The sequence below is a fragment of the Pistacia vera genome, unplaced genomic scaffold, assembly GCF_008641045.1.
Source record: "Pistacia vera cultivar Batoury unplaced genomic scaffold, PisVer_v2 Contig277, whole genome shotgun sequence".
In the NCBI taxonomy this organism is placed as follows: domain Eukaryota; kingdom Viridiplantae; phylum Streptophyta; class Magnoliopsida; order Sapindales; family Anacardiaceae; genus Pistacia; species Pistacia vera.
Genome location: NW_022196087.1, coordinates 1,283,527 through 1,406,977, shown reverse-complemented (window position 1 = coordinate 1,406,977; position 123,451 = coordinate 1,283,527). Strand labels below are relative to the sequence as shown.

The 123,451-nt window shown below is 34.2% G+C and overlaps 3 protein-coding genes, 5 long non-coding RNA genes and 3 pseudogenes across 11 annotated transcripts; 5 read left to right on the top strand and 6 right to left on the bottom strand.

Annotated features, from left to right (window-relative positions):
- Window positions 1-6,435: 6,435 nt before the first annotated feature.
- Window positions 6,436-6,986, bottom strand: LOC116133951. Its single transcript, XR_004128619.1, has 3 exons — window positions 6,795-6,986; window positions 6,647-6,690; window positions 6,436-6,545 (listed from the first exon to the last, which is right to left on the bottom strand). It is a non-coding gene; the product is annotated as an uncharacterized LOC116133951 (long non-coding RNA).
- Window positions 6,987-13,256: 6,270 nt separating this feature from the next.
- On the bottom strand, window positions 13,257-15,104 carry LOC116133931 (annotated as a pseudogene).
- A 9,197-nt stretch (window positions 15,105-24,301) lies between these two features.
- On the top strand, window positions 24,302-27,079 carry LOC116133930 (putative disease resistance RPP13-like protein 1). Its single transcript, XM_031419597.1, has one exon. It carries the CDS (start codon window positions 24,302-24,304, stop codon window positions 27,077-27,079), a length of 2,778 nt encoding a protein of 925 aa, XP_031275457.1.
- A 5,356-nt stretch (window positions 27,080-32,435) lies between these two features.
- Window positions 32,436-34,473, bottom strand: LOC116133950 (cytochrome P450 81Q32-like). 2 transcript variants are annotated; one of them, XM_031419616.1, is made up of 3 exons: window positions 34,337-34,473; window positions 34,064-34,171; window positions 32,436-33,155 (listed from the first exon to the last, which is right to left on the bottom strand). In XM_031419616.1, exon 3 carries the CDS (start codon window positions 33,093-33,095, stop codon window positions 32,526-32,528), a length of 570 nt encoding a protein of 189 aa, XP_031275476.1. In that variant the 5' UTR covers window positions 33,096-33,155; window positions 34,064-34,171; window positions 34,337-34,473; the 3' UTR covers window positions 32,436-32,525. The 2 variants fall into 2 exon arrangements, with proteins under 2 accessions (XP_031275476.1, XP_031275475.1); XM_031419615.1 differs by lacking the exon at window positions 34,064-34,171.
- A 4,001-nt stretch (window positions 34,474-38,474) lies between these two features.
- LOC116133929 (putative disease resistance RPP13-like protein 1) lies at window positions 38,475-42,782 on the top strand. Its single transcript, XM_031419596.1, has one exon. It carries the CDS (start codon window positions 38,475-38,477, stop codon window positions 42,780-42,782), a length of 4,308 nt encoding a protein of 1,435 aa, XP_031275456.1.
- Window positions 42,783-43,072: 290 nt separating this feature from the next.
- Window positions 43,073-44,116, top strand: LOC116133954. The gene is made up of 3 exons (XR_004128624.1): window positions 43,073-43,742; window positions 43,848-43,926; window positions 44,039-44,116. It is a non-coding gene; the product is annotated as an uncharacterized LOC116133954 (long non-coding RNA).
- Window positions 44,117-44,119: 3 nt separating this feature from the next.
- Window positions 44,120-45,911, top strand: LOC116133952. Of its 3 annotated transcripts, none has more exons than XR_004128622.1 (5): window positions 44,120-44,442; window positions 44,549-44,632; window positions 44,974-45,052; window positions 45,127-45,275; window positions 45,374-45,911. It is a non-coding gene; the product is annotated as an uncharacterized LOC116133952 (long non-coding RNA). The 3 variants fall into 3 exon arrangements; XR_004128621.1 differs by having other exon boundaries at window positions 44,974-45,056; XR_004128620.1 differs by having other exon boundaries at window positions 44,974-45,275.
- A 1,528-nt stretch (window positions 45,912-47,439) lies between these two features.
- Window positions 47,440-105,109, bottom strand: LOC116133949 (annotated as a pseudogene).
- Window positions 52,902-64,520, bottom strand: LOC116133953. The gene is made up of 4 exons (XR_004128623.1): window positions 64,442-64,520; window positions 54,292-54,385; window positions 53,094-53,144; window positions 52,902-53,020 (listed from the first exon to the last, which is right to left on the bottom strand). It is a non-coding gene; the product is annotated as an uncharacterized LOC116133953 (long non-coding RNA).
- LOC116133955 lies at window positions 91,224-91,633 on the top strand. Its single transcript, XR_004128625.1, has 3 exons — window positions 91,224-91,283; window positions 91,368-91,458; window positions 91,555-91,633. It is a non-coding gene; the product is annotated as an uncharacterized LOC116133955 (long non-coding RNA).
- Window positions 105,110-111,143: 6,034 nt separating the features above from the next.
- On the bottom strand, window positions 111,144-114,141 carry LOC116133928 (annotated as a pseudogene).
- Between the last annotated feature and the right edge of the window lie 9,310 nt (window positions 114,142-123,451).

Below are 123,451 nucleotides of genomic sequence, written 5' to 3'. Positions count from 1 at the left end.
GTTCTCGAGTCAATAAGTCACTCATCCAGCAATCTAAATAGTTTAAATGATGTACAAGATAGTTGAAAAGAAATACGTGGAAGAAAATTCTTGCTAGCCTTAGATGATGTTTGGAACGAGAATTATAGCTTGTGGAACCATTCAAGTCTCCATTCAAGGATAGTGCACGGGAAGTAAAATATTTGTGACTACACTATTGTAAATGTTGCATTAACGATGAGATCCTTTGAAACTCATAAATTAAAGGTGTCGATGAAGATGTTGGAATTTGTTTTTGGAGCATGCACCTTCGACTGGTATGGATATTGATGCTCTTGGAAAATTTCGAGAAAGCGTTGTTAAAAGTGTGGAGGTTGCCCTTGGCAGCAAAGACTCTAGTTGGTCTTTTACACTATGAGCCGAAAGTTGATGCATGGGAGAATATATTAAACAGCAGAGTATGGGATTCAACTAACGGAAATGACATCCTTCCCGTGTTAAGGTTAAGTTACCACCATCTTCCTCCACATCTTAAAAATGTTTCGCTTACTGTGCAATTTTTCCTAAAGATTATGAGTTCGATGGGAGGAACTTGAGCTTTTGTGGATGGGCGAAGGCATTATTCACAATCAGATAAGCCCTGAATTTGGCTACTGAATATTTTCGTCTTTATGTTCCAGGTCATTTTTTCAAAAATCAAGTAGCAATAATTTTAATATGTAATGCATGACCTTGTTCATGATCTAGCACAATCATATTGGAGAAACCGCTTTAATTTGAGGAAGTCAATTCTATGCTACCAAAAAAAATTTGAAAGGACTCGTCATTTTTCTTATTTCTAAACTTATGATGGAAAAGATATGTTCAAGGACTTGGAAAAATTGAAAAGTCTAAGAACATTCTTTCCAGTATTTATGATCCTTATTGGCGTATGACCGCAGCTACATAGATGCTACAGTTATTTTAATTTATTGCCGCATTTGAAGAAGTTAAGAGTGCTCTCTTAGAAAGATACCACATTACCGTTTACCAAATTCAATTGGAGGCTTGATACATCTAAGTATCTCAATTTGTCTAACACTATGTTCAAAAGTTTGCCTGAGTCAACAAGCTCATTACTTAACTTGCAAACTTTGCTACTAAAAGTTGTTCTCGTCTTTTGAAGTTACCTTCCAAGATGAGACATTTGACCAATTTATGTCATCTTGATATTAAGGTGCAGAGTCATTAAAGGGATGCCGTCTGGGATGAAAGAGTTGATAAACCTCCGAATGTTGTCTAATTTTATTGTGTCAAAGGGAAGATTTCAATTTGAATTATTGAAGAATTTGAAATTTCTTCAAAGAGAGCTTCACATTTCCAAATTAGAGAACGTTAGTCACCAAAACAAATAAGAGAGCACATACTAAAAAATATGAAAGATTTAGAGTTTGTTGTTGGAATGGGGATCTCAATCTGATGGCTTACCGAATGAGGAAGTAGAAAGACATGTTCTTGAGATGCTAAAACCTCATAGCAATTTGAAGAACTTGTAATCAAGTGCTTGGTGTGCATGTTTTCCATCTTGTTAGGAGATTCGTCATCGCTCTCCAATATGACCGTCCTTAAATTAGAAAATTGTAACAACTGTAGAAGTTTGCCTTCACTCTGGACGTTGAGCTCACTTAAAGACCTCACCATGAAGGGATGAAGAGACTGAAAAAATAGATTTCAAGATGCCTTTCAAGTCATTAGAGGTTCTTCGTTTTGAAATTTGCAAGAATGGTGGTGTTGGAACACTAAGAGAGAAAATGATGATGTTGAAATATTCCCTCTCTCCGAGAGTTGTCCATTGTTAATGTCCGAAACTTGCTGGAGAATTTCCTAACAGTCTTCCTTCATTGGAAAGGCTTTTTATTGAAAAGTGTTCAGAGTGAAGGCTTCAATTTCAAGTGTTCCATCGCTATGTGAAATAGAAATTGATGACTGCAGGAGTGGTGTGTCGTAGTACTATATCTCTGAATTCCAGTCTTTAAATCCTAGGCTCTTTCAAGTACTCCAAGTTTGGAAATTGGATAAAGCAAGGATTTCAAAAAATTTCAAAGATTGTTGGCTGTGAAGAGCTCACAAATTCGTGGCAAAATTTGGATGTGTTGGTAAGCCACTTCATGGTATTCATAGCCTTACATCCTAAAGATTTGTCTTTTGTAAACTGTACAAGTCTTGTTTTGTTTCCAGAGATCGATTTTCTTCCCAATCTGAGTTTTTTGACGATTAGTAATTGGGAGGCTAAAATCTTGGCATAAGGATTGAAGCAAAAAAATCTAGAAAGGCTTGTAATTAAAGATTGTGATTCTCTAACAGTCTTTGAAGGACAACTACCTTTATTTTGAGAAGACTTGAGATTCGAAATTGTAAGCAATTGAAACATTTGGAGGATTTGAGTACTACCGTTTGGAGTACTGCCATTGAGGACTGTTCATCTCTCACGTGCATATCATCAAGGTTGTTTGCCTGACACACTCAAACACTTTGGATTCGTGGATGTCCAAGCTCACAACGCTATCATCAGACAGCAGTGTTTTCCTAAGGCACTTGAAGTCCTCTATATTTTCTCTTGTTCAAGCTAGAGTCAATAATAGAGACATTTGAAAATAGCACTGTGTCTCAAAGAGATTACGTTTTTGCTGTGTGATCAACTTAAATCGGTACTCAGACCTACACATCTTACATCTCTTGAGATGATTAGGATATGAATTGTCCGGATATGAAATATCCTTCAAATTTCCAAACTCTCTCCAAAACTTAGGTGTAAGGAATTGTCAATATTGTTTGCAGAAGAAGGTGTTCCAACCAACCTAATAGAGCTCTATTTTCAGAAAGGTTCCAAAATCGTAAGTCACTAATAGAGGGGATTGCACAACCTCCCCTCTCTTAGACAACTTCATATTACTGGATGTGATGATTCAGGGCCAATTTCTCAAGAGAGCATGGTAACGACCTCCTCTCTAACTTCTCTATCTACTTTGGGTCTTCAAAGCCTCACCTCTCTAAATCGCTGGCAATTAACAATTTTCGAGAGCTAAAACCATTCAAGACTTGAGTTGCCTCATCTCTCTTGAAAGTTTGGAGATCAATGGTCCCAAACCTTGAAACCATTCCAGACCTGGGAAGCCTCACCTCTCTTAACAGTTTGGAGATTGAAATTGCGAAAACCTTGAATCCATTCCAGAGTTGGGAAGCCTCACCTCTCTTGAATCTTTGTCCATTGATGAATGCCCAAAGCTCAAATCCATTCCAGATCTGGGAAGCTCACCTCTCTTGAGTCTTTGTGCATTAAGAAATGCCCAAAGCTCAAATCATTGCAAAGCATGCCACCCTCACTTCTGGATTTAAGTATTGACCATTGTCCATTGTTAAAAGACGGTGGAAAAGGGGTAGAGAAATACTGCTCAAAGATTGCTCATATCCCTAAAGTTTACATAGATGGAAACTTAATCTTCAATTCAAAGAAGGAAGAGTATCAAGAAGAGCATATTTATTTGATTTCACAACATCCAATCGGAGAATCATCTTACTTCAACCCGTTGGTCTTTCTTACACTATTTTCTTTTATCTTCCGCCTTAATTTCAAAGTTTCCTAAAATTGTTTTTCGTTTAACTTTAATGGACTTTTTTTAACACCTTGTTCTGCAATTTGTCTATCCCTTGCTTTATTTAATAACTTTTCACTAATTTAATCAATGTATTCTTCACTTTGATACTCTCGTGGGTGATCTAAATTATGATTTCTCGTGTGTGATCTCTGATTTAGAGATATAATTTTGATATTTTCCTCGTCTTTCTGTGTTTCAGATGAGTTAAGCTTCTCCCACTCAGAGGAGTCAAATTTATACCACTCAGAGATATAATTTGAATCTAGCCTTTTTAAACCCAAAATGAAGAACCAATTGCAGAATCATCTCATTCCAATTTTAGGTTTGCCGTTTCAAACATGTGAATGGTTTCCTATTTATAATCATAAAATGGTGTTGAATAATCCCTTCGTTGTTCTATAGATTCAATCCAGAGTGGAGTAAGACATTTTGATACAAGAATACTTGAAATTTGAAGTTTTTATACACTATCTTTCTAAAGTCATCAGTTTCTTCAACTCTTGTGGGTGAAAGGTAACAAAAGAAATTCTTCAACACAAATTCCAATATTTTCAATTATTGATATATATCATACTGCCTATGATTGAAAGAGATGACACTTTGGTCACCAGCAAAGGCTTTCAAAGGTGACCCTCTCCAGTTTCCAGCTATTTCCCAAGATTTCAGCACCTCAATCAACTCACCCAGAGAACTTACAGTCACCCACCATTTATTTCCTTATTTTAAGTTACTTTACTAACTGGTCGTTACTCAAACATTCAAGAAAACTTGAGAATAGTCAAATTGTCTAAAACACAGATCTCATCTTAAACAAATCAACGAGCAAAATTCTACACAAATTATACAAAAAGCTTCCACAGTTCTTAACTTACCCACTTGCATCTTCCTCAAAAGTCAAGTCCCCCACAAATGCGCCTAGATCGAACACATTTTTCTGGGCATCATTTGCATCACCAAAAGAACCACCCTGCATACAATAAAATTTTCATATTAAAATCCCAGCAAAAATAAACTATCCAAATTCTCAATAAGGCCAAAGCAATTAACATTTCACAAATAAAAATTACCACTTGGTTTGCCGCAACATCCGCCATCTTCAAACACGCACAACAGCTTCACTCGCACAAATTAAAAAAAAAAAAAAATCCTAAGAAATTTTTTTATTTAATAACCATCAACTCCTGATAGTTTAGAAAACAATCAACAAGCACCTTTCTTGAAAATTTGTAAGGGACTAAGGGGGTGTTTGTCTGAGCTTATGAAAATTAGCTTATAAGCAATAAGTGCTTATAAGTTAATTTTGGCTTAAAAGCATTTGAGATTTTAAGCAATTACGTGTTTGGTTAAAATACTTATAAGTGACTGATAAGTAATTGACGTGTTTAGTAAAATGTGGCTTATAAGTACATTTTATTATAAAATTACTAAAAAAGGTACTACATTAAATAATGGTATACTATGAAATTTTAAAACAACAAAGCTACGGACACCGATAAATCTGCATCGAAAATGTGTATCGGCCTACGTATAACGCGCTTCTGAATTTTTTTACAATTTTTTTCTAGTGAACGGTCGTCCATCAAATTTGAACGGCCGTTCACTCATATGGACGCCCGTCCATATTATATGAACGGGCGTCCATATACAAGGGACGGGCGTCCCCATTTAAAGGACGCCTGTCCCTCATTAAAATATAATAAAAAAAAAATTATAAACATTAGGGACGGTCGTTCATCCGTTATGGACGGTCGTCCTTTTGTTTTGGACGGGCGTCCGCAAATAAGGGACGCCCGTCCTTGACCAAAATATAAAAAAATAAAAAATAAAAACTTTGGGACGGCCGTCCATAAATTTTGGACGGCCGTCCCTTGCGTAATGGACGCCAGTCCCTTAAGTTTGGACGGGCGTCCATTAGAAATGGACGCCCGTCCATACTTTAAAAAAAAAAAAAAAAATTTAAATGAAACAAGGAGTGGCTGCTGCTCTTTCTTTCTTGAAGATGAAGACGCAGCAGTGGCTGCTGTAACGGCTGCTATGGACAATCCTCAGTCTTCTTAAATGATAATTTGAAATTAATGGAATGAGGGTGCAATCTAACTCTAGCACCACTTGCAGTCTCAACAAATCGTTTTCCATTTTTATGAGGTGGACGCAACCTTGCCACCATTGGATACAAACCAGCCACAAGGACTGCATGTAGTATGCCAAGCACATGTGCATTCTGGCTACAGCTTGAGAAATCTTCTGGAATAAACCCATTCCTAACTAATTATGCCTGAAGCTGCTTACGCATACCAAGCAGCATATTCATGATGCTTAAAGAGACGAAATACTGAGAACAAAACCGTGCTTCTTGACCCATCTGTTTTGCATTCCTCCAGCACTCAAAAGCTGTTATGACTGCTAGCTGATCACTCTGCCCACCATACAATGAAGCAAGCTCAAATTTAGCAGCAGTTACTCTCTTATTTTCATTTGGTAACATAGGAAGGGTAAACAGATCCCTATAGTCAAAAGCACATGCAAGTGTCAAAGTTGCGTCAAGACAGTTCATCATTATGGCAAAGAAAAACATCTTGCTCATTAATGGATGAACGGAAAGAGAGCAAAGTTGGGTCCTGTTCGGGGCTGAGAGCAAAATGAAAATGGCAGAGAAGCTATGCAAAGTTGGTATCGTATCTGTGGGAGACGACAAGGTTAGCTGCCGGAGATGGTGGCCAGAGTGCAATACGCTTCCGTTGGGCTGGGATGAGGGTTGTCTTCCAGCTCGAGTTCACCACGGGGGGGAGGANTTCCACATAAATTATACAGAAAGCTTCTACAATTCTTAACTTACCCACTTGCATCTTCCTCAAAAGTCAAGTCCCCCACAAATGCGCCTAGATCAAACACATTTTTCTGGGCATCATTTGCATCACCAAAAGAACCACCCTACAAACAATAAAATTTTCATATTTAAAATCACAACAAAAGTAAAATATCCAAATTCTCAATAAGGCCAAAGCAATTAACATTTCACAAATAAAAATTACCACTTGGTTCGCCACAACGTCCGCCATTCAAACACGCACAACAGCTTCACTTGCACAAATTTTAAAAAAAAAAAAAAATCAAAAGAACTTCAAAATTAAGTGAAAAAATGTATAATAAGATTGGGTATTCGTTTAATTGGTTGTTTACCTAGAATCAGAACGGATTCTCGTACAACATTTGAACGAAATTGAATTTGAATTTTCAATCTCCAGAAGAGAGTTTCAGATATTTAGTTGCTGAGATGAAGCGAAAAATTGTAAAATGAGCGGACTAGTTCGATTTTAAACAACGGTAATATGGCTAAATATTAACTGCATTTATTTTAGAAAAACTTCAATAAACCCCTTACTTGAAAATAAATTTTATCTTAGCCTCCTAGTCCTGGGGACCATTTGGGATTTGAAGAGAAAACTTGGAAAGTAAGTGGACCGGTTGGGTTTTGAACAACGGTTATATGACTTTTTGGACAACGGTAATATGATTAATCACATTAACTCCTGGTAGTTTAGAAAACAATCAATAAACACCTTTCTTGAAAACTTTTAAGGGACCAATGCAGACCTGGCAAAATAAGCCTGTACCCATTAAAAAATGTACGGTACCAGTCCAACTTTTTTGAACTTTTTTTTTTTTTTTTTTTTTTTTACTTATACTTGGCCCAGCCCGATTTTTTTACGGGTGGGCAAGGTATACCTAACGAGTACCCATGAAAAAAAAAATTAACCTAAATTCCCAAAATTGTTTTTTGTTTCCTTTTGAAGTCTTTTCTAATTCCTAAAATCAATTAGAGTTCAACTTTCGGGTGTTACACATAAAAAAATACACTAATAAGATGACATCTTTCAACTCTTCATCTTTCGTCTTTCTTCTTCAAAGTTGTCGCTGTCGGCATCTCTTACCGACTTCCAACCGAGTTTCTTCACCATTTCAATTGACTTCACCTTCCTCCACCATCATTTTCAACCCAGATGGAAAGATCTCTCTTTTTGGCCGATTTTCTCACTTAAAGGGCTCTTAGAAAGTAAGTGGACAAACTAGTTTTAAACAACGTTAATAAATTAATTAACTCCAAGTAGTTTAGAAAACAATCAATAAACCCCTTTGTTGACTCAAGGAGTCATCATGCTCTTATTTTGATGATAACAAACTAATATGTCCCTAAACATATTAGTTAATGACTCTTGCTCAAATGTAGGTTTAGATAGCAAGGAAAAGACAAAGTCTGAACAAAGAATTTGGAAGATTTCAAGAAAGCTTAGTCAAAGCACCAATCTTGGTTAGAAAATGTCATTTGCATATGAAAGCTCTCCAAATGTTATTTTTGGGGGTCTAAATATCATTATCAGTTAAATAAATTTACCAAGTTTTGAGTATTCATAGTTTAACCCATTAGGTCAACCGAATAAGTTTTCCATTATTTATTCTTAATCATGATCTACTATTCAAATGCTTCAGGTATGATATTGTTGTTTTTGGCTATTGGCCTAGTTATTTTCATATAAAATATAGTTTTCAAATTCTTCAAGTATATACTAGGAAATCAATAAGAGAAATAAATTTTAGATGCTATAACAATGTCCTTATATTGCTTCTAAATTAAGTTGTATTTATGTTGTCTAGATAATAAAGTTAGTTAAGATGTTGAATTAAATTATATAGTAGAATTTTATTGGATTGATGGTCCATTCAAAACTGCAATGAATGAATTCCTGAACTTGTCCCTCAGGAGTTTATGTCTTTCGAAACCGATCTTTATTGTAAGTAAAGTCAAAAGCTGAAGAAAGTTCACTGATGTCAATATAAGTATATTCAGCTGCCAGTATAAGCAATTGTTAGAGTCCATAATGTTTATGGTTTTATATAGACTAAGAGTAATATTGGTTCATAATGTTTTTTGTACATACATGGGATTAGATGAAGTACGTGCACCCTTTAAACTTGATCAAAGCTATCTTGCTAAAAGAAGTTTCAGAACGTGGTCAATTACAAGGGTTGGATGTAGGTACTCAATTTGTTGAGTTATCTGAAAACTTGAACCTCTAACGAGGATTGAAAGTTAAGGACAGAACCTTGAGAGCAAGAATTAAAAACTTGAACCTCCAACGTGAGGTTTAGAGCAAGAATTGAAAACTTGAACCTCTGAATGAGAGAATCTAAAAAACGAGAGAGTCTGAAACAAGAGAATATAAAAGATGAGAAACAAATGAGACGGAGTTGCCATTTATGTTATTTATTAGTGTATTTTAAATTATTAAAATTATAAATGTATACTGTGAAACGCCCTTGAAAAGATCCCTTAGCTTAAGCAATAAGCTCATAACAAGGGATCCCATGAGAGGTAGGTATAGGCTTATAGCTTGGAAATGATGATTGGTCATAGGTTAGTGAGGAGATTAGGACAAACATTAGCTGCACTAAGGTGGTTGATAGAACTTGAAGCAGTTGGTTATATTCAACTAATAGAAACACTATTTGAAGTGACAACATTAGTTTTCACAAATCAAGGGGGAAAATGTTTTCGTGCCAAACCTCAGGGGTGGCACAAACAAAACCATTCATGAACCCCGTACAAGCAATAGTCATCTTCAAGCAGGGCTTTGTTAACGGGATTAAAATCAAATTCAATCCCAGGTAATATGTGTTTTTTAAGAGGCCCGCATGAAGTATTATATTTAGGCTGAGGGGTTTGGGCTTGGTTTTGTGGGGCCTACTGGTGTACCGTGTTTATAGCTCACGTTGTGTGGGCCTTGTTAGGTTGGCTTTTTTTTTTTTTTTTTTTTTTGACACTCATTGATGAATTAAAGAGTTGTATTCATTAAAGTCTACTCCAAAGTTTTACATCTTTTTTTTTTTTTTTTTTTTTTATGTTACCGCAAAACTTGCATAAATGTCCTTAAAATTCTATTTTTTTTATATTTTGAAAAAGTTAATATTTCATTCCCTTCACTTATTCTATATACTCCACCGTCATCATTCCTAAAATAAAATGTTTAAATAATTAAATTTTAAATTTTAAAAAAATTCAAGGTAAAAAAAAATCCCAGAAGCATAATACATTTAAACAACATAAAATATGCATAGATTAAAAATATCTACCAATACTTTGAAGAAAAATTAACCAAAAATTTTATATGTGAAGCAATTAAAAACTTTAGTTTTGTATTTCTTGTAATTACGATTCTTCTTCCTCTGTTAAACTAATACTTTGTTCGAAGAATAATTTGAATAGCATTAAAAAAAAAAAATAATAAGGTTTATGAGATAATAGTGAACAATAAGATGCAAGTCTTGATCAAGTTAATTAATTTGATAATCTTTATAATGGATTAAAATCACCTTCTAAATATGAGCTTATAATCAACTTTTGCAAACCAGGTTTAACTTCCTTTAAGAAGTGGCTTTGGACTTGTTCTCTTCCTTGGAACTTATCTTTTTGCTTTAGGCTTTTTATATTTTTGTTTAGACCTAAGCCTATTATTTTTGGCCTAAAACGAATAACAAAAATTAATATTCCATAAACATCACTAATAAAAGAGTAAGAAAATAAAAAAAAAAATTACAAATTAAAATATTTGTGGAAACACATGATTCATGAATGCTCTGTTATGTTCATAGCATTAATCATCATACATAACTAACAAAGATTGATAGGCAATAGCGGATCCAAATTTTTTTGTTAGAATGGGCCAAAATAAAAACTAATTACACATTAGTATTTTTGTTCATTAATATTTTTGTTATGGTAGCCAAGATCTAAAAATGATATATATTAGTATTTTTTAAAGTAAAATTGAGCGTGGGTCAAAAGTGGGCTGGATTCGCCCCTGTTGATAGGGATCATAGTATCACCTTCACAATTCGTTGGAGCCAAATTTTTTTTGCCCAACCCAAGGGATAAATTTGTTATCACCAAGAGATCCCATGATCTTTATATGATTTGAAATGGATGGTGGAGATTGCACAAAAAAATGAAGGTTATAAACGAACAAATTTGTGGGGCCACTTCTTTTTATCATAGTATTAAATACACCCCCTTATTTGTGAATTAGTTTTTATAAACATACATTTAAAATGGGATAATAATTAAATCAACCAATTTTTTAACCTTAAAAGTAAAATAAATATTAATATTCTGTATTACAATTTCCAAACAATAATATTTTGTAGTAGTTTTCTACATGAATTTTTATTTAATTTATAGTATATATGATCTTCAAGTTCCATTTAATCTTTTAAAGTAAAAGTAAATTTATGTTCCAAGTTCTTTGACATTTTTATAGCTAATGTTAAGTCAAGGATATATTCGTCTTTTCACTTTTCCTCCTGTTTGAACAAGTCCAATAATGCAAGTGCCTGCGCTATATCCAATTGAAACATTAATCAATCATGTATGCCAAAAAAAAAAAAAAAAAAAAAAATATATCTTAAAAGTAAATTTATATTATGTCAAAAACATCTTCTTCTTTACATTTCTTCTTGATTCTAATTCTAACCTCACATTAATTAATCAAGTTTTCTACATCAATCAGCATTAATTGGCCAGCTTTTTTTTTTTTCAATTTTTTATAATTTTTTTATTTTAATAAATGACCTTATTTTTAATTTTTTTTATAAATTTGTTAACCCTAAAATTAATATAAACCAAACTGGGGGTGAAAAATACATTTAATAAAATCTGGTGAGAAAATGCTATTCAACCTTGTCAAAAATTATAAAGTCAATAGGACGAGTGGGAAATAGTTTTTCTCGCGTTTATGGGTGGAAAAATATAATTACGGCAAATCTTGGTTGGGAAATTGTCATTCACTGATATTTTGATTTCGAAAATTTCTTTTTGTTTTATTTGAGATGATATTAAAATATTTATTTGGGAAATGTAAAGAAACACATAGGGGGCGTTTGGTTTAGGAATGTTAGATTACTGAAAATGTTGGATTACTGGAAAGATAGATTACCTTGGAAGATTACTGAGAATCTTTAGGAAAATGTATTTGGTTAGTTGGTGGGTATGTTATATTAATATGTTTGGTTATGGGGAATAAATTGGTGGTTATGTTATTTAAATTACTAATTTGTCCCCGTTTTAAATATTAATATAATATTATTTTTATTATTAATTTTTGAATAGTTTCTTTTAACCCCCATGTTTCAGATTTAGCTAAAACACCCCCGCTTATATCAAACTTTCATTTATGACGAAATCACCTCCACCTCTTGCCGCCACCGCGAACCACCGCCAGATGTCTTCGAAAGTCCGCGTGAGTACCTCACCCTGACCAAGAGGCTCCACTATGGCCGTTTCTGGCCATATTAATGGCCGAAAACAGCCATATCAGGCCAGATCTGGCCGAAAATGGCCAGATCGATGGAACTGACATTTAACGGCCATGTCCGTGGCTGTTAACGGCCAAACCTGGCCTAGACCTGGCCATTAATGGCCAGGGATCTGGCCGTTAATGGCCAATTCCATTGATCTGGCCGGAAATGGCCATAATATATCTGGCCATTTCTGGCCAAATCTGGCCTGATATGGCTGTTTTCGGCCATCAATATGGCCGAAAAAGGCCATATCAAAGCCCCCCGGAGCCTCCCACTGAATTTCGTTCCCTTTCAGGGACTCCGACGATTTTTCGGTGGCGGTCTGTGGTGGTTGGCCGCTGCCGACGGTGGTGGCTAGGTGAGTGGTGGTCTGTAAATTATTTTAAATATAAGGGTATTAGTGTCCAAAATTTTAATTAACAAGGGTAAAATTGAAATAGAATATTAATGTAAATTTGTTTTAAAGTAGGGGCATTATTGTCCAAAATTTTTATTAATAAGGGATAAAGTTGTAACAAAAAAAGATAACTCTGGTAATCTCAGAATACCTAAGAAAATGGAGGTAATTAGATTACCTCTGATATTACCAATAATAACCACTATTGGTATTTAAAGATTATCGGTATCTTATATTACTTGACAACTAAACATGGTAATCAAATAATATAAGATGACATAACCCTAGTAATCTCACTTAAGCCCCAACCAAACGCCCCCATAGAGGTATATTTGGGTGCGGGTGAAATGAGGTGGAGGGTTAGCTTATAAGTTAGGTCTAATTTTGATGTGTGACATGTGACCCTTCATCTTTTTCATTTTAATTACGCGCACTTCAACTAATGCTTGGAAGAGACTAGCGAACAACCCACTACCATGACCTTCTACTTAAATATAGATGCTTAATGTGGAATCTAACTTGAGACCGTGTGTCTATCCACATAATCTCAATTCGTTCTAACCATTTGAGCTACCAACGGATGGGTTAAATTAACATACATGCTATGTTATTTAGAAAAAAAATCATGTATTGCATATTTTATATTTCGTTTTATTTATTTATTTTTAATTGATTGTTTCTAAATTCGGACTTTATAATCTAAACACTCTAAAACTACCTACAAATTTGGATTAAGTTATCATAATTTCAAATCCACCGCAAATTTCAAATAATTTATTCCTTAAGTGTGGCAGAAATTTAAATTATTAATTAAGCCCATAAGTTCCATTATAGGAAACGAAGAATGCATCATTGTGAAGCCACAAATATACAAGAAGATACAAGAGCAATAATCAAAGCTTTGAAAGGACATTTAACATGCACTCTCGAGCTTTGCACATAGCCTCTAATGGCTTGACTTTAGGCATTGTAAGACCAGTTCCTTCTGTCAAGTCCACTTCCTCTTCACTAATTCTCTCCCACTCAAAGCACTGAATTAAAGTGGCTAATGCTAATCCCATTACTCTATTGGCAAGGCCAGCTCCAGGGCAGGATCTTCTTCCTCGACCAAATGGTATGAAGTTATATGTCTTAACTTCACCTTCCAATCCTTCAAACCTCTTTGATCTAGAACTTTCAGGGTCCTCCCACACCTTGGGATCTCTATGAATGCTCCATGCATTAACAATCAACATTGTCGATGGTACATCGTACCCTCCAATTGTACAGTAATCGGATGATTCATGTGGCGCTAGAAGTGGTGCTGCTAGAAACAGCTGAAGAGTTTCATTGATTATGCACTGGAGGTAAGGCAAGTTGACCAAATTAGGTTCTTCTGCTAAACGGCCATGACCAACATGATGGCCAAGCTCAGCTCTAGCTCTCTTTAGCACAAGAGGATGGTTGAGGAGAACTGACATAGCCCATTCTGCAGTCACCGAGGTTGTGTCTGTTCCCGCAACTAGTAGTGTCTGTTAGAAGTCAAAGTGATTATTAGGATTACAAATATGTTTTGAGGATTGTAATCTAACAAGATCAGAACAACAGAAACTCTTTATAGGTGCAGTGCCATGTAAATGTTCCATTTTCTTTGTGTCATGCTTGAGGAAGACACCAGATTACTTATCTATGTCTATCAAATTGTTTAAGTAGAAACAAAGAAGTTAAGACATACCAATATCATGCCTTTGATAATTTTATCAGTGTAGTATTCAGGTCAAAGTCTTGTAAAGACAGCATAGAATCGATTATCGTCTTAATTCTTGCTCCTTCACTTGAAGAATTCCTTGTGTTTCGATGCTCATCAATCAAACTCTGCATGAACCTATCAGAATTTTTATGCGGTCTTATTGTTCTCTTTTTGTAGCTCTTGTAATCCACCCATCGTAAAAAAGGTAAGAAATCTCCTGGATTTGATGCTCCATTGGCATAAAAAATGTCCCTTACGATTTTTAGAACGCGTTTAGACTCCTCTGGATCATCAACTTCTTCCCCAAAATATCTTTTCCCAGAAACCATCCTCATAATGATGTTAAAAGATAGTTCTGATAACTTTGACTTCATCTTCACTTTGATGAAACTTTGGCATGAACTGTGATAAAGATTTTTAAGTAAGAATCTAACCTCATCCTTTCTAATTCCCAAAAATATGTTAAGCTGATTTATTGAGAAGATATCAAGTGCAGCAAGTCGGCATAGATTGCACCAAAGAGGACCATAAGAGGCAGCGCCCATTGCCGTGTAGTCATAGTTCAAGTATTTGCCAGAAATAAGATGAGGCCTATTGGCAAAGAGAAAAACATTTTTAGAAAAGCATTCTTCGGCGGCAGATGGAGAGGATATGAGTAGCACACTGCGGTTTCCAAAGGAAAGATTTAAAAATTGGACCATATTTGTTTGATAGCAACTGTAATGATCTATGGATGATGGGTTCTTTCACTAGATGGAGATGGCCAATTATGGGAACTGGGAAGTGATGTTAGGGTTGAAGGTCGATTCTTATATTGTGTTTGCTTCAATAAAAAATTCTTCAGAATAAGAAATAAAAGCAAGCATGACGCCAGAACGATGAATAACCGTATTTTTTTCCATGAGCTAGAATTGGCCACTCCAATTATCTGTAAAGGAATAATGGCGGAGAATGGGAATGCCCTACACATCAATACGGTATTATTTGACTTTTGGGCTTCTGTGTCTGCCATCTTTTAACAAAAAGGACTCTAGCTGCAAAAATTTATCGTTTTCCAGAGAGATGGATGAATTTGCCTTGTTTCCCAAGACGTCCATTAATGTCCATTGTCTGCTTGCCATTGTCTTGTGTGCTCAGTCATCAAAACAGCAGTATGGAAGATTTAGTCACCACTCGCCAATCACCAAGTTGAAGAATAGTTTATGTATGGAGGCCTGTTTTTTATTTATAAATTATTGTAATACGATCCAATAATATCTTGATTCTTGTTTGAGACCCTCTCTTTTTTTGTGTTGTGGAGGATAATTTCCTTTTAGCATATATTTTTACAATTAATTTTATTAGTAGTTATTAAATTAAATATTTTATAGTTTTTTTAACTATTATCTTTAATTTCGCTATGGGCCTCATTAAAAAAAATATTAAATGAAATAGTAAAATGCATTTTCGCTTGTAGAGTGACTATACTATGTGTGGGAACCCCTCTCCGGCCTCTGGTCCTGCCAACCGGGCCTCACTCATCTGGATATTCTCACCCCTGCAAGTGGGTTTCTTTCGCCTTTCCCACCTCTCGAACATAAGACTTGCAGGCTAAGTCATTGTGACCAGAGAGATGAGTACCATGAGGCCAGCTAAAGAAACCCACTTGCAGGGGTGAGGATGTCCAGAAGAGTGGAGCTCAGTTGGCGGGACCAGAGGCCCGAGAGGGGACCCCATAATAAAAAGGCGCTGGCCTGATGGTACTCATCTCTCTTGTCACAAGTACTTAGCCTGCAGGTTTTGTGTTCGAGAGGTGGGAAGGCGAAAGAAACCCACTTGCAAGGGTGGGGATATCCAGATGAGTGGGGGTCGGTTGGCAGGACCAGAGGCCCGAGAGGGGTTCCCACAATAAAAAAGTGGGGAATGGTTTAGTATGTAATAAAACATTTCAATATACAATAAAAACACTCATGCTTATAAAATTTCATTTCCGTATACATATTTTATAATATGAGGCATCTTTCATAACACATGTTGAAATCTCTCATGGCAAGACTTCTTTTTGAACACTAGTATGGTAAACGAATAAATACTCATGTTTTTCTAAAAAAATTATTTCTAAGAAACAGTTTATATACGGATAACATTTACATTTATAAGTTCCCATTTTCAAATAGATGATATACATATATGTACATATCCAAATCATCTCTTAATTACATGTGAAAACTCTCACCCAACTAGTACCCTGGGGAAAATCTGTCATACCTGGTGGGCGTCCCACAAGTAGGCAGAGCGAGGGATGTACCTGACATACCCGGCAAGATCTATCATCGCGTGGACAGAGCCACTGAAACTGTCATACTTGACGGACCACCTCAGAGGGGACCCCACACTATGTCAATCAACAGATAACAGATATCACTAATGGATTTTAATAATGGGTGGAAAATTATTTTTCTCAAAGTTTTTTGGGTGGAAAAAGTAATTACGCCTTACCTTGGATTTTTAATCACATAATATTTTGTTGATGGTTTGTGATTCACAGCCACATGCTGGAATTGTAGGGCTGGCCGTTTTGTTTAACTTAACTGTGCTGCGTTATATGTAATTTTTTATTTTATTTTTTATTTTATTTTTGAAGNTAATCCTAACTATGCCACGTCATCTTCTCTAAATTATAAAATATTTGATGAACAGTGTCAAGGCCATTTTCTTAAATGCATACTTGGGGGGACCGGGCAGCTAAATTTTCTCAAGATAATAGGAGAAACCTTATATTGAGTTGCCCTCTTTTTTAATATTATTATTATTTGGGTTATTTTTTTATCTCATACATTTGAGAATTAATCTAAATCATTTTAGTCAAAATAAAAGTTTAAAAATTTAGTGGAAATCTGAGAGTAATAATGTCTTAAAAATCTTGTTTGTAAAGATAAAATAGTCCATAAATATTCTTATAAATTGTTTTCAGAACAAGGACATTATTGTCCAAGATTTTTATTAATTAGAAGTAAAATTGTAATAAACTTAAGATTACCAATTTATTTTAGAATACCTACAAAAATTGTGATATTCAAATTACCATCTATATAACGTATTATAATTACTATTAATATTAAAAAATTACCGAAATATTTTATTATTTGATAATCAAATATGATAATGTCAATAATATAAGAGAGAATAAAGACACAATGTAATGTTATGAATGTTTCCTTTTCAAAATATCTTGGAACAATATTTCAGTCACAATTCTTTTTTTTTTTCTTCTTTTTTTTTTTATACTAACTAATAAGATGTTGTTTACATGATTTAAAGATATTATCTACTTTATTTGAATTAGACATTACATAATAAACACAAATTTTATTTTAATTGTTTAGAAATATCAAAAACACTTTCAGATCTTAATATATATTGTTATGGGTATGCCTACCGGTATTAAATTGCACATCAATCTTAATACATGTCTTACTTTCAAGATTTTTCGCATACATCTGCCATCTTCAACCTAATATCACTCATACTTATATAAATTAACATAAATAATGTGTAAGGATTCATCCTAATTGAAAATTTTGGAAAGTGTCTAAAATTTAAAGAAAATATAAATTATTGTTTACCCCCCAAATTTCCATATTTTAAACCTTCTTTTTTTTTTTTTTTTTTTTAAACAGCAGTTATGAATTTGAAATTGAAAAAAAAAAAAAAAAAAAAATAACAGAAAAACTTAACAGCGTTATCAAGTCTTAAGCATTCAAATGACACACTACTTCTGTTAGTATTTTCCGTTTAAAGGCTTTGAGCAACATAAATTGGAATTGCTTCTTCTTTCCGCTCAACATCATGGGTGGAACAAAACATCAAACCTCTCGTGCACTAAAATCGATTTCCCAATTTTCCCAACATCATGGGTGCAGTTGTCTCCTGCTCATTTCCCCTCTTTATAAACCTATCCCACTCTTCCAGCTCTACCTCCACCACCGCCACCACAATATCGCCACCGCACTCCTTCTTCTTAAGCATCAGATTTATGTTTTAAAAAGTATATATGCCCATTTCTTGAATAATCATCTATTAAAATAATGAAGTATTCCATTCCTTTATACGTCTTAATTCTCATAGGTCAATATAAATCATATCATTCGTCTCTAAATTATGTAAAATTATCTTGAAAGTTTTATTAGATTTGAGACCAAGAGCTTAAGATTTTATATGTGTGCTTATGTTGGAAACTATTTGGTTTCCTTCATAGAGAATTAGATTGGAAAATAGGACTTTTTTACTTGCCACACCATTACTCACCAGATAATGCCCCATGGTTTGGGTCCGCTGGCCTTCGGAAAAAGGATTTAAGAAAAACTAACCTTTGAATTGACCCTAATTGGCTTTACTAAAGCGTCGAACAGCTTTCAAACTCCTTTTTGTTGAGTTGTTTCTTGGATTAGACATAGTCACCCTATAGTCGGTAGAATAGTGATTTGGGGTGCATGGTCACCTCAAAGTTGTAATCGGATGTATTTAACTAATAATAATTTTAAGAATTTGCCAATCAGGAATGTTGTAGACAAACTATTGAATTAATGGGGCAGAAGAAAGCTTTAGGCTACAACAAATGATAATGGAACAAAAACTTGAGATGCATAGTATTATTCATCATATAATTGATTTTTAATTTGTGCTATCATTGTTTTTCTCTCCAAAAGACCAAAATATATAGCTTGATTCGTGTTAATACCACGTTAATGGATAAAGATAGTTTACATTAATATATATATATAGAAATTTAGAAATTTAATCTTGAATGAAATCATTATAGATCCCACATTTTTATTTTTCAATTTTGACAAATTTAATCTTGGATAAAATTATTATAAAGGACACTATATGTTTTGACGAGTTTTAATTCCTATTCATTTTTTTGAATTTTGATTATACCTCAAACAATTCATCTGTAATAAGTTCCATTTTATGAGCAAATGGTATTTTTGCACAATTTCAAGGTATGTATCTGTGTGTGGATAGGGTTGCAAACAAACCGATCTGTTTGCAAGCATTTTGATGTCATATATATATTACAAACTTATAAAAGACCCCCGTTCTATTATATAATACATAATATAATAGAATATAAAATTATATTGAAAATTATAATATGTATTGATCATATATTACAATAGACCATCATTCCACTATGAATTTATGGGTATTGATACAAAATATATTTGTAGATATTTAAAATATGTATGATAATTTATGTAATAATAATATATACATGATAATCTATTATTTTAATAATTTAATAACATATAAAACACATTTAATCTATGATTAATATATGTATGATAATAATTTTGTATATACATAATTACACATTATATATAAAATAAAAACACAATAAACTAACCAGCTAACCCGACCCAACCCACATTTTTAAACAAAAATCCAAAACCCTATTCTAATTTCCCTTCAAAGATATTCGAGTTATTCGAATGCTTAATTGAACACTTAATCAAATGATTTCGAACAACTCATTTTGTTAATCGAATGACTTCAAACGGCGATTCTATGTTCATTCAAGTTTGAACAGGATTTCAAACAACCCATTATGCTTATCGAACGATTTTCGAACAGGGGTGTTTGTTTGTGTTCAGTTCGTTTGCAACCTTATGAGTGGACATCCTAGCCCTAAAGGTGTTATCGAGCCAAGCCAAGCTTTTGGACAATCGAGCTCAACTCAGCATGTACAGGAGGAGCTCGAGCTCGATAGGAAAAATAGAGCTCAAGTGACTCGATTACCTGTACACACATGTAATCGAGCTGACCTCAACCTTGAGCCCAATCCCAGCCATTGATTCCAAGAGGTTCTCTAAGAGAGAAGGGGGAGAGAGCCCTAATCCAGCCATCATCATCAATGGTACTTATTTGAATTTCAATGGCCACTTCCCTTCAACTTCTCCCTCTATCCTCTCCTTCCTTCTCCATGATCAAGCCTTAATCCAACCTCCGGGCTTGCATGATTCACCTCCTCTGTAGCTTATTTATGTCAGAAAAGAAACAAATCATTGAACATTTACTACAATGCAATTTTCTAGTCTAAGAGAGAAAAGGGAGAGAAGGAGAAAGAAGAGAAAAAGAGAGAAGGAGAAGTGACTGAGCTGACAGATGAAGAAGAAGAAGTTAGGGTTTCTATAATTAAAATAATTTATATGCAAAACAGAAAATAACATAAACCCCCTCATACTTACAAAACATTCATATATGCCCTTTCGAGCTCGTGGAGGCTTGCGAGTCGCTTGAGCCGAGTACTAGGTGTCTCTAGCTCGACTTGAAATGGCACCTGAGCTACTCGCGAATGGCTTGGCTCGACTAACACCCCCACTAGCGATAATTCCACTGGGACCTAAATTAGGGTATAAAGATAAAAGCAATTCGTAACTTTATCCATAGTAGAATTGCAATGTAAAGATTTCGAATTAGTTATATTGAAATCCGATATGGGAATTGATTGTTATTAAGCATTTTATCGTGGTAACTCTACACCAAACCCTAATTTAGAAAAAAAAAAAAAAAAATGTTCATGCTTATCCTTTTATGAAATTCCTGGTTTAGTTTAATTCTGTCCAAGTTTGGCCTTTGTTAATTATATGTTGTCTAATTTATGTGTCTTTCTATTGTTTTGTGTGCAGCTGGGAATTTCTACTTCTCAATGAACTAATAATTTTCATTTTAACTTTCTATATTTTACAGATGTAAAAAAACTTTCAATTCTTTAATATGAAATATATTATTAATTTATATGTTTCATTTTCAAAATAAAATCACAATTGAAAAAACAAAAAGATTATTTCAATTAAGATTAGAGACACAATCGGTATAATTTAAAAAATTAACATTTTAAAAAGAGTAAAAGACATTTTCCCCACCCAAATAATGGTTTAATTCCACCCACAAACTTTTGAAAAATCACTTTACTACCCAAGTTTATATTTTGTTTTTAATTCTGACGTCGTTGCGATCCCACACCACCACTATTCTATATGGTTTTTTTAGTCAAGGGGTGAGAAAGTGTGGATTTACCAAACCTTGGGTGAGAAAATTTTTTTTGGACTTAGTAATAGAGTTAACAACTTTTTCCAACCCAAATAATGGTTTAATGACCTTTCCCACCCACAAACATTTAAAATATCACTTTACTATCCAAATTTATATTATGGTGGCGAACAGAGAGTCAACTCAGTCCAGACTGTTAGGGTCTTTAAAGATGGGCGGCTGGTGATTCTTTTGCTGGTGAAAGATTGGATTTTAGTGATTGGGATTGATCGGAATTTGACCTAGGGGGCAGTTGCACAAACCCTAATTGCTTGATATATTGCCAACGATTGTCAAGGTCGGCGAGAGTAGGTGTTTGAGGAATTTTGACGAGTGATAATTGGGAAAAATAAATGATAGTAGTGTGAGATTGCAATAATATTGAAATCGAAATCGAAAAGAAATATAAATTTAGATAATAAATTGATATTTTAAAAGTTTATAGATGAAAAAGTGTCAATAAACTATTATTTAAGTAGGAAAACGTCGTTTACTCCTCAGTACTATGATATTATTTTTGTTTAATTAATTTAAGCATGTATCAAAATTGTTGAAGAGTGATGCAATGCACATCGCCTCAAAGGAAACAAAAGCATGGAAATTAAGGTGTTGAATTTAGTCAATATATTGGTATATGTGTATGCACGTTTAATTAATTTTAATTATAATATTTTTTTTTTATTAAAATTTACAACTTATAGAAAATTGTGACAGTAATATTATAATCAATATTAAATAGAAGCCTATGGGGAGGGAGACATGATCCGCCTTTGAAGGGAATTAAAATATGTGTTGACCATGAAGTTAATACTAACTATTAAATATAGAATTCATAATATAAGTTTCTAATCTAATTTTTTTTTTTTTTTTGAAATTATAGTAAAAATTCTTACTAATACCACGTTAATAGATAAAAAATAGATTAAATTAAAAAGGCATTTAATGTGTGTGTATATATATATATATATATATATATATATAGAGAGAGAGAGAGAGAGAGAGAGAGAGAGAGAGAATTTTCTCTATTTGTGTCAATGGAAGTGATTTTATAGACCACATTTTTAATTTTTTCTTCAATTTTGTCAAAACTACATGTTTTGACAAGTTTTAATTACTATTCATTTTTTTTTTTTTAATTTTGATTACACCTCAACAATTCATTTGTGATATCAGTGCGTGGTTGGGGTGTTAAAAAAAAAAAAAAAAATCCCCTAAACTTGGATCCGCTAACGTATCTGAACCAAATCGAAAAAAATTAGTTATTCTAAAATCCAAATCGGTGAAAAATTTGGATTTTTGGTTCGGATACTGGTTCATCTTAAATGATTTTAATAAAATTTACTTAAATCATATTAATCTTCCCCAATAGAAATTAGTTTATAAAAGCTTATCAACAAATCATTTGAAGATAACTTAATAAAAATTATTCTCAATAAACAAATATCTCAACACCCAGTAATGTAATATTATGTCATAATCGCAAATTATTTCGGTTCTTTAATATCAAATATATTATTAATTTATATGTTTCCTTTTCAAAAAAAAAAAATTTACAATTGAAAAAAAAAAAGAATATTTCAATTAAGATTAGAGACACAATTGGTATATTAAAAATTTAAAACTTTAAAAATGAAAAAACTGAAACAACTTTTGGTCGATTATCTAAATTTAAAAAATTATATAATATTTATTATTTTGAAAAAAAAATAAAATAAAACAAGAGCACATAATAACTCTCATAAACATATCTTCTCCCTCCACTCCACAATGCCTCCTCTTAGTCGCAATCCGTTCGATTAATTCTTGCCCTTCAGATCAAAACCTAATCAAATCAGACGTTAAGGCCCTTTAACTGTTAAATTCAAAATCGGGAAAATAAATTTCGGACTTAGTAATATGATATTATTTGTTTAATTAATATAAGCATGTATCGAAGTTGGTGAAGGGCGATGCAATGCACATGGCTTCACAAAAAACAAAGGCATAGAAATTAAGGGTGCGATTTATTTCATTATTTCTATCCATATTCCCAATTATATTCCTAAAATATTGTTTGGCACACTATTCCAAAAATACTAGTATATTTTTTTAATTACTTTTAAACCCTTTAAGTTTATTAATTTTTTACCTCCAGAAAAAAGTTTAAAAATTAGCAAAAACACCCCCATCCACCCATACTTGTCAGATTCCGACAACCACCGTCGGTGGTAGCTGGAATCTGTCACAATGCTTACATCACGACTGGAACTGGCCGGTTATTCACCGATCTGCAAAGATCAAAGACAGCCAAATCTTGACCATCGTTGACCTAAAACGACGGCCATATCTTTGGTCGTCGTTGACGGCCAAAGATGGACCTTTGCGGCCACCGATGACCACATTCGGTCGTAGATCTGGCCTTTTCCGACCAGATCCGTGGTAGATCTGGCCAGAAAAGACCATATCGACGCATTACGACACAAATCCGACCGGTCTGTGTCGTAATGCAATTTTCCGGCCAGATTCCAACGGTGGTGGCTAGAATTTGGCACTGCAGGTGGTGGGGGTATTTTTGTCATTTTATATATTAGGGTGTTTAATTAAAGAGTAATAATAGCCTTACAAAGAGGTATACAAAGAGTCACATAAAGAGTCAAATCCAGCCCTTGAAAGAAAGGAAAAAGAGAGAGAGAAAGAGGTAATCATGAATTTCAAGGGCTGAATTTGACTCTTTATTTAGTTTTTTGTATACTTCTTTGTAAGGCTAGTATTACTCTTGATTAAATTAACAAGCCTATGGGTTTTTTTTATAAATTTTTAAATTTTATCTCGTAATATTCTCTTATTCAACTACCCAATATTATTCCCAAAATCTTATCCAAAATAATGAATCAAACGCACCCTAAGGTGTTGAATTTAGTCAATATATTGGTAGATGTGTATGCACGTTTGTGTCTCTACGCATTCACAATGTCCAACATTATGTTTGCTTTAAAAAATAGTAAATTATTATAGTAAATTGTAGCCACCAAAGCCTGTGTCTTTCTTGTATCTTGAATCCAACTTTCAGCATTCTTACACAAAAATTAACCTGTTTCTATTTGCTTTGCTCTCAAACTCAAATCGTTCAGGTCTTTTCTTTCGATAACCAAAACCATGGCTGAACTTTTGCTCTCTGCAACCCTTCCTTTGTTGTTTGAAAAACTGTCTTCCCCTGAGTTGTTCAATTATTTTGCAAATGAAGAAGGGGTTCGTTCAAAGCTGAAGAAGTGGGAAAGGAAGCTACTGAAGATTGAGGCGGTGCTCAGCTCTGCAGAAGAGAAGCAACTGACGAACAAGGCTGTGAAACTGTGGCTCGATGAACTCCAAGACTTGGCTTATGATGTAGAGGATTTACTGGAAGAGTTTTCCTATGAAGTTTCACGTCAGAACTCCATTGATACCCCTTCTTGTTTCAATCATTTCACTCCTCGTGCTGTGAAGTTTGATGTCACTATGCGATCCAAGATGAAAGATATCAATGGCAGATTCGAAGAGCTCTATAAAGAAAGAGTTGAACTTGGATTGATGCACGAGACTTATGGAGGGACATCAAGTATTGCTGCATCTACTCAACAAGGAGTAGATCCAAGACCACCCACTTCCAGTCTACCAACTGAAGAAGCTGTTTATGGGAGAGGTGAAGACAAAAAAGAAATACTTAAGATGGTGTCAAGTGATAAACCAATTGATGCCAACTTTGGTGTGATAGCAATTGTGGGCATGGGAGGACTCGGCAAAACAACACTTGCACGGGAGGTGTACAATGACAAGGAATTGGAACATCTCAAGTTCGAGAAAAAAGCATGGGTTTCTATCTCAGACGATTTTGATGTAATGAGAATCTCGAAGTCAGTTCTCGAGTCAATAAATCACACAACCAACAATCTAAATAGTTTAAATGAAATACAAGATAAGTTGAAAAAGAAAATAAGTGGAAGAAAATTCCTGCTGGTCTTAGATGACGTTTGGAATGAAAGAGAGAGTTTGTGGGAAACCTTCAAGTCTCCATTCAAAGATAGTGCACGGGGAAGTAAAATAATTGTAACTACACGCAATGAAGGAGTTGCAGTAACAGTGAGATCCTCTGAAACTCATAAATTAAAGACTCTTTCAGATGATGAATGTTGGAATTTGTTTATGAAGCATGCACCTTCGACTGGTATGGATACTAACGCTCTTGGGAAATTTCGTGAACGTGTTGTTAAAAAGTGTGGAGGATTGCCCTTGGCAGCAAAGACTCTGGGTGGTCTTCTACACTATGAGCCGAAAGTTGATGCATGGGAGAATATATTAAACAGCAGAGTATGGGATTCAACTAACGGAAATGACATCCTTCCCGTGTTAAGGTTAAGTTACCGTCATCTTCCTCCACATCTTAAAAGATGTTTCTCTTATTGTGCAATTTTTCCTAAAGATTATGAGTTTGATGAGAAAGAACTTGAGCTTTTGTGGATGGGAGAAGGCATTATTCAACAGTCAGATAAGCACCTAAATTTGGCTGGTGAGTATTTTCTTCATTTATGTTCAAGGTCACTTTTTGAACAATCAAGTAACAATAGTTCTAAGTACGTAATGCATGACCTTGTTCATGATCTATCACAATCTGTTTTTGGAGAAATCGGTTTTAGATATGAGGAAACCATTTCTATGCTACCAAAAAAATTTGAAAGGACTCGTCATTTTTCTTATATTTCTAAATATTATGATGGAAAAAATATGTTCAAGGACTTGGAAAAATTGAAAAGTCTAAGAACATTTTTTCCAGTATTTATGAGTCCTTATGATCCGTATGACCAAAGGTACATAGATGCTACAATTATTTTTAATTTATTGCCGCATTTGAAGAAGTTAAGAGTGCTATCCTTAGAAAGATACATCATCACACGTTTACCAAATTCAATCGGAGGCTTGATACATCTAAAGTATCTCAATTTGTCTAACACTAAGGTCAAAAGTTTGCCTAAGTCAATCAGCTCATTACTTAACTTGCAAACTTTGCTACTAAAAGATTGTTCTCATCTTTTGGAGTTACCTTCCAAGATGAGATATTTGACTAATCTATGTCATCTTGATATTAAAGGTGCAACTTCATTAAATGGGATGCCGTCTGGTATGAAAGAGTTGAAAAACCTCCGAATGTTGTCTAATTTTATTGTGGTCAAAGGGAAGAATTTCAATTTGAATGATTTGAGGAATTTAACATTTCTTAAAGGAGAGCTTCACATTTCCAAATTAGAGAACGTTAGTCATCAAAACCAAATTAGAGAGCCCATACTAAAAAATCTGAAAGATTTAGAAATATTGTTGCTAGAATGGGGATCTCAATCTGATGGCTCGCCGAATGAGGAAGTAGAAACACATGTTCTTGAGATGCTAAAACCTCATAGCAATTTGAAAGAACTTGTAATCAAGTGCTATGGTGGTGCATGTTTTCCATCTTGGTTAGGAGATTCGTCATCGCTCTCCAATGTGACAGCCCTTAAATTAGAAAATTGTAACAACTGTGAAAGTTTGCCTTCACTCTGGATGTTGAGCTCACTTAAAGACCTAACCATTAAAGGGATGAAGAGACTAGAAAAAATAGATTTCGAGATGCTTTTCAAGTCATTAGAGCTTCTTCATTTTCAAAATTTGCAAGAATGGCGGTGTTGGAACACTAAGAGAGAGAATGAGGATGTTGAAACATTCCCTCTTCTCCGAGAGCTTTCCATTGTTGAATGTCCGAAACTTGTTGGAGAATTACCTATCAGTCTTCCTTCATTGGAAAGGCTTTCTATTCTATGGTGTCCAGAGTTGAAGGCTTCAATTTCAAGTGTTCCATCGCTATGCAAAATAGAAATTAATGATTGCAAGGAAGTGGTGCGTCATACTACCATATCTACTGAATTCTAGTCTTTAAATCCTATGGTTCTTTCAAGTACTCCAAAGTTTGGAAATTGGATAAAGCAAGGATTTCAAAAAATTTCAAAGATTGTTTGCTGTAAAGAGCTCACAAATTCGTGGCAAAATTTGAGTTGTGTTGGTAAGCCACTTCATGGTATTCATAGCCTTACATACCTTAAAGAATTATCTTTCATAAATTGTAGAAATATCCTTCAAATTTCCAAACTCTCTTCAAGAATTAAATATGCGAGATTGTCCAATATTGTGTGCAGATGAAGGTGTTCCAATCAACCTAACAGAGCTCGATGTTCGGGAAGGTTCCAAAATCTGTAAGTCACTAATAAAAGGGGGATTGCACAACCTCACCTCTCTTAGACAACTTCGTATTACTGGATGTGATGATTCAGGGCCAATTTCTCAAGAGAGCATGGGAACGACCTCCTCTCTAACTTCTCTCTACTTTGGGTCTTCAAAGCCTCACCTCTCTTAAATGGCTGGCAATTAACAATTTTCGAGAGCTAAAAACCATTCAAGACTTGAGCTGCCTCATCTCTCTTGAAAGTTTGGAGATCAATAGTTGCCCAAACCTTGAATCCATTCCAGACCTGGGAAGCCTCACCTCTCTTGAATCTTTGTCCATTGATGAATGCCCAAAGCTCAAATCCATTCCAGATCTAGGAAACCTCACCTCTCTTGAGTCTTTGTGCATTAAGAAATGCCCAAAGCTCAAATCATTGCAAAGCATGCCACCCTCACTTCTGGATTTAAGAATTGATCACTGTCCATTGTTAAAAAGACAGTGGAAAAGGGGTAGAGGAAAATACTGCTCAAAGATTGCTCACATCCCTAAAGTTCGCATAGATGGAAAATTAATCTTCAATTCAAAGGAGCAAGAGTAGCAAGAATGAGCATACTTATTTGATTTCACAACATCCAATCGGAGAATCATCTCACTTCAACCCAAGCTGGTCATTTTCTTACACTATTTTCTTTTATCCTTTGCCTTAACTTCAAAGTTTCCTAAAATTGTTTTTCGTTTAACACCTTGTACTGCAATTTGTTTGTCACTTGTCTTATTTTGTTTGGTTCACTAGATTTAATCAATATATATATTTTTTAGGATGAAGCAAGTGGATAGCTGAAATCTCAAATCTGGAGTTCATTATTCAATTTGATACTTTCGTAGGTGTAAGGTAACTAAAAGAAATTTAAAATATGATTTAGAGATATAATTTGAATCAATTTCCTCATCTTTCTGTGTTTCAGACAAGTTATGCTTCTGCCACTCAGAGGAGTAACATTTATCGGCAGAATCTAAGTCTTTTTAGATCCCAAAATACTGAGCCAATTAGAGAATCACCTCATTTCCAATTCCAGGTTAGTCGATTTCAAACATGTGAATTGTTTTCAATCCAGTTGTGGAGTAGGACATTTTGATACACGAATACTTGAAATTTGAAGTTTTTATACGGTATCTTTTTGAAGTCATCAGTTTCTTCAACTCTTGTGGGTGAAAGGTAACCAAAAGAAAGTCTTCTAACACAAATTCCAATATTTTCAATCATTGATTTATATAGATAATATTTGCAAAAGTTCCTTCATAATCTATGGTTGCCAGATTTGAGATTCTTTGTTGAGGTGAAATGAAACCAGACTGTGATTGCAATGCCATAAAATTTTCCTTATCCAGCTGCATTTAGGCATATTTTACATACTTTTTATATTTAAACTCTTAGTAAATGGTAATCCTAGATCATCTTTGATTCGCAGGATCAAGCTGCCCTCATCAGCGCAAGAATAACTTAGCCCTTAAGGTAGTTCATCTGGTATAAACGAAGAGGACGATGACAGTGGATTTTTCTATCTATATATGTGTAATGTATGAAGTAACTTTCCCGCTATGACTTTACAATTTTGATCAGACAACTTTTGATAGTAGTTTAACGTTGTATTCTTGCTTTGTTGGTGTGCTCTGGACATAAAGTAACTCTTTGCATAGATTGGAAAGCTGAAAGCTAGTAAAATTCTATTTTTCAAAAAGAGGCTAGAATTCGTGTGAAAAGGTTAATAATCTTCATTATTTTTATTTTTTAGTCTTAAATTTTGTTAGTCCAGGCTTGCAAATAAGACCTTTCTTAAATTTGGTTACTCTGTTGTCTTATCCATTTTTCAAAGGCAGAAATGATGAGTGCAAAACCAAGTAATGGACCTCAATATATCCTTGTTGAGGCACTACAATTCGCTTAATAAAGCTTGTGAGGCAGTCTTTCACCACTGATGTAGACTTATTCTTACATTCTCTAAAATCATTACCTTTTTTCTTAGACAACATTTATACATAATTTGTATTTAATAATATTCAAGGTGAATATATCCTATGAATGGAGTGAGTGAAGCTGTGTTTATCGACCAGAAAATGTTTTGCAGTAGACTTGTGATCAATTCCTATGATGGTATGACATTTCCAACTTGGATAAGAAATTCTTTCTCCTTTACTGAATTTCAATCTCAGATCATCTTTGTCTTTGATTCACAGGATCATCTTTTAGTGAAGATGAGGATGATGGTGGATTCTTCTGTCTACAAATGTGTAACGTATGAAACAAATTCTTTCCCGTTATGATTTTACAATTTTAATCTGACAACATTTTTTAATAGTATAACGTTGCATTATAGCTTTCTTGGTGATTACTCTGTACTGAAAGTAACTCTCTGAAATGGTTGGAAGGCTGGAAGCCATTATCCATGTGAAAAGGTTAATAATCTTCTTCTTCATTATTTATTTGTTTTTTCAATTTGTTATATACAGAAAGAGATGCTTGCTATTCTCACTTTTCATGGTTTATGCCACTTTGTTAGTTTGTTGTCTTATTCATTTGATAAAAGAATGAGAGCAAACTTAAGGTGATGGACCTCTATATCTTGTAAGCACTTGAGATATTCTTTCTCTACTTATTTGCCTTATTTTTATAGTTTTCCAAAATCGTTGCCTTTCTACATAATCTGTATTTATTAATGTTCAAGGTGTATCATATGAATGGAGTGACTGAAGCATTGTTGATCAGAAAATGTTTTGCAATATAGTTGAGATCATAGTTTCGATGCTGGTATGAGCTTTCCAACTTATATCAGAAATTCTTGTACATTTTGAGATCTTTCTAACAAAAGATCATTGCATTTCTGCAGGATCAAATAGTGCAAAATCTCCAATATTGCATCTCTTGAACTTTTGGAAATCATCAAGAGACATTCTCTTCTTGAATCTTTTCCTGAGAAGGCTTACTGGACAAGATAATCTCAAGTACATACAAACGAACTTCTTATTAAAAATTTACATTTTGTTGTTGCTTTGCCTAATTGGAACCAGAATATTGATGTATGTCCCATGATAATTCACAGCTTGGTGCAAGAAAGACAAGGGAAGTTGTTGTCCCTTTATAGGATACAGAATCTATTCATTTGCCATGGCACTGTGAACTTATTGTGATGGATAAGAGGAATAAGAAGCCTAAAAAACTGCAGTGGCTTGACAGCAATGTAAGCACTGGATTTGAGACAGTTTCTTCATCCAAAGAATGTTGATATCCTCTTCTTCTCTGATTATATATAGGCTTGTGGGTGGTGGTGTTAAGAAATTTTATGGGTAAAGAGTGAGTGTTGTGAGTTGTAAGGTATTGTCAAATAATATGAGCCATAGATTATTGAAGAAAATTTCAACTTTTGGGATTTGTGTGCATAAAGTAGCAGAGAGTTGAAAGATATATAAGAGAAGGGTGTACATGGGTTTCGGGTTTCCGGTTTGGGTTTGGGTATAACGTGAGTGTGTTAGACTTATACTATCATTCTCTATTTTAGTCATTTGATTGATATCCGTGGATGTAGGCAAGTTTTTGCCGAACCACGTAAATTTGGTGTTGTGTGATTATCTTTATGGCTTCCTTATTTTTCATATCTTACTACCTCTATCGGAGTTCTAGTTTCTGAACAAAGTATACCTTCATGTAAGCTATGGCTATGTCATTGCAATATTTATTGCAACCAATTATAACAGGTCATTAATGCTTTGTTATGTTCATAGCATTAATCATCATATATAACTAACAGAGAGTGATAGGGATTGTAGTGTCACTTTCACAGTTCTTATATTTTTATTTAAAAAAAAAAAAAAAAGGGTATGCCTCAAATTAATTAATCAAGTTTTATACATTAATCATTATTAACTCGCCAACTATTTTTTTCTAATTTTTTAATTTTTTTTCCAGTTTTTTATTTTAATAACTGACTTTATTTTTAATTTTTTTTTTTTTAAATTTATTAACCCTAAAATTAATATAAACCAAACTAAGGGTGAAAAATACATGTTATTAAGTTTGATGGGAAAATATTATTTAGCTAGTTAAAAATTATAAAATCAAATAGTAAAGGGTAATATAATTTTTTTTTTTTTTTCAACTTTAGCCTTGTTTTGTAACAAATTCCATTGACAGAGATTGACGATAGATGGGAAATTGTTTTTCTAAAAGTTTATGGGTGGGAAAACGTAATTATGACAAACCTTGGGTAGGAAATTGTCATTCATTCGTATTTTGATTTTGAAAATTTCTATTTATTTTATTTAGGGATGAAATAAAAATATTTATTTGGAAAATGTAAAGAAACACAGAGGTGTAATTAGGTGTGGGTAAAATTAGGTGGAGGGTTAGCTTATAAGTTAGATCTGGTTTTGATGATGTGTGATGGTGTGACCCTTCATCTTTTTAATTTTATTAGGTAAGGCTAACCTCAAATTAACATGGACACCCCCTAGGTTCAGTGAAAGTAAAAGAGACTCATAGATTTCAAAACAAAACACTTACACCCTGACATTTTGTTTAAAGTTAATTTAGAGTCAGATGTCTTTTTTTTTTTTTTTTTCTATAATAAAAAGAAGTTAATATCTGACATTTCTCACATGATCAAATATTAAATATTTATTTTTCACAGACATAATTCTATTACAAGGATATAAATGTTCTATTATGAAACCATAAGAATATAAGTATTTCATTTTAAAACCTGTGGGTCTCTTTGTTTTTTTCTCTGAGGGTATCCATGAAACACCTCTTAAAAGTTAGGTACTTAACTTACGAATTCCAAAGACTTCCTCCAAGACACAAATACGAGGGAGCAGGTCTAGATATCCCATCTAAATCCTCGCAACCGAACCAAACCCACACAGCACCGATTCTTGGGACTTAGGAACCGAAACTAGAATTGAAGTGAGATAAGATGTGCAGTGAACATTAATTAAATTTTTCTACCAATATTACTATAAGAAATGGAAGACCTCAACCATTTCCCAAAATATATCTTAGTTACTGGCAAACTTTAGATTAAGCCCATAAGTTCCATTATAGGAAACGAAGTCTGCAACATTGTGAAGCCACAAATATATAAGAAGATACAAAAGCAATAATCAAAGCTTTGAAAGCACATTTAACATGCACTCGCGAGCTTTGCACATGGCCTCTAATGGCTCGACTTTAGGCATTGTAAGACCAGTTCCTTCTATCAAGTCCACTTCCTCTTCACTAATTCTCTCCCACTCAAAACACTGAATTAAAGTGGCTAATGCTAATCCCATCACTCTTTTGGCAAGGCCAGCCCCAGGGCTGGATCTTCTTCCTTGACCAAAGGGTATGAAATTATATGCCTCAACTTCACCTTCCAATCCTTCAAATCTTTCTGGCCTGAAACTTTCAGGGTCCTCCCACACCTTGGCATCTCGATGAATGGTCGATGCATTCACAATCAACATTGTTGTTGATGGTACATCGTACCCTCCAATTGTGCAGTAATCAGATGATTCATGTGGCACTAGAAATGGTGCTGCTGGAAACAGCCGAAGAGTTTCATTGATTATGCACAGGAGGTAAGGCAACTTGACCAAATCAGGTTCTTCTGCTAAATGGTCTAGACCAACATGGTGGTTAAGCTCAGCTCTGGCTTTCTTTAGCAAAACATGATAGTTGAGGGGAAGTGACATAGCCCATTCTGCAGTCACCGAGGTTGTGTATGTTCTCGCAACTTGCAGTGTCTGCTAGAACTAGAAATCCATAGAAGTCAAAGTGATTAGTAGCATTACCAATACAGCAGAGTGATATTTCACCTAACTAGCACTTAAGCTCTATTAATGCAGTAAAATGTGGATTTCAAATTTGATTCCTAAACCATATATACAATTATGATTCAATCCTGGCAAGTGACTGAAAAATTGATAAATTGTGGCTCATCCGAGTTATGGATAACATCTCATCAAGTAGTAAATTTTACATAATTCCCCTGTTTTAAAGGATGGTAGTATTTCTCTATGTTTTGAGGATTCTAATTTAACAAGATTAGAACAACAGAAACTCTTTATAGGTGCAGTGCCACTTAGATAACTCTCTTCCCATCATTCTCAAGATTTGCAGTATAAAACAAAAGCGAAACTATGAAGCTGAAATAAACATACGATCCCCACTTAGATAAACCAAACCTAAATCACATGAAGCAAGTTTGCAACGATGCAACAGTATTGAGTCTATCAATATTACTCTACCTATGTTTTCGTTACTACATATAACATTATTTCAGTATTCAAAAACAATCTCCCTAATACCATTTATTTACACAAAATATCAGTTTAGTAACGTTACCACAGGGTCTCCTCCGATACTGGACCCTGTAATGTGACTGCACCTAAATTATGGTTAGGAGTACTCATGATTTAGTATCCCAAAACCATTTTTTTTTCAGTGCAATTATTAAAGCATTGTCACCAAAACATGAACTTAGTAATGTTACTACAAAACATCTTTCAAATGGGGGCTTGCTACATTGTCGGGTTTGGTAACGTTACCATTTCTATGTTTCATTTTGGTGTACCATTGTTCTAGAAACCAAAAAAAAAAACAATTTTTTCCATACAATTATCGAAACATTGTACACTAAGTATCAGCCCAGTGACATTACCGCAAAACATCTCTCAAACAAGGGTTTCCCACAGTACTAGACCTGGTATCGTTACCGATCTATGTTTCGGAAATTTTCAGTAGTGTAGCCACAAACCATCATTACTCACTATCCAAAGCATCAGCACGGTAACATTGCCTCAACGGTACCGACCCCATCCCACACACAATCAAACAAATATACTAAATTAAACAAAATAATAATAATAAACAAACACAAATTCAAAAATTCAACCAAAAAAAAAAAAAGTTAAATGAAATGATTTATCGAAACCTTTTGATGGATCGAACGAGATCGAGGGAAGCTAGGTTTCGCGTGCGATCGAGAAAGTCGTAGAAGGTGACGGATTGAACGGAGGATGGCGATGAAAGGCCCACTGGGAAGAGTGAGTGTTTAAGTGGGCTGGGAGAATTAGCGGAATAGAAGATAAAGAAGAAGCCATTAAAAAAGATAAAAAGGAGAATAATTTATTAGGATGATGGGTTTTGATGAGAGAAGACTGTGATGTGATGTGACCACTGATCACTTTCTATAGCAAGTCTGTCACATTTCAGGTTGACGTTGATATGAAACGGGTCGGGTTTTATTTGATAGACATAAAATGATGCCGATATGTTTGTGTTATTATCTTCAAGTAGAAAAACTTATATGTGACGATCTCGATACTTAGTCAATTTTTGGTTTTATATTCAGTATTGGGTAGACAGACAAATTAATTCATACAATAATTTTATCCAGGCTTTATTGTATCTTTTGTTTCATTTTTTTTTTTAATAATATATAAATTTTCTCATGAAATTTTTACGTAGGATAAGTTTACGAATTTGATTGAATAAACATATAAATACCATGTCTCGTTCTAATAAAGAAAAATTCATTTCGTCTATGAAGAAGGTGTTTTGGTTTTAGTTTCACCTATCATAGTAGGTGAATACATAAATGAGTAATATTAACCATATAAAGAGATAAATCCAACTCTTAAAATTTATGATTGCTTTTTTATATACCTCTTTGTATGGCTCTTTATAAGATTAGTATTATTCATACATAAATAATGCGATATTATCTCGTATAAATTTTTTATTTTTTGTCTCCAAAACCAAAGAGGGGGCATAGATACACTACTTCATATATTGATTTGGTGTTTATGGTAAACTGCGGTACAATATTGTCTTTAACCTAATTTTAAATGCTTGAAAATCACATTTTGGACTTAATCTGTTTATAATTGTCATGCAATTTTTTGGTTCAAGGTAAACCTTGCCCATTCTTCCTAGCATTAATGGGTGCACTGTGCACAAATTTATTGTATTTTGGAAATTATTTTAATGTTTAGTTTAAGTATTCATTTGGGCTTAGAATAAGTTGTTTGGACTCAATTCTACTGTTATGGGTTATATGTGACTTAATGGGCCTAACATTTTCCCTTTCATACCCAATATATAAGTATTTATATAAAATTTATATATTTTATTATTTTTATCATTTGAATTTTTAATTATTTTCACTTTTCTCTTCATATATGGAACTAAACATGGATGGTTTCTTTTATATATGTTAGATTTAATGGGGAATGACAAACTACAGATAATAGTACAAGCGGATGCATCTAAAGTATAAATGGTTATAAAATTTCATTACAAAAAAAATCATCATTATAACTATTTTTTTTTTTTTTTTACTTGATTACTCCTTGAAAAATAAATGGGTGGTATAGAAGCACTTGTGAATATCCATAACAATATATTTTTAAGTGGTTTACCTGAGCCAAAAGTCTTAGACAAAGGTGATCAATTTGAAAGAATTTCTTAGAAATTCTATAAAGTTCACTGAATGTTTAAGATAAATAGATTCTTATCTTAGAATTCTACATATTAAAAAGTTTCAAAAAACTGGAAAAGTAATTTAAGAGTTATTTATATAAATAATATATTTTGGTAATTTTGTATATACAATATACTTTTAAACTTTATAAAAATTAATAAGGGGGCTCAATTAGAGTATAGGTGAACTCAAATAACAACACTGTTTATCAATAGACCCAAAAAAACAAAAACTAGGTTGAACGACAAAAAAACCTCATGCTTATCAAAAGCTACTATTGTGCCTTCAAAAAATATTTAAAAAATAGGGAAGTATTTTTTTTTTTCTCCATTTAATTGATCATTATCCCTGGTTGCTAATTATACCTCTTCTGTAATTTTAAAAAAAAAAAAATTTATTTAAACCTCATCTAATACCGAATTATTCCTATCTACTTAATTAGGTTTATTTTCCCCAATTTCTAACTTAATTAGATTTTTAATTTTACACATGTCTTTCCCCAATCTTAAAATTAATTTGGTTTCTCGTTTACACCCCTTTTTGCTAATTTCCTAATTTCAAATTAGAAACTTTTTTTTCTTCTTCATATTTAAATTCATCTCGTTATGTGATTACCTTTTCTGTAATGTTATCATTATATATTTTCATCAAACAAAAAAAATATTTGAAATAAACAATTATTATTATTATTATTATTATTATTATTATTATTATTATTTGTCATTTTAATAAAAAAATTCTCAATTCTGATTAATTTGTTTTAACTGTTAATTCATATTACTAAATTTTAATTACAACATTACTTCATTTAATCAATTATCCTTACTAAAGTAAATGAATCTAATTTATTAAACTATATAAATATAATACAAAACACTTATAATAATATGATTAACACTAAAATACTAAATTATTACAAAAAAAAAAAAAATAGTAAATTATTATAGTAATTGTAGCTACCAAAGCCTGTGTCTTTCTTGTATCTTGGATCCAAGTTTCAGCATTCTTACACAAAAATTAACCATTTTGTGCTTGCTTTGCTCTCATACTCATCCATTGTCAATATATAAAGCCTAGAGGAGACCATAAATGAAAGTCGAAAACTGCCTTTATCTTTTCACTACACTATGTGCAATTAAAGAGATGCTAAATTAGTTGCTTTATTTGTTATTTGAGCTAGAAGTAAGGCAAAGTTTAGGAAGAAGTATAATATAAAGGAAAAGTAAAGAAATGTTGTATGTTTAGCCCAAGTCACTGAATATTAAAGCAAGAATAAATTAGTTGCTTTACAGCAAAAAGAACTTGTTAGACAGGCCATATCTCAAATCATTTTTCCTTGTTATCTAAGCAAAAGGAAATGTTCGAAAACTTGTGGGATTTAATATGTTATAATAATAATGGAGATAACTTGAATTAGCTTAGCCTCTATGAATTGCTAACTATTTATTCATTTCTTTGAGTTACGTTCATCAATTAATTAGTAGTTAGAAGGCTTATAAATTTTATCTTTGTAAGGGATAGTTATATATTTTTTCTCTGTGATCTCCATATCCAACGATCATCTTTATTCGTGTCATATTTTAAATTACAAAAGCTTTAAATGGAAAAAGATAAAGTAAAAGTTTAAATCAAAAGAAATATACCCTGCATAAGTATTGAAGCCAAGTGATCGATGATGCCATACCAACTTCTTCAACAAATTAACTTAATTTGCTGAAATTATAGGTGAATTGCAAGGAAATTTCTTAGAAATGTATTAAAGAGAACATGTTCATTGCCATACCAAGTTACCGACTTGCAATAAAAGGAAGGATAACTTTGGATTTTGTCATTCCACAAAAAGAGTCATGCTGACTCAATCAGTACACAATTGACAATACTAATGACAACATTTAAAATGAATAAAATGATATGACAAAATATAAATATTAGAGTGAATATACAAAGACAATTCATTAACATATGTGTAATTTAAAGAATAATGTCACATTACTTTATATTCAATTCTTTGTGACAAGATTTTATTAGTGTAATATTTAAAATTCACAATAGGGAAAAAGAAATTATTAACACATAAAGTTAGAAATTAAAGGTTATTATGAAAGGTCACACAAATTAGTAAAATTGTTGTAGCTACCAAAGTCCTGTGACTTGTTATATCTTGAGTTTGAGCTTCTATTTGGCAGGTGGAGTGTGTACGAATGATATAGTACCAGCTACTACAAGTCAATATGTGTAACATTAAATCTAAAAACTACTAATCAGTAATCATATTCTATGTAAAGATGGATAAAAAAGAAAAAAAATTCATAAGTAAAATAAATTCATTGATTACAGAATATATTTCAATAAATAGAAGTGACTTAGATCTTGGACAAGTGACTTTTGTAGATGCGGTTTGTAAACAGTAAAACTTATATCCAGTAAAATTGGAAAGTGAAATAGAATTTACAAAGGCCTGTACCTTTCTTGTATCTTGAGTTCAAGTTCCTTGTATCCCTACACAAAAACTAACCTGTTTCTATTTGCTTTGCTCTCAAACTCAAATCCTTCACGTCTTTTCTTTTGAATCTTGATTACCAAAACCATGGCTGAACTTATCTCTGCAATCCTTCCTTTGTTGTTTGAAAAATTGTCGTCCCCTGAGTTGTTCAATTATTTTGCAAGTGTAAAAGGGGTTCGTTCGAAGCTAAAAAAGTGGGAACGGAAGTTATTGAAGATTGAGGCGGTGCTCAGCTCTGCGGAAGAGAAGCAACTGACCAACAAGGCTGTGAAACTGTGGCTCGATGATCTCCAAGACTTGGCTTATGATGTAGAGGATTTACTGGAAGAGTTCTCCTATGAAGTTTCACGTCAGAACTCCATTGATACCCCTTCTTGTTTCAATAATTTCACTCCTCGCGCTATGAAGTTTGATGTCAGTATGCGGTCCAAGATGAAAGATATCAATGGCAGATTCGAAGAGCTCCATAAAGAAAGAGTTGAACTTGGATTGATGCATGAGACTTCTGGAGGGACATCAAGTACTGCTGCATCTACCCAACAAGCAGTAGATCCAAGACCACCCACTTCCAGTCTGCCAACTGAAGAAGCTGTTTATGGGAGAGGTGAAGACAAAAAAGAAATAATTAAGATGGTGTCAAGTGATAAACCAATTGATGCCAACTTTGGTGTGATAGCAATTGTGGGCATGGGAGGACTCGGCAAAACAACACTTGCTCGGGAGGTGTACAATGACAAGGAATTGGATCATCTCAAGTTCGAGGAAAAAGCATGGGTTTCTGTCTCAGACGATTTTGATGTCATGAGAATCTCGAAGTCAGTTCTCGAGTCAATAATTCGCCCACCCCCCAATCTAAATAGTTTGAATGAAGTGCAAGATGAGTTGAAAAAGCAAATACGTGGAAGAAAATTCCTGCTGGTCTTAGATGACGTTTGGAATGAAACAGAGAGTTTGTGGGAAACCTTCAAGTCTCCATTCAAAGATAGTGCACGGGGAAGTAAAATAATTGTGACTACACGCAATGAAAGAGTTGCAGTAACAATGAGATCCTCTGAAACTCATAAATTAAAGACTCTTTCAGATGATGAATGTTGGAATTTGTTTATGAAGCATGCACCTTCGACTGGTATGGATAGTAACGCTCTTGGAAAATTTCGTGAACGTGTTGTTAAAAAGTGTGGAGGATTGCCCTTGGCAGCAAAGACTCTGGGTGGTCTTCTACACTATGAGCCGAAAGTTGATGCATGGGAGAATATATTAAACAGCAGAGTATGGGATTCATCTAACGGAAATGACATCCTTCCCGTGTTAAGGTTAAGTTACCGTCATCTTCCTCCACATCTTAAAAGATGTTTTGCTTATTGCGCAATTTTTCCTAAAGATTACGAGTTCGATAAGAAAGAACTTGAGCTTTTGTGGATGGGAGAAGGCATTATTCAACAATCAGATGAGCACCTGAATTTGGCTGGTGAGTATTTTCTTCATTTATGTTCGAGGTCACTTTTTGAACAATCAAGTAGCAATAGTTCTAAGTACGTAATGCATGACCTTGTTCATGATCTAGCACAATCAATTTTTGGAGAAATTGGCTATCGATTTGAGGAAGTCAATTCTATGGTACCAAAAAAATTTGAAAGGACTCGTCATTTTTCTTATATTTCTAAACGTTATGATGGAAAAAGTACGTTCAAGGACTTGCAAAAATTGAAAAGTCTAAGAACATTCTTTCCAGTATTTATGAGTCCTTATTGGCGGTATGGCCACAGCTACATAGATGCTACAGTTATTTTTAATTTATTGCCGCATTTGAAGAAGTTAAGAGTGCTCTCCTTAGAAAGATACCACATTACATGTTTACCAAATTCAATTGGAGGCTTGATACATCTAAAGTATCTCAATTTGTCTAACACTATGGTCAAAAGTTTGCCTGAGTCAACAAGCTCATTACTTAACTTGCAAACTTTGCTACTAAAAGATTGTTCTCGTCTTTTGAAGTTACCTTCCAAGATGAGACATTTGACCAATTTATGTCATCTTGATATTAAAGGTGCAAAGTCATTAAAAGGGATGCCGTCTGGGATGAAAGAGTTGATAAATCTCCGAATGTTGTCTAATTTTATTGTGGTAAAAGGGAAGAATTTCAATTTGAATGATTTGAGGAATTTAAAATTTCTTCAAAGAGAGCTTCACATTTCAAAATTAGAGAACCTTAGTCATCAAAACCAAATAAGAGAGCCCGTACTAAAAAATATGAAAGATTTAGAAATATTGTTGCTGGAATGGGGATCTCAATCCGATGGCTCACCGAATGAGGAAGTAGAAAGACATGTTCTTGAGATGCTAAAACCTCATAGCAATTTGAAAGAACTTGTAATCAAGTGCTATGGTGGTGCATGTTTTCCATCTTGGTTAGGAGATTCGTCATCGCTCTCCAATATGACAATCCTTAAATTAGAAAATTGTAACAACAGTGGAAGTTTGCCTTCAATCTGGATGTTGAGCTCACTTAAAGACCTGGCCATTCAAGGGATGGGGAAACTAGAAAAAATAGATTTTGAGATGCCTTTCAAGTCATTAGAGGTTCTTCATTTACAAAATCTGCAAGAATGGAGGTATTGGAACAATAAGAAAAAAAATGAAGATGTTGAAAAATTCCCTCTTCTCCGAAAGCTTTCCATTATAAAATGTCCGAAACTTGCTGGAGAATTACCTAACAGTCTTCCTTCATTGGAAAGGCTTTTTATTCAAAAGTGTTCAGAGTTGAAGGCTTCAATTTCAAGTGTTCCATCGCTATGCAAAATAGAAATTAATGACTGCAAGGAAGTGGTGTGTCGTAGTACTATATCTACAGAATTCCAGTCTTTAAATCCTATGGCTCTTTCAAGCACTCCAAAGTTTGGAAATTGGATAAAGCAAGGATTTCAAAAAATTTCAAAGATTGTTTGCTGTGAAGAGCTCACAAATTCGTGGCAAAATTTGAGTTGTGTTGGTAAGCCACTTCATGGTATTCATAGCCTTACATCCCTTAAAGAGTTGTCTTTTGTAAACTGTACAAGTCTTGTTTTGTTTCCAGAGATCGATTTTCTTCCCAATCTGAGTTCTTTGACGATTAGTAATTGGGAGGCTCTAAAATCTTTGCATGAAGGATTGAAGCAAAAAAATCTAGAAAGGCTTGTAATTAAAGATTGTGATTCTCTAACAGTCTTTGAAAGAGGTATACTAACTTTATATTTGAAAAAAATTAAGATTCAAAATTGTAAGCAATTGGAACATTTGGAGGATTTGAGTACTACTCGTTTGGAGTACTTGGACATTCATGACTGTCCATCTCTCACGTGCATATCATCAAATGGTTGTTTGCCTGACACACTCAAACGACTTTGGATTGAAAGATGTCAAGAGCTCACAACGCTATCATCTAGACAGCAGTGTTTTCCTAAGGCACTTGAACGCCTCCTTATTGACTCTTGTTCAAAGCTAGAGTCAATAATAGAGACATTTGAAAATAGCACGTGTCTCAAAATGATTATGTTTTCGCTGTGTGATCAACTTAAATCGGTATCTTCAGACCTACAAAATCTTACATGTCTTGAGATGATTATGATATGGGATTGTCCAAATATGGAAATATCCTTCAAATTTCCAAACTCTCTTCAATTTTTAAGTGTAGGGAATTGTCCAATATTGTTTGCAGAAGAAGGTGTTCCAATCAACCTAACAGAGCTCCTTGTTCAAAGAGGTTCCAAAATCTGTAAGTCACTAATAGAGGGGGGATTGCACAACCTCACCTCTCTTAGAGAACTTCGTATTACTGGATGTGATGATTCAGGGCCAATTTCTCAAGAGAGCATGGGAACGACCTCCTCTCTAACTTCTCTATCTACTTTGGGTCTTCAAAGCCTCACCTCTCTTAAATGGCTGGCAATTAACAATTTTCGAGAGCTAAAAACCATTCAAGACTTGAGTTGCCTCATCTCTCTTGAAAGTTTGGAGATCAATGGTTGCCCAAACCTTGAATCCATTCCAGACCTGGGAAGCCTTGCCTCTCTTAATAGTTTGAAGATTAAGAATTGCGAAAACCTTGAATCCATTCTAGAGTTGGGAAGCCTCACCTCTCTTGAATCTTTGTCCATTGATGAATGCCCAAAGCTCAAATCCATTCCAGATCTGGGAAGCCTCACCTCTCTTGAGTCTTTGTGCATTCAGAAATGCCCAAAGCTCAAATCATTGCAAAGCATGCCACCCTCACTTCTGGATTTACGTATTGACCATTGTCCATTGTTAAAAAGACGATGGAAAAGGGGTAGAGGAAAATACTGCTCAAAGATTGCTCACGTCCCTAAAGTTCACATGGATGGAAACTTAATCTTCAATTCAAAGGAGGAAGAGTAGCAAGAATGAGCATGGCTATTTGATTTCACAAAATCCAATCAGAGAATCATCTTACTTTAACCGAGGTTGGTCATTTTCTTACACTATTTTCTTTTATCTTCCGCCTTTACTTCGAAGTTTCCTAAAATTGTTTTTTGTTCAACACCTTGTACTGCAATTTGTTTGTCACTTGTTTTATTTTGTTTGGTTCACTAAATTTAATCAATATATATTTTTCAGGATGAAGCAAGTAGATAGCTGAAATCTCAAATCTGGAGTACATTCTTCAATTTTGAGGTGTAAGGTAACTAAAAGAAATTTAAATTAGAGATATAATTTGAATCAATTTCCTCATTTGTCTGTGTTTCAGATGAGATATGGTTCTACCACTTAGAGAAGTAACATTTACTGGAAGAATCTGAGTCTTTTTAGATCCCAAAATACAAAACCAACTAGAGAATCATCTCATTCCAATTACAGGTTTGTCGATTTCAAACATGTAAATTGTTTTCAATCCAGTGGTGGAGTAGAACATTTTGATACACGAATACTTGAAATTAGAAGTTTTTATACAGTATCTTTTTGAGGTCATTAGTTTCTTCAACTCTTGTGGGTGAAAGGTAACCAAAAGAAAGTCTTCAACACAAATTCCGATATTTTCAATCACTGATTTATATAGATAATATATGCAAAAGTTCCTTTACAATCTATGGTTGCCAGATTTGAGATTCTTTGTTGAGGTAAAATGAAATCAGATTGCGATTGCAATATCATAAAATTTTCCTTATCCAGCTGCATGTAGGCATATTTGACATACTTTTTATATTTAAACTCTTAGTAAATGGTAATCCTAGATCATCTTTGATTCGCAGGATCAAGCTGCCCTCATCAGCACAAGACTGACTTAGCCCTTAAGGTAGTTCATCTGGTATAAATGAAGAGGATGATGGCAGTGGATTCTCCTGTCTACATATGTGTAATGTATGAAGTAACTTTCCTGCTATGACTTTAAAATTTTGATCTGACAACTTTCAATAGTAGTTTAACGTTGTATTCTTGCTTTTTTGGTGTGCTCTGTACATAAAGTAACTCTCTGCATTGATTGGAAAGCTGAAAGCCAGTAAAATTCTATTTTTCAAAAAGAGGTCAGAATTCATGTAAAAAGGTTAATAATGTTCATTATTTTTATTTTTTAGTCTTACATTTTGTTAGTCCAAGCTTGCAAATAAGACCTTTCTTAAATTTGGTTAATCTGTTGTCTTATTCATTTTTTAAAGGAAACGATGAGTGTAAAACCAAGTAATGGACCTCTACATATCATTGCTGAGGCACTACAACTCTCTTAATAAAGTATGTGAGACAGTCTTTCTCCTTATATTTTACGTTCTCTAAAATCATTGCCTTTTTTCTTGGACAACATTTATACATGATTTGTATATATTAATGTTCAAGGTAAGTATTTCCTATAAATGGAGGGATTAAAGCAATGTTTGCCAATCTAAAAATGTTGCAGTACGCTTGTGATCCATTCCTATTATGGTGTGACATTTCCAACTTGGATTAGAAATTCTTTGTCTTTTACTAAAGTGTAATCCCAGATCATCTCTGTCTTTGATTCACAAGATCATCTTTTAGTAAAGAGGAAGATGATAGTGGATTCTTCTGTCTACAAATGTGTAATGTATGAAACAATTTCTTTTCCATTATGATTTTACAATTTTAATTTGACAGAAATTTTTAATAGTTTAACGTTGTATTATAGCTTTCATGGTGACTGCTTTGTACAGAAAGTAACTCTCTGCAACAATTGGAAGGCTGGAAGCCAGTAAAATTACTGTTTTTCAAAAAGAGTTCATTATCCATGTAAAAAGGTTAATAATCTACATCTTCTACTTCATTATTTATTTGTTTTTTAAATTCCTTATATATAAAAAAGAGATTGCCTTATATTTAATATTTCCTTCATTGCATGCTATTTGTCAGTTTTCATGAGTTGTCACTGTTAGTTTGATGTCTTATTTCATTTGTTAAAAGAAGAAATAATGTCAGCAAACCAAGTAATGGACCTCTATATCTCCTTGCTGAGGCAGAACAACTCGCTTAATATAAGCATCTAAGATATACTTTCTCTGTTTATGTTTTCCCAAAATCATTGCCTTTTTTCTGGGAGAGCATTGCTACATAATTTTTTTTTTTTTATAATAATGTCCAGGTGAATCCTATGAATGGAGTGATCAAAGCAGTGTTGATCAGAAAATGTTTCGCAGTACTTCTGAGATCTTAGTTCCTATGTTGGTATGAGCTTTCCAATTGGATAAGAAATTCTTATGCGTTTTGAGACGAAAAGCTCAATGCGTTTCTGCAGGATCAAAGAGTGCAAAATTCTCCAGTATTGCGTCTCTTGAAAGATCATCAAGAAGGGTTCTCTGCTTGAATCTTTTGCCAGAGAAGGCTCACTTGATATGATAATCTCAAGTCCTTATCAAATGAACTGCACAGTTTCACATCCCTTAAGTAATTTCTTACTGAAATGTTCTTAAATTTGCATTTTTGGTTGTTGCTTTGCCTAGTTGAAATCCAAATATTGATGTCTGTCCTTTAATAATTCACAGCTTGTTGCAAGAAAGGGATGGGAAGCCTTTTTTCCCTTGAAATGATTCAAAAGTCTGAAGAGGCTTAAAGGGCGCAAACCTTCGGATCCATTCATTCACCATGGTATTGTGAACTTATTGTGATGATAAGGAATGTGAAGGCTGAAAAAGTGTAGTGGCGGGGCGGCAATTTAAGCACCGGAATTGAGACGGTTTCTGCATCCAAAGAAAATCAATATATTCATTTCCTCTTTTTCTTTGATTAGATATAGGCTAGTGAATGGTGATGTTAAGAAAATGTATAGGTGAAGAGTGAGTGTTCTTTGTGAGTTCTTGTTTATTTAATTAGAGCCAAAAGACTATTGTGAAAATTTTCACTTTCTGGGATTTGAGTGCATTAAGTGGGAGAGTGTTAGAAAGAAATATGAGAGAACGGTTTTGGGTTTAGATTTAACATGAGTCTATTAGACTTGTACTATTATCCTCTATTTTAGTCATTTGACTCACAGCCCGTGGATGTAGGCATGATTTGCCGAACCACGTAAATTTGGTGTTGTTATGTGCGTGTGATTGTCTTATTGCTTTCTTTATTTTTCATATTTAAAGGGATTGAGAGAAAAAGGAGCTTTCAAGAATAAGAACAGAATTCCAAGAATTTTGTAACTAATTAATTTTCATTAATCAGAAGAATGAAAGTTCATTTGTTTATACACAAGGTGTAGTTGACATGCTGGCAATCCGCAGGATGTGCTAGGTCAACAAACACAACTTCAACTGGAACAACAGCAGAAAACACGAAATTTGAGGATCAAAAATGCTATTTTAGCTATGCTTCAGCTTCTTCTCTTCTCTGTTGAACAGCAGCAATATAGCAAAGATTAAAACTCTGCGTTTTATTCTTTCACAAAATGCTCAACTTCAGCTTCTGTTAATATTAACAAAGTTCTGTTTGCATTAGCAGTTTACCGAACTTAACAGCTTCGCAAAAGCTTTTCTTCTTCTCTTTCACAGCTGCTGCATTCTTCATCACTTTGCTAAGCTGCTGTGACTATTCTTTTCGTCTGATTATTTTATTGATTTCCCTGGGCTTTTAATGAAGAAGAAGCAAAAAGATTTATGGGCCTTTATGGAGCAGCTCTTTGATTTGGGTCAGTCTAGGAATCTCGGCTGGACCAAGTTGTGGAGGTTGGTGTGAATGAGGCTCTCCCTTCCCTTGACCATCGCTGAAGTGGAGGATTCCTTTTGGGCTTGTACTGTCACAACTTTTTGACTTTTTTTTTTTTTGCCAAAGCCTGGTTTCTTTATCGGCTTTCGATTAGCATTTCGTCTTTCCCAATAGTTATTTAGACTGAAAGGGAGTCCTTTTCTAGGATGTATTTGTTCATTATTTTTTTCTTTTTCTTATCACTCCACACGCGCGCTTTCGTTGCGTGTTTGACTCGTAGATCGAGTGAGATTTGGTTTGGACAATTATTTGAGTCATATCGTAGAGTGGAAGGTATTAAAGATTATAAGGAAAGTCAAAGATTACAATAATTTCGTACTGTAATCGGCCAGTATATCCAAATGATGCATTAGTCAAGTTAATGCTTCCTATGATTTCAAATTTCGTTGTTCTTTTCAAGTCCCAAAATTTTATTCATCCTCAAGTATCTTTCTAGTTCTAATATCAAATGACCCTACAAATTTCAAGTAGTAAAGTTTCCAAACGAGCATACTGGCCTCAACAGATGTCTATATTACTGACCAGACAATTAATCAAGCACCTTCTATTTCTACTTGGTGAAGCCAACCTTCTTGTTAGTTATTGAATATATGATTATATACAGGGAAATCAAGAAACGCAAATTCCAATCTCCAAATAGCAATAAAACAAAACTCAGGCTGAGCACTAGGTATTAGCCACAGATCTGTCGTATCATAACTTAGTAGCTGAAAAGTACCACAATTATTTGCCAGCTTTTCGCATATACGAATGGAAACAAAGACAACAGCCTGTGTAATAAAGCGACCAATTGGAACGGAATTCAAATGAACTATTTGAAAGAACCTACATGAACACAAGTATAGGCAAGACACATGTAACAGGGATCTAACCGGTGACAAAATAAAACAGGAAAGACTACTTAATGTAACCTGTATTAGGTACAATCTGAACAAACTGTGATTTAAGAAAAGGTTGGAACAACTATTCTAACATTTTCAATATCAGCACAAGAGGTATCATACCATACGTTACATATTCCTCTATTTGTAGCAAGGATTACGATTGGAGATAGTGAGCTCTCTAAAGCACGAATCAAGTATGAAAAGCACTCCATGTCCAGCATATGAACCTGCAGATTGTAACATAAGAAACATACAACAAATCTGAACACACACACACACACACACACACACACACACACACACATATATATATATATATATATATATAGAAACAAAATGGGTTTAGGAGAGAACCTCACGAATGAATAGAACTCCAGGGACAAGCTCTGCCAGAACTTCATCAATATACTGATTAGTGATTAACAACCTGGCATCGGTGAAAATTTTCGGTCAAAGCATTACATTTACAAGTAAAACTTAGAATTGCGACAGTTGAGATTATAGACCATTGCAGACTGTCATCCTTATTATTATTATTATTATTTCAATGCAATTATTGAGGTCATGGAAAGGCATATCAAGTGCTTTTCTGGTAAATGACAAAACAAAGAGGATTCAAAGTAGAACCTTATTTATTTCTTGATGTAGTTTTTCAGTAATTTCTGTTTTCCTCGGCTTCATCATCTGACCCATTAAAGACAATATATCTTGCCCACCTTGAGGCCTCGCATTTGCAGCATCCAGATAATGAAATGTTAGATCCTGATATAAGAAAATAGACAATTCACCATGACATAAAATTAATTTCCTCATAGGTGTAATGCCCATCAGGAAGTCATAAAGGCATCAAAGTCATAGCTAATTTTTATGGAAGATTACAGCCGTCAGGCCCAAAAACAAAATATTGCAAGTCTAATGTTCAGTGAAAAAAGTTATGGGCCAGAAATCTCCAGAACAAGAAACTATGTATCAAATGAGTTAGTTTACTTGGATCAAATATTCTTCACAGAAACATGAGTTGTGTGAAAGGACAGAGCACCTTAGGGCCAATCAATTGTCAACTTGAAAAAGAAGATAGCATTGTTGATAGTATAGCAATCAGAAAGACAAAAAAGCACTTTCATTATTTAAAAGTTAGAACACATAAACTGATGTCTTTTAACATCCAACATAACTATCATCATAAAATAAAACATCATGAGTGATATCAACAAACGTGCACAAAGAAGCCACAATTCACATGAGACAAACCTGGTCTATCTCTTTCTTTTTGTGAACTTCCCCTTTAGGAAGTGGAACATACTCTTCTGCTTCAAGGTCAAATTCGGTAGCAAAAGCATCACTCCTTCCCACCCTTTTGACTGCGCCACTATTCGCCTCAATATATATAACATCTCCAACAGCNAATATCATTAAAGTAAATTTACGAGAATGTTGTTAAATACATGAATTTCTTGTTTGGAGTATTTATGGGTGAGATCAGTCATAATTGCTAGAGCAGTCTATTTATTGACATTTATAAATTTTTAGATCTTTTCCTCTTATTTGTTAAGTTTATTTCTAATTTAAAGCCTATGTTCTTTTCTTCTTCTTTTTAATTTATTCATTATGTTGAATGGTTGTAATATTGTTTCATATAGAGCAAAACAACCAGGGGAGAAAACCTCGGTAATTATATCTGAGTGAATCTCCGCAAGTTGAAAATAGTTGATGCAGAACCTTGCAAGTTGTCACATAGTGTGCAACCTTCTTCTCTCTCTCCCTTTCTTAAGTGGAAGCTAAATGGTACAATTCCTGATGAAGGTTTTCCATCTATGTTGCTTTAGGCCATTGGTCAAATCATTTTCTTCAACCCCTTTCTAGTACTTTCAAGCCTATTTTGATTTTGTTACCATAATCCTAGAAAGGGAGGAGAACGATGGTTTATTGAAGTGCTTATCACATATGTCTTCAAAGGAGAGTCGCCCACCCTTGTGAAATTACATATTATAAATGTTGCCGCCACGATCGAGCACATTGGCCAAGTGATATGGCCGCCGGACGGGAGAGCTATGGAATGAGAAAGAAATCGAAAGAGAGATCAAAGACAACTACCTGGATAGAAAGCCTTCTTTTTTTTTTTTTTTTTTTTTTTTTTTTTAAGCTCGGTGGAATTTTAAGCTCGGTGGAAATGTGGATGCGTTGTGCGTTTGGGTGGGTTTTTATAAGTGGGTTGGGCTCATGACCTTGAGTTTGAAAGAAAGGTAGAACAACATGTACCCACACATAGTTTGCCATAAAGACAATTTGATACCTGAAAAGTTTTCTAACTTCCGTATTATAATTTCCAAACAATAATATTGCAGTTTGTAGTAGTATATATGATCTTCAAGGTCCATATAATCTTTTAAGTAAAAGTAAATTTATGTTCCCAGTTTTTTGACATTTTTATAGCTAATGTTAAGTCAAGGATATAATCGTTTTTTCTCCCTTTACATTTCCTCCTCTTTGAACATATCCAATTGAAACATTAATTAATTGTATATTCCAAAAAAAAAAAAATAATAATAATAATAAATCTCAGTAGTAAATTTCCATATACCATTAACAGTTTAATAATATCATAAGATCAATAATTAAAAGTGAACCTATGTGTGACTCCATCCGAAAAATAGTAAACATAAAATTGACTTTTTCACTTTCTCACTCACTTTTTAACACATACAAAAGAGAATAGAGCAAAGAGCAAAGTGTTTTTCGCATTTCTCTTTAAAATATAGCAAAGATTTTTTAGATGTCGGTCGAATACTATCTCAATTAACAATATCGATTTGGTAATATTATCAAAGTCACCCTGCATATCTAGTTTTTTTATTCTTTTTTTTTTTTTTTCCAATCAATATTATGAATAAAAGAACACTTTGTGAATTAATTACAAGTAAACAAAATTGACCCTAAGAATTAAAATAAAAGTAGTCTATATATATAATCATTATTAGTTATTTGTTAATTATTCTCCTTCGACTTCCAGTTCTCACTTAGAGTAATAATAATAATTGAAATTTAATTAATTATAATTAAGAATTAAAATTACCTGGCGAATCTGATTCTCTGCACTTCTTTATCTTCCCATGCAATTGCTCAATGTTTGAACCTCCAAACTTACAGCCTAAATTTATAATAAAATAATAGAAAATTTAAATGAATTTTTAGTATTCAAGGAAAGTGCTAAAAAGTCTTAGCAATTTGAATTAAATTAGAAAGTTAATTCTTTTAATTTTTCTCTATATATATTGTGATTAAAATCTAATTATAATTACTAAACAAACCTGAAAAACTCCATGAAGCTAGTGAGCAGATGCTATAGAGAAAAGAGGCAATCCAGAAGTTATTGCCCTTACAGAATCCTGTGGAAGCCCTAATTTAATCCATAATTACCAAGATAAATCTTTGCGAAATTAAAACCTTTAATTTAAATCAAACTTAAAATAAAAAAAATGTGCACACAGATGGTAAGCCCCATTCAGTTGGTTGAAGGACAACCATGTGAATAACTGTGTTATCGGCCAAGTGACCATGAAAGAAATTCACGCTCCACACGTATCTCGGCAGAAGAAGGCCTCAGACTTTCCCAGCCCGGTCAATAAAATTGAACCAACTCTCTTGTGGCAGCATATTTGATACGATCACCCTCAAATCAGTCCAATATCCAAACCACACACAAGAACAGATGACTAGAGACAACAATTCTTTGATAAACCTCAATATTTGTATTAATCAAGAAAACTGGAAATTAACAGATCAGAAATGGAACAAAATAGTAGCAGATAGATCCTAGCATTTCGAGGAGGTAGGGACCTCCATTGGTTATCTCTAAAAGAATGCTTAACCTTCTCTCAGCCTAATCTTAACAATATATACTAAGTATCTCACAAAATACCCCATTCACACATTCTTACACCCAATTCTACACACAGCCACATGGACAATATCTTTTAACTACCTGCCCTAATGCCTTTTGCGTCCCTAAGCTTTTAGCTGACTGCCCATAATGCCTTTTGCGTCCCTTAAGCTTGTAGACCTTATGTATAGGAGGCCTATCATTAGTCCATGTAGACAGTCTAGTGAACCATTACTATCAAATAAAGAGATAAACCAAAGGTGACCTTTTAAAATTGATATATGTCAACTCAAAGTAATTAGCATTACAAACCTGTCAACATTCTTATGTTTAACACTTCAATTATACTAAAACCTTATGCTTTACCCAAATTCTAGAAACTTTAGAAAACATGAATAAAAATATAATAACACAAGCCAATTTCCTGAATGTAATTGATAACAAAACAGATATCACAACACAACCCAAAGCCAGTGTGAAGTCAAACACCAAAACATGGATACCTAGAAACAAAAACGAAAATAAAATTCTGTACACAGCATAAACCCTAAACCTAGAGAAAAATAAGTTTGAAGCTTTAACAGCAAAGAGAGCAATTACAGTTGAAAGCAGCGGGAATTAGAACAATTTCTTAATATTTATGAGGCAGAGAGAGAGAAGGAAAAAGGACCTCAAGCCAGGCCTTAATGTGAGTGTGGGATGCGATTCGCTGCTTCTTGGCAGTAGATTGAACTTCTTCTATTCCATGATTTTTTAGCTTTCTTCTTCTTCTTCTTCTTCCTGTGTTTTGGTTTTGCAGAAACTTGGTTGCTGCTCTTTCCAGTAAACAACTCAATTTAATATACAATACTAGAACATTAGATATGGCATTGCACACACAGAGAGGAGACAGAGAGAAAGAGATGAAACCCACCTGAAGAACAGTGCGTGAGAGAGAGTGGCCCCTCTCTCCTAACGAAGAGTGGCAAACCAAATCTAGAACTTAAATTTGCCATTGCTTACCACCAATATGCTGTGTTGCTCTTCACAGTTCCTCGAATGGCATTTGAATTTTCCCACCTTCGGGCTAGCTTCCTGGCATCCAATGACAATTTAATTGGAAACAAAGAGCCACACAAGGCATAATAATATAAATATTCTGCACAACAGGAGCAAATGCTCTCCTTATAAAGGTCAACAGCCTAAGCAAAGAAAATTCTCCAAAAGTACCCTGCAGGACCTCCACTTCTGTCCATATGAAATTTTTGTAATAGCCAGCATGAAGAACATAGATCTCACCTTTAGTACAGCAATTGTCATGTCATAGTTATTATCAAAACACAATCTGTAATTTTGGTCTTGGAAACATTTCCGCAAGCTTCATAAGCAATTATCTACACCCATTCTCAATCGTTCCATATTCAATTCAAGCTGCAGATACAGAAGGCAGCATATTTAAGTACTCTTATTGAAACAATCAAACAAAATAACAGTTTATGAGTTCAGTTTCTCAAAAGCATCTCACCTGGCCATCTCCATATTCAACATTGAGGTGAACAAGAGAAGCTTTAATTAGCATAACACCTCATTACATAATGAATGAATATCATCTTCCCACAATGTCCTCACATTTGCATTACACAAACTACCAAGATACAAGTCAAAACCATCTTAAAACGAGGCCACAAGGAAATATTGACCTGCTCAGATTCAGAAAAAAAATTAGTCTATGTTGGGATAACTTTTGCCTGCAAGGTACAAAAGATAACAGACCTTGTCTAAATATGAATCCAAGCACGGGATCCGCCGCCGAGACATGATGAGCTGCACCAGAAAATGAAAAGAAAAAGAACATCAGAGGCAAGTTCAGATTGTAATTGCAAAGACAATTCTACTAGCACTCTCTTTAAAGTGCAAATTTGAAATAAGACACTGCAAAAATATGCTGAGAGACTTTTAACAATTTGAAATAGGACTTTTTAAGAACTCTTAACACATGAACACTGCAATCACAAGAGCTTGTAACATCAACTGGTGCTGGTGTATTATGCGAATCATAAGCATTAACCAATAGCATCATAACAATTTGGTAATATAAGTTGAAGTGCTCATCAATGACTGCAAATGGACTGATATATCAAAGATGACATGAGAAGTTCTTCTATAATGTCTCTTACTCAAAAATATGATATTTATCCAAAACCGTAAGTCCTCTATTTCCACTCTACAAGGCAGAGATTATTTCCTCAGTCAAATAAATGATTACAACTTCAAGTTTATTGGAAAAACTCTGAAGTGCATGACAATGTCATTTCTCAACGCATTTTGTTTATACCCAGAAATCCCTCAACTTTTCCCTGCATGGGCACTGAAATCTAAACTGAAGGCTACTTCCCAACCCTGAAACCTTGTTAGCCAAAACAAGTGACTATAATATACCAAGTAGGTGGCCCCAAGGGATTTAAATCCTTGACCTGTTCGTTACAAAAAAGGGATTTTACCACTATGCCCAACCCTTGGATTTTTAATAAATGCAAATAACAATCCAATTAGTACCATTCATACAAAGGCAAATAATCGGTATCAGTTGCATGTCAAAAATAATGTTCTCTCTCGTCTTTTTTTTTATTTTTGGCACTAACATGTTCTTTTCCAGGTTTACAATTAAATTCAGCAGCATCACTAGATTGAAGAGATGACACTTTGGTCACCAGCAAAGGCTTTCAAAGGTGACCCTCCCAGTTTCCAGCTATTTCCCAAGATTTCAACACCTCAATCAACTCACCCAGAGAACTTACAGTCACCCACCATTATTTCCTTATTTTAAGTTACTTTACTAACTGGTCGTTACTCAAACATTCAAGAAAACTTGAGAATAGTCAAATTGTCTAAAACACAGATCCATCTTAAACAATCAACGAGCAAAATTCTACACAAATTATACAAAAAGCTTCCACAGTTCTTAACTTACCCACTTGCATCTTCCTCAAAAGTCAAGTCCCCCACAAATGCGCCTAGATCGAACACATTTTTCTGGCATCATTTGCATCACCAAAAGAACCACCCTGCATACAATAAAATTTTCATATTAAATCCCAGCAAAAATAAACTATCCAAATTCTCAATAAGGCCAAAGCAATTAACATTTCACAAATAAAAATTACCACTTGTTTCGCCGCACATCCGCCATCTTCAAACACGCACAACAGCTTCACTCGCACAAATTAAAAAAAAAAAAAAATCCAAAGAACTTTTTTATTTAATAACCATCAACTCCTGATAGTTTAGAAAACAATCAATAAGCACCTTTCTTGAAAATTTGTAAGGGACTAAAGCAGAACTGGCAAAATAACCTGTACCCATTAAAAAATGTTGGGTATGAGTCCAACTTTTTGACCCTTTTTTTCTTTTTCAACCCGTACTTGGCCCCAGCCCCATTTTTTGGCGGCCGAGCAAGGTATACCCGATGAGTACCCATGAAAAAAATTAACCTTAATTCCTAAATTGTTTTTTTGTTTCCTTTTGAAGTCTTCTCTAATTCCTAAAATCAGTTAGAGTTCAACTTTCGGGTGTTACACATAAAACACTATAGATGACATCCCTCAACTCTCATCTTCCATCTTTTGTCTTCAAAGTTGCCGTTGTCGGCATCTATTGCCGACTTTCAACGAGTTTCTTCACCATTTCAGTTGACTTCATCTTCCTCCACCATCCTTTTCAACCTATATGGAAAGATTTCTCTTTTTGGCTGATTTTCTCACTTAAAAGGGCTCTTAGAAAATAAGTGGACCAACTAGTTTTAAAACACATTAATATTAATTAACTCCAAGTATAAACCCCTTTGTTGACTCAAGGAGTCATCATGCTCTTATTTTGATGATAACATATTAGTTAATGACTCTTGCTCATTATCAAACTAAAGGAGTTAAATAAATTTACCAAGTTTTGAGTATTCACAGTTTAACCCATTAGGTCAACCGAATAAGTTTTCCATTATTTATTCTTAATCATGATCTACTATTCAAATGCTTCAGATATGATATTGTTGTTTTTGGCTATTGACCTAGTTATTTTCATATAAAATATAGTTTTCAAATTCTTCAAGTATATACTAGGAAATCAATAAGAGAAATAAATTTTAGATGCTATAACAATGTTGTTATATTGCTTCTAAATTAAGTTGTATTTATGTTGTCTAAATAATAAAGTTAGTTAAGACGTTGAATTAAATTATATAGTAGAATTTTATTGGATTGATGGTCCATTCAAAACTGCAATGAATGGATTCCTAAACTTGTCCCTCTAAAGTTTGTCTTACGAAACCGATCTTTATTGTTAGTGAAGTCAAAAGCTTAAGAAAGTTCACTGATGTCAATATAAGTATATTCAGCTGCCAGTATAAGCAATTGTTAGAGTCCATAATGTTTATAGTTTTATATAGTCTAAGAGTAATATTGGTCCATAATGTTTTTTGTACATACATGGGATTAGATGAAGTACGTGCACCCTTTAAACTTGTTCAAAGTTATCTTGCTAAAAGAAGTTTCAGAACGTGGTCAATTACTAGGGTTGGATGTGGGTACTCAATTCGTTGGGTTATTTGAAAACTTGAACCTCCAACGAGAGGTTTAGAGCAAGAATTGAAAACTTGAACCTCTGAACGAGAGAATCCAAAAAACGAGAGAGTTTGAAACAAGAGAATATAAAAGATGAGAAACAAATGAGACGGATTGGTATTTATGTTATTTATTAGTGTACTTTAAATTATTAAAATCATAAATTTATATTGTGAAACGTCCTTGAAAAGATCTCTTAACTCAAGCAATAAGCTCATAACAAGAGATCCCATGAGAGGTAGGTATAGCTTCGAAATGACGATTGGCCATTGGTTAGTAAGGAGATTAGGAACAAACATTAGCTGCAATAAGATGGCTGATAGAACTTGAATAGTTGGTTATATTCAACTGACAGAAACACTATTTGAAGTGACAGCATTAGTTTTCCAAAATCAAGGGGGAAAATGTTAAGGTGCCAAACCTCAGGGGTGGCACTGTAATAAAGTCATTCATTGACCCTGCACAAGCAATAGTCATCTTCAAGCAGGGCTTCATTAACGGGATTAAAATCAAATTCAATCCCAGGTAATAAGTTTTTTTTCAGAGGCCCGCATGAAGTATTATATTTAGGCTGAGGGGTTTGGGCTTGGTTTTGTTGGGGCCTATCTGGTGATATCTTGTGTTTATAGGCTCACGTTGTGTGGGCCTTGTTTCCTGGTTAGGTTGGCTTTTTTTTTTTTTTTTTGTTGAATGAAGCTATTAACACTCCATTGATGAACTAAAAAAGTTGTATTTATTAAAATGTCTCACTCCAAAGTTTAAATTTTTTTTTTTTTTTTGTATGTTACCCCATAAATTTCATAAATGTCCTTAAAATTCTATGTTTTTATATTTTGAAAAAATTAATATTTCATTCCCTTCACTTATTCTATATGTGTTTTTAAATTAGTGTTAATTTTTATTTTTAGTTATTGTAGTTTAATATTTGCATTGAATAAAGTTATATTTTTAATTTGTCATCATTTTTTAAATTATATCATTATTATAAATTTATTATTATAAATAATAATCAAATTAAATTAGATACAAATACTCAAATTTGGTATGATTTTTGGTGTAAAATTTAATACTCAAATTAACTTAACAAAATAAAAAAAAAACAAAATAAAAAAAAAATATTTTTTTATTGTGCTACAGTGCTGCGCCATTTTGGCGCAGTGTTTGACGCTGGTTGGAGTACCAACCCACGCCAAATTGGTGTTTTTTGCGCCAATTTGGCGTGGGTTGGAGATGCTCTCAGATATTTAGTTGCTGAGATGAAGCGAAAAATTGTAAAATGAGCGGACTAGTTCGATTTTAAACTGCATTTGTTTTAGGAAAACTTCAATAAACCCCGTACTTGAAAATTTGAAAAATTGAAGTTTGGTATTTGAAGAGAAAAGTTGGAAAGTGAGTGGACCGGTTGGGTTTTGAACAACGGTTATATGATTTTTTGGACTATGGTAATATCATTAATTAACATTAACTCCTGGTAGTTTAGAAAACAATCAATGAACACCTTTCTTGAAAATTTGTAAGGGACTAAAGCAGACCTGGCAAAATAAGCCTGTACCCATTAAAAAATGTAGGGTACGAGTCCAACTTTTTCGAACCTTTTTTTTTTTTACTCGTACTTGGCCCAGCCTGATTTTTTGCGGGTGGGCAAGGTATACCCGACGAGTACCCATGAAAAAAAATTAACCTTAATTCCTAAAATTGTTTTTTGTTTCCTTTTTGAAGTCTTCTCTAATTCCTAAAATCAGTTAGAGTTCAACTTTCGGGTGTTACATATAAAAAATACACTAATAAGATGACATCTCTCAACTCTTCATCTTCCATCTTTTGTCTTCAAAGTTGCCGTTGTCGGCATCTATTGCCGACTTTCAACCGAGTTTCTTCACCATTTCAGTTGACTTCATCTTCCTCCACCATCCTTTTCAACCCAGATGGAAAGATCTCTCTTTTTGGTCGATTTTCTCACTTAAAGGGCTCTTAGAAAGTAAGTGGATCAACTAGTTTTAAACAACATTAATAAATTAATTGACTCCAAGAAGTTTAGAAAACAATCAATAAACCCCTTTGTTGACTCAAGGAGTCATCATGCTCTTATTTTGATGATAACAAACTAATATGCCCCTAAACATATTAGTTAATGACTCTTGCTCAAGTGTGGGTTTAGATAGCAAGGAAAAGACAAAGTTTGGACAAAGAATTTGGAAGATTTCAAGAAAGCTTAGTCAAAGCACGAATCTTGGTTAGAAAATGTCATTTGCATATGAAAGCTCTCCAAATGTTTTTTTTTGGGGTCTAAATATCATTATCAAACTAAAGGAGTTAAATAAATTTACCAAGTTTTGAGTATTCACAGTTTAACCCATTAGGTCAACCGAATAAGTTTTCCATTATTTATTCTTAATCATGATCTACTATTCAAATGCTTCCGGTACGATATTGTTGTTTTTGGCTATTGACCTAGTTATTTTCATATAAAATATAGTTTTCAAATTCTTCAAGTATATACTAGGAAATCAATAAGAGAAATAAATTTTAGATGCTATAACAATGTTGTTATATTGCTTCTAAATTAAGTTGTATTTATGTTGTCTAAATAATAAAGTTAGTTAAGACGTTGAATTAAATTATATAGTAGAATTTTATTGGATTGATGGTCCATTCAAAACTGCAATGAATGGATTCCTAAACTTGTCCCTCTAAAGTTTGTCTTACGAAACCGATCTTTATTGTTAGTGAAGTCAAAAGCTTAAGAAAGTTCACTGATGTCAATATAAGTATATTCAGCTGCCAGTATAAGCAATTGTTAGAGTCCATAATGTTTATAGTTTTATATAGTCTAAGAGTAATATTGGTCCATAATGTTTTTTGTACATACATGGGATTAGATGAAGTACGTGCACCCTTTAAACTTGTTCAAAGTTATCTTGCTAAAAGAAGTTTCAGAACGTGGTCAATTACTAGGGTTGGATGTGGGTACTCAATTCGTTGGGTTATTTGAAAACTTGAACCTCCAACGAGAGGTTTAGAGCAAGAATTGAAAACTTGAACCTCTGAACGAGAGAATCCAAAAAACGAGAGAGTTTGAAACAAGAGAATATAAAAGATGAGAAACAAATGAGACGGATTGGTATTTATGTTATTTATTAGTGTACTTTAAATTATTAAAATCATAAATTTATATTGTGAAACGTCCTTGAAAAGATCTCTTAACTCAAGCAATAAGCTCATAACAAGAGATCCCATGAGAGGTAGGTATAGCTTCGAAATGACGATTGGCCATTGGTTAGTAAGGAGATTAGGAACAAACATTAGCTGCAATAAGATGGCTGATAGAACTTGAATAGTTGGTTATATTCAACTGACAGAAACACTATTTGAAGTGACAGCATTAGTTTTCCAAAATCAAGGGGGAAAATGTTAAGGTGCCAAACCTCAGGGGTGGCACTGTAATAAAGTCATTCATTGACCCTGCACAAGCAATAGTCATCTTCAAGCAGGGCTTCATTAACGGGATTAAAATCAAATTCAATCCCAGGTAATAAGTTTTTTTTCAGAGGCCCGCATGAAGTATTATATTTAGGCTGAGGGGTTTGGGCTTGTTGGGCTGTTGGGGCCTATCTGGTGATATCTGTGTTTATAGGTCACGTGTGGGCCTTGTTTCGGTTAGGTTGGTTTTTTTTTTTTTTTTTGTTGAATGAAGCTATAACACCCATTGAGAACTAAAAAAGTTGTATTATTAAAATGTCTCACTCCAAAGTTTAAATTTTTTTTTTTTTTTTTGATGTACCATAAATTTCATAAATGTCCTTAAATATATTGTTTTTATATTTTGAAAAGGTTAATATTTCATTCCCTTCATTTATTCTATATACTCCATCGTCATCATTCTTAAAATAAAATGTTTAAATAATTAAATTTAAATTTAAAAAAAAATTCAAGGTAAAAAAAATCCCAAAAGCATAATACATTTAAACAACATAAAATATGTATAGATTAAAAATATCTACCAATACTTTGAAGAAAAATTAACCAAAATTTTTATACGTGAATCAATTAAAAACTTTAGTTTTGTATTTCTTGTAATTACGATTCTTCTTCCTCTATTAAACTAATACTTTGTTCGAAGAATAATTTGAATAGTATAAAAAAAAAAAATATCAGGTTTATGAGATAATAGTGGACAATAATATGTAAGTCTTGGTCAAGTTAATTAATTTGATGATCTTTATAATGGATTAAAATCACCTTCTAAATATGAGGTTATAATCACCTTTTGCAAATTGACTGTAACTTCCCTTTAAGAAGTGGCTTTGGACTTCTTCTCTCCCTTGGACCTTATCTTTTTGTCTTAGGCTTTTTATATTTTTGTTTAGACGTGAGCCTATTATTTTTGGCCTAAAACGAATAACAAAAATTAATATTCCATAAACATCACTAATAAAAGAGTAAGAAAATAAAAAAAATTACAAATTAAAATATTTGTGTAAACACATGATTCATGAATGCTCTGATATGTCCATAGCATTAATCATCATAGATAACTAACAAAAATTGATAGGCAGTAGCGGATATATAAATTTTTGTTAGAGTAGACCAAAATAAAAACTAATTACACAATAGTATTTTTGTTCATTAATATTTTTGTCATGGTGGGCCAAAATCTAAAAATTATATATATTAGTATTTTTTAAATAAAATTGAACGTGGGCAAAAAATGGGCTGGATCCGCCTCTGTTGATAGGGATCGTAGTGTCACTTTCACAATTCGTTGAAGCCAAATTTTTTTGCCCAACCTAAGGGATAAATTTGTTATCACCAAGAGACCCCATGATCTTTATACGATTTGAAATAGACGGTGGAGATTACACAAAAAAATGAAGACTATAAACGAGCAAATTTGTGGGGCCACTTCTTTGTATCATACTATCAAATACACCCCCTTATTTGTGAATTAGCNTTTTCCATCAAAACCTCAGTTTTCTTTACTTCTGAACCAACAAAATTGAACCTGCCAAAAAGTGGTAAAATGTACCTTTTTTTTTTTTTTTTTATATGCATGAAAGCTCATCAATGTTGTTAATATCAAAAGCTATCATCTACTAGAAGAAACAGGAACAAGAACAAAAGATTCCGATTAGTAACATCAAAATGCAAAAAAGATATTAACAGATGTGAAAATAGCAAGAGCACCTTGCTCCCAAGCTCTTGACATATTCCGAGGCCCAGCACAGTCTTCCAAGTACCGGGAGGAACAGCCAGTAAGAGTGCACAACCAGCCATCTTCTTTTGCCTAATCATATCAACAACAAGACCAGCAGCTTCTCTTGCATCCACCTGACACACGAAGCCAGCAGCCAAAGATATTGCGGTTCCATTTGGCTACCAAATAGAAAATAAAAAAATTAATTGCATCAGAAAAATTCACAAACATTTATCAATTAGTTGATACGATCACCTGCAAATCAGTCCAATATCCAAACCACACACAAGAACAGATGAATAGAGACAACAATTCTTTGATAAACCTCAATATTTGTATTAATCAAGAAAACTGGAAATTAACAGATCAGAAATGGAACAAAATAGTAGCCAGATAGATCCTAGCATTTCGAGGAGGTAGGGACCTCCATTGGTTATCTCTAAAAGAATGCTTAACCTTCTTTCAGCCTAATCTTAACAATATATACTAAGTATCTCACAAAATACCCCTCATTTTCTTACACCCAATTCTACACACAGCCACATGGACAAGATTCTTTTAACTAACTGCCCTTAATGCCTTTTGCGTCCCTTAAGCTTGTAGACCTTATGTATAGGAGGCCTATCATTAGTCCAATGTAGATCAGTCTAGTAAACCATTTACTATCAAATAAAGAGATAAGCCAAAGGTGACCATTTTAAAATTGATATATGTCAACCCAAAGTAATTAGCATTACAAACCTGTCAACATTCTTATGTTTAACACTTCAAATTATACTAAAACCTTATGCTTTACCCAAATTCTAGAAACTTTAGAAAACATGAATAAAAATATAATAAACACAAGCCAATTTCCTGAATGTAATTTTGCTAACAAAAAGACAGATATAACAAACACAACCCAAAAGCCAGTGTGAAGTCAAACACCAAAAGATGGATACCTAGAAATAAACCGAAAAATAAAAATTCTGTACACAGCATAAACCCTAAACTAAGAGAAAAAAAAAGTTTGAAGCTTTAACGGCAAAGAGAGCAGATTACAGTTGAAAGCAGCAGGAAATTAGAACAATTTTTCCTCATATTAAGAGGCAGAGAAAGAGAAGGAAAAAGGACCTCAAGACCAAGCCTTTAATGAGTGTGGGATGCGATTCGCTGCTTCTTGGCAGTAGATTGAATTCTTCTATTTCATTTTGTCCATGATTTTTTAGCTTTTCTTCTTCTTCTTCTTCTTCTTCCTGTGTTTTGGTTTTGCAGAAAGTTGGTTGCTGCTTTCCAGTAAACAACTCAATTTAATATACAATACATAGAACATTAGATACAGCGATGGACACACAGAGAGGGAGACAGAGAGAAAGAGATTGAAACCCACCTGAAGAACAGTGAGTGAGAGAGAGTGGCCACTCTTCTCCTAACGAAGAGTGGCAAACCAAACTATGAACTTAATTTGCCATTGCTTACCACCAATAATGCTGTGTTGCTCTTCAACAGTTCCTCGAAGTGATTTGAATTTTCCACCTTCAGGGCTAGCTTCCTGGCATCCAAATGACAATTAATTGGAAACAAAGAGCCACACAAGGCATAATAATAAATATCTGCACAACGGGAGCAAATGCTACCTTATAAAAGGTACAACAGCCTAAGCAAAGAAAATTCTCAAAAGTACCCTGCAGGACCTCCACTTCGGCATATGAAAATTTTGTAATAGCCAACAGAAGAATCAGATCCACCCTTAGTACAGCATTGTCATGTCTGTAGTATTTATCAGAAACACAATCTGTAATTTTGGTCTTGGAAACATTTTCGCAAGCTTCATAAGAATTCATCTACAGCCATTCTCAATCGTTCCATATTCAATTCAAGCTGCAGATACAGAAGGCTGCATATTTAGTACTCTTATTGAAACAATCAAACAAAATAACAGTTTATGAGTTCAGTTTCTCAAAAGCATCTCACTGGCATCTCCATATTCAAAATTGAGGTGACAACAGAGAAGCTGTAAATTCAGCATAACGCCTCCATTACATAATGATGATGAATATCATCTTCCCACAATGTCCTCACATTTGCATTACACAAACTACCAGAACAAGTCAAAAACATCTTAAAAAAGGCCACAAGGAAATATTGACCTGCTCAGATTCAGTGAAAAAATTAGTTATGTTGGGATACTTTTGCCTGCAAGGTACAAAAGATAACAGACCTTGTCTAGATATGAATCCAAGCACGGGATCCGCCGCCGGACATGATGAGCTGCACCAGAAAATGAAAAATAAAAAGAACATCAGAGGCAAGTTCAGATTGTAATTGCAAAGACAATTCTACTAGCACTCTCTTAAAGTGCAAATTTGAAATAAGACACTGCAAAAATATGCTGAGGAACTTTAACAATGAACATAGGACTTTTTAAGAGACTCTTAACACGTGAACACTGCAATCACAAGAGCTTGTAACATCACAACTGGTGCGGGTATTATGCGAATCATAAGCATTAACCCATAGCATGATAACAATTTGGTATATAAGTTGAAGTGTCATCAATGACTGCAAATGGACTGATAATATCAAGTAGGTGGCCCCAGGGGATTTAAATCCTTGACCTGTTCAGTTACAAATAAGGGATTTTACCACTATGCCCAACCCTTGGATTTTTTAATAAATGCAAATAACAATCCAATTAGTACCATTCATTATCAAAGGCAAAAAGTCGGTATCAGTTGCATGTCAAAAATAATGTTCTCTCTCGTCTGTTTTTTTTTTTTTTTTTTTTTTTTTTTTTTGGGGGGGGGGGGGATACTGACAATGTTCTTTTCCAGGTTACAATTAAATTCGTCCGCATCACATGATTGAAAGAGATGACACTTTGGTCACGGCAAAGGCTTTCAAAGGTGACCCTTTCAAGTTCCAGCTATTTCCCTAGATTTCAGCACCTCAATCAACTCACCAGAGAACTTACAGTCACTCCCACTTATTTCTCTATTTTTAGTCACTTTACTAACTGATCGTTACTCAAACATCAAGAAAACTTGAGAATAGTCAAATTCTCTAAAACACAGATCTCATCTTAAACAAATCAACGAACAAAATTCTACACAAATTATACAAAAAGCTTCCACAATTCTTAACTTACCCACTGCAACTCCTCAAAAGTCAAGTCCCCCACAATGCGCTAGATCAAACACAATTTTTCTGGGCATCATTTGCATACCAAAAGAACCACCGCATACAATAAAATTCATATTAAAATCCCAGCAAAAGTAAACTATCCAAATTCTCAAAAGGCCAAAGCAATTAACATTTCACAAATAAAAAACCACTTGGTTTGCCGCAACATCCGCCATCTTCAAACACGCACAACAGCTTCACTTGCACAAATTAAAAAAAAAAAAAAAATTCCAAGAACTTCAAATTAATGAAAAAAGGATAATAATAGGTATTCGTTAATTGAGTTACTAAATAGCAGATTCGTACATAATTGTGTAAAAAATTATTTTGATGATTGAAATTTGTAATAACGAAATAAATATTTTCAACTCCGATCAGATCAGAAAAGAGAGTTTCAGACCATCTCCAACCCATTGCACCAATTTGGTGCAAAATTGGGTGCAAAACACTATTCCATTCCACCACACACCAAATATGCACCAAAAAAGAATATTTCTAGAAATTCTTTAAAATATTTTTTTTTCCTTTATTGTAATAATCAACAATTAAACTATTTCACTCATTATTTGTGATATATTAATTAAATATTAGGAATGATATTTTTATTAAATAATAATTATTTTAAAAAATTATACTAATTTAATAGAATTAAGCATTTATTTAATCAAATAAACATTACATTTAATATAAAAAAACATACATCTAATATAAAAAATGGCTTTGGGAGAATATCGAGAAGATAACAAAATTTATTTAAGGATTTGAATTCTATAACCGATCCAAGCCTACGTGAGTTTTTTCAAAATGAGCAATTAAGAATATGCAAAAAAGAGCTCAACACAAGGCCAAGGATCTCAAAATAACTAAGTTTTTTTCAATATTTTGATGATCTACTGGATCCGAAACTAATCTACGGAATACTAAATTGTTATTTAGTTTATGTTGTATTTTCTTTTAATTTTAGTGTTTTTAAATTAGTTAATTTTTATTTTTAGTTATTGTAGTTTAATATTTGCATGGATAAAGTTTTATTTTTAATTTGTCATCATTTTTTATATATCATTATTATAAAATATAATCAAATTAAATTAAATATAAATACTCAAATTGGTATGATTTTTGGTGTAAAATTTAATACTCAAATTAACTTAACAAAATAAAAAAAAACAAAATAAAAAAAAATATTTTTTATTGTGCTACAGTGCTGCGCATTTTGGCGCAGTGTTTGACGCTGGTTGGAGTACCAACCCACGCCAAATTGTGTTTTTGCGCCAATTTGGCGTGGGTTGGAGATGCTCTAGATATTTAGTGCTGAGATGAAGCGAAAAATTGTAAAATGAGCGGACTAGTTCGATTTTAAATGCATTTGTTTTAGGAAAACTTCAATAAACCCCGTACTTGAAAATTTGAAAAATTGAAGTTTGGTATTTGAAGAGAAAAGTTGGAAAGTGAGTGGACCGGTTGGGTTTTGAACAACGGTTATATGATTTTTTGGACTATGGTAATATCATTAATTAACATTAAATCCTGGTAGTTTAGAAAACAATCAATGAACACCTTTCTTGAAAAATTGTAAGGGACCAATGCAGACCTGGCAAATAAGCCTGTAACATTAAAAAATGTAGGGTACGAGTCCAACTTTTCGAACCTTTTTTTTTTTTTACTCGTACTTGGCCCAGCCTGATTTTTTGCGGGTGGGCAAGGTATACCGACGAGTACCCATGAAAAAAAATTAACCTTAATTCCTAAAATTTTTTTTTGTTTCCTTTTTGAAGTTTCTCTAATTCTAAAACAGTTAGAGTTCAACTTTCGGGTGTTACATATAAAAAATACACTAATAAGATGACATCTCTCAACTCTTCATTTCCATCTTTCTTCTCAAAGTCGTCGCTGTCGGCATCTCTTACCGACTTTCGATTGAGTCTTTACTATTCAGTTGACTTCACCATCCTCCACAACCTCTAACCCAGATGGAAAGATCTCTCTTTTTGGCGATTTTCTCACTTAAAGGGCTCTTAGAAAGTAAGTGGATCAACTAGTTTTAAACAACATTAATAAATTAATTGACTCCAAGAAGTTTAGGAAAAATCAAAAACCCCTTTGTTGATCAAGGAGTCATCAGTCTATTTTGATGATAAAAAAACCATGTCTAAACATATTAGTTAATGACTCTTGCTAAGTGTGGGTTTAGATAGCAAGGAAAAGACAAAGTTTGGACAAAGAATTTGGAAGATTTCAAGAAAGCTGTAAAGCACGAATCTTGGTTAGAAAATGTCATTTGCATATGAAAGCTCTCCAAATGTTTTTTTTGGGGTCTAAATATCATTATCAAACTAAAGGAGTTAAATAAATTTACCAAGTTTTGAGTATTCACAGTTTAACCCATTAGGTCAACCGATAAGTTTTCCATTATTATTCTTAATCATGATCTACTATTCAAATGCTTCCGGTACGATATTGTGTTTTTGGCTATTGACCTAGTTATTCATAAAAATATAGTTTTCAAATTCTTCAAGTATAACTAGGAAATCAATAAGAGAAATAAATTTAGATGCTATAACAATGTTGTTAATTGCTTCTAAATTAAGTGTATTTATGTTGTCTAATAATAAAGTTAGTTAAGACGTTGAATTAAATATATAGTAGAATTTATTGGATTGATGGGCCATCAAAACTGCAATGAATGGATTCCTAAACTTGTCCCTCTAAAGTTGTCTTACGAAACGATCTTTTGTTAGTGAAGTCAAAAGCTTAAGAAAGTTCACTGATGTCAATATAGTATATTCAGCTGCCAGATAAGCAATTGTTAGAGTCCAAATGTTTATAGTTTTATATAGTCTAAGAGTAATATGGTCCATAATGTTTTGTACCTACATGGGATTAGATGAAGTCGTGCACCCTTTAAACTTGTTCAAAGTTATCTTGCTAAAAGAAGTTTCAGACGTGGTCAATTTCAGGTTGGATGTGGGTACTCAATTCGTGGTTATTGAAAATTGAACCTCCAACGAGAGGTTTAGAGCAAGAATTGAAAACTTGAACCTCTGAACAGAGAGAATCCAAAAAACGAGAGAGTTGAAACAAGAGAATATAAAAGATGAGAAACATGAGACGGATTGGTATTATGTTATTATTAGTGTACTTTAAATTATTAAAATATAAATTTATATTGTGAAACGTCCTTGAAAAGACTCTTAACTCAAGCATAAGCTCATAAAGAGATCCCTGAGAGGTAGGTATAGCTTCGAAATGACGATTGGCCATGGTTAGTAAGGAGATTAGGAACAAACATTAGCTGCAATAAGATGGCTGATAGAACTTGAATAGTTGGTTATTCAACAGAAGAAACACTATTTGAAGTGACACATAGTTTTCAAAATCAGGGGGAAAATGTTAGTGCCAAACCTCAGGGGTGGCACTGTAAAAAGCATTCATGACCCTGCAAGCAATAGTCATCTTCAAGCAGGGCTTCTTAACGGGATTAAAATCAAATTCAATCCCAGGTAATAGTTTTTTTTAGAGGCCCGCATGGATGAGTATTATTTAGGTGAGGGGTTTGGGCTTGGTTTTGTTGGGGCCTATCTGGGATATCTTGTGTTTATAGGCTCACGTTGTGTGGGCCTTGTTTCCGGTTAGGTTGGCTTTTTTTTTTTTTTTTGAATGAAGCGAAGTAACACTCCATTGATGAACTAAAAAAGTTGTATTTTTTTAAAATGTCTCACTCCAAGTTTAAATTTTTTTTTTTTTTTATGTTACCCATAAATTTCATAAATGCCTAAAATTCTATGTTTTTATATTTTGAAAAGGTAATATTTCATTCCCTTCATTTACTATATACTCCATCGTCATCATTCTAAAATAAAATGTTTAAATAATTAAATAAATTTAAAAAAAATTCAAGGTAAAAAAAATCCCAAAAGCATAATACATTTAAACAACATAAAATATGTATAGATTAAAAATATCTACCAATACTTTGAAGAAAATTAACCAAAATTTTATAGTGAAGCAATTAAAAACTTTAGTTTTGTATTTCTTGTAATTACGATTCTTTTTCCTCTTTAAAATAATACTTTGTTCGAAGAAAATTTGAATAGCATTAAAAAAAAAAAAATCAGGTTTATGAGATAATAGTGGACAATAATATGAAGTCTTGGTCAAGTTAATTAATTTGATGATCTTTATAATGGATTAAAATCACCTTCTAAATATGAGGTTAATCACCTTTTGCAAATTGTGTAACTTCCCTTTAAGAAGTGGCTTTGGACTTCTTCTTCCTTGGAACTTATCTTTTTGTCTTAGGCTTTTATATTTTTGTAGACTAGCCTATTATTTTTGGCCTAAAACGAATAAAAAATAATATTCCATAAACATCACTAATAAAAGAGTAAGAAAAAAAAAAATTACAAATTAAAATTTGTGAAACACAGATTCATGAATGCTCTGTATGTCATAGCATTATCATCATAATAACTAACAAAAATTGATAGGCAGTAGCGGATATATAAATTTTGTTAGAGTAGACCAATAAAAAACTAATTACACATTAGTATTTTTGTTCATAATATTTTTGTCATGGTGGGCAAAATCTAAAAATTATATATATTAGTATTTTTTAAATAAAATTGAACGTGGGCAAAAATGGGCTGGATCGCCTCTGTTGATAGGGATCGTAGTGTCACTTTCACAATTCGTTGGAGCCAAATTTTTGCCCAACCTAAGGGATAATTGTTATACCAAGAGACCCCATGATCTTTATACGATTTGAAATAGACGGTGGAGATTACACAAAAAAATGAAGACTATAAACGAGCAAATTTGTGGGGCACTTCTTTGTATCATACTATCAAATACACCCCCTTATTTGTGAATTAGCTTTTATAAACATACATTAAATGGGATAACAATTAAATCAACCAATTTTTTAACCTTAAAAGTAAAATAAATATTAATATTCTTTACATTTCTTCTTGATTCTAATTCAACCCCCATTAATTAATCAAGTTTTCTACATCAATCAGCATTAATGGCCAGCTATTTTTTTCAATTCTTTATAATTTTTTATTTTAATAAATGACCTTATTTTAATTTTTTTTTTTATAATTTATTAACCCTAAAATTAATATAAACCAAACTGGGGGTGAAAAATACATTAAAAATTTGGTGAGAAAATGATATTCAACCTTGTCAAAAATTATAAAGTCAATAGGACGGGGGAAAAGTTTTTCTCGGTTTATGGGTGGAAAAATATAATTACGGCAAATCTTGGTTGGGAAGTTGTCATTCAATGATATTTTGATTTAAAATTTTTTTTATTTTATTTGAGATGAGATTAAAATATTTATTTTGAAACGTAAAGAAACACATAGAGGGATATTTGGGTGCGGTGAAATGAGGTGGAGGGTTAGCTTATAAGTTAGGTTAATTTTGATGTGATGTGACCCCTCATCTTTTCATTTTAGTTATTGGCACATCAACTAATGCTCGGAAGAGACTAGCGAACAACCCATACCATGACTTCTACTTAAATGCGGTGTTAATGTGGAATCTAACTTGAGACCGTGTGTCTATCCACATAATCTCAAATTCGTTCTATCATTTGGTACCAACGGATGGTTGAATAACATACAAGAGCATAATCAAAGCTTTGAAAGGTCATTTAACATGCACTTCGAGCTTTGCACATAACCTCGAATGGCTTGACTTTAGGCATTATAAGACCAGTTCCTTCTGTCAAGTCCACTTCCTCTTCACTAATTCTCTCCCACTCAAAGCACTGAATTAAAGTGGCTAATGCTAATCCCATTACTCTATTGGCAAGGCCAGCTCAAAGGTAGGATCTTCTTCCTCGACCAAATGGTATGAAGTTATATGCCTCAACTTCACCTTCCAATCCTTCAAACCTCTCTGGTCTAGAACTTTCAGGGTCCTCCCACACCTTGGGATATCTATGAATGCTCCATGCATTAACAATCAACATTGTTGATGGTGGTACATCGTACCCTCCAATTGTACAGTAATTGGATGATTCATGTGGCCCTAGAAGTGGTGCTGCTGGAAACAGCCAAAGAGTTTCATTGATTATGCGCTAGAGGTAAGGCAACTTGACCAAATCAGGTTCTTCTGCTAAACGGCCATGACCAACATGACGGTCAAGCTCAGCTCTGGCTCTCTTTAGCACAAGAGGATGGTTGAGGAGAAGTGACATAGCCCATTCTGCAGTCACCGAGGTTATGTCTGTTCCCGCAACTAGTAGTGTCTGTCAGAAGTCAAAGTGATTATTAGGATTATAAATATGTTTTGAGGATTCTAATCTAACAAGATCATAACAACAGAAACTCTTTATAGGTGCAGTGCCATGTAAAGGTTCCATTTTCTTTGTGTCATGCTTGAGGAAGACACCAGATTACTTATCTAAGTCTATCCAATTCTTTAAGTAGAAACAGAAAAGTTAAGACATACCATTATCAATAAATTGTTATTTCTTTGTATTACTAATCAAAACACCAAAGTATGTATTGGTCGCAAAATGCGATTATCAATATTACTAATCATAGAAAAATTGTTATTCCTTTGTATTCAAGGCTTATGATGCTTTTCACTGCAATTCTGATACCAAAATAATCTAGTGGCGCATTGACTGATTAAGAATTTGGTGGAGTAAGTCAATGCTATACATTTTCATACAGATAATTTTGAAATACTATTTTTTATTGGATCATTTCCCCCCCCAAGGTTTGGCATAATTACGTTTTCCCACCCAAAAACCTTTGAGAAAAACAGTTTCTCACCTATCGTTGAGATCCAATTGTTAACTTTAATTGAAAAATGATTGGATGGTAAATTCACTGGAAGTCAAAAAATCAAGGACTTAAAATATCAACGAGACAAATATCAACAACGGTAACAAGAGCATTGACAACATTTGTTGTCGGCGACAAAATCGCACCAATCTAGGTGAGATTCAACCAGGTGCAATTTGGTCGGAATTGCACTTGGGCTAGTGCGATTTTGTCAATATTTGCACATCCATTGGTGTGATTTTGGCCAAATTACATCAGTTGTGGTGCGATCAGCCAAAATCGTACTTGGCCAGGTGGGGCAGATGTATTATAGTGGTTATGATGTTGCAAGAAACACCCAAAAGGTAAATTTATTTTGGTGGGAATTATGGTTATGAATTGAATTATTAGAGTTTTGTTTGGAGTTAATGGAACTTAGAGTTTAGTTTGGGTTAAGTTGTCCAGCTTTTTGTTTACGTTGCATGGGTTGGAATTGTCAGGGAAGAGGATGTGTGACAAGAGCATCTAGGACTCGAGCCTTGGTTTACAGAGTAAGTGATAAGCATCCAGGTTGATGTTTATTCTTCTCTTATTTTTGTATTTATTTATTATTATTTTATCTTTAATCTTTCTGTAGCAGCTCATTGAGAAAAAATATTGAGTCAAATAATATAGTGTATTTTTGTCTTTATAATGATTATACCATCAGTTAACATATCTCAACTGCAAGTCTTATCAACGGGTGCGAAATTGTTTTTCTCACAGTTTTTGAGTGGGACATCGTAATTATGCCAAACATTGGGTGGGAAATTGTTATTCTCCCTACTATTTATTTATTTATTTTTTAATATAAACACCAATGTTAATTGGTTGTCCTGTTCTTCTCTATAGAGTGAAAATTTGAATATCTCCATTTGAGTGAACCTCTGCAAGCTTGTCAATTAGTATGCTTTACTTGACGATTTGCTCAAGCGGTCAAGCCTATGGTAGTATGGTCTGATGGTGTCCAACCTTATTTATTGTAGAATTTCTTTTGGTAGTACTAGTAAAAAATAAAAATAAAAAGAAGAAAGACTAAAACTAAGGAACTAATAAAAGTGGTTAGTTTCTTTACCAAAAAAAAAAAAAAAATCATTAGTTTTTATAATTAGACTTTAAACTTGACTAAATTAACACAACATTGTAAAGTAAAATAAAAATAATATATACTAGACTATATACGAAACACATTTTGGACGTCAAGCTGAAATTTAATTGTATTGACCAATTGACCCAGTTGTCATTTTCCCATATTATTAAATACATTATACATATTTGTATTTCTACTTCTTAAAGTAATGTGAAACGAGCCTAATTTTCCAATTCACAACACTTAGTTAGCTGAAAGTCTGACGACAAAAGTCATCTAAATTATACTTTAATTTCTATAAATAACAATTGATCTGACTTGAAAAATTGCACTGACTTTCATGTTTGCTCGCTACATTAATGTTGCAGGCTCAAGACTTCTTAATCATAGATAATGCATACTATATCTTTTCTTGTTTTATCGATGATAAATATTTTAAAGTCTAAAATATTTTACTTCTAAAATTATGTGAAATGCTCCTAATTTTTCAGGTCTATCAAGAACCATTGACCTAGACTTGGGTGTTTGGAAGAATTTATTTCTAAAATTATGTGAAATGCTCCTAATTTACAGGTCTATCGACAACCATTGACCTAGACTTGTGTGCTTGGAATTATGGGCTCATCGATTTGATAAAATCAAACAACACGGCTTGACCTCCTTATTCTTTCTGCCATTATGCATTCTTGTTTTCGCAACTTTATCATTTTCTTTATAAGTGGAATGTCTAGTAAATTTGTCATTACAACAGAGCTCTTAACATTGAATTGTACAATTCAGGATGAAGCCAAACAGACACTGTAATAAAGCCATTCATTAATCCTGCACAAGCAATAGTGATCTTCAAGAACGGCTTTGTTGATGGGATTAAATTCATAATTCAATCCCAGGATTTTGTTTGGCAAACCAGTTCAATTGCGGTTTGAATACGAGTTTAATTGCACATTAATTAATTATGCCGCATCATGATCTCAGGGGGTAATCTCTGATTTGTGATTTTTAATCACATAATATTTTGTTGACGGTTTGCCTCTTTGTGATTCACAGCCATGTGCTGGAATTGTTGGGCTGCTAGTTTTGTTTAATTGAACTGGGCTGCGTTATGAAGGCCCGCACGGAGTATTATATTTTAGCTTCAGGGGTTGAGGCTCAGGCTGTGTGGGCCTTGCTGCCTGGTTGGGTTGGCTCTTATCTATTTATTTCTTTAGTTTGAATAAAGTGATTGACACTATACTGATGGATTTATGAAGCTCCATCCTTGATCACCTAATAAATTTCATAAAGGCTCTTCATTCTTTGTTTTTTTATATTACGAAAAAAATTAATATCTCATACTTTTCACTTATACTATATACTCCACCATTATTATTCATAAAATAAAATATTAGATTATTGAATTGAAAGTTAAAAAAAAAAAAAAAAANAACGAAATTGAATTTGAATTTTCAATCTCCAGATTCAGATCAAAAGAGAGTTTCAGATATTTAGTTACGGAGCTTAAGCGAAAAATTGTAAAATGAGCGGACTAGTTCGATTTTAAACAACAGTCATATGGCTAAATATTAACTCCATTTATTTTAGGAAAACTTCAATAAACCCCTTACTTGAAAATTTTAAATTTTATCTTAGCCTCCTAGTCCTGGGGATCATTTGGGATTTTAAGAGAGAAATTGGAAAGTGAGTGGACCGGTTGGGTTTTGAACACCGGTTATATGATTTTTTGGACAACAGTAATATGATTAATTAATAAATTTTGAGTGATGCTATGGGTACTAATGGATGGGTACTAATCTGTGTACTAACTAAAGCATAGTACCTGTACTATGCGTATAGTACCCATACTATGCTTTAGTTAGTACACAGATTAGTACCCATCCATTAGTACCCAAAGTATTATTCATAAATTTTAGATGCTATAACAATGTCATTATATTGCTTCTAAATTAAGCTGTATTTATGTTGTCTAGATAATAAAGTTAGTTAAAATGTTGAATTAAATTACATAGTAGAATTTTATTGGATTGATGGTCCATTCAAAACTGCAATGAATGGATTCCTGAACTTGTCCCTCAAGAGTTTATGTCTTTCGAAACCGATCTTTATTGTTAGTGAAGTCAAAAGCTGAAGAAAGTTCACTGATGTTAATATAAGTATATTTAGCTACCAGTATAAGTAATTGTTAGAGTCCATAATGTTTATGGTTTTATACAGACTAAAAGTAATATTAATCCATAATGTTTTTGTACATGCATGGGATTAGATGAAGTACGTGCATCCTTTAAACTTGTTCAAAGCTATCTTGCTAAAAGAAGTTTCAAAACGTGGTCAATTACTAGGGTTGGATGTGGGTACTCAATTCGTTGGGTTACCTGAAAACTTGAACCTCTAACAAGGATTGCCAGCTTAAGGAAAGAACCTTGAGAGCAAGAATTAAAAACTTGAATCTCCAACAAGAGGTTTAGAGCAAGAATTGAAAACTTGAACCTATGAACGAGAGAATCTAAAAAACGAAAGAGTTTAAAACAAGAGAATATAAAAGATGAGAAACAAATAAGACGGAGTTGCTATTTATGTTATTTATTAGTGTACTTTAAATTATTAAAATTATAAATGTATATTTGAAACACCCTTGAAAATATCCCTTAGCTCAAGCAATAAGCTCATAACAAGGGATCCTATGAGAGGCCGGTATAGCTTGGAAATGATGATTGGTCATAGGTTAGTGAGGAGATTAGGACAAACATTAGCTGCACTAAGATGGTTGATAGAACTTGAACAGTTGGTTATATTCAACTGACAGAAACACTATTTGAAGTGACAACATTAGTTTTCCAAAATCAAGGGGGGAAATGTTTTCGTGCCAAACTTAGGGGTGGCACGTGATAAAGCCATTCATTAACCCTGTACAAGCAATAAGGATCTTCAAGCAGGGCTTCATTGATGAGATAAAGAGGCCCGCATGAAGTATTATATTTAGGCTGAGGGGTTTGGGCTTGGTTTTATTGGGGCCTATCTGGTAATTGCTTGTGTTTTTAGGCTCACGTTGTGTGGGCCTCGTTTCCTGGTTAGGTTGGCTTTTTTTTTTTTTTTTAAATTTTTTTTTTAAATGAAGTTATTAACACTCTATTACTGAACCAGAGAAGCTGCATTTCTTAAAATGTCTAACTCCAACGTTTTACAATTTTTATTTTTTTTTATGCCACCCCAAAATTTTCATAAATGTCTTTAATATTCTATTTTATTTTATATTTTGAAAAGGTCAATATTTTATTCCCTTTACTTATTCTATATACTCTACCATCATCGTTTCTAAAATAAAATGTTTAAATAATTAAAATGAAAAAAAATTCAAGGTAAAAAAAAAAATTCCTTACAAATAATCCCAAACATAATACATTTAAACAACATAAAATATATATAGATTAAAAATATCTACCAATACTTTGAAGGAAAAATAACCAAAAGTTTATATCTGAAGCAATTAAAAACTTTTAATTTTGTATTTCTTATAATTACGAATCTTTTTCCTCTATTAAACTATTACGTTTTTCTAAGACTAATTTGAATAGCATTAAAAAAAAAAAAATCAGGTTTATGAGATAATAGTGGACCATAATATGCAAGTCTTGGTCAAGTTAATTAATTTGATAAACTTTATAATGGATTAAAATCACCTTCTAAATATGAGCTTATAATTGATTCTTAATCGTGATCTACTATTCAAATGCTTCAGGTATGATATTGTTGTTTTTGGCTATTGACCTAGTTATTTTCATATAAAATATTGTTTTCAAATTCTTCAGGTGTATACTAGGAAATCAATAAGAGAAATAAATTTTTGAATGTTGTAACAATGTCGTTATATTGCTCCTAAATTAAACTGTATTTATGTTGTCTAGATAATAAAGTTAGTTAAAATGTTGAATTAAATTATATAGTATAATTTTATTGGATTGATGGTCTATTCAAAACTGCAATGAATGGATTCCTGAACTTGTCCCTCAAGAGTTTATGTCTTTCGAAACTGATCTTTATTGTTAGTGAAGTCAAAAGCAAAAGAAAGTTCACTGATGTCAATATAGGTATATTCAGCTGCTAGTATAAGTAATTGTTAGAGTCCATAATGTTTATTGTTTTATATAGACTAAGAGTAATAGTGATCCATAATGTTTTTGTACATGAATGGGATTAGATGAAGTACGTGTGCCATTTAAACTTGTTCAAAGCTATCTTGCTAAAAGAAGTTTTAGAACGTGGTCAATTACTAGGGTTAGATGTGGGTACTCAATTCGTTGGGTTATCTAAAATCTTGAACCTCCAATGAGGATTGAAAGCTTAAGGAGAGAACCTTGAGAGCAGGCACTAAAAACTTGAAGCTCTAACAAGAGGTTTAAAGCAAGAATTGAAAACTTGAACCTCCGAACGAGAGAGTCTGAAACAAGAGAATATGAAAGATGAGAAACAAATGAGACAGAGTTGGTATTTATGTTATTTATTAGTGTACTTTAAATTATTAATATTATAAATTTATATTGTGAAATGCCCTTGAAAAGATCCCTTAACTCAAGCAATAAGCTCATAACAAGTGATCCCATGAGAGGTAGGTATAGCTTGGAAATGATGATTGGTCATAGGTTAGTGAGGAGATTAGGACAAACATTAGCTGCACTAAGATGGTTGATAGAACTTGAACAGTTGGTTATATTCAACTGACAGAAACACTATTTGAGGCGACAACATTAGTTTTCCAAAATCAAGGGGGAAAATGTTTTCTTGCCAAACCTCAGGAGTGGCACTGTAATAAAGTCATTCATTAACCCTGTACAAGCAATAGTCATATTCAAGCAGGGCTTCATTAACGGGATTAAAATTAAATTCAATCAGGTAATATGTCTTTTTTTAAGAGGCCCGCATGAAGTATTATATTTAGGCTGAGGGGTTTGGGCTTGGTTTTGTTGGGGCCTATCTGGTGATACCTTGTGTTTATAGGCTCACGTTGTGTGGGCCTTGTTTCCTGGTTATATTGGGCTTTTTTTTTTTTTTTTTTTTTTTGAATGAAGCTATTGACACTCCATTGATGAACTAAAGAAGTTGTATTTATTAATAGAGATGGCAATAGACCCGATATTTTTGGATATCTGACCCAACCCGATCCGAAAAGGTCGGGTTTTATCCGATGTTCGCTGGCTTGGGCTTGGGCCTGAGCCTAATTTTAAGGTTCGACCTCAGGTACGGGTTGGGCCTGGGTATATCTTCAGGCTCAGCCCGACCCTACAATTTTAGTATTAATTATACTAAATTACCCTTATACTATACATTTAATTATAAGATTATCCTACATATATATACTCATTTTTTCCAAACCCTACATGGATGGTTGGATGTACTTTGTGGAAAGTTATTTATATATTTGGTGAGTATTCAAAAATAAATTAATCTTCAAAAATTGTTTATAGAATTAAAAATATTAAAAAAAATTGAAATTTATTAATATTTAAAAATTCACATTATAAAAATGGGCGGACTTGAGCTGAGCCTGAGGTTACAAAAATCCCGGCCCAGACTTTATTTGTGATACCTGTGACGGGCTCGGGCGGGGCTTGGGCCTTTGTTATGAGGTCGGGCTTGGGCCTGGGCCAAGGGATACCCAGTCTCAGCTCGGCCCATTGCCATCACTATTTATTAAAATGTCTCACTCCAAAGTTTTAAATTTAATTTTTTTTATGATAGCCCATAAATTTCATAAATGTCCTTCAAATTCTATTTTTTTATATTTTGAAAAAGTTAATATTTCATTCCCTTCACTTATTCTATATACTCCACCATCATCATTCCTAAAATAAAATTTTTAAATAATTAAATTGAAAATTAAAAAAAATTCAAAGTAAAAATGCTTACAAATAATCCCAAAAATATAATACATTTAAACAACATAAAATATGTATAGATTAAAAATATCTACCAATACTTTGAAGAAAAAATAACCAAAAAATTTATATGTGAAGCAATTAAAAACTTTAGTTTTGTATTTCTTGTAATTACGATTCTTCTTCCTCTATTAAACTAATACTTTCTTATAAGAATAATTTGAATAGCATAAAAAATAAAAAAATAAGGTTTATGAGATAATAGTGGACAATAATATGCAAGTCTTGGTCAAGTTAATTAATTTGATAAACTTTATAATGGATTAAAATCACCTTCTAAATATGAGCTTATAATCACCTTTTGCAAATTGGCTGTAACATCCAATTAAAAGAGTTTCCCTTCAGCAATTAATGGAAGAGTGATGCTATGGGTACTAATGGATGAGTACTAATTTGTGTACTAACTAAAGCATAGTACCCGTACTATGCGCATAGTACGGGTACTATGCTTTAATTAGTACACAAATTAGTACTCATCCATTAGTACCCAAAGTATTATTCTTAATGGAATTGGATAATCTCACAAATTGCCTCTTCTGCATATTAAATGGAATTATGAGGATGTTTGGTGCTTTACTTTCAATAAGGAGAAGTGGCAAACACTTTTTGTTAAATGGAAAGTGTAATTAGGTTTAATTAGTATTAACTGATCTTTATTTTCATAAATGTTAGGTCAAAATGGCGTTGGAATGAAAGAGAGTAAGAGAAGAATAATGATAATGGAAATGGTGGCACCCCACAAAACCTTGTCTTGGTCTATTCTCTTAGGTGATGCACCCCACCATGAATGGTGATTAAACAAAAAGGACCCATCTTTTCGGAAATTATCTTCTCTTTTTCATAAAGCCAGTTATAAAATCATATAAAAACACAAATCGATTCAATTATTTAGGTTCATCATTGCAATAATAGTCCAAATGAAATGTCTGGTCTGTGTTAGATGATTGGTGAATTGTAAGGAAATTTCTTAACAATATCATAACACATAAATATAAATGATTGAATTCAACTCATTAGAGGCCGGAGAAGGCTTTCTGGACAATATAATCTCAAGTACATACCAAATGAACTTATAAAATGGGCCTAAAAATATCTTCTTTCAGTGGTTTACATTTCTTCTTCGTTCTAATTCTAACCTCAAATTAATTAATCATTATTAATTATTTGTTAATTATTCTCCTTCAATTTCCAGTTTTAACTTAGAGTAATAATAATTAAAATTTAATTAATTATAACTAAGAATTTAAATTACCTGGGTTAGAAATCTTGATTCTCCCGTGCACTTCTTATTCTCTCATACAGTCAGCCTAAAGTTTGACCCTCCAAAACATACAGCCTTAAATTTATAAAGTAAAAAGAAAAAAAAAAAAAAAAGATAAGGGACCTCCCAATCTCCCATATGCATCTGATTAGAAGAAAAGAACAAGACAAAGGCCAGTTAATGGATGGCATTTTCATCAACGGGTGACAAAGTCAACAATATTATTCGCTTAAGGTATTTTTTTTTTTTTTTTTTTTTTTTTTTTTTTTTTTTTTTTTTTTTTTTTTTTTTTTTAATTTGGTAAGGCAAGATTTACCAGGATTCAACTTTCTTCTGCAAAGGTAAAGAGCAATTGCTCTTCTAGATTTTAAAGTAGCTCTTGTAAGAAAACCCTTCTAACATCTTTTGGAATTCATTCAAAATGACTGCAACAAAGAGGGTTCCACCTCCTTTTTCATTAAATCAATCAATCAATCAATTATCAATTTTAAACAATCCTATATGAAAATGGGTGGACCTTTTCTTAGGTACAAATTTAATGAAGTTGCTCAAGGTAGGTCTAGTTATTCAATTCCAACAATTAATAACAGGGAGAGGTGACATTTTCCCACCCAAGGTTTGGCGAGAGCGGACATTTTTCACCGTCAAGTTTCAAAATGACACTTTCTCACATTCGCTAGGTTTTGTTAGTATTTCTATTAATATTTAATTGAAAAGATAAAATATCCTTAAATAGTTTATTTTTTAATTAGTTTATTATAAATTAAAATTTAGTTAAGTCAAAGTAATTATTTATTGTTCAAGTGTAAAGATAAATTTTTTTTTCTTTGTTTATTTAATTAATTAGGAATATTAATTTCTATGTTAATAAGTAAAAATGAAAACATTATATTATGAAAAACATTTTAAATTTAGTAGATTATTGAATAATAATGATGAGATTGATGACATTATAAATAAATATTAAGGTCATTTAATTTTAAACAATTACATAGCTTATTCTTAACTTTTTAATTGGGGTTAATTAGTTTTTCTTTTTGACCTTTAATATTTGACTTTTTCACTAATAAAAAATAATAAAAAATTTATAAAGTCAAATATTAAAAGTTTTTTGTCTTTTTAGTCAAATATTAATAGAAAACTTGACAAAATCTAATGATTAATGAAGGGTGAAAAAGTATTATTTTGAAACTTGAAGGGTGATAAAGTGTCATTTCGCTAAACCTTGGGTGGAAAAAGTCGTTCGCCTAATTAATACTTTCTATAAAAATAAACTTATTAGTTCAGCTAAATATTGCTAAATGAATTTATCTCAAAATTAAGCACAGGCAAATGAAAGAAATAGAGATTGATTTTGAAGGACAATTAATGATGGCACACTGGCATCTATGAAGAGTGAAGCCATAACAGGTCCACTTTCATTTAATTGCTGCATAAAATTTAATTCTTCCAACGACCAATTTCAGAAATGAAGACACATCCACCACGTGTACGAGGAAAACAAAATCATTTAAGTCTCTGTTTGTTAGTAGTTGGGATGTTTCCATTTACTTTTCTAGCTACCATTTTAAACATATGGCCGTAGACCTGGCAAAAAGATACTTGTACCCACGGATCAATAGGTATTCGTATCAAATGGGTGAGAACGAATACCCTTACCCGTACTTGGCCCACCCATAAAAAATGCGGATGGTTCGGATAATGCCCGCAAGTACTTCGTTTTTATTTAAAAAAAATTAAGACCCTAAAATCATTTTCCCAACCTCTCTCACACACAAACTGATGTCACATTTCTCTCAATCGGACAAAGAAGAATTGGAAAGGTGAAGATTGAAGAAGAAGAAGAGGACGGTGGTTTATTCAAGTGCTTATCAGATATAGACTTCAAAGGAGAGCTGCCCACCGTTGTGAAATTACATATTATAAATGTTGCTGACATGATCGAGCGCGCCGGCCAAGTGATATGGCCACCGGACGAGAGAATTATGGAATAAGAAAGACATCGAAAGAGCGAACTACCTGAAGTTCTGAACAGGAGCTTTTCCATTTTTTCGTTTTTAAAGATTAGTGTGGATGTGTTATGGGCTTGGGTAGGTTTTTACGCTTGTGACCTTGAGTTTAAAAGAAAAGAAAAAAGTGATGTTATTTAAACCCATTAACTCTTTCTAAATCTCATATAATTTAAAAAAAATAAAAATATATCCTCAATCTAAATTATCAAAATATCTCATTCAATTTTAATAATTAATATTGTAAAACGGCCATTTATTTAATATGGATGCCACGATCAATGTTTTAAAACCAAATCCAGCATGAAACTTGACAAAGTTGTCGGGTCCTAGGTTGACCAGTTTGACTAACTGTCAAACCGGTTGACAAACACTTCTAAAATCAGCAAATACACCCCTCAAAATTCGTTAAATCCATATAGGTTTGAAATTTAGCAAACATACCCCAAATACAAATCGGTCGACGACTGGTTGGCAACGGCAACACCTATATGTAATCTCAATCGTCCCTTAAGCCAATTCCCCTTAAGATATACCCAAGATCTGGCCGAAATAGATTCGATTTGAGCTAGATCTCACCCATGCTGATGTCGGCATTCTAGGCCAGATCTCACCGACGTCGACAACCCTCACCATCCTCTCGACCAAAACCCACTTGATCCCACCCTGTTACCCTCGCCACTCGCTGGTCGTCGTCAGTTTTGTTCGATTTTTGGTCAATTTACTCACCGAAAATCAAATTTGTTACCAACATTGCCTTCACCGGAACTTTCTCTTCAAAAGTCCCTCCCGACGGTCAATTGTTTTTCGATCATCCTCCCAAATCCTAGGGTTTTGGGTGAATAGGAAAAATATAAACCCGACCCATTGAAGCTTTCGGATCCCAGTTGAACCAACCGGGCCGGGTTTTAAAACATTAGCCACGATTGTAATCGAATTAAATCTCCATTCATAGGATTACAAACTAGAGAAAAATATTTAATTCAATTGATACAAATTTTCAGTCAATAAAAAAATGAGATCACCATTAATGGCTTTTATAAATTTTCTGTTACTGTAAAACAATAGCCTCTTTTAAATTTGAGATAAGTATTTGCTCTATATAAAGTTTTCGTCACAGGTCCCATTCAATGCAACTAACAAAATCAATTCAATCCATTGACATAAGAGGTCCATTTCCGTAAGTCCAAGTTAAAAGTAACAATCGAATACGATTAACAGAACAGATCTAATTCTATCAGTCCAGGTTCAAATTCATTGAAAACTTGAGGAGAGAACCTTGATAGCAAGAATTGAACCTCCGAACGGGAGAATTTGAAAACAAGAGAATATGAAAGATGAGAGACAAATGAGACAGAGTCGGTATTTATTTTAATAAATCACTCCATCAATGTACTTTAAATTATTGAGATTATATATTTATATTGAGAAACGCCCTTGAAAAAATTTCTCTAGCTCAAGCAGGAAGCTCATAACAAGAGATCCCCATGGTATCGCTTTGGAATGATGGATGGCCACGGGCCAGTGAGGAGATTAGGACAAACATTAGCTGCAGTAAAAGGGTTGATAGCACTTGAACAGTTGGTGTATATTCAACTGACAGAAACACTATTTGAGGTGACAGCATTAGTTTCCCAAAGTCGAGGGGGGAAATGGTCTCGTGCCAAACCTTAGGGTGGCACTGTAATAAAGCCATTCATTAATCCTGTACAAGCAATTGTGATCTTCAAAGCACGGGTTTGTTACTTTGTTGATGGGATTAAATTCAAATTAAATCCCAGGATTTTGTTCAATTACGGCTTTGTCCCACTCCATAGACCGCTTTGTTTAATTTAACTGGGCTGTGTTATATGTTTTCTTTTTTAAGTTATGAAGGCTCGCATGGAGTATTATATTTAGCCTGAGGGGTTTAGGCTCACGTTGGGTAGGCCTTGCTGCCTGGTTAGGTTGATTTTATGGCTTAAAGAAGCTTCATTTCTTAAATTACTTCACTTAAAAATTAAAAAAAAAAATTTATGGCACCTCATAAATTTCATTAATACCCTTTATTCTATTTTTTTTTTTTTTATATTTTGAAAAAGTTAATATTTCATACCCTTCACTTAGGGGTATTCAAAAGAACCGGTTGGAACCAGAACTGACGGGTACCCTGGGTTTGGTTCTAGTTCCTACCCAGAACCAATCATCGATGGATAGGTTCCGGTTCCAAATTTTTGGAACCGTTACTGTGCAGTTCCGGTTCCTATAGTTAGAAACCGGAACTGGAACCAGGAACCGAGACTAATATAAAATAAAATTAAATATTAGGGGGTTAATAAAAACTTTTGTAGAAAAAGTAATGTGAATATATTTATATTTATATTTCATAACACTTAAAGTAAGTTGGTTTGACTTTTGAGAATCTACCTTTACAAAGTAATGGAGTTTGTAATTTTGAATTTATAATTTGTAATTTTATTTTTGTTAACAAGTGTCAGGGGGGTATTGGTAAGTTTTTAAGGGTTTTTTTGCTATTTTAAAAACTTTTGGGGGGTCATGTAATTCTACGGGGTACCCAGAATCGAAACCGGAACCGTTGTTACAGGTTCTGGTTCTGGTTCCAAATTTCAAGAAACCGTCGGTTCCAGTTCCTTCAAAAAGTGCAGTGTACCCGGAACTGAACACCCCTACCTTCACTTATGCTATATACTCCATCATTATTATTCATAAAATAAAATATTAGATAATTGAATTAAAAGTTTGAAAAAAAATCAAGCTTAAAGAAATCCTTACAAATAATCCCAAGAACATAATAAAGTAAAAAAATAAAGCCCTTTAGCTTATCTTAAAGAATCTTTGACCTGGTTTACTTAATGTTCTTTCTCAAATCTATTATTCTACGCAGAAGATCTAACTTGGTTTAGCATTATGAAACATATATAAAGACGTTCACAGAAAAGTGGCCCAACCATAATTAACAAGGTCAAGCAAATATTAGCAATTAATGGAATTGGATAATCTCACATTGCCTCTTCTGCATATTAAATGGAATTATGAGGATGTTTGGTGCTTTACTTTCAATAAGGAGAAGTGGCAAACACTTTTTGTTAAATGGAAATTGTAACTAGGTTTAATTAGTATTAACTGATCTCTGTTTTCATAAATGTTAGGTAAAAATGGTGTTGGAATGAAAGAGAATGAGAAAAGAAGAAAGATGATGGAAATGGTGGCACCCCACAAAACCTTATCTTGGTCTATTCTCTCAGGTAATGCACCCCCCCATGAAAGGCGATTAAACAAAAAAGACCCATCTTCTCAGAAATCATCTTCTCTTTTCCATAAAGCCAGAGAAAAGAATAAAGATGATGGAAATGGTGGCACCCCACAAAACCTTATCTTGGTCTATTCTCTCATGTGATACATCCCACCATGAATGGTGATTAAAAAAAAGGACCCATCTTTGCGGAAATTATCTTCTCTTTTCCATAAAGCCAGTTATAAAGTCATATAAAAACACAAATCGATTCAATTATTTGGGTTCACCATTGCAATAATAGTCCAAATAAAACGTCTAGTATGTGTGATAAATTATAAGGAAATTTCTTAAAAATATCATACCACGTAAATATAAATGATTGAATTCAACTCATCAGAGGTAAAAGAAATTACTAATTTGGGTGAAATTATTGATAAAGTGTCTGTAAATTTCTTAGAAAGATATCATGTAAATTAGTTACATAATTAAATAATTCAAATTGGTAATAAATTAATTTTATAATATCAAGATTGATTCATAAATGTAAAATCAAACTAAAGTGATAAATAGCAAGTCTTGGTATTTCTTTTTTAATGATTGGGATATTCGGATTAACTTACATGTACTTCAACTAATTCTTCAAAGTCTTGAAGTTGACGATCAATTAAACCTCTCAGTAACCGCCCCTATTAATTCTTCAAAGTCTTGAAGTTGACGATCAATTAAACCTTTCAGTAACCGCCCCTATTAATGCCTGTGGAGACTCGAACTCAAGAATTCATGAAAACTCTTTTTATTCTTTTACTATAAAATCACCCATTGATGGTTAGTCATTGTCAAGTTAATATGAGAATTCATCAACTTCATCAATGAATTAACTTTGCTGAAATTACAGATGAGTTGCAAGGAAATTTCTTGGAAATTTCTTAACAGTCTTGGTCAAGTGGTTCCCACATTGAATTAGTAAAGTATTGTAGCAACAAAGACCCATAATTGATCACCTCATAATTGAGTAAGCACTTGCAGATCATATATGTTGTGTAATTTACTTTGTCTTTCTATTGTTTTGTATGCAACTCGGAATTTTTATTTCTCTATGAACTAATGATTCGCTTTTTAACTTATGTTTACATATTTACAAAACCCTTCAATTCTTTAATATCAAATATATTATTAATTTATATGTTTCCTTTTCAAAAATAAATTTACAATTGAAAAAAAAAATATTTCAATTAAGATTAGAGACACAATTGGTATATTAAAAATTTAAAATTTTAAAAATGAAAAAACCGAAACAACTTTTGGTCTATTTTCTAAATTAAAAAAATTATGTAATATTTATTATTTTGAAAAAAATAAAATAAAACATGAGCACATACTAACTCTCATAGACATATCTTCTCTCTTCACTCCACAATGCCTCCTCTCAGTCGCAATCTGTTCGATTAATTCTTGTCCTTCAGATCAAAACCTAATCAAATCAGACGTCAAGGCCCTTTAAGTGTTAAATTCAAAATCGGTGGAACGTTGATGGTTTTTCTGTCAAGGGGTGGGAAAGTGTGGATTTACCAAACCTTGGGTGGGAAAATAAATTTTGGACTTAGTAATATGATATTATTTGTTTAATTAATATAAGCATGTATCAAAGTTGGTGAAGGGCGATGCAATGCACATGGCTTCACAAGAAACAATGGCATAGAAATTAAGGTGTTGACTTTAGTCAATATATTGGTAGATGTGTATGCACGTTTGTGTCTCCACGCATTCACACTGTCCAACATTATGTTTGCTTAAAAAAATAGTAAATTGTAGCTACCAAAGCTTGTGTCTTTCTTGTATCTTGAATCCAACTTTTAGCATTCTTACACAAAATTAACCTGTTTCTATTTGCTTTGCTCCAAACTCAAATCGTTCAGGTCTTTTCTTTTGATAACCAAAACCATGGCTGAACTTTTGCTCTCTGCAACCCTTCCTTTGTTGTTTGAAAAACTGTCTTCCCCTGAGTTGTTCAATTATTTTGCAAATGAAGAAGGCGTTCGTTCAAAGCTCAAGAAGTGGGAAAAGAAGTTGAAGAAAATTCAGGCGGTTCTTCGCACTGCAGAAGAGAAGCAACACACGAACGACGCTGTGAAACTGTGGCTCGATGATCTCCAAGACTTGGCTTATGATGTAGAGGATTTACTGGAAGAGTTTGCCTATGAAGTTTCACGGCAAAACTCCATTAATATCCCTTCTTGTTTCAACAATTTCACTCCTCGCGCTATAAAGTTTGATGTCAGTATGCGATCCAAGATGAAAGATATTAACGGCAGATTCGAAGAGCTCTATAAAGAAAGAGTTGAACTTGGATTGATGCACGAGACTTCTGGAGGGACATCAAGTACTGCTGCATCTACTCAGAAAGGAGCAGATCCAAGACCACCCACTTCCAGTCTGCCAACTGAAGCAACTGTTTATGGGAGAAGTGAAGACAAAAAAGAAATACTTAAGATGGTGTCAAGTGATAATCCAGTTGATACCAGCTTTGGTGTGATAGCAATTGTGGGTATGGGAGGACTCGGCAAAACAACACTTGCTCGAGAGGTGTACAATGACAAGGAATTGGAACGTCTCAAGTTCGAGAAAAAAGCATGGGTTTCTGTCTCAGACGATTTTGATGTCACGAGAATCTCGAAGTCAATTCTCGAGTCCATAAATCCCTCATCCACCACTCAAAATAGTTTAAATGAAATACAAGATAAGTTGAAAGAGGAAATATGTGGAAGAAAATTCCTGCTGGTCTTAGATGATGTTTGGAACGAGAATTATAGCTTGTGGGAAACTCTCAAGTCTCCATTCAAGGATAGTGCACGAGGAAGTAAAATAATTGTGACTACACGCATTGAAAATGTTGCATTAACGATGAGATCCTTTGAAACTCATAAATTAAAGGGTCTGTCAGATGAAGAATGTTGGAATTTGTTTTTGGAGCATGCACCTTCGACTGGTATGGATATTGATGCTCTTGGAAAATTTTGTGAAAGCGTTGTTAAAAAGTGTGGAGGATTGCCCCTGGCAGCGAAGACTCTAGGTTGTCTTCTACACTATGAGCCGAAAGTTGATGCATGGGAGAATATATTAAACAGCAGAGTATGGGATTCAACTAACGGAAATGACATCCTTCCCGTGTTAAGGTTAAGTTACCGCCATCTTCCTCCCCATCTTAAAAGATGTTTCGCTTATTGTGCAATTTTTCCTAAAGATTATGAGTTCGACGAGGAGGAACTTGAGCTTTTGTGGATGGGCGAAGGCATTATTCAACAATCAGATAAGCACCTGAATTTGGCTACCGAATATTTTCGTCATTTATGTTCCAGGTCATTTTTTCAAAAATCAAGTAGCAATAATTTTAAATATGTAATGCATGACCTCGTTCATGATCTAGCACAATCTATTTTTGGAGAAATCGGTTTTAGATTTGAGGAAGCCATTTCTATGCTACCAAAAACTTTTGAAAGGACTCGTCATTTTTCTTATATTTCTAAAGATTGTGATGGAAAAAGTATGTTCAAGGACTTGGAAAAATTGAAAAGTCTAAGAACATTTTTTCCAGTATTTATGAGTCCTTACAACAAGTATAATCATAAGCACATAGATGCTACAATTATTTTTAATTTATTGCCGCATTTGAAGAAGTTAAGAGTGCTATCCTTAGAAAGATATTACATCACACATCTACCGAATTCAATAGGAGGCTTGATACATCTAAAGTATCTCAATTTTTCCAACACTTTGGTTAGAAGTTTGCCTGAGTCAATAAGCTCATTACTCAACTTGCAAACTTTGCTACTAAAAGATTGTTCTCGTCTTTTGCAGTTACCTTCCAAGATGAGACATTTGACCAATCTATGTCATCTTGATATAAAAGGTGCAACTTCATTGAAAAGGATGCCGTCTGGGATGAAAAAGTTGGTAAACCTCCGAATGTTATCTAATTTTATTGTGGTCAAAGGGAAGAATTTCAATTTGAATGATTTGAAGAATTTAAGATATCTTCAAAGAGAGCTTCAAATTTCCAAATTAGAGAATGTTAGTCATCAAAACCAAATAAGAGAGCCCGTACTACAAAATATGAAAGATTTAGAAATATTGTTGTTGGAATGGGGATCTCAATCTGATGGTTCACCGAATGAGGAAGTAGAAAGATATGTTCTTGAGATGCTAAAACCTCATAGCAATTTGAAAGAACTTGTAATCAAGTGCTATAGTGGTTCATGTTTTCCATCTTGGTTAGGAGATTTGTCATCGCTCTCCAATGTGACAGTACTTAAATTAGAAAATTGTAACAACTGTGAAAGTTTGCCTTCACTCTGGATGTTGAGCTCACTTAAAGACCTAACCGTTAAAGGAATGAAGAGACTAGAAAATATAGATTTTGAGATGCTTTTCAAGTCATTAGAGGTTCTTCATTTTGAAAATTTGCAAGAATGGCAGTGTTGGAACACTGAGAGAGAAAATGACGATGTTAAAATATTCCCTCTTCTCCGAGAGCTTTCCATTGTTGAATGTCCGAAACTTGCTGGAGAATTACCCAACAGTCTTCCTTCATTGGAAAGGCTTTTTATTCAAAAGTGTTCAGAGTTGAAGGCTTCAATTTCAAGTGTTCCATCACTATGCAAAATAGAAATTAATGACTGCAAGGAAGTGGTGTGTCATAGTACTATATCTACTGAATTCCAGTCTTTAAATCCTATGGCTCTTTCAAGTACTCCAAAGTTTGGAAATTGGATAAAGGAAGGATTTCAAAAAATTTTAAAGATTGTTGGCTGTGAAGAGCTCACAAATTCGTGGCAAAATTTGAGTTGTGTTGGTAAGCCACTTCATGGTACTCATAGGCTTACATCCCTTAAAAAGTTGTCTTTTGTAAATTGTACAAGTCTTGTTTTGTTTCCAGAGATCGATTTTCTTCCCAATCTAAGTTCTTTGACTATTAGTAATTGGGAGGCTCTAAAATCTTTACATGAAGGATTGAAGCAAAAAAATCTAGAAACGCTTGTAATTAAAGATTGTGATTCTCTAACAGTCTTTGAAGGAGGTATACTACCTTTATATTTGAGAAGACTTGAGATTGAAAATTGTAAGCAATTGGAACATTTGGAGGATTTGAGTACTACTCGTTTGGAGTACTTGGACATTTATGACTGTCCATCTCTCACGTGCATATCATCAAATGGTTGTTTGCCTGACACACTCAAACAACTTTGGATTAATACATGTCCAAATCTTACAACGCTATCATCTAGACATCAGTGTTTTCCTAAGGCACTTGAGTACCTCCATATTTACTTTTGTTCAAAGCTAGAGTCAATAGTAGAGACATTTGAAAATAGCACGTGTCTCAAAGAGATTAAGTTTTTGTGGTGTGATCAACTTAAATCGGTACCTTCAAACCTACTCAATCTTACATGTCTTCAGAGTATTTACATATGGTTTTGTCCAAATATGGAAATATCCTTCAAATTTCCAAGCTCTCTTCAAGAATTAAATATATGGGATTGTCAAATATTGTTTGCAAATGAAGGTGTTCCAATCAACCTAACAGAGCTCTATGTTGGGGAAGGTTCCAAAATCTGTAAGTCAATAATAGAGGGGGGATTGCACAACCTCACCTCTCTTAGACGACTTCGTATTACTGCATGTGATGATTCAGGGCCAATTTCTCAAGAGAGCATGGGAGCGACCTCCTCTCTAACTTCTCTATCTACTTTGGGTCTTCAAAGCCTCACCTCTCTTAAATGGCTGGCAATTAAAAATTTTCGAGAGCTAAAAACCATTCAAGACTTGAGCTGCCTTATCTCTCTTAAAAGTTTGGAGATCAATGGTTGCCCAAACCTTGAATCCATTCCAAACCTGGGAAGCCTCACCTCTCTTAACAGTTTGGGGATTGAGACTTGCGAAAACCTTGAATCCATTCCAGAGTTGGGAAGCCTCACCTCTCTTGAGTCTTTGTGCATTAAGAAATGCCCAAAGCTCAAATCATTGCAAAGCATGCCACCCTCACTTCTGAATTTAAGTATTGGCCATTGTCCATTGTTAAAAAGACGGTGGAAAAGGGGTAAAGGAAAATACTGCTCAAAGATTGCTCACATCCCTAAAGTTTGCATAGATGGAAACTTAATCTTCAATTCAAAGGAGGAAGAGGAGCAAGAATGAGCATAGTTATTTGATTTCCCAACATCCAATCTAAGAATCATCTTACTTCAACCCAGGTTGGTCATTTTCTTACACTATTTTCTTTTATCTTCCGCCTTAACTTCAAAGTTTCCTAAAATTGTTTTTTGTTTAACTTTAATTGACTTGTTTTTAACACCTTGCACTGCAATTTGTCTGTCTCCTGTCTTATTTAATAACTTTTCACTAGATTTAATCAATGTATATTCTTCGCTTTGATACTCTTGTGGGTGATTTAAATTATGATTTCTCATGTGTGAGCTCTGATATTAGAGATATAATTTGAATTATTTTCCTCATCTTTTTGTGTTTCAGATGAGTTAAGCTTCCATCACTCAGAGGAGTCAAATTTATACCACTCAGACATATAATTTGAATCTGAGCCTTTTTTAGATCCCAAAATGAAGAACCAATTACAGAATCATCTCATTCCAATTTTAGGTTTGTCAATTTCAAACATGTGAATGGTTTTCCATATTATAATCACAAATGGTGTTGAATATATCCCATTTCGTTGTTCTACAGATTCAATCCAAGAGTGGAGTAAGACAATTTGATACAAGAATACAAGAATCTTTCTGAAGTCATCAGTTTCTTCAACTCTTGTGGGTGAAAGGTAACCAAAAGAAAGTCTTCAACACAAATTCCAATATTTTCAATTATTGATTTATATAATATCTGCCAAAGTTCCTTCACAATCTATGGTTGCCAGATTTGAGATACTTTGTTGAGGTGGAATGAAATCAGATTGCGATTGCAATGCCATAAAATTTTCCTTATCCAGTTGCACGTAAGCATATTTGACATACTTTTTATATTTAAAGTCTTAGTAAATGGTAATCCTAGATCATCTTTGATTCACAGGATCAAGTTGCCCTCATCAGCACAAGACTGACTTAGCCTTTAAGGTAGTTCATCTGGTATAAATGAAGAGGACGGTGATAATGGATTCTTCTGTCTACATATGTGTAATGTATGAAATAACTTTGCCGCTATGATTTAACAATTTTGATCTTACAACTTTAGATAGTAGATTAACATTGTATTATTGCTTTGTTGGCGCGCTATATACATAAAGTCTCTGCATTGATTGGAAGGCTTGAAGCCAGTAAAATTATGTTTTTCGAAAAGAGGCTGGAATCCATGAAAAAAGGTCAATAATCTTCATTATTTACTTTTTTAGTCTTAAATTTTTTTAGTCCAAGCTTGCAAATAAGACCTTTCTTAAATTTGGGTTACTCTAGCATCTTATTCATTTTTCAAAGAAGAAACAATGAGTGTAAAACCAAGTAATGGACTTCTACATATCGTTGCCGAGGCATTACAACTCGCTTGATAAAGCATGTGAGACAGTCTTTCTCCACTTATGTTTTACGTTCTCTAAAATCATTGCCTTTTTTCTTGGACAACATTTATACATGATTTGTATATATTAATGTTCAAGGTGAGTATTTCCTATGAATGGAGTGATTAAAGCAATGTTTGCTGATCTAAAAATGTTGTATTGTGCTTGTGATCCATTCCTATTATGGTGTGACATTTCCAACTTGGATTAGAAATTCTTTGACTTTTACTAAAGTGTAATCCCAGATCATCTTTGTCTTTGATTCACAGGATCATCTTTTATTAAAGAGGAAGATGATAGTGGATTCTTCTCTCTACAAATGTGTAATGTATGAAACGACTTATTTTCCATTATGATTTTACAATTTTAATTTGACAGGAAATTTTAATAGTTTAACGTTGTATTATAGCTTTCTTGGTGACTGCTTTGTACAGAAAGTGACTCTCTGCAACAATTGGAAGGTTGGAAGCCTGTAAAATTACTGTTTTTCAAAAGAGTTCAGTATCCATGTAAAAAGGTTGATAGTCTACAACTTCTACGTCATTATTTATTTGTTTTTTAAATTCCTTATATATAAAAAAGAGATTTAATTTTTTCTTCATTGCATGCTATTTGTTTTCATGAGCTGTCACTGTTAGTTTGTTGTCTTATTTCATTTGTTAAAAGAAGAAATAATGTCAGCAAACCAAGTAATGGACCTCTATATCTCCTTGTTGAGGTAGAACAACTCGCTTAATATAAGCATCTAAGATATTCTTTCTCTGTTTATGTTTTCCCAAAATCATTACCTTTTTTTCTGGGAGAGCATTGCTACATAATTTTTTTTATAATAATATCCAGGTGAATCCTATGAATGGAGTGATCGAAGCAGTGTTGATTAGAAAATGTTTTGCAGTACTTTTGAGATATCAGTTCCTATGCTGGTATGAGCTTTCCAATTGGATAAGAAATTCTTGTGCGTTTTGAGACGAAAAGCTCAATGCATTTCTACAGGATCAAGGAGTGCAAAATTCTCCAATATTGCGTCTCTTGAAAGATCATCAAGAAGGGTTCTTTGCTTGAATCTTTTGCCAGAGAAGGCTTGCTTGATATGATAATCTCAAGTCCTTATCAAATGAACTGCACAGTTTCACATCCCTTAAGTAATTTCTTACTGAAATGTTCTTAAATTTGTGTTTTTGGTTGTTGCTTTGCCTAGTTGAAACCTGAATATTGATGTCTGTCTTTTAATAATTCACAGCTTGTTGCAAGAAAGGGATGGGAACCCTTTTTGCCCTTGAAATGATACAAAAATCTAAAGAGGGTTAAAGGGCACAAGCCTCTGGATCCATTCATTCACCATGGTATTGTGAACTTATTGTAATGATAAGGAATGTGAAGGCTGAAAAAGTGCAGTGCAGGGCAGCAATTTAAGCACAAGAATTGAGACGCTTTCTGCATCCAATGAAAATTAATATGTTCATCTCCTCTTCTTCTTTGATTATATATAGGCTAGTGAATGGTGATGTTAAGAAAATGTATAGGTGAAGAGTGAGCGTTCTTTGTGAGTTCTTGTTTAATTAATTAGAGCCAAAGACTATTGAGAAAATTTTCACTTTCTAGGATTTGAGTGCGTTAAGTGGGAGAGTGTTAGAAAGAAATATGAGAGAACGGTTTTGGGTTTAGATTTAACATGAGTCTATTAGACTTGTACTATTATCTTCTATTTTAGTCATTTGACTCACAGCTCGTGGATGTAGGCATGATTTGCCGAACCACGTAAATTTGGTGTTGTTATGTGTGTGATTGTCTTATTGCTTTCTTTATTTTTCATATTTAAAGAGATTGAGAGAAAAAGAAGCTTCAACAAGAAGAACAGAATTCTAGGAATTTTGTAACTAATTAATTTTCGTTAATCAGAAGAATGAAGTTCATTTGTTTATACACAAGGTGTGGTTGACATGCTGGCAATCCGCAGGATGTGCTAGGTCAACAAACACAACTTCAGCTGGAACAACAGCAGAAAACACAAAATTTGAGGATAAAAAATGCTATTTTAGCTATGCTTCAGCTTCTTCTCTTCTCTGTTGAACAGCAGCAATATAGCAAAGATTAAAACTCTGCGTTTTATTCTTTCACAAAATGCTCAAGTTCAGTTTCTGTTAATATTAACTAAGTTCTGTTTGAATTAGCCGTTTACCGAACTTAACAGGTTCGCAAAAGCTTTTCTTCTTCTCTTTCACAGCAGCTGCAATCTTCATCACTTTGCTGAGCTGCTGTGACTATTCCTTTCGTCTGATTATTTTATTGGTGTCCCTGGGCTTTTAATGAAGATGAAGCAAAAAGATTTATGGGCCTTTATGGAGCAGCTTTTGATTTGGGTCAGTCTTGGACCCTCGGCTGGACCAAGTTGTGGAGGTTGGTTGTGAATGACGGGCTCTCCCTTCTCCTTGACCATGGACTGAATGTGGAGGATTCCTTTTGGGCTTGTTACTTGTAGCTTACACAACTTTTTGACTTTCCTTTCGCCAAGGCCTGGTTTCTATTATCGGCTTTTCCATTAGCATTTGGGCCATTCCCAGGTGTTAATTTAGACTGAAAGGGAGTCCTTTTTTTCTATAATGTATTTGTTTCATTCTTTTTATACAGTTATTAGTTTATGTTGGAGTCCTACACCGATTAAACACGTTCAAGTCTACTAGCTTATAAAAAGGAATAATCCTTCCATTCAACAAGACCTTATTGAATAGGAGTCAAATATACCTCAAATCCTATCAGTTTACTTAAAATAAATTATTTTATTGAATTAAGTATGGAAATCATATGTGATATTTTTCATATTTCAATTATTCTCATGATAAGAAATAATGAACGTAAAATAAATCATCTTACTGATTTTTATAATGTTTGAAGCGTACATTTTGAATTATCTATATTTTCATTCCCATGATATATAATTTATTATTACTGTTATTAGTTTATGTATACATGAATAGTTGCATATATGTGGGAATATCATTAAAGTAAATTTATGAGCATGTTGTTAAATACATGAATTTCTTGTTTGCAGTATTTATGGGTGAGATCAGTGATAATTGCTAGAGCAATCTATTTATTGATATTTATAAATTTCTAGATCTTTTCCTCTGATTTGTTAAGGTTATTTCTAATTTAAAGCCTATGTTCTTTTCCTCTTCTTTTTAATTTATTCATTATGTTGAATGGTTGTAATGTTGTTTCATATAGAGCAAAACAACCAGGGGAGAAAACCTCCGTAATTATATCTGAGAGAATCTCCTACAAGTTGAAAATAGTTGATGCAGAACATTGCAAGTTGTCACATAATGTGTAACCTTCTTCTCTCTCTCCCTTTCTTAAGTGGAAGCTGAATGGTACAATTCCTGATGAAGGTTTTCCATCTATGTTGCTTTAGGCAATTGGTCAAACCATTTTCTTCAACCCCTTTCTTGTACTTTCAAGCCTACTTTGATTTTGTTACCATAATCTCATAAAGGGAGGAGAACGATGGTTTATTGAAGTGCTTATCACATATGTCTCCAAAGGAGAGTCGCCCACCCTTGTGAAATTACATATTATAAATGTTGCCGCCACGATCAAGCACATTGGCTAGGTGATATGGCCGCCGGACGGGAGAGTTGTGGAATGAGAAAGAAATCGAAAGAGAGATCAAAGACAACTACCTGGACAAAAGGCCCTTTTTTTTTTTTTTTTTTTTTAAAGCTTGGCGGAAATGTGGATGCGTTGTGGGCTTGGGTGGGTTTTTATAAGTGGGTTGGGCCCGTGACCTTGAGTTTGAAAGAAAGGTCGAACAACATGTACCCACCCATAGTTTGCCGTAAAGACAATTTGATATCCGAAAAGTTTTCTAACTTCCGTATTATCATTTCCAAACAATAATATTTTGTAGTTTGTTATAGTATATATGATCTTCAAGGTCCATATAATCTTTTAAGTAAAAGTAAGTTTATGTTCCTAGTTTTTTGACATTTTTATAACTAATGTGAAGTCAAGGATATAATCGTCTTTTCCCCCTTTACATTTCCTCCTCTTTGAACAAGTCCAATAATATTGAAACATTAATTAATTATATATTCCAAAAAAAAAATAATAATAATAAATCCCAGTAGTAAATTTCCATATGCCATTAACAGTTTGATAATATCATAAGATCAATAATTAAAAGTGAACCTATGTGTGGCATTATATCCAAAATATTTTTAAAATTATAATCATTTATTCACAACCGAATAGTAAGTTTGACTCCATCAGAAAAATAATGGCTCCGTTTGGTTCAAAATTGTAGGTTTTTGGGAAAAGTTTTTTGAAAAAAGGTAAAAAAAAGTTGAATTGGGCGGGTATTACGAGCTAGAATTTACAAACTAAAAAATACCCCTTATGTTTATTTCTTTACAAAAACACCCCTATAATAAAATATTAAAAATTAACAAAAACACCCCCAAAGCACCCTCAAATACGGACAGCCGGCCACCACCGCCGGAGGGTGGCCGGAGTGACCGTATCGGCGCACGACTGGCCAGCTGGTCAACGACGGCCCACAAACGATCGTCGTTGATGGTCAACGGCGACCGTTTGTTGGTCGTCGTTATCGACTGTTACGGCCAAAGATCTGGCCATCAACGGCCAGATCTTTGGCCTTAGATCTGGCCTTTTCCGGCCAGATCCACCGTGGATCTAGCCGAAAAAGGCTAGATCGCCTCACTACCGGCCATATTCAGCCAGTAGTACGCCATCCTAACAGATTCTGCCCTTTTTCCAACGATGGTGGCCGAAATCTGGTAAATGTGGATTGGGGTGTTTTCACAATTTTTAAAAAAATATTTAGGGGTATTTAATTAAATTATCAAATTTAAGGGGTTTAAAAAAAGTTGAATAATATTAAGAGTAGTATTCCCAAAAATCAGAGTTTTTTGGTATTTTACTGTTTAACTTTTTTGAGAATACTAAAAGTAGTATTCCCAAAACTGAAACAAACGAAGGCAATAAACATAAGATTGACTTTTTCACTTTCTCACTCTCTTTTTAACACATACAATAGACAATAGAGCAAAGAGAAAAGTTTTTTTTAGATGCCGATCGAATACCATCCCAATTAACAACATCGATTTGGTAATTATTATCGATTTATTATCAAAGTCACTTTGCATATCTAGTTTTTTTATTCTTCTTCTTCTTTTTTTCTTTTTTTTTTTTTTCAATCAATATTATGAATAAAAGAACACTTTGTGAATTAATTACAAGTAAACAAAATTGACCCTAAGAATTAAAATAAAAGTAGTCTATATATATATAATCATTATTAGTTATTTGTTAATTATTCTCCTTCAACTTCCAGTTCTAACTTAGAGTAATAATAATTGAAATTTAATTAATTATAATTAAGAATTAAAATTACCTGGGCTAGAAATCTTGATTCTTCTCTGCACTTCTTATCTTCCTATGCAGTTGGCTCAATGTTTGACCCTCCAAAACTTACAGCCTTAAATTTATAAATAAAATAATAGAAAATTTAAATGAATTTTTAGTATTCAAGGAAAGTGCTATAAAGTTCTTAGCAATTTGAATTAAATTAGAAACTTAGGCTTCGTTTGGTTCAAAATTTGGGGGTTTTGAGAAAAGTTTTTTGAAAAAAGTTAAAAAAAAGTTGAATTGGACAGGTATTACGATGTAGAATTTATAAATTAATAAAATACCCTTATGTTTTTTTTTTTACAAAATACCCCCTATAATAAAACATTAAAAGTTAACAAAAATACCCCTAACCCACCCTCAAACACCCCCAGCCGGCGACCACCACCGGAGGTGGTCGGAGTCGCCTTATGGGGGCATGACCGGTTGGATCTTGCCGGTCATGCGTCACTATGGCATTTTCCGACCAGATCCACAGTGGATCTGGCCAGAAAAGGCCAGATCTACGGTCAGATCTGACTGTCAACAGTCAGATCTGACCGTATTTGCTCTCAACGACGGCCAACAAATGGTCGTCATTGATGGTCAACGACGACCGTTTGTTGGCCGTCGTGACCGAGTGTTACGGCCAAAGATCTGGCCGTCAGCGGCCAGATCTTTGGCCTTAGATCTGGCCTTTTCCGACCAGATCCACGGTGGATCTGGCCAGAAAAGGCTAGATCGGCGCACTATCGGCCAGATTCAGCCGGTAGTGCGCCATCCTACCAGATTCCGGCCATTTTCCGGTAGTGGTGGCCGGAATCTGGTAAATGTGGATTGTTGGGGAGTTTTTGTAATTTTAAAAAAAATATTTAGGGGTATTTAATTAAATTAACAAATTTAGAAGGTTTAAAAAAAATTAAATAATATTAAAAATAGTATTCCCAAAAATGAGAGATTTTGGGTATTTTACTGTTTAACTTTTTTGGGAATACCAAGAGTAGTATTCCCAATCTTGAACCAAACAGAGCCTTAATTCTTTTTAATTTTTCACTATATATTAATTATGATTAAAATCTAATTATAAATTACTAAACAAACCTAAAAAACTCCATGAAGCTCGTGAGCAGTATGGCTATAGAGAAAAAGAGACAATCCAAAAGTTATTGCCCTTACAGAGTCCTGTGGAAGCCCTAATTTAATCCATATAATTACCAAGATAAATCTTTGCGAAATTAAAACCTTTAAATTTAAATCAAACTTAAAATAAAAAAATGTGCAACAAGATGGTAATCCCCATTCAGTTGGTTGAAGGACAACCATGTGAATAACTGTGTTATCGGCCAAGTGACCATGAAAGAAATTCAACGGCTCCACACTTGTCTCAGCCGCTCACACAAGTGAGAGAATTTCCTTCATACGACACTGCACATCTCTGCAGAAGAAGGCCTAAGGATTTTCCCGGCCCGGAGCAATGAAATTGAATCTAGTCTCTTGTGGCTTTATCTGCATTACTTGTTCACCTTATTTATGTTCCACAATTTCCAATATTAACTGAAAGATGTGGGATTAGGAACATAATATTTATAAAACACAGAATAAGATGGCCAGTGGAACATGCATGCAGCTAGACATTTCCCTTTCCTTTGGAGCCACAGTAATGCTGCATCTAATGTCTAATCATAATAGTCTGATTAAGTGTGTAAACTTAAGCATATGCCCCATCTCTGTAACTTCAGCTAGTGTTTTCAAAATACTGCCTATTTTAACATAATTATTATTTTGTTTATCACGTTCTGTCTAAAATTAGAACTATAAAAACAGGGGACTGGTCTTCTATGGTTTTCCTTTTTTGTTGAGCAACAATCAAAAAAAATTATGTTACAATGATATATCAACCATTCAGTTCACATTCTCTAATATTTATTTATTGAAGTTCACAATTTTAATGGAACAAAAGGCAATCATAATATAAAGCATTAAAAATGCTCAATTACAGCACCACCATCACATCAACAACACTTAGAAAACTCTGCCTAGTCCTACAATAAGCAGTGTANTATGGACCACAACCACATCTAATCATATATATTCCAAAGGATATAGAAATGTAAAACTTAAATCTTATTCGTGTAGTATCATTAGTTGCCCACAACATCATAAACCCAATATTGAGAAGAATATCATAAAGCCAGCTAAGATTTGAATGACCTTGCGACTTCCAACACGAGTGCTTCCAAGCAGCCCCGCATTTTCTCTATTGTTTTTCTCAAAATTAATCTCATCTGCATTAAAAGCAAAAATTTTGAAGGAAAGGGAGAACACTTACACGGAGACTGAAGAACCGGTCAAAGTTCCAAAGAGACCATCCAGTATTGTTGAGAGTGGGAGAGATGAGTGCGGCTGTGCGATGAGAGAGATGAGTGGCAGTGCAGCTGTTGAGAGTGAGAGAGATGAGTGCAGCTGTGCGGTGAGAGAGATGAGTGGCAGTGTAGCTGTTGAGAGTGAGAGAGATGAGTGGCTAAGTGTGACTGTGCGATGCAGATGCAGATTACAGACTGGAGAATTTGAGAGTGAGAGAGATGAGTGGCAGTGCGGCTGTTGAGAGTGAGAGAGATGAGTGGTTTAGGGCATAAGGGATTTGGGGCTTTTGCCTTTGAAAATTGAAAATCTACGTTTTTTTTTATTTTTTTATTTTTTAATAAAACTGGTTACTGGGTACCCGGTTACCTTAAAGCAAATAACCGATACCCGAACCAAAAATTTGGGTATCACATTATAACTACCTGAAACCGACCAGAATTTTTGGGTACCCGAATTTTCGGGTTCGGTTCGGTTCGGTTAACGGTTTTTTTTGCACAACCCTAATCTTGTCTTCATCAAACTTAAGCAAAGGAGAATGTATAATGTTTTCAAGTATTTAAAGTTTTTGAATCCCATAATCCATATCTTAGCTTGCATGTCTTGTTTATATGCTTTCCATCATTTTTCCGCCACCTCTTCATAGTTTATTTTTCAGTGTTACATCCTGATATAAGAAAATAGACAATTCAAAATGACATAAAATTAATTTCATCATAGGTGTGATGCCCATAAAGAAGTCATAAAGGCATCGAAGTCATAGCTACTTTTTATGGGGTAGATTACAGCCATCAGGCCCAAAAACAAAATATTGCAAGTCTAATGTTCAGCAAAAAAAGTTATGGGCCAGAAATCTCTAGAAGAAGAAACTATGTATCAACTTGAGTTTGTTTACTTGGATCAAATATTCTTCACAGAAACGAAAGTCGTGTGAAAAGACAGAGCACCTTAGGGCCAATCAGTTATCAACTTGAAGAAGAAGATAGCATTGTTGGTAGTATAACAATCAGAAAGACAAAAAAGCACTTTCATTATCTAAAAGTTAAAACACATAAACTGATGTCTTTTAACATCCAACATAACTATTATCATAAAATAAAACATCATGAATGATATCAACAAACATGCACAAAGAAGCCACAATTCACATGAGACAAACCTCGACAATCTCTTTCTTTTTGTGAACTTCCTTTTTAGGAAGAGGAACATACTCTTCTGCTTCAAGGTCAAATTCGGTAGCAAAAGCATCACTCCTTCCCACCATTTTGACTGCGCCACTATTTGCCTCAATATATATAACATCTCCAACAGCCACCTGCGAAAGACCAAATTAAAATCAAAAACAAAAATATGTTTTCAAACTTAAGCTCGCAGACGTGCAATAGAAAAGGACGAATAACCAAAATGTAATAAATTCCTCCAGAGAAAAAACAACAATATCTGAAACAGATCAAAGAACACATATTATAGCTCTGTGCATTCAAAGGAAAAGAAATAACAAGAGCTCACTCTTTCTTTGATCAAGGCATCATAAATAGTGGGCTCCAAGTTCAGTTGCTTGGTTCCTTCGACAGTTTTTAATCCAATAATCACATGGCTAATGTAACAACTACTTTCTTTTACCAAATTCATAATATAGATTAATAAAAAGACAGCATATTTCTCAAAACAGTTGGGCCCAAAAATTTCTTTACTTAATAATTACATTCTTTACAAAACAAAGCATCATGTGTACAAAGACTCTCAAAAACGAAAACAGTGGACAGTGCAGCCAAATCTCCCCGCTTGCCGACGTCCATCCGACCAAGTCCTCACCTATTTCCTGTACAACAAAGAAAACAACAGAGTGAGCACAAAGATGCCCAGTAAGTAAAAAGTCTCTTACGCTATCATCCCCGTGCATTACTCATTAAATTCTCTTTGTATTCTTATCAATTTTCTAATTCAAATTCTCATTTTTCTTTCTTTTCTTTTCTTTCTATTCTTTTCTTTTTCTCCATCTCATTTCGCTTTCTCATGGCGGAGATCGCTCTCTCTCTCATAGCAGTTTACATCCATTCCGCTCTCTCATGGCGGAGACCGTTCTTTCTCATAACGGTTCACATGCATTCCACTCTCTCATGGCGGAAATCGCTCTTTCTCATAGCGATTTACATGCATTCCGCTCTCTCATGGTGGAAATCGCTCTTTTTCATAGCGATTTACATGCATTCCGCTCTCTCATGGCGGAAATCGCTCTTTCTCATAGCGATTTACATGCATTCCGCTCTCTCATGGTGGAGACCGTTCTTTCTCATAACGGTTTACATGAGGGTAACTCTACACTCACGAGTTCCCCATCGCACAACCTAATTTCTTTTCTTTTCTGTAGCACTTAAGAATCATTTTATCTTCTAGTGCTAGTTTTTTCTTTCTCTTTACTCTAAGAGAATTGGCTCTTTTCTTTATCTCTATTCATAGAGTGTTTCTTTCTCATTTCTCATATTTCTTCCTCATGTGATTACTCAATTAAACATATGCATATGGATGGCTCATGCCTAAAATCTTTCTTATATGCATTCATGACGTGCAATTATGCTATGTTGCATAAAGTAAGGTTCTCTACTTCTACTCATGCTTCTTTTAGACATTTCATCAAACAAAATGTGTGCATACATAAACCCTATTCTAACTTTAATTATGCTTCTTTTTTAATCATCCAAAATAGGAGTTCAACTCCTTTAAAACACCATACAACCTGCAAGGAAAATACACTTCAAATAATCTTCTCAAAATCCTTCTAATTCTATTCACACTTCTTCCCAACTTTAACAACACAATCCACCCTTCTCATGGTGGAAATTCTTTCTTATAACAACCTTGAATTCATCAACTCATTTTAAGCATAGAAATTCAAGCATCAAGCATATATCTAAAAATCTCTACACATCATTCAATCTAGTAAATCACAACTTAGGTGAATTTACTTACCTTGGACACAAGTAGAATCCACTAAACCTCTCTACTCTTGATGGCTTGACACTTTCTCTTAACCTTCAATACAAAACTTAATAAGGATCCCACTCTTTCAACAAATAAAAATTTGCTTCTAGAGTAAGGATTCTCACCTTTTAGTGCTTAGGATCAACTTGTAACAAATTCTAGTCAAAAGCTCTTCAAAGATCCTTGGAATCTTGAATGAAAAATTGAGAGAAATAAGGGATGAAAGAGGCGGTGGTGAAGAAACAAAATGAAAGGGTTTCTAAAGCTAACCCTTAATATCACATATTTTTCTCCACTCTTTCCCAAAATACCCTTACTCTCTCTTTGAAATTCCATTTAAGACCTTTCATTCTTTGCAAACACAACCCCAATCAAACTATTCTCCATGAAATTTCCTTACAATTCACTCCCCACTTTTCCAACTAAAAAGGGGTAAAATGGTCATTGAGTCTCAAAAGAAAGAAATCTCAAAAACTCAAGGGGAACATTCAGTCGGGTCTTCGCCGCGGCGAAGCTATTTTCTTCGCCCCGGCGAAGTCTCACAGAAGCTACACGGGTTGTAGCACCCCTCATCGCTGCGGCGACGATTATTCTTCGCCCCGGCGAAGACTGTAACCCTAATGTATCGCCAAGTCTTACAAATTTTCAGGGAATCACTCGACCAAACCAAGACACCTTCTCATCCAAGGATAAACCGAACAATATTAACAGCATACAAACTCAAATGAGGATAAATCAATAACCATTCAAGCCATTCATCAAATCTTAACTACGTACCTCAAGTGGGGTGTTACAGCTAATGCTTTCACCATAGCCACTTGTCAAACTCTCAGTTTCTTCTGGGGAGAGTTCAGTCACCTATAACAAGAAAAGAAAAGCATCATGAACCAAGTCCAACTCAATATGACAATAGTAAGGTAACCATGATCAGACCAGACTGATAAAAAATCATATAACTTAACTGAGATTACCTCTCCTTCATAGACCTCTTTATTTTCCTTGATACGTAGACCAATAGCCCTTCAGAAATTTTCCATCAAAACCTCAGTTTTCTTTACTTCTAATGAGTATACTACTGAACCAACAATTGGGCAAAATGGAACCTACCAAAAAGTAGTAAAATGTACATTTTTTTTTTTATATGCATGAAAGCCTAGTTAATATCAAAAGCAATCGTGCACCAGAAGAAACATGAACAAGAACAAAAGATTCCGATTAGGAACATCAAAACACAAAAAGATATTAATAGATGTGAAAATAGCAAGAGCACCTTACTCCCAATCTCCTGACATATTCCGAGGGCCAGCGCAGTCTTCCCAGTACCGGGAGGAACAGCCAGTTAGAGTGCACGACCAGCCATCTTCTTCTGCCTAATCATATCAACAACAAGACCAGCAGCTTCTCTTGCATCCAGCTGACCCACGAAGCCAGCAGCCAAAGATATTGCAGTTCCATTTGGCTACCAAATAGAAAATAAAATAATTAATAGCATCAGAAAAATCCACAAACATTTATCAATTAGTCCAATGTAGATCAGTATAGCCAACCATTTACTATCTAATAAAGAGATAAACCAAAAGTGACCATTGTAAAATTGATATATGTCAACTCGAAGTAATTGGCATTACTAAACTATCAACATTCTTAGGTTTAACACTTCTAATTAGACTAAAACTTTATGCTTTACCCAAATTCTAGAAACTTTAAAAAACATGAATAAAAATATAATAAACACAAGCCAATTTCCTAAATCTTGTAACTTTGATAACAAAGAGACAGATATAATAAACACAACCCAAAAGCCAAAGTGAAGTCAAACACCAAAACATGGATACATAGAAACAAAAATGAAAATAAATATTCCGTAGACAGCATAAACCACAAACCTAAGAGAAAAAAAAAGTTTGAAGCTTTAACAGCAAAGAGGGCAATTACAGTTGAAAGCAGCGGGAAATTAGAACAAAAGTAAGAATTTTTCTTAATATTTAAGAGGCAGAGAAAGAGAAGGAAAAAGGACCTCAAGACCAAGGCCTTTAATGTGAGTGTGGGATGCGATTCGCCGCTTCTTGGCAGTAGATTGAACTTCTTCTATTTTCATTTTGTCCATGATTTTTTAGCTTTTCTTCTCCTTCTTCTTGTGTTTTGGTTTTGCAGAAACTTGGTTGCTGCTCTTTCCTGTAAACAACTCAATTTAATATACAACACATAGAACATTAGATACAGCGTGGGACACACAGAGAGGAAGACGGAGAGAGAGATTGAAATCCACCTGAAGGATAGTGAGAGAGAGTGGCAACCGACATCCCAAGTTTCCATTTAACAAAATGGTTGAAAATATTTTTTATTTTTTCTTAATTTAGAAAAGCTGATTAAGCATAGTTAGGATTCATTAAATATGTAAAATAGGTTAAAATAAAAAGATTTAAACACACGTGGGAAAAATCATAATTAATGAAAGTTATTTAAAATTTGAAAATTAAAAATGAGCCCCACCCATTCAAAATCGCTTAATCGATAAACTAAGGCAAAAATCGACTGACGAACCTGTAATGCCCCACTTGAGGTAGGTAGCTAATGTTTCTTATTTTGCTCTTGTTTGAGTCGGTTTATTATTAATATTATTTGGTTGGCCCTTAGTTGAATGGAGGTATTGGTTTGGTTGAGTGTTTGCCCCGGAAATTATGAAGAATTTGTGAAATTTTGGGGTTACAGGCTTCGCCGAGGCGAAGAAGAAGATTCGTCGCGGCGAAGAGGTGTTTTAGCCACTGGAGTGTTTCGCCGCGGCAACGGAATTGTTTTTGCCGCGGTGACGGGTCGGCTGAAAAATTTATGGAAGTTTAGATATTTTCTTCCCTAAGGGCAATTTGACCATTCTACCCCTAATTAGTGGGAAAAGTGGGGAGTAAAATATAAGGAAATTTCATGGAAAATATGTTGGTGTGGGGGTGTGATTGTGATGAATTAAAGGATATAGATGGAATTCTTAAGGAAGAGTAAGGGCAATATGGGAATGCTTGCCCATAAGTTGAGTTAAAAGGATTTAAGTCATTGCAAACCTTTCATTCTTCTTCTCCACCGCCATTCTCCTTTCCTACTTCCTCTCAACTCCTCTTTCATTAGTTCAAGGATTTTTAGAGGGCTTTTTGGAGTGATTGGAGTAGAAAATCAAGCTAAGGCATCCTAAGGTAAGGATTCTTGCTTTGGATGTGAGGTTTTGTGTATATTTGTATATTAAAGTTGTATGGTTTTATTGTTAAAGGGTAGAGAAAAGTCAAGCAAGCAAAGGAAAAGAAAATACTAGTGAGAGTTCTCCATTACAAGGTAAGTAAATCCCCACCCAAGTTGAGATTTGAGAACGTTCTTGAGTAGAGATTTAATAGCAATTATGTATGCATGTTATGTGCATGTTATATGCTATGAAATTGAGATTAATTATCCATGTTGTGATTGAATACACTTCATTTAAGAGAAGTGTTGATATGTGTTGAGAAGATGTAGTTGAGATGAGGTTTGGAAGGTTTTGAGTAAACCTTTTTAGAAGTGTTATTCCTTAGCAGGATTTATAACTATGTGAGGGAGTTGTCTCCCATTTGGGATGGTTAGAGAAAGGAATAGAGCTATTGTTATAGTAAAGTCTCTATATGCACTTGAGTTGTTTGATGAAATGCCTAAGAGAGGTTTGAGTATGAGTAGCAAGCCTAAATTCTTGCAATATTGCATGTTGGCATCTCATAAGTGCAATAGGGGAAATGAACCATCCATATGCATTAATTGTGCATTGAGGAGTGACTTAAGAAAGAGTAGAAAACTTTGTGAATGAACTACTCTAAGAGTAAAGAGAATGAGAAGTGCTAGTTCTAGAGTAGAGTGAATGAGAAGAGCACTAAAAACGGGTAGGTGCTTTGTGATCTCCACCCGATAGCTATGAGAAACGGGTTGACGCTTTGTGATCTCCACCCGATAGGTATGAGAAAACGGGTTGACGCTTTGTGATCTCCACCCGATAGTTATGAGAAAACGGGTTGACGCTTTGTGATCTCCACCCGATAGTTATGAGAAATGGGTTGATACTTTGTGATCTCCACCCGAAAGTCACGAAGAGTGGGTTGGTGCTATGTGAACTCCACCCAGCCGTGCCTCCGGTAAGATGAGGCCATGACATATAGTAGAGGTTAATAAAAAGAAAGCTGTGTGAAAGAAAAACAGAAACAGAAATAGTGTAAGGAAAGAATTAAGAGAAATAGTTACGGGGATAGACAAGTAGAGGACTTACTTACTAAGCATTATTTTGTGCTCACCCTGCTATTTTTCCTTTGTGGTTGCAGGATCTAGGTGATGTTGCAGTCGGTTGGGCATCGGCAAGCGAGGAGCAATAGTCACACTGTCCCCTATTTTGAATGGCATTTTGTAAATGATACTCTTTTGTACAAAGAATGTATATACATAATACAAGAAAATTTTTGGGCCCATTTACTTTTATTATTGTACATGTATTTTATTAGTATACAGCAGTTATTACAGAACCCTAAACATATTCTTTGCGATTTCCGGCGACTATAGTCCCACATTCCTGCAAATTTTTGATCCATTTTCAATCCTAAAGCTTCATTTCTTAAAACCATGGCTGACATTCATAAAAAGGAGGAAACTCCAACGCCACTTCAAATCCTAGAGTCCGGCGGCGCAGGCAGTTCAATGGCTGCTCCGGTGGATAATCTGATTAGTGAAGGTGGTCCATAGGCAGAGGAGACGACGACGGCACAACAGAGAGAAGAATCGCAAAACGGTTTTGAAGAGAAGGACGCCGGCGAGAATTCAGGCGAGGAGGAGGACGCGGGCGAAGAAATGGTACATATTTTTACTTGTTTTTTTAATTGGATGAGAAAATGGATGATTTGTGCGAATTTGGGGGAATTTTGTTGTGCGAGGGGTTTTAGAACATGGAATTTTGTTGGCACACCCCTAGTTAGTAAATACGCGTTTTATACGCGCATTTACGTATTTTATAAGGGTTGCCGAATTATACACGTATAATATGAATATCCGTATAATTCGTGAATTATTTCAAAAAAAAAAAAAAACTAAGCTTTGTTATTCGCGAACAAGCATGCATCCATGGCTTCTAGAGGAAGGTAACAGAGCTTTATTACTAGTATTTGAAGAAGCGATCGAAGAATAAGAAGAGGAAGAGGAAGAGGAAGGTTGTCTAGTTGAGTTGGTGGCGGAGGTGGCGGGAGAGATATTTTTTTCGAGCACGTGATTGAAGTTGATGGAGGTGTACTTGTTGGTTCTTGCCATCCACCACAAATCTAGGAATGAAGAGAACGAGATTGAGATTTAGATTTTAGATGTGTTTGCATCAAGGAAATGGTGGGTGGTGGGTTTTGATTTTGGGGGAAATACAAAACAGCAGCAAAGGCTAGAGGCAAAAGGCAAAACGATGGGTGAACTGGCGAAGTTTCAGAATCGCAAAATTGGATGGTGGGGTTGGTTCCATGTGCCTATGTGGAGAGATCTTAACAGAGGGTTCACAACGACAAACTTTTTCTGCTTCTTTTAAGATCTTCCTTACATTTGTTATTATCATTCATTTTAATTGGTTGATGAGTAATACTACACTTACAAAGAAATTTTACAAAGATCTCTATACAAAGTGATGTGTCAAAAAATGAATGGAATAGTGAATTTAATAAGTTTGACTTTTTATTTCACTCTTCCATTCATTTTTTGCCACCTCACTTTGTATGAAAATCTTTGTAAGATTTCTTTGTAAGTATAGTATTATTGTTGATTAATTAATATATTAAAAACAAATTCGACATACCCCACAACTTCAAATCTTTTGTTTCAGGATTGATGATGTTAGATTTGGATACGTTATATCTAAAAATACTATATAAATTCATGATGTCTCATTCTAATACAAAATTAGAACTTTAGATCAATAAAAAATAATGTAAATAAAATAAATGATAACTTCTCATTTCTGGCTCTCTCCCGTATTAACTTGAATATATAATTAAAGGTTTATAATTTTAATATTAAAACTGAAGGTTTACTTCTTAAAACAAACACTTATTTAGAAATGGAAGCAACTGATGTAGTAGTTTAACCAGGTAGTCTATAAAAGTATTAAAACTAAGATTGATATTGTCGTATTTTTCAAAACATATTATTGACAATGCACCGTATTAAACCCGTATATACCCGTACCGTATTTTTCCCATATCTAAATTTTATGGCCGAATTTTTATAAACGTATTTTTCACCATTTGCCGTGTTATACCCGTAAAATTCCCATATCGTTTTTTTGCCGTACCTGTATTTACTAACTAGGGGCACACCCTCTTCGGAGCTAGGGGTTTCAGATTTGTTGGAAGTGTTTTATTATGACAAAGCTATTTTCAATGAATCTCTTTATTTCGTGCTTCATAATGCTTTAGTTTTGCATGGATGAAAAAGAATGTCAATATTTGACTCTTATATTTTATGGTTAATTCTTTAAGGCCGCAATGCTGATGTGGGTCATTTTGGAGTCTCGTGTCTAAGAGGATGTGATGAGAATGCAAAATGTCATATTTACCCCCCTTAATGTCTAGTAGTTTATACTTATTTGTTGCCTAAATGTACTCATTATTATTCTATTTTGATTTAGGATGCAAATGGAGGCGTTAAATGCAAAACGGAACTAATTAGGTGAATTCAGACAGTTTTGACATCACTTCGTAATCTGGGCATAACTCTCTCATCCGAGCTCCGATTTAGATGATTAAAAATTCTGTGGAACCTTAAGAAATATATCTACAACTTTAGTGTTTTGAGTTTGGAGAGATACTCTCTGCATCAAGGTTATAATTTGGCTTGAAATTGACGCACCTGCACTACTGACGTTCTGGAACATTCCGCCTTGTCATGCAATTCAAATAGGCAGATTTTTACAGGAAGTTTTAAAGACCTGTTGCAAGAAAATTACAGCTGGAAAACACCACTTTCCTATTTTATTTTAGGAATTTATTATCTTATTTCCAATTAATCAAATTAGGATAAATGTTACTCTAGGATATTAGAATATTTTGAGGAGATTGAGTAGAATTAGAATTCGAATTAGATATTTTTAAAGGGAGATCAGATTAGAGAGAGGACACACGCCTCTCCTTCTTCTCTTCTGCAATTTTCTCTTTTGATTTTCGTGATGGCCATGAGTGGCTAAACTTTTAGAACTTGGTCGAAGGAAACGGAGGCCTCGGAATCAATAAAACTGTGAGATCTAATCTAATTTTTTAGTGTTCAATTTATGTTTTGAGTATTGGATGTTCTTCTATGCATATTGTTATGATTGTTGCGTTTAATTACTAGGAGGCCTACTAGTTTATTATTTGTTGCAATCTACTGCTAAATCAAATCTGTAATTGTTTGATCCCTTTAACTTGTGAAGTAATTAAGGTTTAAGAGTTTGCTGCGTCAGGAATTATTAAGTCTTAAGAAGAACATTTGACTGAATTAAATACAACCGCTTGTGTTTGTGTTGTTCGGCTTCATCGATCTCTCTAGGTCTTAAGGCTGCCACTAGATTAAATCTATAGCGCTTGTCTAGGGTTGTTTAGTAGTAAGATTAATTAGATCACTTGTTTCCTAATTAATTACAACGAAGGAGAGATATGAAATAGTTCCAACGGTGAATACTCAAAGTAAGAATTGATTTATTTTTGCATCAATGATCAGTTGTGAAATTCCGATGGTGGATGTTGACTTAGACCAAGGTTTGTTATTTTGATTGATAATTTAATTTGGTTTGTTTTTCCCTGAAATTGTTTCTGTTTTACTCAAACCCCCCCAGCCTTGTTCACGTAACATAAAACTCGGCTAGACACTCTCCGTGGGAATGATCCTTACTCACACTACTATATGTGTTTTTTTAGGTTTTCATCTTGGTTGCCTACGACAGCACACCAGGATGTTTGTTCTATAAATGCATTTTAGATGAAAAGCATGTTGGCATTTGACATTTTTCACAGAGCTGAAAAATCTATGGTTTAGCTTGATTTTAGCCTAGTGTTGTTGCTTTGGTCATTGGCATTTTCTGGGTTGGGGGGGGGGGGGGGGGGGGGGGGGGGGGGGGGGGGGGGGGGGGGGGGGGGGTGTGTGGGTGTGTGGTGGCGGTGGTTTAGAAAGTGAAGTTTGTTATAAGTGGGAGTGGACAACTATTTTTATTCAAAGTTGTGGTTTGTGATGGGCACTTTCCTTGATTCAGTTACAAACCGTGAAGCAGGTCTTTTGCTGTTTACAAACAGTGAAGCAATAATTTTTTTATTGAAGATCTTTGATATTAGCTTCGTTGCAGAATGACAATTCCCACATACTCGAAGATTCTTCACAATTCTAATTGTTGTCCCTGGCTTAGTACTAATCAAACCGAAAGCAATTGCCAACTTTTCACTATGATGATTCAAGGCTCTTTCCTTCCACTCCTCATCCATGTCATACAACACTTTCGATGTATTAGGAACAAACCCAGACTTCTCCAAGAGTGTATCCATTTCAACTAACATCTCATATATTTGTTTGCACTGAAGATGTACTTTGTCGCCCACAAGAAACTCATGAACTACACTGTTCACCTCAATTGAGCTACAACCAGGGAACTTTCTTCATTCCCTTGTCATTTAGCTGGTTCTTATCCTTGCTACATCGTCCCATCTACCAACTCCCGCAAAACCATGTTTGATAATAGCACATAAGCCCCAGCGTTTCTGGCTCCAGTTCAAAGAGATTTTTCGCATAAGATTCACCTAGTTTCACATGTCCATGAACCCGACAAGCTCCTAGCAAAGAAGTCCAAATTGCTCCATCTGCCTTCATTTCCATAGTTCCTATAAGAGCCTCTGCTTCATCAAATAATCCAGCATGGCCTAGAAGATCTATCATGCAACCATAGTGTTGCAATTTTGGTGAAATTTTGTAATCTTGGATCATTGAGGTAAAGTATTGGCCTCCAAGATCTAGAAAACCAGCATGGTTACAAGCAGATAAGATACCAACAAATGTGATATCATCTGGCTTGAATCCTTCACTGATCATTTGTAGTACTTTCTTTCTAGCTAGTATACTCGTAAAATAATTAGTAAAACTCATTAAAAATATATATAAGAAAATACACATGTAAACGAGTAATAAAGTATGGGCCCATATTTAATTTTCTTTATATACAAATATTTACAAAATATACTCAAAACAACACTAATTTGGCTACACTTCTATCTCTCTTCTAGGCCACCAAAAATTTGGAATAAAATCCTCCATAACTAACACCAAATCTACTCAAAATACACACTCCAAAATTTCCACTTAAATTCTTCCAAATTTCAACCAAACATTCATCAAGTATCAAATACACTAACACAACTTCTCATGGATAGGTTCTAATCATCATTCAACACCAAATCCATCAACAATTCTACATATAACACATATATATGCATAAAGAAAATTCTCTACACAACATAACTTAAATCATACTTAGGGTAAGATTTACTTACCTTTGATATAAGCAAAAAAACCCTAAAAGAATCTCCTTTGATCAAACTCTCTTCCTCTTAAATCCTATGAGCACAAACCATAAAAATTCAACACTTTAAAAATTAAAATCATTTCTTAGTGCAAGGATCTTACCTAAAGATGCTTGACATTGAAAATCCACTCAAAAATACCCAAAATCTATGAATTTCTTTTAAAAAAGAAGTGAAGAAATTGAGAGGATTTTGAGGAGAAGATGGCGTGAAAATAGGTTGAAGAGTGGCTAGGGTTTCACTCTTCAATCCTTGATATAACATAAAATTATATGTAGTTTCCCATTTTGCCCTTGCACTTTCTTTAAAATTCCATCCATGTCCCTTAGTCAATTACCATAATGCCCTCATCAACTAATTTTGAGTGAAAAGACCATTTTACACTTAATGCAAGTTTAAGTCATTTTCTTCACATTTTCTCAAAATAACTTTAGCAAAAATCAACTAAAGGTATAAGAGCATAAATTAAATTACGTACCTCTATGTGGGTGTTACATCATTCTTGAGAAGAGTTCAAGAGCCTTATCTGGATTCCCATGCATGCCTAACCCAGATATCATTGTATTCTAAGAAGACAAGCTTTTGGAACTCATGGGGTAAAAAACTTGTGCTGCTGCCTCTATATTTCGGCATTTAGCATACATGTCAACAAGACTTGTCCAGAGGGATATATTGTTTAGTTTTTGGAAGTTCCTGTCTATATAAGCATGAATCCATTTGCCAAGATCAATCACACCTAAATAAGCACAAGTTGGAAGAATGCTTAAAAAGGTGAGATCATTAGGCTCTGCATATGATCGTAGCATTTGCCAAAATAACATTAATGTTTCTTTGTAGTGGCTCATATGAGTATAGCCACCAATCTTAATATTCCATGAAATAACATCCCTTTGCTCTGTACTATCAAACAATTCACGAGCCTTCTCCAAATCACCACATTTTGAGTACATATCAATAAGCGCATTAACAGTATGAAGATTAGTACCAAGTCTATGTTCTTCAATCCAAGAGTGAACCCAGTTGCCCAATTTAAGAGAACCCAAATGAGCACAATCAGAAAGGACAGTAACCATTGTGCTTTCATTAGGAGCAACATTTTCATTACAAGTCTCTTGAAACACTTCTATCTCTAGCAATAAACACTTCTTAATGAGATCCTCCCAATTGCAACATTATATCTTATGTTTTTTGTGTTCACATTTGTTGGACGCCCACAAAAAAGCAAGTATACATTACATTCACGTTACTTTTCCTTTAATTAGTGTCTATAATAAAGGCATTTACTTTTGATAGTGTAATGAAATGAAATATATATTTAAACTGATAGATAAGTGTCCACTCCAGGAGCTGCCATTTTTGATTGTGCAGATTATTAGTTGTTTTGGTTTATTTTTTTGCGAAAGCCTATTAGTTGTTTTGGTTTATTTTTTTGGCTGATATTTTGTTTATATTAATTGTGCAGATTATCTGCAACGTAAATTATAAAGACTACGGGTTAGACATTGTAAGCGATAAGGTACCGTATTTCCCTGTAAGGGTGACAGTAAGGTTGAGTTGGGAAGTTTTTATGAGAATAAGGGGGATTTTATAGGGACTGAGGAATGGTGAAGATCGATTCAAAGAGACTTGTTTCAGCCATTTTTGGGATATCGGAAAAAATTGGAAAAAGGCGTTCTGGGGCAGGGAGTGCATTATATGTTGCTGCACTCAGTAAAAAGCAATAAAAAAAAAAAGAAAGAAATGTGGTTCGTGGTGGATGGAAAGCCACTACGTTTTGGGATGATGGAATATGCCTTGGTGATAGGCTTAAAATGTGGGGAATTGCTAGATGCGGTTCAGCAAAATAGAATAAAGTAGGTATGTAGAAAAGTTGGCTAACAAGGTTTTTTTTTTTTGGGGGGGGGGGGGGGGGGGGGGGGGGGGCGGGGGGGCGGGGAAGGGGATGGCAAACATCTATTACGGGACAGGATTTAGAGGAGAGGTTAGAAGAAGGTGGGTTAACCTCTTCAAAGAAGTTCAAAATCTGCTTGGTATTGTTCATACATTCAATCTTAAGGCTGCTGACTCAACAAAAGCCGTTGATATGGATTGGGTGATGTTTGCAAGCAACTTAGACTTCTTTAATGCTTATCCGTGGGGAGAGGTATCATTTAAGGAACCATGGATTTCCTGCAAGTAAAAGACATGGCGTTAAAGCACTTCCAATGGGTCGGGAAGAATAGACTGAGCACGTATAATTTGTTTGGCTTCCTATGGGCAATGCGGGTAAATATTAATAGTTTTGTTATTTTTTTTGTTATATGTGTTTGAATTATGATATGGAAGTTTTTTTACAATGTAGGTTTGGATGTATGAGGCTGTCCCTGTCCTCGCTAAGGCGCAGCCGGGGGGGGGGGGGGGGGGAGACTTCGGATGAGCGACAGCTATTTCCTAGGATGTTGCAGTGGCACGTCGAGAAGTGTACCCATTGGGATTACGACCAAATAGAAATTGAAATTCAAGCGGCTCGGGTAAGATTAAAGGATTAAGCTTTTGAATATGCACTTGCTTTAAAATGTGGCTTAAATCTGATTGATTTTGTTTCTTATTGCAAGGAGTCATTCATCCCTTCCTCACCGCTACTAGGGGTGAAGCGGAAAAGCAGTATGTCATATCTTTCCAACCATTGGAGGATGAACCTAATGAAGGGATATACCACCTAATACGGGACCTAGAAGGGGTCACGCATGTGAAGGCAGTTGTCGGGCCACTGCTTGAGAATATGGTTGATGCCGAGGATGATGAAGCTCCAATCGACGGGAGGGAGGAGGAGGTGGAGGTGGAGGAAGAGGTTCGTATGCCTCCACCCAATTGGGAAACCGTTACAACAAGTACCGCTTTACCGATGCATGAGGGTCGGGAGAATGAGGTTGTTGACCTCATAAACGGTCTGTTTGAGAGTTTTACAATAGCCATTTATGTAGAGGTTTGAGAAGATTGAAGAGCGGATGAAAAAAGTGGAGGAGAAAGTGGATAAGGTGGTAGAGAAAGTTGGTCGGGTGGAGGAGGAAGTTGGTGGAGTATTGAAGGCGGTTGAAGTACAACCTGGGCTAAAAAGAGAGAGCCAAAAGAGCAAGTTTGTCAAATCGCCTTACACCGTAGTAACACATGGAAAGAAGAGGAAAATGAAGAAACAAATTGAGGAAGAAGAAAAAATGGAGGAGGTTAAGGAGGTTGCTAGAGGAAGTAGGGCAGTGATAATGGAGGAGGGTGAAGCGGGAGGCAAAGGAAGCGGGGAGGTAAAAATGGAGGAAGGGGGAGGAAGTGGGAAAGCTAAAATGGAGTTAAAGGTCGATTTGTATAGGTCAATAGAGGAGGAAAAGAAAAAACTCTTCTATGCCTATTACAATGAATCTGGAAGTGATGCCCATGTAAAGTGTAAGATCGGGGATTATCCTCGGGATTGGTTTGAAAAGATGTTGACGATGGACAGGTGGCTTGACGACTTGGTGAGTTATTTTCGCTTAATTTTCCTTATTTTTGCTTATGTTTTCCATGAGGTATTGTATACTTATCATGTTGTTTTTATTTGATGCACCAGTGATCTATTGTATCTCGATTGTGCCATCACCGATATGGCCTTTGGCCAAACGCTAGTAATGACATATCACAGTTTAATGAAAAAGGCCATTGGTAAAGGTGGAGCAAAAGGAGCCAAGCGAATAAGATTGGGAACAGAAGACTTGGACTGCGTCCTTGATGATTTTCAGTTTGATGACATGATCATGCAGTATGTACGAGGGAAAAGGCCCAAATATGGCCACAATTAGGCAAAGGTTAAAAGAGTCTACTGCATCATCAACATAAAGGATATGCACTGGATATCAGTCGCCGTGCTTCTAGAGGAGGGGTTGCTGAAGATCCTTGACTGCAACCCAACTATTTGTTGAGACAGGCAGTTGGAGACCAAGTTGGAGCCACTGTCCATGTTGTTCCCACAACTGTTGTGCCACAGCGGGATGTTTAAGCACTTTGGTGATCAAATAATGACGGGAAAGTGGCCATTAAAGTGCTTTCCCATCCCAACAAATGAGTCAAGGTAAATTTTGTATAAAACTAACTTACATAATACAATTGTTCTATAAGCTGATCTAATGCTAATGTATTCCTCTTATTGTAGTGCTGATTGTGGGGCATATGCCTTGAAATTGATTGAGTTCGACATGACCAACACCCCGATAGACAGCTTGAATGACGAAACAATGAGCAACTATCGGGAGCGTTGGGCTGTTGAGTGCTTCCATGGGCATATGGATCCCTTTTGAGTGACCAGAACCCAATCAAAAGGTATGGAAGTTGGACTTTGAATTTTTTAGTTTATGTGATGTTGATGTTGATGTTGATACTTGGGTTGTGGTGCTGATGCTGTAGGTGTCATGCTTATACACAGCTTTACCGAAAGAGACGGACTTAGTGAACTTCTCAATCTTGCACTCTATAACTTATCCTCTTTGGACGCAAACATTTTACACAATAAAAGCACCTGTTTCGGTTTCCCTCTGTTCGTGAAAGTGAGTGAGACTCCTACTTTAAGCTTAGTTTGGTTAAATAAATTAACAGATGGTGAAAGCAACAGTTGGGTTCGTGAAGAGAGAAAATTTAACTCCCTGGACATCCCAAGTTTCCATTTAACAAAAGGGCCCTGAAAATCTTTTTGATTTTTTTTTTCATTTAGAAAAGCAGACGTGGCTACAGGTATGCCGGATAATTTTGCATGTTGCTGGCAAAAAATGAGAGGAAACTTCTCAAAGTGGCTTGGGGTGTCACAATAGGCTGCTGGCAAGGCATGGTACCAAACAACGATCTCAGACAGTGATTATACAGAATTCGAAAACTTCTCAAAGTGGTTTGGGGTGTCACAGGAGACTGCCGGCAAGGCATCTGCAATCATGGCTGCTGGCGAGGAATGTTACCAAACAATGATCTCAGACAGTGATTATATAGAATTTGAAAACTTCTCAAAGTGGTTTAGGGTGTCATAGGAGGCTGCTGGCAAGGCATGTGCAATCAAGGCTGCTGGCAAGGACGAGGCATCTACAATCAAGGCTGCTGGCAAGGCATGGTACCAAACAATTATCTCAGACAGTGATTATACAGAATTTGAAAACTTCTCAAAGTGGCTTGGGGTGTCACAAGAGGCTGCTGGCAAGGCATCTGCAATCAAGGCTGCTGGCAAGGAGGAGGCACTGTAGTCAAGGCTGCTAGCAAGGCATGGTACCAAACAATGATCTCAGATAGTGATTACACGGAATTCGAAAACTTCTCAATGTGGCTTTGGGTGTCACAGTAGTGTGCGTTTTTGGTATTTGAAGTTTATCGTAAGGCTATATTTTGTTAATTCTTTTTGTTTTGCTGTTGGAACAATTTAGTTTGCATTGAGTCATCGATGAGAATGTATGGATGGGAAATGAGCGGAAAAAATGGTACTTGGAATTGGGTTTTTCTTTGCAACTTTTTTTTTTCTCAATTGTCTGGGTGGAGGAAATTTGATTACAATCAGAATTGGAGTTAAATGTCTTACGATTTATTGTGTTTTGGCACTATTTTGGATGATTTTAAGTTTAAACTTTCAATTACATTGATGTCTCTTATATTTTGATTTGTGATGAATTAGCTTGATATAAATTACTTAATTTTGCTGCTTATTCTTTCAGGATTCGGGAGGAATTTACAGAGTACTTGATTCTTTTGATCTGGTGCCCAGTTCCAATGAATCTTTGTCAAATTTCGGTAATTTTATGTTGTCTGGGATACTCTCTTGTCAGTCTTGAATGCACCGATTTCATCGCAATACAAAGGAAGTAGAATCAAATGTTAACTGATATCAATACTACTTATGAAAATGAGTGAGGTCGAAATGTATCACAATCACAGTAATTTAGAAATTAGATCTGTAAAGAGAGATTATTACATAATTCAAGAGAAAACTAGGAAAAATCTGTAGTGCTCATGATCACTTAAGCGATATATGAGTGACCAAATATATCGCTTAAGCGAGAAAGAGTTTTTCAGAAAGGATCGCTTAAGTGATCACATAAATCGCTTAAGCGACCAAGAGTAAAAGTGAACAATCGCTTAAGCGATCTTGCATCTAGGCAGATGTTGATTCTGCCTCGGACATTATCGCTTAAGCGATCAAGGATCGCTTAAGCGACCAAGAGTAAAAGAGATGAATCGCTTAAGCAATAAACTGAATTGCTTAAGCGATCTTGCATCTGGGCAGATGTTGATTCTGCCTTGGACATTATTGCTTAAGCGATCAAAGATTGCTTAAGCAACCAAGAACAAAAACAAACAGTTGCTTAAGCGATCTTGCATTTGAGAAGATGTTGATTCTGCCTTGGACATGGTCGCTTTAGCAATCAGTGACCGCTTAAGCGACCAAGAGTAAAAGCGAACAATCTCTTAAGCGATACAAAAGATTGCTTAACCGATATTGCATCTAGACAGATGTTGATTCTGCCTCAGAAATGATCGCTTAAGTAAACAAGAGTCAAAGCGATGAATCGCTTAAGCGATGAATCGCTTAGGCGATCATTCATCTGGGCAGAAGTTCCTTCTTTCTGGCTCGGACATGATCGCTTAAGCGATTACAAATCTCTTAAGCAACCAAGGTTAAAAGCAAATGATCGCTTAAGCAATATAATCAATCGCTTAAGCGATTGTTTGTGTGGGCACTTATGTATTCTTTGTTCATGATTGCTTAAGCGATCAAAAATCGCTTAAGCGACCAAGTGTAAAAGTGTAGAATCGGTTAAGCAATATCATAAATACGACTAGATCTCTAAAGCGACTAAGTCTAAATACACAGGATCGCTTGAGTGAGAAATGAAATCTCTTAAGCAATCCACTGTATTTGTATTATTTTTATTGTATTTCAGAAGATTGGTTAAGCGATTAACGTTATCTTAAACATATAAGGTGTACAAATCGTTCAGTGGACCATGACCGTTATTATATTTTAATTAAATTAGTTCTTTTACGGCTATATTAAATATATATGGTGTATAATGTTTACGTCTATATTAAACATATCAGGTGTACAATTCGTTCAGTAGACCATGACCGTTATTATATTTTAATTAAATTAGTTCTTTTACGTCTATATTAAACATATATAGTGTAAAATGTTTACGTCTATATTAAACATATAGGGTATAGGATTCGTTCAGTGGAACATGACCGTTATTATATTTTAATTAAATATATAGTTCTTTTACGTCTATATTAAACATATATGGTGTAGAATGTTTACGTCTATATTAAACACATGTCCATAAACTTGGAAAAGAAATATTGAAGTAAATTACCCTTAATCACTTAAGTGATCCCGTCTATTTAGCCTTGGTCACTTAAGAAGGTTACAGCAGTTGTGCTGAAAAACATATTGTGATAACAGGAGCTGTTGTTCATAGTCAAAAAGTTTCTGAAAAATTTTGGCCACTCTCTTGGTCTACAGAGTGCAGAGTATATGGTTACAGAGTTCAATTTTATATTAATATTATATCTATTATATATTACTTTCTTGCCAAGAACTAACAAAAATAATAGAATAACAATAGATCGTTTAAGCGATGTTATATATCGCTTAAGCGATCCTATATACATTAGCCATGATTTGCTTAAGTGATATCTCGCATTGCTTAAGCGATCATGCCTAATTTCCTTTGTACTCTACAATAATCATTCTCAAATTCAAGGGTAAAGATTTGGGTAGAAGAGAACTAGATAACCATGCAAACTTAGTGAACATATCTTCTTCTTCTTTCTTCATAACATAAAGATGTTAAGAGTTCGAGCAAGAAAATGGCTTCAGAGTTGAGATATGAACGAAGAAGAAGACGGTGAAATTTTTAGAGCATTGATAAATATTAAACTCTTTTGAGATGCTTCTGGGTTTGATTTTAAAAGAGTTGTTATTTTAAGGAGTAAACGAAGTTTGAATGACTAATCAACATATTGTTTGTACAAATGGTTTTGCAGAGTTACAACTCCGTACATAAAACTAAATTATCTACAGTTATTATATTACTGTTGTTAGTCCTTTTTTATTTAATATTTATTATTATTAATAATTTTTTTTCATTTCAATAGAATGAAAAAAATTATTTAACAACAGTAATATTATTATTTAATTATTTTTTATTTAACACAATTATCTTTCACATTCTATTGAAATGAAAAAAATTATTAATAATAATAAATATTAAATAAAAAAAGACTAACAACAGTAATAGATTAACCGTAGATCATTTAGTTTTATGTACGAAGTTGTAACTCTGCAAAACCATTTGTTACAAACAATCTGTTGATTAGTCATTCGAACTTTGTTTACTCCTTAAGATAATGACTCTTTTAAAATCAGACTGAGAAGAATCTCAAAAGAGTGTAATATTTATCAATGCTCTAAAAATTTCATCGTCTTCTTCTTCTTCCATATCTCAACTCTGAAGCCATTTTCTTGCTTGAACTCTTAATATCTTTATGTTATGAAGAAAGAAGAAGAAGATATGTTCAATAAGCTTGCATGGTTATCTAGTTCTCTTCTACCCAAATCTCTACCCTTGAATTTGAGAATGATTATTGTAGAGTACAAAGGAAATTAGGCATGATCGCTTAAGCGATGCGAGATATCACTTAAGCAAATCATGGCTAATGTATATAGGATCGCTTAAGCTATATATAACATCGCTTAAACGATCTATTGTTATTATATTATTTTTGTTAGTTCTTGGCAAGAAAGTAATATATAATAAATATAATATTAATATTAATATAAAATTGAACTCTGCAACCATATGCTCTACACTCTATAGACCAAGACAGTGCCAAAATTTTTCAAAAACTTTTTCACTATGAAGAACGGCTCCTGTTATCACAATAAGTTTTTCAGCACAACTGTTGTAACCTGCTTAAGCGACCAAGGCTGAATAGACAGGATCGCTTAAGTGATTGAGGGTAATTTACTTCGTCCATATCTCAACTCTGAAGCCATATCTTTGGCTGTCGTTGATGACCAAACATGGCCACATCTGGCCGTACATCTAGCCCTTTCCAGCCAGATCCACAGTGGATATGGCCGGAAAGGGCCATCTCGGGGTATGCCCAGCCAGTTTCAGATGGTTCTGCATCGATACAGCAACTCCAGCAACCCTCTAGTAGTGGTGGCCAGCTGCCGAAATTTAACGGGTGAGTGGGGGTGTTTTTGTAACTTTGATGTTTTCATTATGGGGGTGTTAGTTATTTAACAAACCTAGGGGGTGTTTTGTTAATTTTCAAATCTTACACTGGGTCTGGCTTAAGCGATGATTTCTTTGCGCTTACACAGGGTTGCTTAAGCGATTTTTCTTAAGTGATCAAGTCCGACGTAGAATCAATATCTGCCAGATGCACGATCGCTTAAGCGATTTATGGTCTTGCTTAAGCGACTCTTTGCTTTTACACAATGTCGCTTAAGCGATGAAGTGAAAAAGAGAAGAATCGCTTAATATCTGCCCAGGTGCATGATCGCCTAGCGATCACTGATATCTCTTAAGCGATTCTTCTCTTTTTCACTTCGTCGATTAAGCGATCATGTGATGGGCATAATCAATATCTGCCCAGGTGCACGATCGCCTAAACGATCCGTGATATCGTTTAAACGATCCTTTATGAAAAACCCTTTGTCGCTTAAGCGATATACCTAGTCGCTTAAGCGATCATGGGTAATACATACTTTTCCATCTTTTCTCCTGAATTTTGACAAACTAAAATTACCAACACATATTAATTCCATACTTTCTCCTCAATTTGACAACCTAATTCAAGTGTATTGCTTAAGCGATCATGGGCAATATATACTTTTCCATCTTTTCTCCTGAATTTTGACAAACTAAAATTACCAACACATATTAATTCCATACTTTCTCCTCAATTTGACAGCCTAATTCCAAACAAAAATCACCAACACATATTTAGGCCGCGTAACAAGAATACTAAATATAAAGAATGATTTATTCAAGGTAACAATAAAATTTAAAACATCAATAATTGAAAACAACAACTCATCAATGGTTGGCCTTGGCAACTCCCTCAATTTCATCCTTCTTCGAACCTAATTTTCTGGATCTGCATGTGATTACTTCTGGCAACTGCTTCTCTTGTGGCTAGGTTGCTTGCAAATTGAGCACTTATTCATCTTCCGGGGAACCTTAGAGACTGATGGAATACGCTTAACTCTTTTTCTCCCCTTTGATGTCTTCTTGAATGGCTGATGGATGATAATGTCAGCCAACTCTGGCGGCACTACCCACTGCTCTTCTGGAGGCACTGGATATATTGTTTCTGAATAAGCTAGCATGTAGTGATTTTCCATATAGAGAGGGGAACAAAGTTCCATGTAAATTCTTGAACCAAAATCTGGCTTCCGTTGGTGTTTTAGTGCTGCTAGTGCATGAGGACAAGGTAAATGTTGAATGTTAAGCACTTTACAAATGCAAGTTTTACTAACAAGGTTAACTAGGGCATCCAGACCTTAGCTGCGCACAGTGAACTCTTGAGCATTAAGAGGATAGGCAAACAGTGCATTTGATAGTTCCATATGTTCTCGCAATAATTTTTCAGCTGACGGAACAAGGGTTGTAGTAAAATTATCTGACTCTGTACGACGCTCATGGAACCACCGTGACAATGTCCTCTGGATTGCATCAAAAAGTGCAACTATTGGAAACTCTCTTTCTATTAACAACTTCGAATTTATGGACTCGGCTATGTTCGTGGTTATGACATCAAACCTTCTTCCAGGAAAGTAAGCTCTACTCCATCGCTCGAAACCAAAATCATGCTCAAGATACTTAGCAACTCTATCATCCTTGATTCGGATTTGCCGGAAGTGCTCCTCGAACTCATCAACCCGATAAGCTTTTATTGCC

Bases quoted from the DNA above. Each gene is read 5' to 3' on its own strand.
- LOC116133929 (XM_031419596.1), top strand. From the start codon at position 38,475: ATGGCTGAACTTATCTCTGCAATCCTTCCTTTGTTGTTTGAAAAATTG.
- LOC116133930 (XM_031419597.1), top strand. From the start codon at position 24,302: ATGGCTGAACTTTTGCTCTCTGCAACCCTTCCTTTGTTGTTTGAAAAA.
- LOC116133950 (XM_031419616.1), bottom strand. From the start codon at position 33,095: ATGTCACTTCCCCTCAACTATCATGTTTTGCTAAAGAAAGCCAGAGCT.